The sequence below is a fragment of the Bos indicus x Bos taurus genome, chromosome X (genome assembly GCF_003369695.1).
Source record: "Bos indicus x Bos taurus breed Angus x Brahman F1 hybrid chromosome X, Bos_hybrid_MaternalHap_v2.0, whole genome shotgun sequence".
In the NCBI taxonomy this organism is placed as follows: domain Eukaryota; kingdom Metazoa; phylum Chordata; class Mammalia; order Artiodactyla; family Bovidae; genus Bos; species Bos indicus x Bos taurus.
The window spans coordinates 11,938,223-12,082,401 of record NC_040105.1 but is presented as its reverse complement, the minus strand read 5'-3'; positions in this window follow the sequence as shown (position 1 = coordinate 12,082,401).

The following is a 144,179-nucleotide window of genomic DNA, read 5'->3' as shown; positions in this document are numbered from 1 at the left end:
CAATATCACATATGTGTTGTCACATACTGATATCTGGAAAGCAACATATTTTGACTTCACCAGGAGAGGTTAATGAAAGTTTTGTGTTTGGAACCTTCCTGTACTCTGCCCTTTGCATGTCTTCCCCTAACTGACTTTAATCTGTCTCCTTTTCCTATAATAAACCATAAGCATGAATATAAGAAGTGGACATGAGTTTGGGTAAACTCCAGGAGTTGGTGATGGACATGGAGGCCTGGCATGCTGCAGTCCATGGGGTTGCAGAGTCAGATATGACTGAGCAACTGAACTGAACTGAACTGATGAATATGAGGGCTTTCAGTGAGTTCAGTGAGTTGAACCTGAGGGCGCTTTGGGGAACCCCTCTCAAACTTCCAGTTGATGTCAGGAGTGAAAGTAATCTTGGGCACTATACCCTCCAATTTCATATGTTGACCTAAACTCTTCATGCTGGTATAATGTAACTGGCAAAGATTCAGGGGCAGAAAATCCAGGTTCAATGGCAGGCTCTGTGATTCACTAGCTGTGTGAATTTGGGCAATTTTTTTACTCTCTCTGTGCCTCAGTGTCCTCATCTGAGAAATAGCTGTTTAATTCTTTAGAGTCCCAGATTAGTAGAAGCATGTACAGGTTTCAGAGTTAGAAAGTTGCAGAGTCATTGCTTATTTTAACCAAGTTAAGATATAAAGTGAAGGAAGCTGAGCACCGAAAAATTGATGCTTTTGAACTGTGGTGTTGGAGAAGACTCTTGAGAGTCCCTTGGACTGCAAGGAGATCCAACCAGTCCATTCTGAAGGAGATCAGCCCTGGGATTTCTTTGGAAGGAATGATGCTAAAGCTGAAACTCCAGTACTTTGGCCACCTCATGCGAAGAGTTGACTCATTGAAAAAGTCTTGATGCTGGGAGGGATTGGGGGAAGGAGGAGAAGGGGACGACAGAGGATGAGATGGCTGGATAGCATCACTGACTCGATGGACGTGAGTCTGAGTGAACTCCAGGAGTTGGTGATGGACAGGGAGGCCTGGTGTGCTGCGATTCATGTGGTCGCAGAGAGTCGGACGCGACTGAGCAACTGAACTAAACTGAACTGACTGAAGATATAAAGTTTGGATATATCTCAACCAACTTGGGATATAAAGTTAATTAAGAAAATTATGGACTCTAACATTAATAACATTATAGTGTAGCCAAAGATGTATTTTTCCCCAAATTAAACATTCTTTATCTTTACCTAAAATAAATTTGGTAACTCCTACCAAAGTTATATATAGTAAATTAATTAAAGTATTAATTCACTCATTCATCAGTTATTTAGGGAGCATTTATTATGTGCCAGCAGTGGTGCTGGGACTGGAAATGCAACAGTATATGAATCAGGAGCAGCCCCTACCCTCTTGAGCCCTGCAGTAAAAATCAGTAAGACAAAAAAATGCCCTCTAAAGGGAAGGAAAGCATATGAGGGAAGCAGGTGAATGAGTTGAGAAGAGATGGGTGTGGGGAGAGAATAATCTGTGTGAGATCACAGAAGCGCTGATGCAAGCAAGATGGCTCAGAAAGGCTGAGCGGAGTGGGCAAGAGGAAAGGTGAGTGAAGTAGAACAGCCAGGCTGCAGCCAAATCATGGAAGAGTCCATGAGCTGAGTTAAGGTATCTGGCCTTTGTTGTAAAGGCTTTAGGATGCATCAGAAGGTTTCAAAGAAAGGTGATATGACTGTATTTGTGTTTAGGTAACCAGAGAATGGAGAATGTACTAGAGGAAAGTGAAAATTTCAGGGAGGGGACCAATTAGGAAGCCATGACAGTGGTCCCTGTCCCAAAAAGAATCCTGTTCTGAACCAGAGTGGTAGTGTCTATGGAGAGAAGATAAAACTTGAGAGACGGGGAAGTGGGAAAGAATGCAGATTCAGCAATCAGTTGAGCGTGGAGTGTGGCTAATCAGTGGAGCGGGTGGTGGTTCGTTTATAGGGCTGTGAAACACTGGAAGAGAGATGTTTCTGTGTGTGTGCATGTGTGTCAGAATTTAATGGCTCGGTTTGGGATTTATGTTTGAGACATCCATGGAGAGATGACATGACTAATGGGGATATGCTGATTTGTAGCTCAAAGGAGAGATATAAAAATATTCAAACTGCCCAAAGAAAGGAAAGTATTATATCCATTAAACAAACTAAAATGCTCCATGTTCCTTTATCACTTGAATTATTTGTCCTCTACCCTCTTCCTGTTCTGGTAATTGGATACAAATAATTAACTCAAATTGGTAGGCAATAGGAATGTTCTCTTGAATGCATATTTATTATTTGCCTTTTATGACTCAATATGGATAGAATGCCATCCACAGGCTCAGCTGGTCCCAATTTAGTAATTATTGCTTACTTTTGGATGTTCAATTTGTTTCAGCATGCCTGAGAGGGACCCTTTTAAGAGCCTTCAACAAGATATTCCAGATTTATTTTGAGTTCTCTTATCCCCAAAGAGACAAATATCTGTGTATTAGTTCACAAGAGAGCTCAAAGCAAAACAATGCGACATGGGACTTTCAAACCACCTCAAATATCAGATATATTTTTTGCCTTTCTCTAATATGAAAGTTTATTAACCCAGTTTATTTATTCCTTCCATTAACTCCTGAAGGGAAAGTGTTAGTTGCTCAGTCGTGGCCGACTCTTTGTGACCCTATGGACTGTAGCCCACCAGATTCCTCTGTCCATGGAGTTCCTGGTGTACCAGGCCATATTTTGTTACCATAAACAATGCTCTTGATTTATATTGTTGCTCCAGATTTAAGAGTCTTTATTTTTTCTTCTTTCTCTTTTGCTCAAGCGTAATGAAATTGACCCCAAGGTATGAGAATCTAGACAAGGAGCCAGCAAACTACAGCCCATAAGCCATGTCTGGCCCACGGCCTCATGTTTTAAGTAAAATGTTATTGGAATGCAGCCATGCCCGTTTGTTTACATGTTGTCTGTGGCTGTTTTTGCACTTGAAGGGCAGAATTGAATGGTCCTGATAGAGATTATCTAGCCCACAAAACCAAAGATGTTTCCCACCTTGCCTTTTACAGAAAACATTATCCAACCCTTAGTCTGAATGAACTCCCTTGTCTGGACCTGTCAATCACCAATTGTCTAAAAAGAGAAACGAATCCAAACATTCAACATTCTTCCAAGAGAACACCAAAGAATACAGAAACACAGGCTACCCAGTGTCTCAACCAGATTCTCATAACTTTGCCAGCAATAACAAGGAATGGGTCAATACAGGTAACTATAAACCATTAAGGTTTTTCCCAAAACTCTTTAACTGTTATGGGTCATAGTGTCATGATTTATTATTTATCATTGGAACCTTAATATTGAACGGCAACTTTTTAAAGGCCTTTGTGTTTATATATTAATATATTTAGCGATTGATTCTATTCAGACTCCTAGCTTTTCACTTGCATTCCCCTTCTCATGTCCATACCCTTTCCTTGTCATCACTCAGTCACCAAGTCGTGTCCAACTCTTTGGGACCCCATGGACTGCAGCATGCCAGGCTTCCCTCTCCCTCACCATCTCCTGGAGTTTGCCCACGTTCATGTCCATTGAATCAGTGATGCCATCCAACATCTCATCCTCTGTTGTCCGTACCCTTTGCCATGTTACTTTGCAGTTTTTCTCGCTAGAGAGGCATAATGTGTTTTCCCATCTTTTTTTAATCTGAGTTGGCCTTTTGACACGCTTTAGCCACTAGGATTTGGTGAAGATGATGGTGTGTCATTTCTGAACCTAGTTCTCAAGAAGCCTTGTATATTTCTGCTGTCTCCCTTGCATCTCTGCCCCTGTCATAAAAACATACCCAGGAGGGTATGTTCAAATACGTGTAACATATTTGAATTGCCCCATTTACACAAGCCACAGGCAGAAAAGATCAACCAATAGGGAACAATACCCACATGTGTAGGCGAGCCTAGGCAAGAATGGCAGAGCCCATTTAACCAGCCACTCGAGATGTGTAAAGAATAAACACTGTTTTATGCTACTGAGGTTTTTTTGTTTGTTTGTCATGCAACATTACTGCAGCAATAGATAACTGGTGCAAAAAATATTGAAATTACTTATCTGGTTGTTATACCAGTCTATTTTTTCAAAAACTACTTACAAGTGTTCCAGAATACAACCAAACTGATATTAAGAAGTTTGAGATACTTATAAAACTTAATCCCAAGACTTCAGGTAGAATAATTTTTATGAATTGTCAAAATTCTACAAGAGTCAACCAGAAAACACTAGCACATTTGGATTGTGGCAAATTTCATTTGTAATTCTATAATCACATTACATTTAAATACCCCCAAATCCCTGTACAATCAATTCCCAACATTTTTGGATATATCCCAGAAGTTTTAATCCAAATACAAAACAAATGAGGATTCAGCAAATTGTAGCTATAGAATATTGTGATGTAATTATCCATATTTTGAAGGGATTTTGGCCCATCTAATGCTTAATTCTGTGTACAACTATTACAGATGAGGACTGATCAGTCACTTTTTTCTAGAGAACTTGGTGAATAGGGTGTCATAAGATTTCCAAATGTGGATTACAGCTTTGCCAAAATCCAAACAGCCCCATTGCATGTTGGAATTCCTACTTGGATCTAGAAGAGATGAGGAGAAAGTAATTTATTTTAATAGTTTGGTGTCTATGTAGTTCAGACTTTATGATCTCCAGTAATTTAACTGACTTGAATGCTGCTTGCTTGGGATCTGGTGAGGGACTCTCCACATGTGTAATTAACATCTGGCTTCAGGTAGGGGTAGCATACCTAAGAGCCATGTGGTTTCACTTACAGATATCCTGTTGTATATCTTGTTATATCACTTACAGATATCTGCTAATGGCACTGCTCTGCTGGGGTCAGGGGATGTCTCCATCTTCAGCCTATCACATTGAAAGACTAAATCTCTCTTCCCTTTGGAGATCCAAGGTTCTCAAAAATTTCTTATTTGAGCTGTATTTCTTCCCTGGTCACCCTACCTTCTCTTGGGATCTTGCCTAAGGAAGAACTTCTTTTCTTTCCAAATAATTTACAATCTAATCTTATTTAGCCAAACTTCTTTTGGGGAACTTCCCCAACTTTGAATCATCTTTTATTGAAAATGTGGAGGTGAGGAGAGAAGCCCTCACCTATCCCCCATGCACCTTCTTAGTTTCGAGTCAAAAATTCTAAATATTCCAGACAGGAAGAAGTAGTTGGTCTTTTTCCAACACTGAAAAGATCTGGACTTTGATCCAGTGTCTCTTTGTTTATTTCAGTTTGTTCTAACCCAAGATGATTGTCTTTTCTTAAGCAAAATTTTGTCTGCAAATATTAGTTGTGTGACACTTTGGTTGCATTGTTTTGAGTCAATTTCAAATCAGTATACTTAGGAACCATGTCTCACCTTGGATGTAATTATGAATATGGTTTGTGACTTCTCAGACATTCTTAGTACTGTATTTCACCAGGTTACCTGCACATCTCTTAAACAGAATTTTCAAAAAGAGATTACTTTTGTTAAAAAGATTGCTTTTTTATTTAAAAGATTACTTTTTTAACCATTGGCAGTTTCATGTTTTAATGAAATACTTCTGATTTTTCCATTTAAAATGTATCTAGTTCACGTAGAAAATTATATCTGATACCCAAGCTTTTGTATGCCATTAACAATATACGTATGCTTGAATCATCCAAGGTTGGAGTTCCAAGTCCATAGCTCTTTTTCAAATGAGGAGATTTTTAAAGATCTGATATATAGATAAGCTACATATGATAAACTCAGCATAGCTTACAGTAATAACAAAATTTTGATGTTATTTTTTCCCGTGAGCACTTCCTCCTTGGGTTTGTGACAGTAAGGATATTCCACCTCCTTTTTTCCCCCTCTCACACTTAAACCCAAATTTGCCTCATAAAGTTCAGTTTTATTACTGACTGGAAAATGTCAGTTTTCATTACAATCCCAAAGAAAGGCAATGCCAAAGATTTTTAGACTACTACACAATTGCACACATCTCACATGCTAACAAAGTAATGCTCAAATTCTCCAAGCCAGGCTTCAACAGTACATGTACCATAAACTTCTAGATGTTCAAGCTGGATTTATAAAAGGCGGAGGAACAAGAGATCAAATTGCCAACATCTGTTAGATTATCAAAAAAGCCAGAGAGTTCCAGAAAAACATCCACTTATCCTTCATTGACTACGCCAAAGCCTTTGACTGTGTGGATCACAACAAACTGGAAAATCTTTAAAGAGATAGGAATACCAGACCATCTTACCTGCCTCCTGAGAAATCTGTATGCAAGTCAAAAAGCAAGTCAGAACTGTACATGGAACAACAGATTGGCTTCAAATCGGGAAAGGAGTACATCAAGGCTGTATATTGTCACCTTGCTTATTTAACTTCTTTGCAGAATATATCATGTGAAATGCTGGACTGGATGAAGCACAGCTGGACTCAAGATTGCTGGGAGTAATATCAGTAACCTCAGATATACAGATGATACCACCTTTATGGCAGAAAGTAAAAAAGAACTAAATAGCCTCTTGATGAAAGTGAAAGAGGAGAGTGAAAAAGTTGGCTTAAAACTCAACATCCAGAAAACTAAGATCATGGCATCCAGTCCCATCACTTCATGGCAAATAGGGAAACAATGGAAACAGTGACAGACTTTATTTCGGGGGGCTCCAAAATCACTGTAGATGGTGACTGAAGCCATGAAATTAAAAGATGCTTGCTCCTTGGAAGAAAAGCTGTGACAAACCTTGACAGATGTCAAAAAGCAGAGACATTACTTTGCCAACAAAAATCTGTCTAGTCAAAGCTATGGTTTTTCCAGTGGTCATGTATGGATATGAGAGTTGGGCTGTAAAAAAAAGCTGAGCACTGAAGAATTGATGCTTTTGAACTGTGATGTTGAAGAAGACTCTTGAGAGTCCCTTGGATTGCAAGGAGATCCAACCAGTCCATCCTAAAGGAAATCATCCCTGAATATTCATTGGAAGGACTGATGCTGAAGCTGAAGATCCAATACTTTGGCCACCTGATGCAAAGAACTGACTCATTGGAAAAGACCCTGATGCTGGGAAAGATTGAAGTCAGGAGGAGAAGGGGATGACACAGGATGAGATGATTGGATGACATCACCGACTCGATGGACATGAGTTTGAGTAAGCTCTGGGAGTTAGTGATGGACAGGGAGACCTGGCATGCTGCAGTCCATGGGGTCACAAAGAGTCAGATACGACTGAGCAACTGAACTGAACTTGCCTAATAAACAACCCTTTATCAGTCTACAGGATGTTGTTTTGGAGGTAATTCCCTCCTATATGTACTTCCCTCCTATACTATCCTATATGTTCCTGATGGATCTGTTCTAGGATCAGCATCATTAATTTAATGTCAGTTTTCCTTAACAGTCAGACATTAATCCATGTTACATTTCCCCATTTCCTCCCAATTCCCTCAGCCCTAGGGAACCACTAGCCTTTCTGTATCTACGCATTTGCCTATTTTAGATATTCCATGTAAGTGGATTCATAAACTATGTGATTTTCTGTGCCTACATTCTTCTATCAATATAATTTTTGTTTGTTTCTTTGTTTTTGGCTATGCTGTGTAGCACACGGGATTCCCCACCCAGGGATAAAACCCATGGCCGCTGCAGTGGAAGCACAGAGCCTTAACCACTGGACTGCCAGAGAAGTCCAAAATGATGTTTTCAAGATTCATACAAGTTGTAGCACAGATTAATCCTGCATTCCTCCTCTTATTTTTTTGGCAGAGTCATAATCCATTGTATAGATATACCATGTTTTGTTTATGCATTCAGTCAATGCTGAACATTTGGGTTGGTTCCACTTTGGGCTATCATGAACAATGTTGCTATGCGGACATAAAGAACAGACTTTTGGACACAGGGGGAAAGCTGAGGGTGGGATGATTTGAGAGAATAGCCCTGAAACATATATACATTACCATATGTAAAATAGATGAAGGGAACCCAAAGCTGGTGCTCTGTGACAGCCTAGAGGGGTGGGAGGGGAGTTCAAGAGGGCGGGGACATATGTATCAGTTCAGTTCAGTTGCTCAGTCATGTCAGACTTTTTGTGACCCCATGAATCGCAGTAGGCCAGGCCTCCCTGTCCATCACCAACTCCAGGAGTTCACTCAGACTCACATCCATTGAGTCAGTGACGCCATCCAGCCATCTCATCCTCTGTCGTCCCCTTCTCCTCCTGCCCCCAATCCCTCCCAGCATCAGAGTCTTTTCCAATGAGTCAACTCTTTGCATGAGGTGGCCAAAGTACTGGAGTTTCAGCTTTAGCATCATTCCTTCCAAAGAAATCCCAGGACTGATCTCCTTCAGAATGGACTGGTTGGATCTCCTTGCAGTCCAAGGGACTCTCAAGAGTCTTCCAGTAGCATGGACATATGTATACCTATGGCCAATTCATGTTAATATATGGCAAAAACCATCACAATATTGTTAAGTAATTATGCTCTAATTGAAAATAGAAAATAAAGAAGATAAAAAATAATGTCGCTATGAGCATTAATGTACAAGTTTTATGTGCACATATGTTTTCATTCCTCTTGGGTATGTACCTAGAGTAGATTGCTGAGTCATATGGTAACTAAGAAATTGACAGACTGGTTTCCACCAGTGGCTTCTGTTCCCACCTGCAATGTGTGAGGATTCCAATTTCTCTACAACCTCCTCAATACTTACTGTTTTTTTCCTTTTTGATTATAGCCATCCTAGTGGATATGAAAGTGGTATCTCATTATGGTTTTGATTCTGCAGTGCAATTTTAATGTTCTTATCAGTTAAAAGCTACAATGCAGGTGCTGAAATGGATGCAGAAATCTAATACTTAAAAACCTCTTTCACTTTGTGTGGTCATTAGTGCAGCTTACTTGGGGCTCTAATGCCTTCCAAGTCCTAAGCCAGATTGCATTTACTGAAGAGCTTGCAGTGAGGTGCGGCCAAGTGACTTGCTCTGGCTGATGAGTTGTGAGAATGGAAGCAGTCAGTACCTGTCACTTCTATGCCAAAGCATTGAATTGCTGATGCAGGACCATCCAGAACTCTTCCCTTCTACTTTGAGAATCATCAGTTTTCAAGACAGTAGCGGTTTTGAAAGCCTTAGTCATGGGGTATGAGGACATTCAATGGAACTGACCTATGATGCACTTGTCATGTGAGTGGGAAGCAGCAGTTGTTATTAAGAGATAGGTTTTATTAGTTACTGGGCTTCTCTAGTAGTTCAGTTGATAAAGAATCTGCCTGCAATGCAGGAGACTCTGGTTCAATTCCTGGGTCAGGAAGATCTGCTGGAGAAGGGATAGGCTACCCACTCTAGTATTCTTGAGCTTCCCTGGTGGCTCAGCTGGTAAAGGATCTGCCTGCAATATGGAAGACCTGGGTTCTGTCCCTGGGTTGGAAAGATCCCCTGGAGAAGGGAAAGGCTACCCACTCCAGTATCCTGGCCTGGAGAATTCCATGGACTGTATAGTCCATGGGGTTGCAAAGGGTCAAACACGACTGAGCGACTTTCACTTTTACTTTGCTGCTTACTGCAGCATAGAAGGCAATGGCACCCCACTCCAGTACTCTTGCCTGGAAAATCCCATGGATGGAGGAGCCTGGTAGGCTGCAGTCCATGGGGTCGCAAAGAGTCAGACGCGACTGAGCGACTTCACTTTCACTTTTCACCTTCATGCATTGGAGAAAGAAATGGCAACCCACTCCAGTGTTCTTGCCTGGAGAATCCCAGGGAAGGGGGAGCCTGGTGGGCTGCCATCTCTGGGGTCGCACAGAGTCGGACACGACTGAAGAGACTTGGCAGCAGCAGCAGCAGCATAACTGTTTGAATCCCATGTGATAAAATAATCATTATTTCATTAAGATATTAGAGTTCAGCAGATGTGGGAAATAATTTAGCATCTCTAAGCCTCAGCTTCCTCTAAACATGGGTGTCATAATACTACTTCACACAGTTGCTTAAAGTTAAGCAAGAAAATGTGTTGTTCAATAACGCTTAGCACAGTGCCTAATACATAGCAGGTTCTTAAGAAATTATTGTTATTAATAGAAGGGCAGTGAAGTGAGTGCTATGATATTGGAGCTAATTTTATGCACAAGATGATGAGCTAGGCTTTGCAGGACCAACCCATAGAAGCAAGGAGGCAGGGGGAAGGATAGTTTTTCTTTGGGTAGTGTGTTTGAGCCTCGCAGCAAGCCTGCCTGGCAAACATTCTCATTTGTGTATATATGCATAAAATTATTGCAGGTGGGAAGACCTTCTTTTTGGTCTTGATTTTTCTTCCCAGAAGAGAAGAAATAGCCACAGTATTCTGACTCATTTCACGGAATGTGAAGCACACAATTTAGAGTGTAATTACATTTAAAATATGCTGGAAAGTGATTTCATGAATCCAAAATTATTAATCACTCTTCAGAATGACAGGCAAAGGGGAAAATGCCAAAACAATTCCCTTGAGAACATTTAGATCAATATAAAATATTTTTTCTTTAAATGCGTGCCTTCCTTGAGACATAATGAAGCAGGAACTTGGTTCAGTCTGGAAAAAGACAATTAACAGAATTAGTTAATAACATGCAAATATTACCATACAGGGTGAGAGGAAAGAGAATTCAAAAAACCCAAACAGTCATTTCTATCCACTGAGCATTGGTGTCCATGAATTTTCTCTTTTCTTGCTTTGTCTCTACTTACGTCTCTTCTCTTTGATGCTTGACTGTTCCTCCTTGTTCTTTAACTAATTTGCTGTCCTCCGCTGCCTGTATTTTAAATGCTAGCATTCCACAGATCAAGCATAAGTCTTGTTCTCTCCTCATCCTACAAACCCTGCCTCAAAGTTCTCCCTTTCTTCCGTGGTGTTACCTGTCTCTGTCGGCTGATAACTTCTACAAGGCCTTGTTTCTGGGTGCATGTTTCTGCCTGCTTATTAGAAACCTTCACCTGGATGTCTTATAATATTTAACCTGCCTTATTCCTTCTTTTTGAAACATTATTATTTTGTGTTCACCAGTTTCACTCCTTCAGATAGCCTTCTAAACTTTACCTCAAGGTATTATTTCTTGAGACTGAGATCTGAGTACAGTATCCAGACACTCTATTGTTTTTTCTTAAGAAATTCAGAGCTAGTTGTTTTAAATTACAAATTTATGAGGTTATTCTGTTTTCTCTTTCATGCTAGACGTTTTGCTCTGTGAAGACAAACACAGTATCTGCTTTGATTTCCATTAGATTCCCAGTTCCTAGAACATGGTAGCCACTCATTGAAACTTTGTCAAAGAAATGAATCAATGATGTAATCTAGACCCATAAGACTCGTGCCTCTCCTGTTTCTATTTATATAATCCTTTTTTAAATTTTATTTATTTTTTTATTTTTTAACTTTACAATATTGTATTGCTTTTGCCATATATCAACATGAATCCGCCACAGATATACACATGTTCCCCATCCTGAACCCTACTCCCTCCTCCCTCCCCGTACCATGCCTCTGGGTTGTCCCAGTGCACCAGCCCCAAGCATCCAGTATCGTGCATCGAACCTGGACTGGTGACTCATTTCCTGTATGATATTATACATGTTTCAATGCTATTCTCCCAAATCATCCCACCCTCTCCCTCTCCCACAGAGTCCAAAAGACTGTTCTATACATCAGTGTCTCTTTTGCTGTCTCATATACAGGGTTATTGTTACCATCTTTCTAAACTCCATATATATGTGTTAGTATACTGTATTGGTGTTTTTCTTTCTGGCTTACTTCACTCTGTATAATAGGCTCCAGTTTCATCCACCTCATTAGAAATCCTGGACATAGTGAATATGTTCTCAAGTTATGCAGTTAGTCCAACCAGAATCTGGGAGTCATCTTGTATACCACTCTCCGCTTCACTTGTAACATCTAAACGTATACCATTGCTCTTAAAGAACTTGTGAATCCATTCCTTCTTTTTTTTCCTCTCTCTCTCTCTCTGTATAGCAGTTGTTTTATGTTCTTATCATTTTTATGAATTCATTTCCTTCTAATCCTTCACCGTCACTGTAGAACATTTGATTAAAATACGAATCTGAGCATTTACTCTGATACTTAAAGCCCTTCATCAGACTCTTTATTGCCTTGAAGGTAAAGTTCATATTCTTAAGCCTAATCTACATAACCTTCCACAGTCTGACAATCTGGTCTTAGTCTTCCTTGCCTTACCTCTTTCATCCTCTCCCGCTCCTTCTACTCATCCAGAATGAACGATTCCCAAATCTACCCTCCTGCCTTTACACAAATTATCCTTGCCTACAATGTTCCTTAACAGATGTTCTGTACCTACTCTTCACATTTCAAAACAAAGCTTTAAGTTCCCTTCCTCTGGGAAATCCTTCCAAGTTTTTGCAGGCAGAATTTAGTGCATTTTCCTCTGCACTCCGTGGCACTTTGCAAGAGTCTCAATTGTAGCCCCCCAAATCTTCAGTGATTATTTTTGTTCTGTTATTATTTTATTATTTATTGACCTGACCCTTCATTGAACTGTGAGCTCCTAGAAGCAGGATCTAGCTCTTACTCACCTCCAAATCCACTGGAATCCTAGGTCTATATTTCTAAACTATTTCTCTGATAAAAGACTTGGACCCAGAATATATAAAGAACTCACAAGCACAATAAAAAATAAATAAGTATCTCAGTATAAAATAGGCAAAAGATTGAACACACTTCATCAAAGAAGATATACATATGACAAATAAGCAATAAAAAATATGTTCAGTATCATTTATCAATGGAGAAATGAAAATGAAAACCTCAGTGAGGTACTACCATACTTATTCAAAGGTCTAAACTAACAAAGATTGAACATACCAAGTGTTGACAAGAATGTGGAGGAACAGGATTTTCATAGCCTGCTGGTGGGAATGTACAATGGTGCAGCCACATTGGAGAACGATTTCTGGCAATTTATTATTTATTTATTTATTTATTTAATCTATTTATTTTAATTAGAGGCTAACTACTTTACAATATTGTATTGGTTTTGCCATACATCAACATGAATCTGCCTCGGGTGTACACGTGTCCCCAATCTTGAACCCCACCTACTGTATGATTTGACCATTCTACTCCTAGATATTTATCCTATAACAATGAAAACATATGCATGCCCATACAAAGACTATCGTGTGTGCTAAATCATTTCAGTTGTGTCTAACTCCATGACCCTATGGGCATAGCCCTCTGGGCTCCTCTGTCCATGGGATTCTCCAGGCAAGAATACTGGAGTTGACTGCCATGCCCTCCTCCAGGGAATCTTCCCACCCAGAGACGTAACCCAAGTCTCTGATGTCTCCTGCATTGGCAGACAGGTTTTTTACCACTAGCACCACCTAGGAAGCTCCAAAGACTATCATAGAAGCTTTATTTGTGATAGACCCAAATTGGAATCAACCCAAATGTCTAGCAACAGGTTCATGGATAAGCAAACTAAGATATACTCATAAATAGAATATTACTCAGCAATGAAAAGAATGGACACACAGCAACATGGATGAATCTCAAAATAATTATGCTGAGTGAAGTCAATCCAAAAAAGTACATACTTTTAGACTCTATTGATATAAGATTCAGTAGAATGCAAATTAATCTATAGTGACAGAAAGCAAAGCAAATATTTCCTGGGCTTGGGAGATGTGATGGGGAGGGCCTGAAGAGGTATTAGAAAGGGTCACAAGGAACCTTGGGAATGATGAATATGTTTATTATTTTGATTGTGGTAATGTTTTTACTAGTATATACGTATGTCAAAATTTAAATTGCACTCCTTAAATACATGATATTTATATGTTGATTTTAATCCCAATAAATGTGTTTTAAAATAACCCTTAATTTTTTAACCATATTGTCAAGAATTACCTTTTTAAATTTTCAAAGGCTCTTTTATTACAATTTTTAATTCATTTTACAGACTCATTAAGTCCTACCTTCACTTTGTACATGAGATACCTACTTGTCTACCCACCTAGGCAAAGGAACACTGAGCGAAGTTCTCCTGCCTCCCTGCCCTTTACCTCCTTCCCATTCTCTTCTCCATCCTGACAGAAGGGAATTTGGCTGTTTTTTCATAGCTCCTATTATCTTCTCTGCAGTGTCTTATGCGTGACTAGTACTCGACACGGTGCTTCACAGTGTTTGTCAACAATGTGTACATAGACGCGGGGAGATCATATTGCCCTGGATGGAACAGTTCCGCTTTCCCAGATGATTAAAATTAACCAACTCTAGGTCAAGAGGCTGGCTTTAGTCTCATGCATAGAAACATGCTGTGTTTTTCAGCTCCAGGATAATTTAGCCTGTAAATAAGGGAACGTTAATGATGTGGCTGCAATTGATACTGGAATAAGTTCCTCAGGAATGTACATTTTACCATCATTAGCAGGGTGAAGAAGGTGAGGACAAATAGAAAGGATGAAGTAAGTGTAGGACAGGAACAATTCTGAGAGGAGAAAGGAGCACCCTTAGGAAGCAAACCTTTAGAAATCGAGTGCACTCATGTTTATAGCTGCTGCTGCTGCTGCTGCTGCTAAGTCACTTCAGTCGTGTCCGACTCTGTGTGACCCTATAGACGGCAGCCCACCAGGCTCCCCCATCCCTGGGATTCTCCAGGCAAGAACACTGGAGTGGGTTGCCATTTCCTTCTCCAATGCATGAAGGTGAAAAGTGAAAGTGAAGTCGCTCAGTCGCGTCTGACTCTTCGCGACCCCATGGACTGCAGCCCACCAGCCTCCTCCATCCATGAGATTGTCCAGGCAAGAGTACTGGAGTGGGGTGCCATTGCCTTCTCCGCATGTTTATAGCAATGGAATACAAATGAGTGAATACTGAAACTAAGGGATTATTTTTCTGAAAATAGACATCAATCATGTTTACAATGAATGAAGGAGCAAATGAAAAGCAACTCAACTTGGCAGCAATGGAACTAAGCAGCCTCCATTGGAAACACAGGCAGCATTGCTCGGCACTTGGAGGAGCAAAAACCATAATGCAGTTGATCTCCCCTCAAGCATCCCTGGCCAGGAAATTCCTGAGCAGTTACTTTCTTTTTTTTTTTTTTTTTAAGCAGTTACTTTCAAGATAAAAAAAAAAATACCACTTTCAGCCTTTTTGCTTCAGTAGTAGCTCCCTCCCCAAACCCTGGTAGCAATTTTTTTTTCTCTACATTTCTCCAGCCTCCACTCACCTTTATTCTTATCACTGGGAGCAAGCCAAGGGTGAGAAATGATCTCTTCCCACTAAATTGTCTGGGAAGAAAGCCCACTTTATCATTAATTACATTACCTAGCAGCCTCTTGTTCATCAAGATGTGGTCCTTGGATCAGCAGCAGTGGCACCATCTGAGAGCTCATTAGAAATGCAGAAACTCGGGCCTCATTCTAGAGCTCCAGAATCAGAATCTGTATTTAAATAAGATGCCCAAGTGGTTTGTGTGCACATTCGGTTTCTGAAGTGCTTGTCTAACTCTCAGAACATCCTGTGTAAGGTAAGGATTACTCATTTTAGAAAATGAGAACAGGGAGGTAAAATCACTTGACAAGGACTAAATGACTAAAAAGGGCCAGTGTTGAGATTTTTACGGTAGTTCCCACAATTCTAAATGCCAAGGCCTCCTTCTTTCCACTATGCATCTCTCCATATGAAGTGAATTCAGTAGTTCCAGTCATAACCACCCCACTCTCAACCTCATCCATTGATTTATTGCTAAAACACAAACTCTTACTTTCAGTTGTATGATTTAGATTAAACATTGCCCATCCTTTGAAGTATTTTAAACACCAGTATCTATGGAGAGAGGGCCTTAGTAAATCCCTTAAGTCTGGTGGCTCAGACGGTAAAGCGTCTGACCGCAGTGCGGGAGACCCGGGTTCAATCCCTGGGTTGGGAAGATCCCCTGGAGAAAGAAATGGCACCCTACTCCAGTACTTTTGCCTGGAAAATTTCCATGGACTAAGGAGCCTGGTAGGCTACAGTCCATGGGGTTGCAAAGAGTCTAACACGACTGAGTGACTTCCCTTTCTTTCTTTTCTCAAGTCTTAATGTTTAGGAACTTGATCAGACTGCTGCCTTCGCCCACTGATGGGAAGAGCAAAGCAGCTAGAGGTCGACACTGTACCTTGAGGCAAAGAAAAGGAAAAGGACTGAAGGAGAAGGAGGAAGGAAAAATGCCCCCAGGTTTATAATTCAGCCCTTCCAAGGACGTTGGCTGTCCTTGAAGGTTTCTGTAGCTGCTGACTTGAACTTGTTCCATTGCTTCTGTCATGGATTTCTGAATATTCTGAACTAGCTTTGCGTCCTTTCTCTATGCTATTTCCAGGGAGATGTATGCAGAAATCCTTGCAGATGTTTGCCACGGCTACCCATGGTAACAGAGAAGAAATATGAAGCAGTTGTGCTTACCAGTGCTCAAGGCAGCAGCATCATTAAAAAAAATTACTCCAAGATCCTATGGTTACCAATAGTAGCTATAATTTTTGAGATTCTACTATATGCCAGACACCGTGCTAGATACTTAACAAATATTCCCTACAATAGACTTGAAAGTATGTATTATTTAGTAAATGGAGCTGGTGAGGAATGGAACCTGGCTTCTAACCAGTCTTGTTTGAGGTGAGTGAGTGTTCTTTCTGTCATAACACACTTACTCTGACATGCTTCAGCTAACCTCCTAAAGAAAAGAAAGTGAAGTCGCTCAGTCGTGTCCGACTCCTTGTGACCCCATGGGCTGTAGCCCACCAGGCTCCTCCATCCATGGAATTTTCCAGGCAAGAATACTGGAGTGGGTTGCCATTTCCTTCTCCAGGGGTTCTTCCCTACTCAACCTTTGATGCCTGGCTTAAATGACCCCTTCACTTGGCAACTCTCTCTCAGTGACTTTGGTGAGATCTTTTCTCTATAACCCTGATTTGGCACTTTTCATACGATAGCTTGAAGTCTTGCTTCCTCTTTTATATACATTCATTCTCCCCCAAGTTGCAATTATATTTATACCTATGTCTCCACACCCTCATTCCAAAATCTTGAGCCCTTAAATGTATTTTAGGTCACCAGCCCCAGCATCGTAAGAGGAGTTCAGTGATATCATCAGTTGACATGTAAACTGAGTTAGGCACAAAGTCCACTGTCTAGAAATGTCTGGAAGTCAAACATTTGCTGTCAGTTAAGCCACTCCATGTTATTTACATGTGGCCTCTAATAGCCTCAATATTCATTGGAAGGACTGTTGCTGAAGCAGAAGTCCCAATACTTTGGCCACCTTCTGTGAAGAGCCAATTCATTGGAAAAGACTCTCGTGCTGGGAAAGATTGAGAGCAGGAGGAGAAAGGGACAACAGAAGATGAGATGGTTGGATGCCATCACCGACTCAATGGACATGAGTTTGAGCAAGCTCCGGGAGATAGTGAAGAACAGGGGAACCCTATGTGCACGACTTAATGACAACAGCAATAACAACTCTAATAGCCAGCAGCACACCTCCTTGCAGTAATGACTCACCCTTGGGAATTTTGTACCCATTTATGAGTTGCTTTTACACTGGTTTTGTGCTGCTTTTCTCTCTCATTCTCTCCCAAGAGGAGACCATGGCTTGGGTTCTCTTTATACATGGCTATTCCTCCCTCTGATAGTCTTCACACTTTGGTTATTGTTGCTTACTCACTAAGTCATGCCCAATTCTTTTGCAACCCCATGGACTATAGCCTACCAGGCTCCTCTGTTCGTGGGATTTCCCAGGCAAGAATACTGGAATGGGTTGCCATTGCCTTCTCCAGGGGATCTTCCCGACCCAGGGATCAAACCTGCATCTCCTACATTGTAGGCGGATTCTTTACCACTGAGCCACCAGGGAAGCCCTTACACTTTGGACTCTAGGAGAATAAAGGAAGGAAACAGAGCTTCTGGTGGATCTCTTCCTCTCTTGTGTACTTGCATTTACTTATTCTTTCTTTAACATTTGAGGGACTTTCCTGGCGGTCCAGTGGTTAATACTTTGCCTTCCTATGCAGGGGTGAAGGTTCAATCCCTGGTCGAAGAGCTAAGACCTCACATGCCTCATGGGCCCCCAGAAACAAAACATAAAACAGAAGCAATATTGTAACAAATTCAATAAAGACTTAAAAATGGTCCACATCAAAAAAATCTTTTAAAAAAATTTGAGGATTTACTATATCTGAGACATTGTGCCAAGCATTTTGTATATATCATTTAACTCTAATACAAACAACTCTGTGAAATATGCACTATTAATCTCCACATTTTTCCCAAGAGGACTCTCAAGTGTAGAGAAGTTAGGTTAAGTTGTACATGATCACACAGCCAAGAAATGTGAAGGGAGGCTACGTGCTGCTGTTAGTCACTCATCAACTGATGTCAATGAGAAACACAAGTGAAATATGGCAAGTGCAGAAGCATAGACCAATATGATTGTGGGTAGCATATGGAGTACCAAGGAAATGGGATCTCTAGACTTATAACCATTCCTTGACTGGGCCCTGTCTTCCCACCTTCTGTTACAGGTGCTCAGAGAACATAGATACATTTTTATTAGTTTGAGTAAAGCTCTGAAAAGTAAGCATCATCAACCTAGTGAGTGTTGATGTTACTATTATTTTTTTATAAATAATTTACTAGGGAAAGAATGTAGCTGCCACTAATATCTTCCCAAATTCAATATAAATGATTTCTGAATAATTCAAATGTTGGATTGTTCATACCCACTTGACCTCCAGTAGCAGAAATCTTTAAGAGTTGATGGTTTGCAAGTATTTGAAGAAGCCATTATGCAAATGAAAATATCATGTCCACTAAAGACACCTGTGGTAGGCATTATGACAAATACGAAAAAGCATAATGTATTTTCTCGAAAGTTCACCATCTTTTTTGATAAAATATACCTGATACATTTTTCTCGTTAAATGACAATAAAACTTTTAAATGGGTCTTTGATGAGTTGATGATGATCACAGGATAATGCATGATTATACCAAGAGCAATTCAGAGAAGAGATATGTACCTTTTGGCTGAAATAAGTGATCTAGACAAGTTTGGTGGAACAGATGGATTTTAAACTAAACTTTAAAAGGTCAATAGAATTAAAGAAAAGAACAATGAAAGGGAGGACAAAATGGGTTGAGTAGAACATCATGGGAGACTAAACAATCCATAATAGAGAATGTCTTTATGCATAAACAAACTAGCATCATCATTAAACTTAGTTTGAACTTTGGATTTGAGTGATCCAGTTTGAACTCTGTGACTCTCAGCCCAGGGATTTTTCCCCAGTTCTTTTAGTAACAAAGTTCAGCACTGCAGAGGAAACAACAACTGTTGCTTGGTGTGCTCTCTTGGGTCTTTGCAGGACTAGAATTCAGGTTGCATGAGGTGGAGTATCAGCTTTGGAGAAACACTGCCTAGTATCACCCAGTCTTACTCCAGTAGGCCTCTGGAGGAACCTTGTATTTTTCACTTACAAGTAAGATGTTTGATCCAGCAATCCCAATCTTAGGCATATATCTGGACAAAACTATAATTCAAAAAGATACATACTCCCCAGTGTTCACTGCAACACCATTCACAATAGCCAAGACATGGAAACAGCCTAAATGTCCATCAACAGATGAATGGATAAAGAAAATGTGGTGGTAATATTCCATACAGTGGAATATTACTCAGCCATTAAAGAATGAAATAATGCCATCTGCAGCAACATGGATGCAACTAGAGATGATCATACTAAGCAAAGTAAGTCAAAAAGAGAAAGAGAAATACCATATGATATCACTTATATGTAGAATCTAAACTATGATGTAAACAAACATGTCTATGAAACAGAAACAGACTCACAGACATAGTGAACAGACTTTGGTTGCCCAGGGGGAGGGGGGTAAAGGAGGGAAAGAATGGGAGTTTGGGGCCAGCAGAAGCAAACTATTATATATAGGATGGATCAGCAACAAGGTCCTACTCTGTAGCACAAGAAACTATATTCAATATCCTGTGACAAACCATAAGGGAAAAGAATATGAAAAAGAATATGTGTGTGTGTGTGTGTGTTTGTGTGTGTGTGAGTGTGTAGCACTGAGTTGCTTTGCTGTACAGAAGAAATTAATGCAACATTATAAATCAAATATATGTCAATAAAACTTATTTTAAAAAGAATCAAGGTCATCTAGGGAAGCTGTCCATAATGGGCACAGAGAAGAATATAGAACTTAGGTGGGCCTCAGACAAAGGAATGTGCTAATGGTTCTCTGAACCTTTGATTTGGGATAAAAATATTTTGTCATCATGAGAAGAGGATTCATTAAGACATGGTCTTAGACATTCATGCTCTGAATATTTGTATTTGAGGAGGGAATACAAGCAAAACCTCTGTGGTGAAATTCACATGGTGGAGAAAAACAGAAAGAGATTTTTTTTTCTGATGAAATAATATCCATCGAGTACAGTAGTGTGGTTCCCAAGGATGCAAGATGGAGGTGGATTGGAGTCTCTGCTTTTGCCCTTCTGGTACCAAAAGTTATTACTCTCTCTCCTTCCTTAGTTTTTTTTTTTTTTTTTAAACAAAGGAATTCCAAACATAGGTGCATTTTATTTTTTATTTTTAATTGATTGATGATTGCTTTACGATTTTTGCAGACCTCTTCTTCAATGTGTTTTGTGCCCCTCCATTTTAGGTAATCATAGGGAAAGTATTTATAGAGTCTGGTATAGCACCATGGAAATGCTAAGTTTCAAGCATCAGCTGTGTCAGTTGGAAAGAAGGTATCACTTGCCTTGAAAAGAAAACTTTGAAAATGTATAGGCATTCTTTTAAAACCCGACTGAAGTATACTATCTTGTTTCAGAGACCTAGGTTGTGTTTTGTGTTTCTAAAATCTCGTACCTTTGCATATATGAAAATAATGGGAAATCTTTACATTTACTAGGCTTCCCTGGTGACTCAGATAGTAAAGAATCCACCTGCAATGCTGGAGACCTGGGTTTGATCCCTGGGTCAGGAAGATCCCCTGGAGAAGGGAATGGCAACCCACTCCAGTCTTCTTGCCTGGAGAACTCCATGGAAAGATGACCCTGGCAGGCTACAGTCCATGGAGTCACAAAGAGTTGGACATGACTGAGCAATTAACACTTTACCCCTTTACAATATTTGTTTGCTTTCTGCCATACATCAACATGAATTAGCCATAGATGTACATATCTCTCCTCCCTCTAAAACCTCCCTCCCACCTCCTACCCTTTCCCACCCCTCTAGGTTGTTACAGACACAGAGCCCTGGTCCTTTCTTAGTATTTTATTAATGATTTTTTTTTAACCTTTTTTCAAATGACCAAATGACTGTGTCTCACACTACCCATGGAACTTCCACAATCAAAAAAGAAATGTGATGATCATTAATAAAGAGACACGTGCAATCTTAATCACCAAACCTAACCATCATTTCAATAAAAGTGGTCGGATTTTGGTCTGTTAATAAACAGGGGAGCAGCTAAAAATTTCTGGAGTTTTAGACACCTCCAGAGTGGAGCAGGTATTACATTTACAGAAGTTCTAAGGCTGCCCAAGCCTACCAGAGGCAGGTGATAAGCAGTCCTTCAGCCAGGCAGCACCCCATTCAAGAAGCATCATATTTGGCCCACAGGGAAGACTGTCTTCTCTAAGGCTTCACTTAGCCTCCTCCTGGGTCACTTTCTTGAACCTCAGACACAACACCAGTGGGCCCACATTCCTCTTTTTCTAAAACTTGACTCACTAATTTGTGTGAGTCTAATTCCTTACTCTGTAAATGAATGAATGATCTCCCCAAACAAGGTAGAGATGAGTTAAAAATTTCATATACTCCTTTGGGGGTTTTTTAAGAGCAGTAATAGCTTAAATCAGTTCACATTCTATTGGCTCTTCTCACTAAAATTCAAAACAGCTCTAGTCTCTCATCCATGCCTATCTCTCCTTTGATAGCTAGTTTTTCACTAACGAAATACAATAACTGGCATGGCATTCTCGAGGGCTATTTATAAAGCTAATGCATACAAATAAAAATTACCAATCACCAGTTTTGGCTGTGACGCATGATAAAGTAGAGGTGTTAGTGGAAGGCTTCAGCTGGTACTATGACCAGTTGCTCCCTTATTTCACAGTGAAGGTCATGCCTTTCTTGAGAAAAATCCTCTCTGGGTGGACTTAACCACTAGCTTTATTCATTCCAAAAACCTGAAAGGCAAGTACTGTCAAAAAAAAAAAACTAGTCTAACCCAAAACCTGCTAACCTAGGGTACACTTTCTCTAAAAATTAGAATCAAACCCTCCAGGAGTGAAAAGAAACTAAAACTGGACTCCAAATGCATGCATGCTAGGTCACTTCAGTCATGTCCGACTCTTTGCAACCCCATGGACTGTAGCCCGCCAGGCTCCTCTGTCCATGGGATTCTCCAGGCAAGAATACTGGAGTGGGTTGCCATGCCCTCCTCCAGGGGATTGTCCCAACCAGGGGTCAAACCCACATCTCTCATGTCTTCTGCATCGGCAGGCAGGTTCTTTACCACTAGTGCCACCTGGGAAGCCCAGACTCCAAATGAACCTAATCTAATTCTTTACATATGGAGAAGGCAATGGCACCCCACTCCAGTACTCTTGCCTGGAGAATCCCGTGGATGGAGGAGCCTGGTAGGCTGCAGTCCATGGGGTCACTAAGCGTCAGACACGACTGAACGACTTCACTTTTACTTTTCACTTTCATGCATTGGAGAAGGAAATGGCAACCCACTCCAGTGTTCTTGCCTGGAGAATCCCAGGGACGGGGGAGCCTGGTGGGCTACTGTCTCTGGAGTTGCACAGAGTCGGACACGACTGAAGTGACTTAGCAGCAGCAGCAGCAATTCTTTACATAAACCTAGTGGACTGAATCTTGGAGTTTCTGTATGGGTAAGAGATGATGTGACATCAGTCATGCAGACAACTAAGGGAATTCTGCAATAGATAGATCCAGAGTAAAGAATGTTGTTTTAATTCCCTGAAAGAATGTTTCTGTGAAAATCATAACCAGTATAAAGAATTAAATTCCCTGCCATAGAAACTGCTCCTATAGATCTGATACGTAAAAAGACAATGAGCTTTGAGTTTTTATCCCTTTCTCCTCACTCACATGGGCAGAAGGGATGTGAGGTGAAAGTGTTCAAGAAATAGAATTCCTACCTTACTTATTAGCCACTTAGGAATAATCAGTGATCTGCATGATAACAGGCATGTCATTGATGGTTGAATTCTGAAAGTATTATAAATGGGATATGTAATATTGCTTGATTGGCTAAAATGTAGTGTTAGGGGAATAGAGAGATGGACAGAAATTTGACAGATTTATTGACAATAAAAACAGGAATGATAATTTAATAATATACATTATTATCATAAGCATTTGTTCGTATGTTAAATGACTCCAGCTTTTGCAGTAGGTTCCTGGATAATGCATTATTTTGTCCTCTTCTTTGAAGCTGGTTGTTGCTTATTATAGTCATTAAAATGCCTACTTATAGTATTTTTCAAAGTATAGTATTTATGCATTTCATACACGAATTTTTTGACCTTGGTAATTCATGAGTGTGCAGGTGAGTATGGGTATATCCATGCATATGTGTGTGTGCCCATTTGTATTTATATACAAATTTTTGAACTTCCTGAAATTCAGCTTTATTTCTATTAGTTGAGGCTAGAAAGTAATTCAGTTCTGGTGAAATGCAATTCTATTGTCACCTTGATGATATCTGTTAGAGAGAATTTTGACGTTGGTGTGGGAGTTTTTGTGACTTAATAGTAGCCAATGTTTTACATCACTTTTATAATCTTTCAATTTACTTTCAAATATTTTACTCAAACCAAAAGGTATTGAAATAATATAACAGAAATATATGAATATCTTCCTTGATTTAAGAAATGATATATTACCAATAGATAGATACTCCTTGCTGAAACCTCATTGATCAAAATTCACACCCTTCCATAGGTAATCAGAGCCTAGGATTTGGTGGATTTCTTTAGTGTTTTATTATGTATGTATGTTTGATTGAATATTTAATGTTTTAAACTTTATACCAGACCACCTGACCTGCCTCCTGAGAAATCTGTATGCAGGTCAAGAAGCAACACTTAGAACTGGACATGGAACAACAGACTGGTTCCAAATCGGGAAAGGAGTATGTCAAGGCTGTATATTGTCACCCTGCTTATTTAACTTATATGCAGAGTACATCATGCAAAGTGCCAGGCTGGATGAAGCACAAGCTGGAATCCAAATTGCTGGGAGAAATATCAATAACCTCAGATACACAGATACCACCATTCTCATGGCAGAAAGCAAAGAAGAACTAAAGAGCCTCTTGATGAGTGATGAAAGTGAAAGAGGAGAGTGAAAAAGTTGGCTTAAAACTCAACATCCAGAAAACTAAGCTCATGTCATCCAGTCCCATCACTTCATGGGAAATAGATGGGAAAACAATGGAAACAGTGTCAGACTTTGTTTTGGGGGGCTCCAAAATCACTGCAGATGGTGACTGCATCCATGAAATTAAAAGACGCTTGCTTCTTGGAAGAAAAGTTGTGACCAACCTAGATAGCATATTGAAAAGCAGAGACATTACTTTGCTGACAAAGGTCTGTTTAGTCAAAGCTATGGTTTTTCCAGTAGTCATGTATGGATGTGAGAGTTGGACTGTGAAGAAAGCTGAGCACTGAAGAATTGATGCTTTTGAACTGTGGTGTTGGAGAAGACTCTTGAGAGTCCCTTGGACTGCAAGGAGATCCAACCAGTCCATTCTAAAGGAGATCAGTCCTGGGTATTCATTGGAAGGACTGATGCTGAAGCTGAAACTCCAATACTTTGGCCACCTCATGTGAAGAGTTGACTCATTGGAAAAGACCCTGATGCTGGGAGGGATTGGGGGCAGGAGGAGAACAGGACGACAGAGGATGAGATGGCTGGATGGCATCACTGACTCGATGGATGTGAGTCTGAGTGAACTCTGGGAGTTGGTGTTGGACAGGGTGGCCTGGTGTGCTGCGATTCATGGGGTTGCAAAGAGTCGGACACGACTGAGCGACTGAACTGAACTGAACTGAGACCACACAATCCAGCTTATTAGAAGTGTGTGTAAAATTAAGAGTAAATAAGTTTTGAGGTTGGTCTGAATATCTTTCCTATGAGCAAAGAGAAGGGGTATTGGTACTTTGATCACTCAGAGACATTTTTATAACTTATTTTTTGTTCTTGGCTATGTTCCTGATAGGTGACAACTTGAGAACTGAAAAAAATGAGAAAATTTCTTTATTTCTTATAAATGTCAGTAGACTCTTAATAGCTTATTCTCCAGAAATAAGCATTAATATGTAAAAGAACTGGAGGGAGATTTTTCTCTCCCCAATAAGCCAAGAAGAGACTGTATTAATACTTTTATGAAATCAAAGAAATAATAACCTTTGAGCATCCAAGTTGTTACTGTGTATGGCCTCAAATTCTACATTCACACTGACATGAGATGATACACATAACAACTCAGCAGGAATCTGTGAGACCAAAAGAATGATTGCACAGCCAGGTTTGAATCTCAGGATATCCTTGCCATCTCAGAATGTCTTTTCCAATAAATAAAATATATTTATATTTTAAATTAATTTATTTTTCAATTGAAGGATAATTGCTTTACAGACTTGTGTTGGTTTCTGCCAAACATAAACTTGAATGAATCAGCCATAGGTATACATGTGTCCCCTCCCTCTTGAACCTCCCTCCCACCTCCCTCCCCATCCCACCCCTCTAGGTTGTTACAGAGCCCCGTGTTGAGTTCCCTGAGTCATACAGCAAATGGCCATCCAATAAATAAAACATTTTTAAATGAAAGCTAGGTCATATAGGTAGTTCTAAAAGACTGTATAAACCATGATTTAGCCAGAACCTAATACTGGATTACTTCAGATGTTAGGAGGAAGACAAAAATGCCCTTTAATCTTAGAGCATACCTGACTCTTTATGAATCTTATATTGCCTTTTTTGGCCCTCTCTTAAGCATATCTGTATTTTCATGTTGTTCCAAATCCTCCATCCCTTCCCAGTTAAAGCTCTGACTCTCTAAGTCCTTCAGTGAAACTGAGATAATATTAAAACAGTCTGATTGAACTAATTCACACTAACGTGAAAATGGCTTCTTAATCCTTCCAAAGGAATTTGAATTATTAAAATATAGCTTTGATAAGCTAATTGAATTTTCAGTATCAATATTTCAGGCACATTAAGCAAGTAGAAAATTCAATTAATATTTGGTGAGGTATTTGGAGTGATTGGAAATGACTTAGATATCACCACTGCCTTAGGAATTGCCATCCATAATCTCTTCTCTCCCGATAATAGAGATGTTAAAATTTCTCCAATAATATCTACTTCCCATAATAATAATAGGTATATCTAGAGAGGGCTTTTTAAATGGTCATGGTCATATATTTATATCAAAGACTGGTATATGATGGCTTCTTTCAGAAGATAAAAATAAACACTTTTGAAATGTTTGTGTTTTGGTTTTACCTTTTGAAATTAGTCTTTTGGGCTTTGTTTTGTATCTTCCTGGTGGAGCCGATGGGGAGAAATCGTTTGTAGACTCTGAAAAGAAAACACTTTGTCCTTTATGCTCCCTCTCATTCTGCTCCACCAATAAATAAAGTAAAAAATGGGAAGGGAAGGATAAAAGAAGCGAAGACAACCCACATATCACAAGTAATTATTCATCCTAGATCCTGACATAGAATGAAAGCTTTAAAAAGAGGCTTGTCTCTATGTCTTGCAGTAAAAATGAATATTAGCATGAAAGGATGTTATCTGAAAAAGCAGCACAAGATTAACCTTAAAGCTAAAAGGAAATAGAATCAAGTTTCATGTGATCATAAAAATATACTGGACACAATTACAAACCTGGTCTTCTAGTCAATGAATACCTGATTCTTGAAATAAATGGTTTTAGAGACAGCAATGTAAGGAGTAGCTTGACATGATGGTTATGAAATCTAAATTGTATTATTGATTCATAGTCCAGTGAGTCCACGCTCACTTTGTACTTGATGACAGGACAACCTGTTCTTTGACAAAATGGTGACATGTGTCCTAAGTCTTTTCTAAGTCCTGCTGGAGGTCACTGATCCAGAAGAAATAGAAAATGATTCTGGCTCATCTTTTAAAGATTCCTTTGTTTCATCCAAGCATTCTCATTGATTGAATCTCATTACTATGCCTGCACTGATGTCTCGTAAACCATGCCTGTCTTCCTCATTCTCTTTTCTGGCCTGTTTGGCTCAGACCCTTCTTTGAACGAGGCTGAGTTGAAAGAGAAGTTTGAGTTTCTACTTCACTTTTGTTTTCACTTCTCGAGGATCAGAATTTTCCCAAAACCATTTATTTTTTAAAGGAGAAACATCCTTCAGGAGTTGTTCCGTTCGTAAAACTGATGGCAACAATCTGATGTTAAGCACAGCTTCAGTCAGAGAATTCCATTAATGAATGAGGTGCTTAATTTGTTCATTCATTTGTTCACAAAGATTTATTAAGCCCCTACATATGCCAAGTACTAGATTAATTGCTAGACGGAAAGCAGTGGGCCAGAGAGACAGTCTCACATCTTAGGAGCCTTAGCAGAGACAGAAAGACAGAGCTTTAACAATAATTAGGAGATTGAGGATGTTATTTTTTTCCTTCTTCTTTTAAAAATTGAAGTATAGTTGATTGCATTTCAGGTGTACAGCAAAATTATCCAAATATATATATAGAGAGATAGATATGAAAAACACATTTTTCAGTTCATTTTCCATTATAGGTTATTATAAGATGCTGAGTATATTTCCCTGTGCTAAACAGTAGGTCCTTGTTTTTTATCTATTTTATATATACTTGTGTGTATCTGTTAATCCCAAACTCCTAATTTATCCCTTCTTCCCTTTCCCCTTTGGTAACCATAGTCAAAGTCAAGTCGCTCAGTGGTGTCCAACTCTTTGCAACCCTGTGGACTGTAACCTACCAGGCTCCTCCATCCATGGGATTCTCCAGGCAAGAATACTGGAGTGGGTTGCCATTTCCTTCTCCAGGTGATCTTCCCAACCCAGGAATCGAACCCAGGTCTCCCACATTGCAGGCAGACACTTTACCCTCTGAGCCACCAGGGAAGGTTAAGGATGTTATAAAGTGAAAAGTGCATGTATCATCACGGTGTACATAGTAAAGGCCTTTTTGAAGAACGCGTTTAAGCAGAGACCAGAAGGATCAGTAAAAATGGCAAATGCTAAAAGTGTGGAGGGGTTATGCAGAAAGAACAGCTTATATGAATACTTTGAGGCAAAAGAGAATATGACCCATTTGTATGCTTAGTCGCTCAGTCGTGTCCGACTCTTTGCGACCCCAGGGACTGTAGCCTCCCAGGCTCCTCTGTCCATGGGATTCTCCAGGCAAGAATACTGGAGTGGGTTGGTGGGTTTCCATGCCCACCTATTTACAGAAAAGCAATTCTTTATGGCCAGCACATGGAGAATGAGGTCAAGAGTGCAAGTGTGAGATTTTGGAGATAGGTGTGATTCGTATCATGGGGGACCTTGTAGTCATGCCAAGGAGTTGGTCTTTTTCCATAGGGGCCATGACAATATATATATATATATTTTTTTTTTGAGAAGGGAATGGCAATCCACTCCAGTATTCTTGCCTGGAGAATCCCATGGACAGAGGAACCTGGCAGCTTATAGTCCGTAGAGTCGCACAGGATCATACATGACTGAAGCATGGCATGAGAAATTTTTAAGTTGGGAAGTAACATTTTAATTTCCAAATTATCTCTCTGGCTGTAATTGTAAAAACAGATCTGAGAATTGTGAGGTTGTATGTAAGGAATCCAGTTATGAAGTTATCACAAACCTTTGGTTCTAGAAACATAGTAGCCTAAGAGAGCAGAAAAAAAAAATTCTTGCTATAAATTGCTAGATGTTCTGAAAAGAAAAAATAACTAAGTATGTGTAGTCATAAGAAATACAGATGACAGAAGTAAAGAAGCTAAAATCCCAGAGAACACAGCACGTGCGCCAGCACTGTGTGTCTATTTGAGTTGATAATACTTGGTCATTTGCAAGCTTGGGTTTAATACCTAGGAAGGGACAAAGGTGTTGTCCTGAGCATGACTGAGGTGACAAGTTGGAACTAAGATCTCAGAGGGCTGCATCCTCAATGAAAAGGCGAAATAGGAAAAAAGTCCACCCATCAGCAGAGGGATGCAAGATGAAACCTTGAGCTCCTGTCTTTCTTAAGCTCGCCTTGAGAAAGGGTGCTCTCATTTGAGAGTTTTATCTCCTGGCCTTCACCTCACACAGATTTAAGGTTCATGTTTATACTACTATCTTGGACCAAGAACACCCAGGAAACTAAACACAAAATGCTTCTGAGAAATGTCCCCATACCACAGTGGTAAAGAATCCCCTGCAATGCAGGAGACACAAGATATGCAGGTTTGATCCCTGGGTCGGGAAGATCCCCTGGAGGAGGGCATGGCAACCACTCCAGTACTCTTGCCTGGAAAATTCCATGGACAGAGGAGCCTGGAGGGCTACAGTCCGTGGGGTCGCAAGAGTCAGACATGACTGAGCACACGTGCACGCAGTTTATTATGGATGAGAATCATTGGTGATAACAATCCACATATTTAAACTGGAAAGAACTCAGAAAAAGGAATATGATATTAGTACGTACAAATAGCATAAAAGAAGAAACAAACTTAGGACTTTTCTAGTTGTCCGGTGGCTAAGACTCTGCACTCCCAATGCAGAGGGCCCAGGTTTAATCCCTGAAGTGACTTAGCACACACACATGTTAACCAGGTAAGACTTTTTTTTCACCTTTTAAAAAATTGTGACAGAATTTACACACTGTAAAATTCACCCATTGAAATCGTACAACTTAGTAGGTTTTAGCATATCCACAAGGTTATACAGCTCTTGTTGTTGTGTCCAACTCTTTTGTGACCCCATGGACTGTAGCCCACCAGAGGCTCCTCTTTCCATGGAATTCTCCAGGCAAGAATACTGAGTAGGTTGCCATTTCCTTCTCCAGCGTATCTTCCCAACCCAGGGATTGAACCTGCCTTTCCTACATTGGCAAGCGGATTCTTTACCACTGAGCCACAGGAGAAGCCCATACAACTCCTACCATTATGTAATTCCAGAGCTCCAGAAAGAACCTCTGTGTATCTGTTTGCGATCACACTCCATTCCCTGTCTCCCCCCAACCCAGGGCAACCACAAATTTACTTTCTGTCTCTGTGAATTTGCTAATTCTGAACATTTAATACAAGTGAATCATATAATGTACGGCCTTTTGTATCTGACTTCTTTCACTTAGCATAATGCTTCAAGATTCATCCATGTTGTAGCACATATCAGTACTCCATTCCTTTTTATTGCCGAGTAATATTCCATTGTGCAGAAATGCCACATTTTGTTTACCCATTCCTCAGTTGATGGACACTTGGGTTATTTTCACTTTTTGATGATTATGAGTAATGCTTCTATAAACATTTGTGCATAAAGTTTTGTGTGAACACATGCTTTTTATTTTCTTTAATATGTTCTTAGGAGTACAATTGTTGGGTCATATGATAACTCTACGTTTAGCATTTTAAGGAAACTGCCTAGAAAGATGGTACTGATGAACCTACTCTCAGGGCAGCAGTGGAGACACAGAGAGAGACCAGACTGGCAGACATAAGGCAGAGGAGAGAGAGGGTGGGACGAATGAAGAAAGTAGCGTGGAAACATACACTGCTGCTGCTAAGTCGCTTCAGTCGTGTCCGACTCTCTGCGACCCCATAGACGGCCCCCCACCAGGCACCCCCATCCCTGGGATTCTCCAGGCAAGAACACTGGAGTGGGTTGCCATTTCCTTCTCCAGGAAACATACACTACCAGATGTAAAGTAGATCACCAATGGGAATTTGCTGTATGACTCAGGGAACGCAAACCAGAGCTTTGTGAGGGGTGGGATGGAATGGGAGGTGGGAGGGAGGCTTAAGAGGGAAGGAACATAAGTATACCTATGGCTGATACATGTTGATGTATGGCAGAAACCAGCACAATATTGTAAAGCAATTATCCTTCAATTAAAAGTAAATACATTTAAAAAAGGAAAACTACCAAACTGTTTCCACAGCAGCTGCACCATTTTACCTGGGTGTAGGTATGTGTACGTGCATAAGGGAAGGAGAAATGGAGGGAGAGAAATACTTATATCAGGTACGTGACAGTGGCCAAAAAGAAAAGCAGTGCCATTCGAGTCAGAACAGCACGAATAAAACCCCAAAGATGAAACAATTGTATTTTGCACTGAAGGACATAGAAATTGTTTGGTATTGCTGAAGCAAAAAATTGCAAGGCAGGAGGTCAAAGGATTTAGAGATTTAAGACAAGCAAGATTGTTACCACCTGTTATGTCACCTCGGGCAATTCAGGTAACATCTCTGAGCTCTGGTTTATTCATCTGAAAAGTGGGATTAACATTTCTTATCCTGTCAGCTTCCCAGGATTATAAGAATCAAATGGCAAAGAGGCTACAAAAGTGCTCATAGGATTGAGGCTGTAGTAATAGCAGAAAGCTATTAATAGCTCCAACATAAGCATAACAAGGTTGATGTCCAGGCGCAGCCTCAGTGTAGCTCATATAGTTTTGACCTCCAACAAGGTCATAAATTCCTCCTGTTTTTAACTTCCTAAGTGAAAAACACTGATACACACCAACCATACTTCAGAAAGCAATTCATGCTGCATGTCCTTTTGACAGTGGGTAAGCATCGGAAATAATTATTTATCAATTGACATCAACTTTACAATCTGTTGAATCATTCTTTTGTGAAGAACTAATATGTAATTTTTCTACCTCAGTTGTTCCACAGTACTTCATTTAGTGTTAAATACAGCAGCACTCTAATAAGCGAACCCCAAATCTCAGAGGTTTAATACAATAATCACTTACTATTTGTTTACATAGTAATACAAGATGCTCAGGCTTCACTGGTGTCTCAGATGGTAAAGAATCTGCCTGAAATGCAGGAGACCTGGGTTTGATCCCTGGATCAGGAAGATCCCCTGGAGGACGGCATGGCAACTCACTCCAGTGTTCTTGCCTGGGAAATCCCATGGACAGAAGGGCCTGGTAGGCTACAGTCCATGGGGTCGTAAAGAGTCAGACACGACTGAACAACACACACACACACACACACACAAGATGGTCAACCAGGGTATGCGAAGATGGGAACACCTGAGAAGGCTCTGATCCCATTCAGTCATTCTGGGACCTAAGATATAGTTCTTTCTTGCTGGGAGCTTCCAGTATCATAAGAAAAATGAGACGTAACAATAAATAATGTCGAATAAGTATATGAGCTGCCACATGATGTTGGGGCCTGGGAGACTGCAATGGAAGGAGCGGGTCCAAGGCTCGGAGTGGTCTGTGATGAATTCCTGTCTAAAGATGAATGCCTTACATGGTGGAGAGGTATTCCATGAAGGAGACCTAACATGAGCAAAATTTTGGAGATGGGAGAAGTTGTGCGATTTCAAATGAGACAAACATTTCTCAGTTTTTAGAAGTCGGCCTTGGTTGTGTAAGATGTTAACATGAGGGGAAGCTGGGTTAAGTATATACAGGAATTCTCTGTACTAGTCTGCAACTCTTATGTAAATACAAAATATTTTAAAAGTTTTAAATAATTGTGTGTGCATGGGGGTGGGGGGGGGTTGTATGTGCCTGTGAGGAAGGCCATGAAGGACACAATTAGGACGGAGGAAATGGGAGAATCATAGTAGTCCTGTTACAACTGAGGCAATTGACACAAAGAGCAACTGTGTGTCCAAAGTCATAGGGCCACTTAGAAGCAAAACTGTGACTAGCCCACTCTACTATTTCTTGCATAGAATGAAACAAACTTGAAAATGAGCTTGAAAATGGGAGAGATCCATGAATAGAGAGTATTTGCAACCAAATACAATGTCAGTAAATTTGTGCTCCTTGTGGCTTCAGACTGTACAAGTTAAGTCATGGGAAGCAAACTTCCAAAAATGATGGATGTCAAATTTAACAAATTAAGAATTAAAATATGCTCTTCCTCATAAATAACCTACATGATGATTTTCTTCACCATATGTGACTAATGTTCTGATTTTAATCAGCAGCATATTGCATAGCGAATGCTTACCTGTGAACTGGCCCATTAACATTAATTGGTAAACATGGTTGTATTTTTAGAATGTAATTGCAACATTTATTAATGAAGGGATGAAACAGCCTCTTATAGTTTCATGTCTGCCAATGGGAATTTCATAAGGGCATTGGATACTATTATTAGAAGGTCCAGGGTGGAGCCCTGACACTGCATTCTGAATTATGTTATTTTCATAGTTTCTTGAATGGAGATGGGGATGATAGACATTGGGAAAATTACTGTAAATATGCAGCAAGGAAAAATATGTGTGTGTGTATATATATATGTATGTATTTATGTATTTAAAATTATACATATATACTATATATTTGATCTGTACATTTGATCATCCTTTGTTTGAATCAATTCAGTTTAGTTCAGTCCCTCAGTCATGTCCAACTCTTTGCAACCCCATGGACTGCAGCACACCAGGCTTCCCTGTCCATCACCAACTCCTGGAGTTTACTCAAACTCATGTCCATTGAGTCAGTGATGCCATCCAACCATCTCATCCTCTGTTGTCTCCTTCTCCTCCTGCCTTCAATCTTTCCCAGCATCAGGGTCTTTTCCAATGAGTCAGTTCTTTGCATCAAGGGGCCAAAGTATTGGAGTTTCAGCTTCAGCATCAGTCCTTCCAATGAATATTCAGGACTGATCTCCTTTAGGATGGACTGGTTGGATCTCCTTGCAGTCCAAGGGACTCTCAAGAGTCTTCTCCAACACCACAGTTCAAAAGCATCAATTCTTCGACACTCAGCTTTCTTTATAGTCCAATTCTCACATCCATACATGACTACTGGAAAAACCATAGCCTTGACTAGACGGACCTTTGTTGGCAAAGTAACATCTCTGCTTTTTAATATGCTGTCTAGGTTGGTCATAGCTTTTCTTCCAAGGAGCAAGAGTCTTTTAATTTCATGGCTGCAGTCACCATCTGCAGTGATTTTGGAGCCCCCCAAAGATAAACTCTCTCACTGTTTCCACTGTTTCCCCATCTATTTGCCATGAAGTGATGGGATTGGATGCCATGATCTTAGTTTTCTGAACGTTGAATTTTAAGTCAACTTTTGAATAGTCACTAAAAATGTTAACAATAATAATTTATTTCATATATTTATATAATAACTATCACATATAGAATTTTTTATATGCCAGGTACAGTTTAAGCCATTCAGATGCACCAACTCATTAAAGTACAGGGAATGCCTGATATACAAGTAATTACCCTATCAGTTTAGTTCAGTTCAGTCGCTCAGTCGTGTCCGACTCTTTGCGACCCCATGAATCGCAACACGCCAGGCCTCCCTGTCCATCACCAACTCCCGGAGTTCACTCAGACTCACGTCCATCGAGTCAGTGATGCCATCCAGCCATCTCATCCTCTGTCATCCCCTTCTCATTACCCTATAGACGACCTCGTTCCCAGTGCACAGGACCCTACACAAGACCATTAGATGACTACTTGCCATGGAAAGAAAGCCACTGGGAAATAAATGGTAAATTTTCTCCAGATTCATGTCTTAGAAGAATAAAAAACATAGGTAATGGCTTCCCAGGTGGCGCAGTGGTAAAGAATCCACCTGCCCGTGCAGGAGATGCAAGAGACTCGGGTTCTATCCCTACATCAGGAAGATCCCCTGGAGGAGGAAATGAAAACCCAGTTCAGTATTCTTGCCTGGAAAATTCCATGGACAGAGGAGCCTGGTTAGCTACTGTCCATGGGATCAGCTAAGAGTGGAACATGATTGAGTGACTAACACACACACACACACCCCCACACACACACAGGGAAGTTTAGGAGGCCTGATTAGGATGAAGCTCATGGGTTACTGTGCTGCTGTCATGCCCCTTCCCATCCCTGCATCCCCTGCAGGCACACACACCACATCCCTGTATAAATCTCCTTGTCCTCCAAAGCTGCCTAAATGTTTCGCTTCAGCTATGTATGCTTGAAGACTTGCCAATAAGAAATTTACCTGTAACAGCAAGAATTCTCTTAAAAATACTTGCCCAGCCTAAGTACTAATCAAATTAAAATTCCTGTGGATTCATTCAAGGGAAATTATCCTTCTTCCTGCTTGGTAGAAGAATGTTTGCTAGAGGGGCTAAGTCCCATAAACAAGACAGTAAAAGGAAATAATAAGTGAGTGAGGGTGATGGGGAGTAAGATGTCCTAGCATACAACAGAATATTACTCAGCCATGAAAAAACCAAAATAATGCCATTTGCAGCAACACAAATGGACCTAGAGATTGATGTACTGAATGAAGTGAAGCAGACAGAAAAGGACAAATATCATATGATATCACTTGTATGTGTACTCTAAAGAAATGGTACAGATGAACTTATTAACAAAACAGAAATAGAGTCACAGATGTAGAAAACAAATTCGTGGTTATAGAGGGGTAAGGGGGATAGGAGATTGGGATTGACATATACACACTCATATATATAAAATAAATAACCAGCAAGAACCTACTATATAGCACAGGGAATTCTGCTTACTAGTCTGTAATGACTTATATGAAAAAAAGAATCTAAAAAAGAGTGGATATATCTGCTTCACTTTACACGTGAAACTAACACAGCATTGTAAATCAACTATATTCCAATAAAAAAGTTTTAATAAAAAATTTGAAATCAGATAAAAGTAAGATAAATGCAATAAAAAACAAAAAATAGGCTTCTCAAGAAAGACCTCACCAAGATGAGACTTGTGGTTGGTAGAGAGCAAGCCTTGTGCATACTGGGGAAAGAAAGTTTTCAGGCAAAGGGAGTAAGACAGGAGTTGGTTTAGCGTACAGGTAAGTTAGACTGTGGCAAGCAACGACAAGAATCTTGTAGGAGAGGCTTGTGGTTCTATCAAAGTAGCAATGCATAGGTGGAACTGGTTGTTTTTGTTGAAGGATCAGATGTGAGGTGTGAGAGAAAGAAGAATCACCAATAACACCAAGATGGTTGACCTGAGAAACCGGAACCATTAAGTTACTATTGTCTGAGATGTGGTAAGAGAAGGTGTTGGGGGAAAGCTCAGGAGCCCAGCTGTGTACATGGAGTGTTTGAGATGTCAGTTATTCAAGGGGAAACTGAGGAAAGAGTGGAACAGGAGAGCAACAATAACTATAAAATTACGTGCAATCTTAAAAACTTGCAGGAGTATCAGGATATCCCAAGGAAAGTTGCTTTTCCTTATATATTATCAAACCAATGGAATACGAGCATTTGGAGATTGTGTATGACAGTCTTGAATAGTCTACTAAAGATGAGCTGAAAGCTTCACGAAGACAAAGGCAAGAAAGTGAAGATAGACAAGCATCAGAAACAAACTTCAACCATTTTAAATATTGCTCTGAAAGAAAAAAAACTTGATCCCTGTCTTGCATGTTCCCTCTGCACGCCATGGACTCCTGTGCTACCCACTTTCCAGAATTCATACTCATGCCACTAGCTTCTGGGGCTCCCTCATCTCCCAGGAAACCAGTATTTTTTTTGTAACATTGTTTCTATGGATGATTTTAAACGATGCCCACTTCACTTGCAAATACCACACTGCCTGGATTTTAAAAGTAAAAGCACCCCTGACTAGGTGATTCAGCTCACATCTCAAATTGTCTGGGCTCCTTTACTTGCAGTTTTCTCCGCATATAGCTGCCGGTCATCCTTAGAGGGCATGTGTGTGCTGCAAAGAGAAAGGTGACGGGGCTTCCCCATCTGGCTTTAGAGGTTAGACTGTCATTCACAGCAACTCCCCACCTTCTGGGAATAGAATGCTCTGCTGTTGCTAGATTTAGTGACAGCTCAAAGTCCTACACCGCCCCCCGACCCAATCATACTGTCTCCAAACTTCTTCTTTTCCATTAATGAATTAATTAGAATTTTGTTTGGGGAGAATGTTGTGACACCTCTTGAGATAATTGGAGACGTCCTGGGGAGTTGCAGAGCCAGAGTCAGAAATCACTTCTCTGAGCTATTTTCATGTGAAAACGGAGGAAACTGACACAAGAAAACTATGCAACTGGGGAAAAAAAGGGTCTCTAACCCAGAAGCTGAGTGAAAGGACAGATACTTAATGATACAGAATGATCAACCCAGTTCTGATGATCAGCTGAACAAGTTGAGATGCAGGTTCTGGTCTCAGAGTTGTTTGTGGGGTGAACACATAGACACAGGATCCAAGAAATATGCAATTGCCTTGCCCTGAATATGTAAGTGCTAAGAAGGCACAGTAGGAAAGCCCCCGATTTTCTGGTAGAAATGATGGAAGGATCGTTATTATCAACCTAGTGCTGCTTCACTTCTTCTCAAATGTAAATATGGATCTCCATTATTCATGGCAGTCTATTAGGGCTTAGATTTAACTCCCTGCACCTCCAGTCCAGCACCAGCCAGAACCCCGTATAGAATGAATAATTGCTAAACTGGAACATGATTTGCAACGTTGTAGACTTAGTTTGATGGCTTCTGGCAAATGTCAAAAATGTTAACAATTTAGATTGTTTTGAGAGTTTATTTTGCTCTGACCTCCACCTTGTACTTGGTCTACCAGATTTTCAGTCTAGGCCAAAAATCGAATAACATAAGTCATGCAGTGAAGCTAATTTTGATACTAAGGGGGAAGGGAAAGGGTGCCATGATTTAAACTCAGAGTTAGCCCCCAAAGTCATTCATTAGATATAAAATCCATGAGTTAACATAATCAGAAGCTCAGCTCACTTCTAATGCTGGCAAAACTCCCACTTCCTGCCCTATTCCCCTCTGCTACAGGACTGGCTATTCATACCTTTAGCCTGGGAGCTGGTTAAATGAAAGAAGAGACTGAGGCATGTTGTATAGTCATCAAATAACATCTAAAAGGAGATAAGAACTCAAAATAATAATTTCACAGTTGAAAAAAATTTTTAGTGTCCTCCAATCCACCCCCTCGGAGAAGGCAATGGCACCCCACTCCAGTACTCTTGCCTGGAAAATCCCATGGACGGAGGAGCCTGGTAGGCTGCAGTCCATGGGGTCGCTAAGAGTCGGACACGACTGAGCGACTTCACTTTCACTTTTCACTTTCACGCATTGGAGAAGGAAATGGCAACCCACTCCAGTGTTCTTGCCTGGAGAATCCCAGGGATTGGGGAGCCTGGTGGGCTGCCGTCTATGGGGTCGCACAGAGTTGGACACGACTGAAGCGACTTAGCAGCAGCAATCCACCCCCTTATTTTACAGATGAGAAAGTAAAGTTGAGAGAGGCAGAGCGACTTGTCTAAGATATAAAAGCTGGTTAGATGGAATGCCACTAAGCAATAGAAAGGAAGGAACTATTGATATCTGCAACAAGGTGGATGGATCTCCAGGGAATTGTACTGAGTGAAAGAAGTCAATCCTCAAAGGTTATATACTATGTAATTTCATATATAGGACTTTCTTCAAATGACAAAATTATAGAGCTGAAGAAGAGATTAGTGGTTGTCAGGAGATGAGGGCAGTAAGTAGGTGTTGCTATAAAAGGTCATGGGGAAATCCTTGTGGTGACGGAAATATTCTGTAGTTTGACTGCATCATTATCGTCAGCATCCTTATGATATTGTACTATAGTTTTACAAGATTTTATTAGTGGTAGAAACTGGGTAAAGGGTATATAAAGGATATGTGAGATTTCTCTGTGTTATTTCTTAAAAGTACTTATGAAAATGCAGTTATTTCCAAAATTAAAATTTTAATTTAAAAAAGCACAATTCAAAGCAGCACTGCTACACTTACAACCATTCATGAAAATGTTTCCTGAATCTTGATTAGGTGATAATTGCAATCTTGCCTGGAGAATCCCAGGGACAGGGGAGCCTGGTGGGCTGCTGTCTCTGGGGTCACACAGAGTCGGACACAACTGAAGTGACTTAGCAGCAGCAGCAGCAGCAATCTTGTATAGATTTGTCAGTCTTCTCAAACTATATACTTAATATCTGGGCATTTATTTTATGCAAATTATATCTCAGTAAAAAAAGAAATACAACTATGCAGCATGATTGTTGCTCCAACATTTGGACTTGAAAGGAAAGTTGTACAAAACTTTCATGAACAGATATTTTCCTCTGACTTGTCTTCTCATTCAGGACCAGTAGATATCCTATTTACATACTACCACCACTTCTTTAAAAAAGAAAAAGCAAATCAGAGACAGAGCAGGGACTGCAGCATGGATAGTATGACTCTTCATAGAGAGTGCACAATCTAGGGCCAGAATGAGATATCTCAAAAATGGCCTCAATTCATGAGTTACACTCTACAGGGTTATGGATTCTGAGTAAAAGAATGGTGAAGTGGCTCCGGGATTAAAAAAAAAAAAAAAGGCAGAATGATGCAATGTAAATATAAGGCCAGATGTGAGTAACTAGCTACAGAAATAGACTTTTTGGTGGGTCTGAAGTTTGAGACTGCTAAGAGGGCAATTTGCAAGTGAAATTGACTTGAAAAAAATCACCTTCACTTCAACCAGGCTTGCCACTATGTTAGTTGCCATTACCAATTATTTGCACCAATGGCTTGGGTAGACATGTGGTCAGAGGCACTAGAGTAGCCAGGAGAACGAGAATAGAGAGATCTGAAAGGACATGAAGGAGTTTTACCTCACTCAGGTGATCTTGCCAGGGGTCTGTAAGCCACGGAAGATTGCCCCTTTGCCTGGACAGCTGCTGGATCCCCTGCTCTATGTGTCACATGTCGCCATCTGTAGGCAGTGTCTCCTTTTCCCCCTGCACCTCACATCATCACCTCTTCATGACAGCTGTGCCAGAATCACTGTTGCAATTCAAACAAAAAGGTGCTGGTAGGGTGATCAATTTATTTTGGTTTGCCTAACACTGGTTCAGTTTTAGTATTGAGTATTCTATGTCCAGAAAGCCCATGTAATCCTAGGCATTTCAGGGACAGCTGGTTACCCTAGGAGTTGGTCAAGGCTGAAGGTCACCAGAGAAAGTTACTTGTCACTAAAAGGTTTCCCACCATGTCATTTAAGCTGACGAACTCACCCCAGTCCAAGCTTAGAAACTTGATTTTTATTCCCCACGCTGAAAGTAGATCCATCTCGTGGGAAGACTCACATCCTTTATTGAAACTGACACAAAAATCCAAATACCACTGGAAAGCTGACCTGGCAGATCAGGGCATTCTCTCCTCATAGGGAAGCTTCATGCAAAGACAAATGATTGACAGAAATTTTTCAGGTGAGCAGAGAATCAGACGAAGGGGCCTAAACTTTATGATCCATGACAGATTATGCTAAAACAGAGAGAAAAGGGCTGGAGTTCAGGGACAGATACACGTACCCAAGGACACACACACGCACATGTACCCCAACTGAAAGGAAAGTTTCACTGAACAGTTCTCACCTTTGCAACACATAATACAATCAGATATTTTCTATTTTATTCTATTCTATTTGATTTTTTAAATATTGGTAGTTTAAAATAAATAAATAAATATTGGTAGTTTTAAAATGTCCGAGAAGCACTATGATGGTGGGCTTCCCCACTGGCTCAGTGGATAAAGAATCCATATGATCAGACCTGACATTCATATGATCATAGCCTGCCTCCAAACAGGTTAAGTAACAATGGATTGGGTTTCTGCCACTTAAATGGCATTAACTTTCCCACTCAGCCTCCATGTATGCTCCGGTCATTGTGACTGAACTTGTGTGTCGAACTCTGCTGTCTGACATTTCAGATGCAAGTTTCCCCCCTAGCTTTACCCCTGTACATTCTCTGTGTGTGATTGTGTGTATGTGTGTGTTGTTAGATTAATGCTCATTGAAACACATTCTTTCCAGCTTCCTGGGGAGTATCTCACTCTTGCTCCCAAGGCACATCCTACAATAGATAACTCATTTTCTAGAACTTGACAATTAACAAAATACATTGCTATATGATATTACTTGTGGTGGTTTAATCGCTAAGTCATGCCTGATTCCTGTGACCCCATGGACTGTAACCCACCAGGCTCCTCTGTCCACGGGATTCTCCGGGTAAGAATAATGGAGTGGGTTGCCATTTCCTTCTCTAGGGAATCCTCCTAACCCAGGAATTGAACCTGGGTCTCCTGCATTGCAGGCAGATTTCTTACCAACTGAGCTATGAGGAAAGCACATATGTTATTACTTGAGTATTCATGAAATAGATAAATCAAGTATTATTGGCTGCAAATTTTACAGATACAGAAACTACAGCTTAAAAAGAGTAAGTGATTTTCCCAAAGAGCATAGCCAGTAAATGATAGAAATTCTCTCCACTCATAGGATCAGTGCTAAGATCTCAGGCAGAAGGCTTGATAAGACTTTGTATTATTTCACCTCCCAGTGGGTGTCCTGGCACCCACTTCTGTACACCCTCTTCACCTTTCTCTGAAGAATACCCTTGCATATCACAACCTTGTTCTGAGGAGGGACCAAGGAGAAGCCAACGTGTGTGTATTCTCATGTTCCAGACTCTGCTTCCGTGTCTATCATCCTCTTCATTATCTTGCCTTGATCTCCTCTCCTTTCTTCCTCTATCCCACTTCATCATCTGGTACACTACCTCAGTTCTCTCCCTCTTCCCCCTCATTGGTCTCTTTCTTTCTATTTTATAAAATCTTTTCTCATCAATCTGTTTTATTTCTGGAACCATGGTCAGGAGCAGCACTTTCTGGTTCCAAAGATGGTTCAAGCTCACCACAGACCATCGTTGATCTATAATTTATGTGTCAAGGGCCACATGGAATTAACATGTCCCAGAAATAAGAAATGCTGGGCTTAATAATGGCCAGCCACGATGGCAGGCAAACCATTTTGTAAATTATCCTGGCATACTCTCTCCCTCACCTATAATCTCATCTGTGATACCTGGTTATATTCACTGCTTTCCAAGTTTCTTTTGCTTTGGACCTTCAGATTTCTAGTTTTCTCCATCAGTCATGTCCAACTCTTTGCGACCCCATGGACTGTATATAGCCCACCAGGCTCCTCCATCCATGGAATTTTCTAGCAAGAGTACTGATGAGTGGGTTGCCATTTCCTTCTCCAGGGGATCTTCCCAACCCAGGGATCGAACCCAGGTCTCCCACATTATGGGCAGACACTTTATCGTTTGAGCCACCAGGTAATCCCTGAGGAGAGTTTGTTACTGCCCATTCCACCACCACTTCCAGGAGGTTAAAAAAAAAAAAAAAAAAAAAACCTGATGTTCACCTCCTATGGTTAACTGAATACTTCCTAGAATTTAATTTTTGAAAATTCTTCTCTGCTTACCACCCTGGCTTTATAGTACCGCAGTGTGCCTCCAGTTAACTTGAGGAGAAAGAAGAAATCTATAAATGAATATTAGCTTTAGTATATAAAATCGTAGGGCATTTTCAGAGGAGAAGAAAAGTGTCATCAAGTCAAATTGTATTAATAGTTTGTGACTTCAAATTGGTTAGGAACCACTGTTTCAGGGAACTGTTACTATAACATTTGCAGACTAGGGAATATTGCATAGTGAATTTGAACATATATTCATAATAATTAATAATAAAATTTAGAAGTATACGTGTGGAAATACATAGCTGAGTACTAATATATATGGAGTTCTTTTGAGGGGTGAGAAACTTGATCGTGTGCACATTTACATTGTTAAGGGATTGATTGATTGATAACGTTTTTAATGCCTGAAGCATTAAAAAAAAAAAAATGTACCCCAAAGCTCTTACATGCTGGCAAAGTAATGCTGAAAATTTTCCAATCAAGGCTTCAACAGTACGTGAACCGAGAGCTTCCAGGTGTTCAAGCTGGATTTAGAAAAGGCAGAGGAACCAGAGATCAAATTGCCAACATCCCCTGGATCATAGAAAAAGCAAGAGAGTTCCACAAAAACATCTATTGCTGCTTTATTGGCTACGCCAAAGCCTTTGACTGTGTGGATCACAACAGACTGTGGGAAATTCTTAAAGAGATGGAAATACCAGACCACCTTACCTGCCTCCTGAGAAATCTGTGTGCAGGTTAAGAAGTCACAAAACTGAACATGGAAGAACAGACTGGTTCCAAATTGGGAAAGGAGCACGTCAAGGCTGTATATTGTCACCCTGCTTATTTAACTTATATGCAGAGTACATCATGAGACATGCTGGGCTGGAGGAAGCACAAGCTGGAATCAGGATTGCCGGGAGAAATATCAATAACCTCAGATTTGCATATGACACCACCCTTATGGCAGAAAGTGAAGAGGAACTGAGGAGCCTCTTGATGAAAGTGAAAGAAGAGAGTGAAAAAGCTGGCTTAAAGCTCAACATTCAAAAAACTAAGATCATGACATCTGGTCCCATCACTTCATGGCAAATAGATGGGAAAACAATGGAAACAGCAAGAGACTTTATTTTCTTGGGCTCCAAAATCACTGCAGATGGTGACTGCAGACATGAAATTAAAAGACCCTTGCTTCTTGGAAGAAAAGCATTTTCATGCTATGGCCCTGGGTTCATTCCCTGCTTGGGGAACTAAGATCTGGCAAGCCATGCAGTGTTGCCAAAACAAAAGAAAAACATTGATGGTAAATTCCAATTTGAGAACTACTGTAAAATGAAATGAGTTAATATATTTGTGTCTCCTGGCATATATAAGATGCTCAGTAAATGGAAGTTATGATTCTTTTCCTCTGTGGAAGAAAAAGATTTATAAAAAGAATTTTCATTCACCTCTTAAAATAGTGAAAGATAGGATAGTAATCATCCTACATCCTGCAGTCTTCAGTCTTTTTTTTCCCCTCTATTCTCTTCAATTGAGCTTCCCTAGTAGCTCAGAGGGTAAAGCGTCTGCCTACAATGCGGGAGACCCAGGTTTGATCCCTGGGCTGGGAAGATCCCCTGGAGAAGGAAATGGCAACCCACTCCAGTACTCTTGCCTGGAAAATCCCATGGATGGATAAGCCTGGTAGGCTACGATCTATGGAGTCGTAAAGAGTCAGACACGACTGAGCAACTTCACTTCATTCTCTTCAAACCAAACCTGTTTGGCTTCTTTAATTTTTCTCATACAGTTTACATCCTTGCTAACATTTGGGTATATACTGGCTCCTGATTCTGGTAAGGCAGAAGTGAGTAGTTTATAGAAGATTCATCCTGGACCCGCCACTAAATAGAGTATAAACTTAGGCAAGCCTCTTTAATTCTTTAATCTTCTTATCTATTAAATAAAAAGTGGATAATTGTAGAGAGGAGTAAAATGGGAAAGTATGTAAAAGTGATTTGTTTAGCACCAATGGCTCTCTAACATTTAGTAAGAATTGATATGATATTACCATTGATTTAATGGAATTTTCAACTCTAGAAGTGTATTCATAGCTATAGTAATGCTTTCTTAAAATACTGTTCAGAAACCTTATTTGCCTTGTAGTCCTCTTTCATAAAAACATATAATAATCATGTAAACCTCCTTTGGACATTTTAAAAATCACTTAGGCTCTTTTCCTGTAAGAGGCAGAGAAATAGTTTTAAGTAAAAATGTGCACATAGGCTTTACTTAAGATCATTATACTGTTAAATAATTTAATAGAAAGTTTAATTGAAATACAGAGTGCTGCAATTCATGGGGTCGCACAGAGTCAGACACGACTGAGCGACTGAACTGAACTGAACTGACTGAATAGTCATAATTCATAAAGACAAATTTTACTTTTTCCCACTTAAGGGTGATACAAGCATTTGATTGATTTTAAATACATTCTTAAACAAAAATGTATCTTATTAACAAATTAAATTCAGAAATTATATAAATATTTGATTTGGTGATTGAAGAGACAAACCATTGATTAATATTGAACAATGTGTTATGGTATTTAAAACTGTTAAGAATCATTTAAATGGCGTGATATTTAGAATGCTTGCATTTTGTATTTAAATACTCAATTGGCTTATTTGTATAATTTGAAGGTTTGCGGCTAAGGACATCAAGTAGAGGTAGCCATTGCTTTTTGCAGTTGTAAGTGTGCAAGTAATACCTGGCAGGTGTGGAAGGTCTTCATTTTCAATGAATGAAAAGTGACAGTTAAGCAATTTTCACCACTTAATTTTTCACACTGTGTTTGAGAGTCCTGGAGTAATCTTCATGTGCAAATTGAGAATTTGGACCAAATAGATGCAGCTCATGGCTCTGATGGAGGTCATCTTTAGGCTTACCCACAGAATTGTTATCCTTTCTATGTTCTTCACAAACCAGTTTTCAACATCAGTATGCTTTATAAATCCTGCCTTACCCATCAGTCCATTATTATACCAGCTTAAATTAGCTTAACGATAGTTGACTCAGGATAGTTTGAAACTTTGGTTGTGGTTGTGTCCAACTCTTTGCAAGCCCATGGACTGCAGCATGCAACTCCCCTGTCCCTCATTTCCCTGTCTCCCATTTGCTCTTCTTATTCTGTTTCCTTGGATGGAAATTCTTTCATTTGCTGCTTTTGTTGTCTCCCCTTCATCACTGACTTTTGTTAAATGTAGAAATTTGGGCTTCAAGACTTAACTTTGTAATCAAGATCTCTTCATAGACGAGAGATGCGATAGTGACTTATATTTTCAGTGCATTTAAAGTAAGACTAGTGGATGGACAGCTGAACTGCCAGGCACTGAACCTCACCAGTTTGTCCCCCATGATTGATTTTCCTGTCCCTCAGGGGTACCACTTTATTCTTTCATTCAAGCTGCCACAAGAGACTGATAGACCTTCCCCTTTGCTAGTGTGCGGCTCAGTTCATGCAGGGCTAATCTCTGACTACTCGTGCTGTTGCCTTACACTAAGTAACCTGTAGGAGCCAGCACCTTTCTGCACCCGGGATCATGGACGCATAGGAAGGAGGATTTCTTAGCGTCATTCTGTCCTTTTGATATGGGCCTCTCTTCCAAGTATCTGGGTCTGCCATTTCCTTTTTCAGTATAATTCTCTTGGTTTTCCACGTTTCAGAGCTTTCTCAGAGTTTCTGATTTGCCAATGTTCTTTTTGTTTGTTTTTGTGATTGACTATGCATTCATTAGTTTGTCCTATGTTTTCTATCATTTCTAGAGATTTTATTAAGGAGGGGGATGCTATGTGTTCAGTACAGAATTCTGAAACAGAATTAATCATTACTTTTTTCCTACTAGGATTATTACATTTTATTTATATTTATAAATATTATTTATATTTATATTATATAATATTTAATAGTGTATAATAGCTGATATGAAAGTAAGAGTCAATAGAAAATGTTTTGCAGAAGGAGTCTATCTGTTGCATCAAAAGAGGCGTATTAATCATTTTTTCAAACGCCAATATAACACAAGAAGTCATTCCCCTTTCAGGTCACAAGCTAATGCTTCTGCTAACAAATTAATGTAATGAGTTAATGCTACCAGTACAGTAAGAACTACTTAATTGTCATAATTAATTGAAGCTAAACATAATCATTGCATAATCAAGCAATGATGTTGTTTCATTGATTTTTCATGGTGCTTTCTCATTCCCTGAACTTAATGATAAGACTGAGCAATTCGCAGGGTGCCTCTCCGCACTTAGTTCCAATTAGCCAAATTTAAATTCTGTCATGAGTCATGCACCTTGTTTCTTTAGTTATATTTCTCCAGTATGATCCAGAACTCAGGGATATGTACCCGTTAATTAAGAAAATCATATTTAATTGCCAAAATATACTTCTCAATCATTTTAATCTTGTCATTTATTATAAAATATTTGGTGAATACAAATCAGTATGTGTATCACGTAAAATATTAATAGACTCAGCTCCTGTGTACCAATCACCAAGCTAAGAAATGTAACATAGCCCAACTTTGAAGCCTTTTACTTGTCCTGTCTTGACTCCTCTCTTATTCCTCCAGGGTAGTCATTGTCCAGATTTAGCATTTGTATTGTTATGTTGTTTCTCTTTAAGATTTTTGCGGCACATGTGGACATATTAATACATATGCATTCTAAAAATTCCAAGAGTTAAACTGGTTTTTAAACTTCCTATAAATGGTATTCCTCTGCCATTCGCTTTTTTTGTTTAGTATTGTTTCTATGATTAATCCATGTTGATAAGTTTAGTACTAGGTTGTTAATTTTCCCTGCTGCGGAGAGTTCCGTTCTATTATTATTCCAAAATGTACTTAACCTTTCTCCTAAAACAGGCATTTATATTATTTTTAGTGTTGTTGCTGTTCTTGGTTTTTTCTTTGTCTGTGGTTTGTTTCTGTTATAAAATGTAGCTAAAAACATTTTCGTTTATGTCTCCTATGTGCACATAGGAGAGATTCTCTAGGGTAACAGCAAGAAGTAGAATATCTGGGTTGTAGGTTACACTATTTTAAAAATTACTGAATAGTGCCAAATTTTCTCAAAGTACTTATTTATAATTCTACTAGGCATCTATAAGATTTCCCCTCACTCATATGCACACTACTTGGTATTGTCAGACTTTAAAATGTTTTGCCTGTCTTAGTAAGCTTGAGCTACCGTAACAGAATACCATAGGCTGGGTGGCTTAAGCAACAAAAACTTCTTTTCTCATAATTCTAGAGCCTGAACCAATGTCAGGTTACCAGCATAGTTGGGTTCTAATGAAGTCACTCTTCCTGGCGTATGTCTTCTCACTCTGTCCTCACTAGGCAGAGAGAGGAGGGAAAAAGAGAGAGAGAACGTTCTTCATGTATTTTCTTATAAGAACACTGCATGCTTAGTCATTGAGTCATGTCCTGACTTTTGTGACCCCATGGACTGTATCCCGCCAGGCTCCTCTGTTCATGGGATTCTCCAGGCAGGAATACTGGAGTGGGTTGTCATTTCCTCCTCCAGGGGATCTTCCCAACCCAGGGATCAAACCCACATCTTCTGCATTGCAGGCAGATTCTTTACCTGCTGAGCCATCTGGGAAGCCCCATAAGAACACTAATCCTGTGGAATTAGGGTCCCACCCTTATGATGTCATTTAATCTTAATCTTAATTACTTCCTTACTCCGTATGCAGTCACACTGTGGCATCAGCGTATATATTTTGGAGAAGACAGTTCAGTCTATAGCACTGGTGAACTGTAAGGACATCTCACTGTAGTTTTTCTTAAAATTTCCACAATATATAATGAGATCAAGCGTGTTCTTCTAAGTTTATTGGTCACTGAGGTTTCTTCTTTCTGTAAATGTCCTTTGATCATACTTCCTTAGTTTGCTTATCTTTGTATGGACTTAAACAGAATTTTCCTAGAGGAGGAAATGGCAACCTACTCCAGTATTCTTGCCTGGGAAATCCCATGGACAGAGGGGCTTGGCAGGCTACAGTCCATTGGGTCACATAGGGTTGGACATGACTGAAGTGACTGAGCACATACACAATTTTATATCTTTATATGAATCTTTAAATGAATTTTTATAATTTCTTAATGTATTTTGGATAATAATTTTGTTGATGTTCTAAGTTTCAAATATTTTCTCCTATTTTGTGGCTTATATTTTCACTTTCTTTATGGTATATTTTGATTACCAAAGGTTCTTTATTTTTTTTTAATGTAGTCACATTTATCAGTTGTTTGTTTCATTAACAGTTTATACTTTTATATGTAGTTTATAAAACTCTTTTCCACCCAGTGCTCATAAAGATAGTCTCTTATTTTTCTTCTAGAAATTTTGAAGTTTTGCTTTCCTCACTTAACTTTTTAAACTACCTGAAACTGATTGTGTGAATGATCTGTAATTAGGATCCTTTTATTTCTTTGTAGATTAATTAATTAGTCAGACCACTGTTCATTGTGAAGCCTATCCATTTTCCCCTGATCTGAAATGCTCTCTTGGTATCTGTTTCTGGGCTCTTCTGTTTCATTGGTCTATTTTTTTCTACCCCTGTGTGAATTCTTCTTACAATTATATAGTAATATGTTCCATAGTAAATAAGCTCACCCTATTTTTCCTCATGAATGTACAGACAAGTTTGATCCTTTGTCTTCCATATAAACTTTTGAATTAAAAAGAATCTGTTGTGATTTTCATTGAACTTCCATTGATTTCTACAGACCAATTTGAAGAAAGGCAGTATATTTACATTGTTTTGGCTTTCTAACCATAAACAATTGTTTGGTGTCCTTTAGTAACTTTTAATAAATTCCTAACATTTTTCATGTGTAGCTTTTGCCCAGCTTTTATTACATGCATCTGATTCCAGGTCCATAATCTAAAACAGAGGGTCCAGAAATTGAACAGTTCAGTAATACTGTGGTTAAAAAAATAATATGGACCTAAGTGGATGGCATTTGGGGAACCAGCATACAGGGTCTCCCCAATAATCTCACAGTAGCCCCATCCAGTAGAAAAATACAGAAGGGGCTCTAGACAAAGAAAATTCCAATCCTGGTTTTGTAATTAAATCACTGTGCCTTTGTCGTTATTGTTCAGTCCCTAAGTTGTGTCCAACGCTTTGCTACCACATGGACTGCAGCACACCAGGCTCCTCTGTCCTCCACTATCTCCCAGAGTTTGCCAAATTCATGTCCATCGAGTCGGTGATGCCATTCAACCATCTCATCCTCTGTCATCCCCTTCTCCTCCTGCCTTCAGTGTTTCCCAGCATCAGGATCTTTTCCAATGAGTCAGCTCTTCACGTGAGGTGGCCAAAGTATTGGAGTTTCAGCATCAGTCCTTCCAATGAATAGTCCAGGTGGATTTCCTTTAGGATTGATTGATTTGATCTCTTTGCAGTCCAAGGGACTCTCTGAAGAGTCTCCCCCAGCACTACAACTCAAAAGCATCAGTTCTTTGGCACTCAGCCTTCTTTAGGAGAAGGCAATGGCACCCCACTCCAGTACTCTTGCCTGGAAAATCCCATGGATGAAGGAGCCTGGTAGGCTGCAGTCCATGGAGTTGCTAAGAGTCAGACATGACTGAGTGACTTCACTTTCACTTTTCCTTTCATGCATTGGAGAAGGAAATGGCAACCCACTCCAGTGTTCTTGCCTGGAGAATCCCAGAGATGGGGGAGCCTGGTGGGCTGCCATCTGTGGGGTCGCACAGAGTCGGACATGACTGAAGTGACTTAGCAGCAGCAGCACCAGCAGCCTTCGTTATGATCCAGCTCTCCCATCCATACGTGGCTACTGGAAAAACTATAGCTTTGACTATACAGACCTTTGTCAGCAAAGTGATGTCTGCTTTTTAACACACTGTCTAGATTTGTCATAGCTTTTCTTCCAAGGAGTAAGCGTCTTTTAATTTCATGGCTGCAGTCACTGTCCACAGTGATTTTGGAGCTCAAGAAAATAAAATCTGCCGTTATTTCCATTTCTCCCCATCTATTTGCCAAGAAGTGATGGGACCGGATGCCATGATCTTAGTTTTCTGAATGTTGAGCTTTAAGACAACTTTTTCACTCTCCTCTTTCACTTTCATCAAAAGGCTCTTTAATTCTTCTTCGCATTCTGCCATAAGGGTGGTGTCACATCTGCATATCTGAGGTTATTGATATTTCTCCCGGCAGTCTTGACTCCAGCTTGTGCTTCATCCAGCCCAGCATTTCGCATGGTGTGTTCTGCATATAAGTTAAATAAGTAAGGTGACAGTATACAACCTTGTCGTACCCCTTTCCCAATTTTGAACCAGTCCATTGTTCCATGTCCAGTTCTAACTGTTGCTTCTTGACCTGCATACAGATTTCTCAGGAGGCAGGTAAGGTGATCTGGTATTCCCATCTCTAAGAATTTTCCACAGTTTGTTATGATTCACACAGTCAAAGGCTTTAGTGTAGCCAATGAAGCAGAAGTAGGTGTTTTTTCTGCAATTCCCTTGCTTTTCCTATGATCTAATGGATGTTGGCAACTTGATCTCTGGTTCCTCTGCCTTTTCTAAATCCAGCTTGTACATCTGAAAGTTCTCAGTTCATGTACTTTTGAAGCCTAGTTTGAAGGATTTTGAGTATTACCTTCCTAGCATGTGAAATGAGAGCAATTGTACAGTAGTTTGAACATTCTTTGGCATTTCCTTTCTTTGGGATTGGACTGAAAACTGACCTTTTCTAGTGCTGTGGCCATTGCTGAGTTTTCCAAACTTGCTGGCATATTGAGTGCCTTTTGGTTAGTATTTTGCATGTTTAAAACTCAACTTACCTATCTGAGAAATGAGAATGTAAAACAAACTCCAGTGTTTCAGTCTAGCATTATATGAATCTTATTAGGAGAACTAGTAAAGAGAAGGACTAAGAGGGTCATGAAACTTTGAAATATCCTCTGACTTAACTTTCTTACAATAACAAATAACCTTCATTTACAGTAATTTATAGGAATAAACTTTTTTTCCTTGCCCGCAAGTCATTAGTTATGGGTTAGCGATGGCTGCTATAGCTCTGGTCAGCTCTGCAGCTTTTGCAACTGTACCCTGGAACTCTCCCTGTGAAATATTGTCCCAAAGCACTACTTCCTAACCTAAGTCTTTCACATGAATTGTCGATAAAATTTAAGATTGTTGTAAATGCAGTGTATTTGTTCTGCTTATAAGAGCAATATGTACTTAACAAAGGACATCTGGAATCCATAAAAAATAGGAAGATAATGCAAGTGATCCATAAATCCAGTAGCTGCATATAACTAATGTTAATTTTTTTATTTTTTTTTTCTTTTAGTTTTCACCTTTGGGTCGATGCGTTTAATAAAATCAGAATTATGTTGTACAAGTCATTCTGTAATCTTATAACAAAACCTAACATATATTGTAATCATATATTTATTTGTCTTTATGAACTTTAAAAACAGGAATTTAAGTGGCTGCCTGATATCCCAGAATATATGAAAGGTTGTTGTTGAATCACGCAAATACACCGGGATTCTTGGCCCCCGGAGGAGAAGAATTCAATCCGGGGCCAGAGACGAGGCTTGATCGCTCAGAGCTTTTGTATAATAAAGTTTTATTAAAGTATAAAGGAGATAGAGAAAGCTTCTGACATAGGCATCAGAAGGGGGCAGAAAGAGTACCCGCTTGCTAGTGTTAACAATGAGGTTATATAATCCAAAGAATGTCTAGAGGTTGTAAAGACCTCATCAGACCTACTCCCATAATTTACATTTTAAGATAATAGAAGGTTGAATCCAAAGACTGTCCTTAGGCAGGATACATTATTGTTATATAATCCTAAGGAATGTGGAGAAAGAAAAAAAGTTTGTCCTTTCTTCCTCCTTGAGAATTCCAGACCCCTCTCTCCTTGGGGACCCCTAGACTCCCTATCAACCTGCCTAGGAACTGACTGTCTCATATACATGGTCCATAACTTAGTTAACCCTTTTTTTCCATTATTAAAGTTTTTCCTTTGTTCTTCTACTATAAGTAAGGCTGCAATTCATGTTATTGTAAATAAATTAGAATATTGGTCATTTATGACATCTTTATGAAAAATTTCTGGAAGAGTAACATGAATTCTGGTCTTGGAGTGAATGTATGTCAAACATCACATAAACCTGACATCTCAGTGTATTGGAGGATAAATACGCTTGTGGTTTAAGTTACATGACTGTGAGTTATCTAACTGTTGAGAGTAAACCTAAGGGCAGGCCAGGTTTGATTGACTAGGGGTGAAGGGTTTGGTTGTAGGAGGTAGATAATGAAGTAATGTAGGAAAGAGATCTTGCATTAAGAGAGTCCCGTTTTTATTCCAGGCACTGTTTTGTTTCTGAGCTGTCTCTTCTGCATTCCTGCTAGCATTAAATCCTCCTCTTGCCTTGGTCTTCACATTACTATTTAGAGTATCTGACCAGCCAGTCACATATCCTTAATGAGCACACACTTACAACTTATCTTCCATACACACACAGCACATTTTAATTATTCTCATGTATCTAAACATCTGAAATATATCATGACAACCAATAGGGACCATATCAGTTTACCTGTGCAGGACCAGTTTTTACTATATGTATTTGTTCTTAGTTAGAGTCAAAACTATTTTTAGATCATATGCTATTTGCCTTTTACAAAGTTTGACAACAAAGATATGGTGCTTCATACGGACACCGTATGTTTTAATAGCACTAGATCTTTAGGAAATGATTAAGTAGCAATCATAATTTAGGGCAATGCAGATGAGAAAGCCTTCTCTCAAGGTCAGATCTGCATAATGAGATAATTATTACTAGAAAGGAAAGAATCCTGATTGGCTTCAACTGGCCAGGTAGAATACATTTATTACAAAATTTTATTTGTTTATATATTTATTTTTAATTTCTTTTGTTAAAGTATAGTTGATTTACAATGTTGTGTTAATTTCTGCTGTACAGCAAAGTGGTTCAGTAATACATATATATATATATATATATATACACACACATATACGTTCTTTTTCATATTCTTTTCCATTATTGTTTATCACAGGATGTTGAATAGCCTGTGCTACGCAGTAGAATCTTGTTGTTCATCCATTCTATATATAATAGTCTACATCCTCTCATTTCAAACTCCCAAGCCATTCCTCCCCCAGCCCCTCCCCCTTGGCAACCATAAGTCTGTTCTCTATGCCTGTAAGACTGTTTCTGTTTCATAGGTAAGTTTAATTGCGTCATATTTTAGATTGCACATAGAAGTGATATCATATAGTATTTGTCTTGGCTGGGTTACCTCACCTAGTATGGCAGTCTCTAGGTCCATCCATGTTGCTGCAAAAGACATTATTTCATTCTTTTTAATGGCTGAGTAATATTCCATTGTATGTGTATACATGTCTATTTGTATATATGTTTGCGTATATACACCACATCTTCTTTATCCATTCATCTGTTGATGGACATTTAGGTTGCTTCCATGTCTTGGTTATTGTAAATAGTGCTGCTATGAGCATAGGGGGTGCATGTATCTTTTTAAATTATAACTTGTCTAGATAAATGCTCAAGAGTGGGATTGCTGAATCATATGATCATTTTAGATTTATCATCTTTCCATCCCATGAAACGAGCAGGAACACACACTGTAAGAAAGGCTCTGTGGAGGAATAGGAAATGGGAGAGGCCAGCCTGCCTTGGTCAAAGACCAAGAGTATCTGCCTCTGTCTTCTCCCTCCTCCCCAATTTTCCTCTCCCACTCTGGGAGACTTCTCATAAGGAGTTTGCATTTCAATTTTTCAAATCAGTGTTCACAGTTAGAGATTTTACACAGGATTCTCCCTTTAGACTCACAGAGAGATGGATAAAACTCCAACCCAGCCTTTTATACACTTTTTTAAATGCTCTGTACATTTGTAATAAAAGATTCTTGGGTAGAGAAATATATTATCCCAATTTTGAAATGTCTGGAATCAGAGAATGGGCAGCCTTTCATTAGGTGTTTTGTTCCCATCAGGACATAGTTGCTTTTGAAGCTATTCAGAGAAAGAATGTCAGGAGAAACATTATAGAGGAAAACTACTGTGTCTAGTGTCCCTGGAAGTATTTACTGAGAGGACCTTCTTAAATTGAAAAATCTGATGAACTAACTTAGGTTTGGAGCTAGTTAGCAGAGCACAATATAGAAAAGTGACAAGGGTGACAACTCCAGGTCAAATGTCACATGAAGATAGCATGGAGAACTTCTGAGAGGTGCAGGGCAGGATGAACCGCTGCAAAAATCATTTAACTGTGCCCTGGAGAATCATACAAACTGTTGACATGGTTGCAACTTCCATGATATGAGCTAAAGTTTAAACACACTATTACTTAGAAATGCAAAGAAAATATAGCTTTATTAAAATTGTTTAAAAGTATGTGTATGTCATATATATATGATTTTATATAGAAGCATGAAGGTGAATATGTATTAATATATGCTCTTTGTAGGTCAAGGGTCAGCCAACTTTTTCTGTAGAGGGCCAGAGAGTAAATGTTTCCAGCTTCTGGACCCTATGGTCTCTGTTGCAACTACTTAACTGTGCCCTTGTAGGTGGAAGCAGCTATAGACAATACATAAATGAATGAGCAGGACTGTTTCAATAAAACTTTATTTACAAAAACAGATGGTGAACTGCCCACAGGCAGTTACCAAAGAAGAAGGGGGAAAAGGATAAATTAGGAATTTGGGATCAAGAGATATACACACTACTATATATGAAAAGGATAACCAACAAAGACTTAACCATATAGCATAGGGAACTATATTCAGTATCTTATAATAACCTACAATGAAAGAGAATGTTAAAAAAAGAATATATATATATATATATATATATATATAACTGAATCACTTTGCTGTACATCTGAAACTAACACATTATGAATTAACTATATTTCAATAGAAACTTTTAAAAATTAAAATAAATAAAATGATCTCTTGCTCTCACTCTTTCTTTCTCTCTCTCTCACACACACATCCACACATGAAACGTTCTAACACTCTCCGCAGCACTGCCTGTCATCCATCAGTCCCTAAAATTACCATCATCCACATGCTAAACTCAGTCTGCTGAGGACAAATTTAAGAGTTTCATTTTTTAGCTGGAGAGGTGTCCAATCTTTATAAAAGGAAGACTCTTCTTACAAACTTCCAGTTATATCTTACATTATTTTTATCATCATGTTCTATAGTATATAAAAACATAATATATGAATAGGTCTCCTGTGTTGAGTTCTTTCTAAGAGCCAGGAATTCTTTGTGACTAAGTTTGTTTTGTCTGCACAAAAATCTTACGATATCAAAACAATTATTATCTCTATTTTCTAGGAGCCAGTTTTCAAACATAGGCACAATCATTGCAGATCTATGACCTTAACCAGTATTTTCCTCCTAAATGTTTATTCTTTGAAATGTTAAATATCTTTGAAACAAAGATAACAAGAAAACATAGTTAAAGACTGCATGTGAACAAAACAGTGAAACCAAGAAAACTGAAACAACACACCCATGTATACACACCATATGTGTGTGTATGTGTGTGGAGAGAGAGACAAAAAGAGAAGGACAGAGACAGAGACAGAGAGGAGGAAGAGAAGATTATGGCAGCTTGTCATTTTATTGCAGGAAGGGGAACCCCTTCCAGGGCCCAAAAGTGGGCTCTTGTCTAACACTTGGAATTGAATTGTCCAAGGAGACACATATGCTGACAAAGCAAGAGATTTTATTGAGAAAGGGTGCCCGGGTGGAGAACAGTAGGGTAAGGGAACCCAGCAGAACTTCTCTGCCACATGGCTCGCAGTCTTGGGTTTTCTGGTTATGGGATTAGTTTCCGGGTTGTCTTTACCAGTCATTCTGACTCAGAGTCCTTCCTAGTGGTGCATGCCTTGCTCAGCCAAGATGGATGGCAGTGAGAAGGATTCTGGGAGGTGGTTGGACACGTGGTGTCACCTTTTGACCTTTCCTGAACTCTCCCTGTTGATGGTTGCTTATTAGTTCCATGTTCCTTACCAGGACCTCATGTCGTAAAACAACGCATGCAAATAGTTACATAGTGCCTGGCCAGGGTGGGTGGTTTCAGTCAATGTGCTTCCCCTAACAATTTCTGTATACCAATTTCTGTGTTAGTCACTTCTGCTTACAGTGACAAACAGTCCCCCAGAACTTAATGGCTTACAATCATAAACATTTATTTCTCACTCATGTTGCATGTGAGCAGCGACAAGTTAGCTGTGGGTCAGATGCATGGCCTGTGGCTTTGCTCAGCTCTTATTGGCTCTGCTTTGCTTTGCTTGTCTTCCTTATCCTAGTGCACGAGCTCAGGGAGCTCTTGAGGCAGGGTCTGACCGTTTCTGGCCAAAAGAATGTGCAAAAGGCTAAGCCAAACCACACAACCATACTCAAAACTTGTTTGAACTTGGTTTCCATCACATGACCTCTTATTCCATTGGTCAAACTAAGTTATGTGGCCAAGTCTAGAATCAGAGGGGCAGAAAGGTCCTCTGAGAAGGAGGCAAAGGAATGAATAGTTGTGAACAGTACAGTACAATACACCTCCTCTTTGCTCACCACACGACAGGCCAAAGAATCCAAGAGATAAGGTGTTGAGGCAAGGAAGAGACTTGAATTGGGGAGTGGGCAGACCGAGAAGATGTCAGGCTAGTGCCTCAAAATAAATACCTTATTAGATTCTGGATGCCAGTTTCTTTTATAGATGGGAGGCCAAGAAGCAATGAGGAACTAAAGTCAAAAGGCAGAATACAGAGGGAGATGCACTGAGGAAGGAAAGTGAAAGGATCTTCAGTCTTGCAAAACATCTCCAAGGGAATTTCCCAGCCTTCAAAAGGGGTGTGTTATTCTCTCCTATTCACAGATGGGCAGGGATAAACTATCTCTCCATCAGCTGAACAAAGGCACTTTAGTTTATAGTCAAGCAGAGGGGCAGGGTACTCCAGGCAAGCCATTAAGTATGGTTATAACAAAAGCAAGAAAAAGCAAGTCAAACAGTTTCCAACATGGAGTCAGAATTGGCTTCCTCCCTGCCACATCTTCAAGTGTTTAAAGATTGCAAGGGAAAATTCTGCTATTAGCTTACCCCACAGCTGACTTACCTTATGCTGTCATCACAATCCATGCTTATTGACTAAGACAGCTAGTTCACCCAGGACAAGTTTCTCTGAAATAAGTTTGTGTGCACTGCTTTTACCTTTCCATTTAATTGCAAAGATTTGTGTATTATCAGCATGCTAGTTTGAAAGAGCATTAAAGGACTGAAATACATATATATATATATGTTTTTTAATCTTGTCACTTTCTTGCTTCTGTATTAGTACAATGTATTCTGCACAGGCTTCCACTAGAGGGGTTCTTCAAATCAAAGGGATTTTAGGATGCATTCAGAGAATCATATACTTTTACATCCTTTTTTGTTACCTTAATTACTTTCCTATTTGCATTCCAAATACTACTTTATTGAAATCCGATTCAAATTCAGATTATGGTCTGGGGTTAAAAAGGCGTTGCTAACCTGTGCTTATTGTTATAAATGGCCCTTGGAGAAATCTGAAGCTTCTGTTGTGTTACCTTAAAAATTTGAATGTTCCTTTTGATCCAGACAGAGGACAAGCTGAACTAGAATGCCTATTGCAGTAGGAAGCTGACATTCAAAGAAGAATATGATTTTTGTAAAACTCATTTATTTGAGCATTACATCACCAGCACTGGCTCAATTTGATGTTAATGTTTAATTCAGAATGTCCAATTTGCTAAGCAAATGAGAAATCCTGCTGTTAACTTTTTGAGTAATTCAACTTTCTACAATGCATTTTCCTTTCATTGGTGCCTTTAAGGTATTTGACTTCAATCTATCCCACCCGCACCCCATTTTTTGTCCTGTGTGGATCATTGCTTCCCAGGGGACATGGGACAACCTTCTGAAAGCATTTCTTTCCTTTATTGCATCACTGGCTATTCTTTATCAACTTCAGAACTTTAGTCTCAGTACATATGAACCCTCAGGAACTCAGAACTACATCATAAAAGCCAAGTTGACAGTGAAGTAAGACTTAGTTGGTGAAAATGGAACTCTCTGATTTTATTGTAGATGGATATGTCTGGCCAGACAATGGAACAAGAAGTAATGGGGTTCAGGACACCCTACCTCAAAATATGGCACCTTGGCATATGTAATATTTTGAACTGGAGCAATTTGAGAAATAGCAAGTACTGGAAGGACTCTCTGGACTTTCCCCTGAAGCAGATTATAAAATGTTCACGTGAAAGGTACCCCCCTATATCCTGGAATGTGAAGTCAAGTGGGCCTTAGGAAGCGTCACTACAAACAAAGCTAGTGGAGGTGATGGAATTCCAGTTGAGCTATTTCAAATCCTAAAAGATGATGCTGTGAAAGTGCTACACTCAATATGCCAGCAAATTTGGAAAACTCAACAGTGGCCACAGGACTGGAACAGGTCAGTTTTCATTCCAATCCCTAAGAAAGGTAATGCCAAAGAATGCTCAAACTACCACACAATTGCACTCATCTCACACACTACCAAAGTAATGCTCAAAATTCTCCAAGCCAGGCTTCAACAATACATGAACCGTGAATTTCGTTGTTTAACCTGGTTTTAGAAAAGGCAGAGGAACCAGAGATCAAATTGCCAACATCCACTGAATCATCAAAAAAGCAAGAGAGTTCCAGAAAAACATCTATTTCTGATTTATTGACTATGCCAAAGCCTTTGACTGTGTGGACCACAACAAACTGTGGAAAATTCTGAAAGAGATGGAAATACCAGACCACCTGACCTGCCTCTTGAGAAACCTGTATGCAGGTCAGGAAGCAACAGTTAGAAGTGGCAACAGTTAGAACAACAGACTGGTTCCAAATAAGAAAAGGAGTACATCAAGGCTGTATATTGTCACCCTGCTTATTTAACTTATATGCAGGGTATATCATGAGATGGGCTGGATGAAGCACAAGCTGGAATCAAGATTGCCGGGAGAAATATCAATAACCTCAGATATTCAGATGACACCACCCTTATGGCAGAAAGTGAAGAAGAACTAAAGAGCCTCTTGATAAAAGTGAAAGAGGAGAATGAAAAAGTTGGCTTAAAACACAACATTCAGAAAACAAAGATCAGGGCATCCAGTCCCATCACTTCATGGCAAATAGATGGAGAAAAAGTGGAAACAGTGGTAGACTTTACTTTTTTGGGCTCCAAAATCACTGTAGATGGTGACTGCAGCCATGAAATTAAAAGACGTTTACTCCTTGGAAGAAAAGTTATGACCAACCTAGACAGCATATTAAAAAGCAGAGACATTACTTTGCCAACAAATATCTGTCTAGTCAAGGCTATGGTTTTTCCAGTAGTCATGTATGGATGTGACAGTTGGACTATAAAGAAACCTGAGTCCTGAAGAATTGATTCTTTTGAACTGTGGTGTTGGAGAAGACTCTTGAGAGTCCCTTGGACTGCAAGGAGATCCAACCAGTCCATCCTAAAGGAAATCAGTCCTGAATATTCATTGGAAGGACTGATATTGAAGCTGAAACTCCAATACTTTGGCCACCTGATGCAAAGAGCTGACTCATTTGAAAAGACAGTGATGCTGGGCAAGATTGAAGATGAGAGGAGAAGGGGACGACAGAAGATGAGATGGTTGGATGGCATCACCAACTTGATGGACATGAGTTTGAGTGAACTCCGGGAGTTGGTGTTGGACAGGGAGTCCTGGCATGCTGCAGTCCATGCAGTCGCAAAGAGTCGGACACGACTGAGCGACTGAACTGAACTGATACCTGAAGGAAAGGAACATCCTTATCTCCATAGATGGAGGAACGCCAAGAGGAATCTCAATACACAGGCCTTGTAGAGTTTCCCCGAGTTGGCTACTTGTAGTTCGTACCCTTTAGTCCTATTGTATAGGACATGACTTTACACTCTTCATCAAGCCTATGAGAGAAACACTCAAATGTAACTGCTTCTTCAGGTCTTCATTTCCGTTTACAAGATTCCCATGTCGTGTAAAACTCATATTAAATACATTAGCATGCTTTTCTCTTATTTAATCTGTCTTTTATAACAGAGACATAGCTGAGACCCTAAGATGGGTAGAGGAAAGCTATTTTGCCTCCCCTCTAGAGGAAATGTGTCATCTGGTCATGTTCAATCTTTAATAAACAGGAAATGTGTCAAATTTCAATATCTTATTTGATTTATAAGTTTATAGTGGGAAATTACAGAGAAGGCAATGGCACCCCACTCCAGTACTCTTGCCTGGAAAATCCGGATGGAGGAGCCTGGTGGGCTGCAGTCCATGGGGTCATACAGAGTCGGACACGACTGAGTGACTTCACTTTCACTTTTCACTTCCACGCATTGGAGAAGGAAATGGCAACCCACTCCAGTGTTCTTGCCTGGAGAATCCCAGGGACGGGGGAGCCTGGTAGGCTACTGTCTATGGGGTCGCACAGAGTCAGACACGACTGAAGTGACTTAGTGGCAGTGGGAAATTAGGCTAGTACACTGAAGCAGGCAAAATGGTACTGTCTTGTTATATACTGCATAATTGCTACTCAGATTTCATATGCAAAACAGTAGCAGCATCACCTCAGCAATTGTTAGAAATGCAGAATATTGGGACTGATTCTTGACCTTCTGAGTAAAAGTCTCAATTTTTATTGGTTCCCAAGGGTATGTAGAACACTAAAGTTTGAGAAGCGCATGCCAGAGGATTCAGCACACCATTTCATCAGAGTGTTGTTGTTCAGTCGATCCGTTGTGAAGTTACACCTATATGGTGTGTGGAATGAGGCATCTCACTAATGCTTGTGTCTTGGTCCTGTTCAGTTCAGTTCAGTTCAGTCGCTCACTCATGTCTGACTCTTTGTGACCCCATGTACTGCAGCACGCCAGGCTTCCTTGTCCATCACCAACTCCTGGAGCTTACTCAAACTCATGTCCATCGAGTCGGTGATGCCATCCAATGATCTCATCCTCTTCATCCCCTTCTCCTTCTGCCTTCAATCTTTCCAAGCACCAGGGTCTTTTCTAATGAGTCAGCTCTTCTCATCAGGTGACCGAAATATTGGAGCTTCCGCATCAGTCCTTCCAATGAATATTCAGCGTTGATTTCCATTAGGATTGACTGGTTGGATGTCCTTGCTGTCCAAGGGACTCTCAAGAGTCTTCTCCAACACCACAGTTCAAAACCATCAATTCTTCAGCGCTCAGCCTTCTTTATGGACCAACTCTCACATCCATACATGACTACTGGAAAAACCATAGCTTTAACTATATGGACCTTTGTTGGCAAAGTAATGTCTCTGCTTTTTAATATGCTGTCTAGGTTGGTCATAGCTTTTCTTCTAAAGAGCAAGCATCTTTTCCCGACTATGAATAGACCAAGGGTGAAGTGTAATGATGGAGATTTATGTTCTTTTGGTACAGAGTATTTCTGGTACCCAAACTCCTCTTCCACCACTGTCTTTCCCTTTGCTTCTGTCCCAGTCCCATCCCACCTACTCTGGTCTCTAGTTTCCAAATCCTTCCAGGTGCTTTGTCCATCCAAGGTGTCCCCAAAGCCCTCACCAAGACCAGGTCTCCATCTAAGCTGTATAGTGGGATCACCATAAAAGCTTGAAAAGATTGATACCAGAGCCTAACCCATAGAGATTCTAAATTAATTAATCTGCTAGAAGTTCTTATGTGCAACACAAGTTGAGACCTTGTCCACTAGTTCTGCTCTTCAAGTCTCTTAGGAGACACCTGGATTGATTTTATATTCTCCACACTAAAAGGTATATAGATGGTAATGATTTACTTGATAAATCCAAAGAGTGTTTGCATCTTGACTGTGGAACGACCTCAACCAAGAGACTAATCTCTAGTGGTTTTGAATTTCCTATTCCTCAGGGGGCTACTCCAGTCAAACAAGGAGATAGCTGCTATTTTCTATGGAGGCTGAGGGCTTACTGAGGATATTCAGAGTGTGACTTGATATCTTCACATTGGGGTAAAGAATTGCCATTGTTTTAATGATAAGGAAGCAGGGTCAGTTCTCTCAGGCCCACGAATGAGTTCCTGACTCCTTGGTACACTCTGGCTGCCTGGGTGGCAAATACCTATGTTGCTCCCCTCTTCCTAGAATGGTTAAGAAGACAGAGAAATCCAAAAGGTCAGAAATGATCAAACTCTGGTGATACTTATCTGTCTGTATGGCTTATGACTTGGAAAAGATTGTGTGGAAGGGCCTCCTCTTCTCAGGAGAAATTCAGTTCTATTCTGCTGCCAAAGAGGAACCAATGAATCATCTAAAGCATCTTCTGCTTTGTCTCTACTCTTCAGTGGATATTTGGTTTTTGCCTAACCAGCAGTTAGTCCATACTTTCTCCCAGTTGTATCCTATTATGGAGCAGCTGGGCTTTTTGAGGGGAATTATTCTCTGTGCCAGCTCTTATGGTTAGTCCTAATTGGCCTAAACCAAACATTTGTCCTTTTAATTGGTTCAGAGATGAGTTGTGACCTAGCTCTAAGCCAGTCTTTAAGCACTCTCCTGGCCAGTTACCTAGTGTTGTGATCTGAATGTTTGTGTCCCCTCTCCCCCCAGATTCATATGCTGAAGTCCTACCCCTCATTGTGATGATATTTGGAGGCACAGCCTTTGTAAGGTAATTAGGTTTAGAGTAGGTTTTGAGAGTGTTGTCTCCATGATGGGATTGGTGGTCTTATAAGTAGAGGAAGAGAGACAAGAACCCTCTCTCACCACATGCACACCCCCAGAGAAAGGCCATGTGAGCACACAGCAAGAAGGCAACCCAGGAAATGGACTTTCACCAAACACTGAATCTGTTGACACCTTGATCTTGGACTTTCCAGCCTCTAGAACTGTAAGAAAGAGATCTCTGTTGCTTACATCACCCAGTCTGGAGTATTTTGTTACAGCAGCCTGAGCTAAGGCAGCTAGTGATTGGTTACTACATAGATGGAGATGGCACAGTAATAAATTGATCCAATCAAAGCAAATGCAGGGTGCTGTCCAGTAGTTGAAGGAAAGAAAGGAAAGCGTATAGCCCCAGGTGTTCCTGGAATGTGCTCCTAGAACTGCCAATAATGACACTTTGGGTGGCAGCATGGAGAGTCAGAAAGAATCCTGCCATTGAACATGCCCTTTGTGTGACACTACAAATGATCTTATCATGTGAACTGGTGTGAATCAGAATTTCTGTTACTTTGAAACTGGAAATATCTTAACTGATACATATCTTGATCTGGACTAAATGTCCCCAGCTCTTAAAATGGTGTGATTATCTCTTTATGCCTCTATGATGAGAATAATGCTGATTTACCAAGAATACCCTCAAAACACTTGTTCTCAAACTTAACTGCACATTGGAATCACCCAGCAGTTTCAAAAGATATTGAGGCCTGTGTATCATCCCCTAGAGATTGTGATTTAATTATTTTAAGTATGATTGTGGTTTTGTGTATCTATCTGTCTTATTTGCTCGATTTTGGTGGTGAGAGGGCAAGTGGCAACTGAAAAGAAGTGGGAAACTTCAATATAACAAATAAGCAAATTTAAAATTTTAATATTACCATGTCCAGGATGCTTCTTCTCCTAGCCATGACCCCCAGGACTCTGGGAAAAGAGAAAGAAGAAAAAATCCCAGTTGGTAGAATCTTGAGGGGATCCATTGACCTTGTGATACTCAGCAAACCAAATCAGTGAATGATGCTGTTTCCTGAGTTAATTTCTGAGAAGCAAATGTTCACAAAGATTTTATAGGTCCCAGTATGACAATATCTTCTCCAGTCTCTTCACTGTTCTCCATCTCTTTGCCCGTCACCATGACAACCCACATAGGTATTAGCCAAGAAACCTGGAAGGGACATTTTTAGTGTTTTACTTCATCTCTTTTCTTAGATATTTCACAGAATGATACATATTTGAGAATGTCCTAGGATAGACGAATTAGAGATTTTCAAGCTCCAAAATTATAACAGATTATGGCAAGGGGCATATCCCTATTAGAGAGCCATTGAAGATGTAGCAGTGGTACACCGTAACAAATATTAGTTGCAATAAAAGGAAGAAAAAGGAAGGCAATCTCTATGCAAATATAGAACACTTAACTTTAGTGAAGAAATGTCAGAGGCCTTATTCAGATCTCAAGAAAAGGAGAGTTGAGAGTGTTCTACCTAAATTCACTGTGATTTGGCTTTTATACCAGACTTCTATATGATCAATATAAAAATACCTTTAGTATTAGGCCTCAGCAACCTTAACTTGCTAATATTCTTTAACATCTAGTTATGGGGAAGTTGGGCTTCCCTGGTAGCTCAGACACTAAAGAATCTGCCTGCAATGCATGAGACCCTGGTTCGATCCCTGGGTTGGGAAGATCCCCTGGAGGAGGAAATGGAAACTCACTCCAGTATTATTGCCTGGAGAATTCCATGGACTGAGGAAACTGGTGGGCTATAATCCATGGGGTCGTAAAAGAGTCAGACACAACTTAGCAGCTAACACTTCTTTTTTTAAATAAAGAAGTGTGCCTCAGAGTTGTTGTATAGTTACTAAGTCATATCCAACTCTTTTGCAACCCCTAGCCTACCAGGCTCCTCTGTCCCTGGGGTTTCCCAGGCAAGAATACTGGAGTGGGTTACCATTTTCTTCTCCAGAGGATCTTCCCAACCCAGAGATAGAGCCCAGGTCTCCTGCATTGCAGGCAGATTCTTTACCACTGAGCCACCTGAGAAGGCCGTGCTTCAGTATACACATAGTAATTTTCTCTCCTCAGCAGCTTCATGATGTATCTATTAGCTACTACTGTTTAACAAACAATTCCAAAGCTCATTGGCATACAACAATAAACATTTATGCACAATCATATGTCTAAGAATTGGCTGGAATGGCTCTGCTTCAGGTTCTGGATTAGAAGTTCAGTCCCAGTGGCTCTGCTCCATATTCTTTTCATTTTTATGCTGTGAGGAATGTGTCCTTCTAGTAACAATGACAGAAAGGAAGAAAAGCAAAAACATGTAGTTTCTATTATTGCCAAGGCTTAGAACAAGTGCTCTATCACTTTCCTCCATGTTCCATTGACCAAAGCAAGTCATATGTCCTGAGCCCAACATCAATGAAGCAGAAAAACATACTCCACTCAGTGGTATGAAATTCAAAGTCACATGACAAGAGTGTGACATCAAGGAGAAACAGAGAATGGAAACAATAATGTGGTCTGTCACACACGATCATGTCTGGACTCCAAATCAGAGGTTGGCACTTTTTTCTGCAAAAATGGAGACAGTAAATATTTTAGGCTTTGTGGGCCATATGGTCTCCGTCACAACTATTCAACTCTGCCATTTGCCATTGTAGTGCAAACACAGCCATAGATGATACATAAATGAATGAGCATGGCTGTATTCCAATAAAACTTAATTTATTGACACTGAAATTTGAATTTTATGTCATTTTCATATGTTACAAAATGTTCTTCTTTTCATTTTTTCCAACCATTTAAAAATACAGAAACCATTATGAATTCACAGGTTGCACAAAAATAAACAGTAGGCCAGACGTGACCTATGAGCCACAGTTTGCCCCCCACCCCCCCCCAATTGTCTGCTGCCTTTCAAGTTTCACCTGCCATCTAACATTCCAATGATATGAAAACATAGTTTCCCAAACAATGCATTCGATATACTGATATCTTAACCCTTGTGTTTGTTCTTGCCTGCCCCCAGAATGTCCTTCCCCTCTCCCTTGTCTGTTTAGGAAACTTCTAGTCCTTCTTCTACTTCACTGAGTGTTTTCACATCTGCAGTGCCTTCTCAGATTCTCTGGGACTAAGGTGATTCATCTTCTATACCCTCATTGCATTATACATATGTGTTAGCCTAGGTAGATGAGCTTTTGTAGTATACAGCACTGAAATTTAAATGGCTTAGCACAATAAATGTTTCTTTCTCACTCACATAATGGGGCCATGGAATCAGTTAAGCATTTGAGCTCTACTCTATTCAGTCATTTAATGACTCAGTCTCCTGTCTTGTGAATCATTCCTGTTCTGCAGTCAAATGAGGAAGAGAGTAAGGGCTGTGAGTGGTTGTATGGGCCAGGCTTGGAGCACATTCTCTCTGCTGCTGTTCCATTGGTGAGGGCCCCATCCTTTGGCCACATGTAACAGCAGAGGGAGCTAGAGAGGACGTTGAATAAATGAATGAATGAGTTGTGAGTATAGGAGAATTTCATTCGTTTGGCTCTTGGTAGTTGACTAAAACACTAACACCAACTGAACTTGCTAAAAGCAAGCAGGACTGAGTTATATCCAGTTCAAGTAAATTTCATGTTCCCTTTTCCCCTGTGTTTTTAGAGTTGATATAGGTCTTTTGCAAAATGTGTCCTCCTCTATGTGAATTTCCTTTCACCAGTTAACAGAACGATTTCACTCAGGCCTGCCTTAGCTTTGTCCTTCCTCTAATAGTGTGTTTGCTTATGTTGGGGACTACCAACGACTTACAGGCATAACAGTTTTGTTAGGCAGTTCCCTACCCACATTCTCCCCAAATTCCACCCACAACCCCCAACTCTGCTGCCATGAGTGTGGCCTTGCCTCTCCAGCCCATCTGCACTTGCTCTTGACTGAAAGGGAATTAATGGTATTCGCTGTTAGCTTGTTTGTCTCACACAGCTTCAAGATGTGTCCCTTTGTCCCTTTGTCGGCATGCTGGCTCATACAACAGCTGCTTCTCTCAGTCATTCCTACTGAGAGAAAACAATGGTGCTTCCTGTTGATAGAGTTCCTTTGCTCTGAATCAAAGAAAAGATGTTAAGGCCATGGAATCCTATTTAATGCTGTCTCTGGGAGCTATTGGTTTTTTGATCATACATACACTTGCTAAGATTAAATCCAGCATGGTATATTCTGAAAGGGGCTGTAAAGCACAAAGGGCAGAAAAGATGAATAACATGATGAGTTCGATTTTTTTTATTTAATTTTTATTTTATATTAGAATATAGTTAATTACAATTTGTGTTAGTTTCGGGTGTACAGCAAAGTGATACTAATACATACTTATATATCTATTTTTTTTCAGATTCTTTTCCCATATAGGTTATTATAGAATATTGACAGAGGATGAGATGGCTGGATGGCATCACTGACTTGATGGACGTGAGTCTGAGTGAACTCCGGGAGTTGGTGATGGACAGGGAGGCCTGGCGTGCTGCAATTCATGGGGTCACAAAGAGTCGTACACGACTGAGTGACTGAACTGAACTGAATGTCATTTGTAGGCACATGAAAGTTTAAGAAACTCTGATTTAGAATTCCTCCTTGTATAGAAGAGTAAACGTGTCAAATGATGGGCCTCAGCTCCATCAGCTAGTGCAGATGCAGGACTGAAATCCAGGTTGCCACAGAGATGGGGCAGAGGATGCATTCCATGTAGAGAGGGTGGGGTGAGACAAGAGAGTTGGTGGTGTCTTAAACTGTGTTCATAGTCAACAGCCTCTGAGATGCAGATTGGAGTAGATGTGTACTAGGGACAGAATTTCTAAAGGAGGTGGGGAGAAGCAAGATTGAACAGAGGGAGAATTTGAACTTCACTGTTGCAGTAGAGGACTCAACAGACAACATAGGAAGCTGGGATGGCCTTTCAAGGTTGTCCTATGTCAAGGCAAGAGAGACAGACCTTTGTACCCCCCTGCCTTGACCAGCCATTAGGTGACAATTGCCCCTGAATGAGGGTGATTCCCAGGGTGAGATAGTTGTGAACCTTGTGTCAGCCAAGTGGGAGATGAATGCCTTGATCCTGAAGGAAGGGGGTCCAGGCATTGCCCTGTGATGTTCACCACAGAGGAGAGGCTGCAGAAAGGTTTTAAGCTTTCTGCCAAGAACAATAGGAAATCATTCAGAATGACATAATAAAATTTGCAATTGATAACAGTTCCTTTGGCTCCTGTGTGGCAGTGGATCAGAAGGAACCAGAATCAAAGAAAAGTGATCTGTTAGTGAACAGTCACTCAGACAAAAGGAGTAACCACCTTTAGAAGTGGCAAAATTCAAGAGACACTTTGTGCTTAGAAAGTACAAGATAGTGTGATTCATTTGCAGTTGAAATGTGGAGAAGGAGGGGTCCTGATGGGCCATGGGCTTCTGGAAGGGTTCACTGGGAGAATTAAGATCAGTTTCTAGGAATGGAATCACTGGTCACTGAAGGAGAAGATTGGCAAAAGGATGTTAAAGTCTTCTTTAGTAATTTCAGTTCAGTTCAGTTCAGTCGCTCAGTCATGTCCGACTCTGCGACCCCATGAATCGCAGCACGCCAGGCCTCCCTGTCCATCACCAACTCCTGGAGTTCACCCAAGCTTATGTCCATCAAGTCGGTGATGCCATCCAGCCATCTCATCCTCTGTCATCCCCTTCTCCACTCAGTTTGCCACAAAATTTTAAACTCTTGTTGAACTCATCTTGTTTAGAATTATCATCTCCAGAAACCACAGTTCCTCTAGCATGCATGGTGGATATTGAGGGACTATTCTCCAGATGTCCTCAAGAAAATTTGAAGCTTCTGAATTTTTTGTTTGTTTGCTTTCCCATTGTTGTTTTATTTAACTATATCTTACAAATGCTTTTGGTGAAATAGTTCTAAATTACTACTTTGTTGAGCATAAAAAATAAAGGAACAATCATAAGAAAATCAATTTGACATAAGATTCTTTTATCTAAAAGAACACACCTGTAAAATTATACCAAAACCACTAAGTAAACAAAGGACCCTAAGAAAATAGTATCAAAGCAGAGTTTCTGGTGGTATATGTGTATGAATTTGTGTGCATTCCCCTTTTACTCCTTCTAAAGCCAAATCAAGCCTTTGTACCCTGACACCCAACTGAATCTTGGAGACAGAGCTTTGGGCAAAGTAGGAAAAAAATAGTTTCATTGCTTTGTCAGTCAAAGGGGGCCACTGTGGACTACTGCCCTCAAAACTGTGTTCCAGCCTCAAGGGATAAGTAAGGAGTTTTATGATAATAGTTCATAGAGGGCGTGATCAGTTCATGGGCAGTCTTCTGATTGGTTGGTGGTGAGGTAAGTGGGAGTCAGCATCAGCAACCTTCTGGTTCCCACAGGTCTGAGGTCTAGTGCTTGTGGGCAGCACGCTGTTAACTTCTCCCACCTGGTGAGGGTTTCAGTGTCTGTGAAACAGCTCAAAAATATTGTTCCATATATCCCTTAAGGGAGTTTTCCAGGATGCTGCCCAAGGCTGGACTATTGCTTCTTTTGACTATTCCTCCCTTCTCTCCTCATCCCCGCCCCCCTTCCGTAATTAGCATGTATTTGAACCTACTCCTTGGAACTCAGGGAAGGTCTCGGAGGCTGAATGAAGCTTATTTCCTGTAATCAAGAAATGGGGGAGCACTTCCCTGGTGGTCTGGTGGTTAGAACTTAGTGCTTTCACTGCTGAGGATGGAGGTTTGAAACTGAGTGGTGTTCCTGGGCACAGAGCCCCTTTCTGTCCCCCGTTTCTTGTAGGCAGTACTCCAGACTTCAGCCTCCATGACCTTCCCTGAGTTCCAAAGAGCAGATTCAGTTGCTAGTCAAGGGAGGAACAGCCAAGAGTTACCAAGTCCAGGCTCGCTCTGCTCACCACACAATAGGCCAGTGAATCCGAGAGACGAGGTATTGAAGCAAGGAAGAGACTTTAACTGGGGAGCCGGCAGACCGAGAAGATGGCAGGCTAGTGCCTCAAAATAACCATCTTATTTGGGTCTGGATGCCAGGTTCTTTTATAGATGAGGGGGCCAAGAAGCAATGAGGAACTAAAGTCAAAAAAGCAGAATAGAGAGGGAGATACTGTGAGGAAGTAAAGTGAAAGGGTCTTCAGTCCTGCAAAACATCTCCAAGGGAATATCCAGCCTTCAGAAGGGGTGTGTCAATCTCTTCGCTTCGCAGGTGGGCGGGGACAAACTCTCTCTCCATCAGCTGAACAAAGGCACTCTAGTTTACTGTCAAGCAGAGGGGCCATGGGGTTGAAAAGAGTCAGACAGGACTATAAGACTGAATTGAGAGGGGCAGGATCCTCTAGGCAAGCCATTGAGTGTGATTATAATAACAAAAGCAACAAAAAGCAAGTCAAACACACAGTCTCCAACATGGAGTCAGAATTGGCTTCCTCCAAAGCCACCTGAGGCAAGATTAAAGGAAAGCTCATCAACATTAGGAGACCTGACCACCTGAGACCCTGCACACACCCTAATCTTGACAGCAACCCCACCCTTGAACTATTGCCCTGAAACTCCTCATCAAAGGCCCCTGGAGTGGCTAACATTTCGAGGCTGGAGCCCGCTGTGTCCCTCTTTACCTGGCAAAGCAAAAAGCTGTTTTTTTACTACTTCACCCAAAACTCTGTCTAAAGTTCGATTTAGCAGTGGTGCACACAGAGGCTGAACTTTCGGCATCAGGTTCAGAGCCTGGTGGGGGAACTACTACAAGCTGTGATGCCAAAAAAAAAAATGGGGACCCAGAAAGGCTTTTGTGCCCAGGGGCCCCACAGGGTCCCGCTCAGTTTCACTTCTCCATTTTTTTTAATCACCCTAGTTGGCAAAGCCAGGCACTCAATAAATATATACCGTTATGCATTCAAACTCACATACTTCAAATACAGTTCAGCACCACCATTGTGGGGTGCAGAGGAAATAGAGATGAATGGGTCCATTTCTACTCTTGAGGAAGCTACTCTACTCACAGCACAGAAATAAATATTTTCCTGTTATAAATTATAATTAAACTTAATAAATGCTAAAATAAATTAATTATGCTTAATTCTAAGTGATCTTTTTTAGATTTTAATATTTATGAAATCAATATGCACTCTGAAACATAATATTAGAAGAGAGAGAAAATGCTGTGTTGTTAGCCTGAATATTTGAATTTAGCCATGTATTAAAGGAATCCATTCATGTGATTGCCACCTCCATTGAGATATTTGCTTTGAAAGTGCTACACATAGTTGAATTTTAATTTATATTTACATCCTTGTTTTTTAATAAACTTTCAATTTTTAAATAGTTTTATACATATAGAAAAGTTGGAGTGTAATACAGAGTCCTGCATATCCCATAACCAGTTTCTCCTATTATTAGTTTATCATACTGCCATGGTACATTTGTCTCAATTAATGAAACAATATTGATACATTATTACTAACTGAAGTCCATATCACATTTCCCTAGTTTTTCCCTAATACCCTTTTTCTTTTCTAGAATCCCATCCAGGATACCACAGTACATTGATTTGTTGTATCTTCTTAGGCTCTTTTTGACTAGGACAGTTTCTCCAAATTTCCTTGTTTTTGATAATCTTGACAGTTTTGAGGAGGACTGGTTAACTGTTTTATAAAATGTCTCTCTAGTGAAATTCATCTGATGTTTGTCTCAGGATTAGATTAGGGCTGTGACTTTTGGGAGAGAAGTGTTCAGAGGTAAAGTACTATTCTTAGAGCATCATCCAAGCTATCAAAAGGACTTAACGTGACTGATGTTCACCTTGATCGCCTGACTGAGATAGTATTCGTATTTGATGGTGTCTCTATCATAAAGTTAATCTCTTTTCTGTCCCCATATTGTACTTTTTGGAAGGAAGTCACTTTGCATAGCCCACACTTAAGTAGGGAATGATGCTTTGCTTGAGGACAGAGTATACACATAAATTATTTGAAATGTTTCCACAGAGGATGTGGGACTTGCTGCTTTTCCTCTAGTTAGGTATTTAGTTACTTAGTAATCCAATCGTTTATTAATATTTCTATTCATATGGACTCATGGATATTTATTCTGTAATTTGGATTATAATCCTACACTACTTTATTTTGTTGCTCAAATTATTGCAAGTTTGTCCATCAGGACATTTCAGTTAACTCCTGCATCCCTCAACATACTCCCATCATTGTACGTGTGTGTTTTTTTTAAAGCATTTTCTTTATTTCTGTCTCTGAAGGAGGAAACAGACAGAACAGGCTCCATCTTGAAAGCAGGACTTCCTTCCTTTTCCTTTGTGCCGGGTCTCTAGTTTCAGAGAATTTGGGGAGGTAGGTTTGAGCACGTACACTTAGGGTATATAAGGTTTTCACAAAAACTGGTCGGGGTCCTTGGCTAAGAGGAGACTCTGCCTCGGGCCTGCGGGTGTAATAAATTGCACTCCACTATCTGCATTGTCCTTCTGAGTGAGTTTGTTTCCTGGGTCGCATCTCTACAAAATGCTCCAGACTTGTCTTGTGTATTTCCTGGCCCAGTCCTACAATCAACTGTTGGCTCAAAAAGCCCTAGCTCCTTTTATTGGAGAATGATATTACAAACAAAGATTTCGGCAGTAGGTACTTTGTCTTTTAAAATAGCTTTTAAAAATATTCCACTCATATTGCATTGGAAAGAAACATTGCCATACAAACAGAAGATTTCTTGTGACCAGGACATGCAACAAAGGCAGAATCTCAGAAGCAACCACAGGATTTTGAAAGCCAAGAGTGGTTGGTGTGACAAGGGACTATTTCCCAGGCACCAAAGAGCAATTAATCTAAAGCAGCTTCTGGCTGACTTTCAAAAGAAGCTTATTCTCTTCCAGCAAAAATGGGATTTGATTAAAGAAAAAAATGAAACCAAAATTTATCCAAATGAGAAATATAGGCATAGCATTGGCATTCTTAGATGGTCTTCCAAACATACTGTCATCCTACTGGTGGAGAAGTCAGATCTAGCAGCTCAGATGTTGAAAGCAGTCCATCACTGTGTGCTGTGCATCACTGCAGCCACTAAAAATGAGCCCCTGGAAGTTTTAGACTCTGAAGCATAAAGAAGGCTTAGATGCAATCTGGTGATATTGAAAAGTGTGGTATATTAATATATGAATGCCTGTTTTCTTATTTTAGGTACATTTAGTGTAGTTGTTTTAATCCCTAAAATATCTATAATTAAATTGATGGTTTTACAGTCAATGGATATTTAGAATCAAGGAAATACTTCTTTCCTCCAGGCCATTCATTCCTGAACAGTGGGAGTTCCAGAAGGCTCAAGGCCTTTTCCTGGCCTCCCACTAGGGCTAATAAAATTTAGTTTTCCTTAGATCCATTTTGTGAAGTCCTTGTGAAATCACCAGTTTCTCCCTCTCCATCACTTGCTCTTTTGCTCTCTCCAGCCTGTGAAAATCTTTTTGAATGTCAGGTGTACTTGTCAGCATTACTCTAGCTTCTGGCTTTGTAAAAAGATGAAATGTTCTGTTTTTTCTCTATTCCCTGCAACTGTCTCAATGGTTTAGGAATATTTGAAACTTAAGATTTGAAAAAATGCTTCTGTGAAAACGTTTTTCTCAGTTTCTCCTATTGCTATTGATCTCTTTAAGCATTTTACATCTTTCTGCATCATTTTTTACAAATATGCAGTACTGGAAATTTTTCCTTTTTATCCAGATTATTTAAATTATTAGCTAAAAAATGTGTAGAATATTTGTATAATTCTTTACTGTTTTCTCTGGATACATGATGCTCCTATTATATTCTTAATTTGTTTGCTGAGTTTCATCTTTTTTTCTTAATTAGACCAGTTAATGGTTCATTTGCAGTCTCTATGGTATGGCTAATGTTGACTTCCTCTGAGAGGACTTACACCAATATGCCACACCTCCCAGGACTACTGCTGCCAGTGCCCCTGACCTGCAGCAGGCCACTGTCAACCCACGCCTCCACAGGAGACTCCCAAATACTCACCACTTCTTCATTGACTATGCTAAAGTCTTTGACTGTGTGGATCACAACAAACTGTAGAAAATTCTTGAAGAGATGGGAATACCAGATCACCTTATCTGCCTTCTGGGAAACCTGTATGCAGATCAAGAAGCAATAGTTAGAACCAGACAGGGAACAATGGACTGGTTCAAAATTGGGAAAGGAGTACATCAAGGTTGTATATTGTCACCCTGCTTATTTAACTTATATGCAGAGTACATCATGTGAAATGCCGGGCTGGATGAATCACAAGCTGGAATCAAGATTGCAGGGAGAAATATCAGTAATCTCAGATATGCAGATGATACCATTCTAATGGCAGAAACTGAAGAGGAACTGAAGAGCCTCTAGATGAAGGCAAAAGAGGAGAGTGAAAAAGCTGGCTTAGAACTCAACATTCAACAACTAACATCATGGCATTTAGTCCCATCACTTCATGACAAATAGAAGGGGAAAAACATGGAAACAGTGACAGACTTTATTTTCTTGGGCTCCAAAATCACTGTGGACAGTGACTGCAGCCATGAAATTAAGACACTTGCTCCTTGGAAGAAAAGCTATGACAAACTTAGTGTATTAAAAAGCTATGACCAACCTAGACAGCATATTAAAAAGCAAAGACATCCCTTTGCCAACAAAGGTCCATCTAGTCAAAGCTATAGTTTTTCCAGTAGTCATGTATGGATGTGAGAGTTGGAACACAAAGAAGGCTGAACGCTGAAGAATTGATGGTTTTGAACTGTGGTGTTGGAGAAGACTCTTGAGAGTCCCTTGGACAGCAAGGAGATCCAATCAGTCAATCCTGCTACTGCTGCTAAGTCACTTCAGTCGTGTCCGACTCTGTTTGACCCCATAGATGGCCTCCCACCAGGCTCCCCCATCCCTGGGATTCTCCAGGCAAGAATACTGGAGTGAATTGCTGTTTCCTTCTCCAATGCATGAAAATGAAAAGTGAAAGTGAAGTCACTCAGTCGTGTCCAACTCTTAGCGACCCCATGGACTGCAGCCTACCAGGCTCCTCCATCCATGGGATTTTCCAGGCAAGAGTACTGGAGTGGGGTGCCATTGCCTTCTCCATAGTCAATCCTAAAAGGAACCAATCCTGAATATTTATTGGAAGGACTGATACTGAAGCTCCAATACTTTGCCACTTGATGTGAAGAGCCAACTCATTGGAAAAGACCCTGATGCTGGGAAAGACTGAGGGCAAGAGGAGAAGGGGACAACAGAGAATGAGATGGCATCATTGACTCAATGGACATGAGTTTGAGCAAACTCCAGGAGATAGTGAAGGACAGGGAAGCCTGGCATGCTGCAGTCACATGGGGGTGCAAAGAGTTGGACCTGACTGAGTGACTGAACAACAACGAACAACCTATATGTCAAATTAAAACATGGTGTACATGCCACTATGGACTTATAGCATAACAAATAAGCATGTGTATGTGTGTGTGTGCATATATGTGTTAAGGATAAAATAACTACATTTTAATATATGCAAAACAAAATACATGTTGACCTGCCTCTTGAGAAATCTGTATGCAGGTCAGGAAGCAACAGTTAGAACTGGACATGGAACAACAGACTGGTTCCAAATAGGAAAAGGAGTACGTCAAGGCTGTATATTGTCACCCTACTTATTTAACTTATATGCAGAGTACATCATGAGAAACGCTGGACTGGAAGAAACACAAGCTGGAATCAAGATTGCTGGGAGAAATATCAATAACCTCAGATATTCAGATGACACCATCCTTATGGCAGAAAGTGAAGAGGAACTTTTTAGTTCCTCTAAAAAGCCTCTTGATGAAAGTGAAAGAGGAGAGTGAAAAAGTTGGCTTAAAGCTCAACATTCAGAAAACGAAGATCATGGCATCCAGTCCCATTACTTCATGGGAAATAAATGGGGAAACAGTGGAAACAGTGTCAGACTTTATTTTGGGGGGCTCCAAAATCACTGCAGATGGTGACTGTAACCATGAAATTAAAAGACGCTTACTCCTTGGAAGGAAAGTTATGACCAACCTAGATAGCATATTCAAAAGCAAAGACAGTACTTTGCCAACAAAGGTCTGTCTAGTCAAAGCTATGGTTTTTCCTGTGGTCATGTATGGATGTGAGAGTTGGACTGTGAAGAAGGCTGAGTGCCGAAGAATTGATGCTTTTGAACTGTGGTGTTGGAGAAGACTCTTGAGAGTCCCTTGGACTGCAAGGAGATCCAACCAGTCCATTCTGAAGGAGATCAGCCCTGGGATTTCTTTGGAAGGAATGATGCTAAAGCTGAAACCCCAGTACTTTGGCCACCTCATGCAAAGAGTTGACTCATTAGAAAAGACTCTGATGCTGGGAGGGATTGGGGGCAGAAGGAGAAGGGGACGACAGAGGATGAGATGGCTGGACGGCATCACTGACTCGATGGATGTGAGTCTGAGTGAACTCTGGGAGTTGGTGATGGACAGGGAGGCATGGCGTGCTGCAATTCATGGGGTCGCAAAGAGTTGGACACGACTGAGCAACTGAACTGAACTGAACTGAACTGAACCCATGAATTATATAACACTCTACTGCGTCACAAGGAGAATATCTAAGTTGATGCTATTGAGACCCTAGGATGTTCCCAAAGACAAATTCATAAAACAATCTTTCAACAAAAATACAGTGAAATCTAACCTGGGAGGAAACTAACTAGCAGTCATCCTCCATACCATCACAGATAGTTTTTTCTGCCGTGTTTTTGTTGGAGTATGGCTTCTACTCCAATGTTTACTAAACACATCTGCAGTTTAAAATCATCTGGGAAGTTTTTTTTTTTTTAACATTTCAAAGCCCAGGCATACCTCAGAACAATTAAATGTGATCTCTGCATAAGACACAGACATCAGTATTTTTGACATACCCCAAGTGATTCCAACATGGCAACATAGTAAGACCCACTATCCCATGCACACAGTCTAGGAACACACAGCTAAACCTTGCTTACAATTCATCCTCGGTGTTGTGAAGCAGTAGTTCTCAAGCTTGATCTGTATATCAGAATCACTAGAAAGGCTTATTAAAACAGATATCTGGGCTCAAGCCTACACTAAGTGATTCAATAAGTGTGGGGTGTAGCCCAAGAGTTGACATCTCTAACGAAATCCCTGGCAATGCTGATGCTGGTGCTCTTCAGACCATAGTTTAAGACCCTTATTGTAAAGTATTGGCTTTAGTTTCAGAAAGGAAAAAAAGTATTTGAAATTTAACTTTGGTATGAATTCTTTCAAGAAGCTGCCATGACTAAACTTTTTAAAAAGAAAGCATATTGAGTACATTTTAAAAGACCATATAAACGTACATTTTCTAAACCTGCTTTATTCTCATTTAATAGAAGTCTTTATGAAGTATTTATTAACAAGTACTTTGTAGGCAATGGAGCTAATTGCCATATTAACAATTCAAGTGTTATGTAGTTGTTTCAATCTAAGAACTTCATTTAGCATTTTAGCATTAATTTCTAATTAACTGCTAATGTTGTCTTATGTTTTTTTATGAGCCCATCTACATGCAGATTAATTCTTAATCTGCACTGATTTCTGTAGAGAAAGGGCTCAATGTTTCTTTTCTTTCTAAGGATATATAATAGTAACCTGAATAAAAGAAAACCTCTCTATGGTGACTGAGTGTCTGTGTGAACATGGGTGTGTCAGCAGTGTGAACACTAATACAGCGCTGTGAAGTCTGGTACTTAAAGACAACCATCCAGTTGCAGATGAAAGGTTTTGAATTCTTATGCTGTACAGGTCACTAAAACTTACAAGAAATAGTAATGTTCCCTGTTAGCTTAGACCCTAAGACATGGGGCAACAAATTATGCCCATAGACCAAACTCAGCCCATACTTATTTTGTAAATTATGATTTATTGGAAGACAGCCACGCTCACACTTTTATATATTATGTAGGGCTGCTCTTGGGGCTTCCCAGGTGGTGCTAGTGGTAAAGAGATCTAAAAGTTTGATCCCTGAGTAGGGACGGTCTCCTGGAGGAGGGCATGGCAACCCACTCCAGTATTCTTGCCTGAAAAAACCCATGGACAAAGGAGCCTGGTGGGCGACAGTCCATAGGATCACAGAGTCGGACACAACTGAAGCAACTTAGCAACCACACATGCTCAGGGCTGCTCTTGGGCTACAATGGTAGGTTTGAGTAGTTCAGGCTACAAGTTCAGTTCAGTTCAGTTGCTCAGTCATGTCCGACTCTTTGCGACCCCACGGACTGCAGCACGCCAGGCCTCCCTGTCCATCACCAACTCCCGGAGTTTACTTAGACTCATGTCCATTGAGTCGGTGGTGCCATCCAGCCATCTCATCCTCTGTCATCCCTGTCTCCCTAAAATAATTACTAACTGGCCCTTTATTAAAAAAAGAAAAATAACATTTCTAGCCCTACTGATCAACTTTGTATGTGCCGGAGTGATTATCCATCCACATAATTATGCAGCCATAGGATCATCCTAGCTGTTGGGTTGGTCAAAAAGTTCATTTGGGTTTTTCCATAAGCTGTTACAGAAAACTAAAGTTTTTGACCAACCCAATATATTCTCCCACATGGTTCTCATGACTACCAAGGAGGCTTTGTCAAGTATTTCACTCAGGTCTTGGTCTTGTAAATTTGTCAAGGAGGTAAACGGAGCTACTTTAGCATGCTGTATAAATACTGAATCTTTTACTGGCTGGAAATAGTGGCTCATCTAGCGTTCATCCTGTCACTTTGAGAATCTAAGAGTTATCTTGCTGAATCAGAGTCCTAGTTGACTAACTCTAATGTTCTTTGTGGGGAATTTCTGAGAAATACTTTTTGCATGGGTTGTTCGTACTACTCATCCATGTGATAAACAGTAGTTGACCTCAGGGGCAGTTGGTGAAAGATTAAGAAGATGTGTTAGCAATAGTGAGAATCATGAGAGTGGATCCATGTGAGGAGAGGACAATATTAACCTCCGTGGGCTTAAAGATATGAGAGCGACAGCTGCCTATTTCATTACAACTTGCTATTCAAATGAGTTATATAGGGATGGGATTAGCATTTCCTGTTAGATAAGACACTTAAAATAATAACTTGTGAAGCAAAAAAATAAGTGGATGGGAAAGCAAATAGATAAATGGAAAGGTGACTAGAAAATTGTCAGCTTGCATGTCCTAAGAGGAAGATTCTGCAACACATGAGAATCTGTGTATGGAGTGAGGTGAGGTATGTGGTTGAGGAAGCAGCTATAGCAAGAGGAAAGTAATTACAAAGTGAGAGGGGCGATTAAGAAAAGTCAATAACAACTTGGAAATTAATGTGATAAGATGGCAAAAAGGAAGCCAGCCGACTGAAGGAAGCTGGAGTCGTCTTGTGCCTCACTGCTCTAGAGATTGCACCCTGAATACCAGATTTAGCTCTGTTGTGAGACGTCAAGGATTTGTAGAAGACATGAGACTAGTAATGAAAATTACTGAGCCCTGAGAAAAAGTAATTTATAGATAAAACAGTGCATTACTTCTTATCAGATGAGTGACGAGAACAGTGCAGTGAAAAGGCGGAGGGGTGGGGGTGGTGTTGAAATAAATACTCCTGCCTCACTAAGAAAGTAAGGTAGATTCATGCCCATAACTCTTGTGTTTATATTGTATTTTTGTGACCACCATGCATAAGTAGAATCACACAGTAAAGTTCAAATCCTTCTCCCTTGCTTCTACTGAAGAAGAAAGGAAAGGAAAGGGGTAAAGGTGAGTTGGTGGAAATATTTGATGCTATTTCATCTGTAATCAGAGATTTAAGTGACAAGGAAGCACATGCTAATATTGATTGGTTTATTGTGCATTTTCCATTTAAATTTACTTATTGAGACCTTGCTTGATAGATTTTTATAGTACATTCTAAATTTAAACTTACCTATCACAGTCCCTGCTGTTGCCAGGCATTGTACTAGGAAGTGACCAAATAAGACACAGTCTCTGTCCTCAAAGACTTACGGAGAGTCAGATAAGTAGTCAGATATTTAATATGAGGTCCAGAGGAGAGACATCTGGAGAAATCTAGGAAAGCTTCCCGGATGTGACCCCTAAACTGAGACCAGAGGGGAAATTGCTAGTTATTAAAGAGAAGGGCTGGGGTACAAGTATCCTCTGCAAAAGAAGCATGAAAGGTGATGTGGTAGACTGATTGCAAAAATGGCCCAGATTTTCCATTTGTTTATATGTCCACCTTTTTGCAATGTGGCTTTGCAGCTTCTCCCGTCAAGTAGTGGAATCTATTTTCAACTCATTGATTCTAGGATAACCTTGTGACTTCCTTTGGCTAATAGAATGCAACAGAAATCATCATATGTTAGTTTCATGGCTAGGTATCAGGAGGTCTTGTCTGTATCTGCTTTCTCTCTCTCACTCTTTTTTCCCTTTCTTTTTAACTCTCCCACCACCATGAGAATGAACCAGGGTTTGCCTACTGGGGGTGAGACATTCTGTGGAGGAGAGCCAGATAAGGCCATGCCAGATCATTCTAGACCGGCAAGTCCCCACTTGGCCTGCTAAATGAATAAAGACAAATGAACTAGTCCACTGGAGATCAGATGAATCTGGCCCGAAGAATTACTCGTCTAACCCATAGGTCCATGGGAAGTAATAAATGATTGCTGTTATAAGACACTGAGTTTTGGAATTATTTGTTATGCAGCATTCACTTACTAATACAAATAATCTGAAGGTATAAGAGAACAAGGCCAATTCAATAAACTAGAAGAAGTCTAGGACAGATGGAGGGAGAAGGATGAAAGATGATGATGGAGAGCCAAGCAAGAACTGGATCCTTCAGAGTTGTATAAGCCTTATTAAGTGATAGGAAACCCTCTAGGGATTTGAAAAAGATATATGATCAGAATTTCATTGTTGACATATTACTGCTTATAAAGGTCAGTGGCTAGGAGGAATGCAAAGCTAGGATGAGGGAGGCCAGTAAAGTGATTACCATTTGTAGTGATCCAGGTTAGCATTGATCATATTCTAACTAGAATACAGACCATGAGGTAGAGTAGAAATGGACACATTGGAAACATAATTGAGGGATAGAATTAGTAGGACTTGATGCTTTGTCAGAAGTGAAAGATGAAGGAAAGAAAAAGTTCAAAACTGATGCCTGATGTCTAATTAGGCCAAATAAAAGGCTGGGGGGAGCTCATTCTCTGTCAGAAACTCAGAGAGATTGAGGTTTGGATGGGAGCAGAGGAGATAATAAACATAGTTCTGGATTTATTAAGATTGTGATGCCAGTATGATACCCAGTCACAGATGCATAACAAAGAGCTGGTTATACAGATCTGATGCTCAGGAGAACAACCTGGGTTGGAGATCAGTTCAGTCACTTAGTCGTGTCCAACTCTTTGCAACCCCATGGACTACAGCATACTAGGCTTCCCTGTCCATCACCAACTCCCAGAGCCTACTCAAACTCATGTCCATCTAGTCAGTGATGTCATCCAACCATCTCATCTCATCTTCTGTCATCCCCTTCTCTTTCTGCCTTCAATCTTTCTGAGCATCAGGGTCTTTTCCAGTGAGTCAGTTCTTCGCATCAGGTGGCCAAAGTATTGGAGTTTCAGCTTCAGCATCAGTCCTTCCAATGAATATTCAGGACTGATTTCCTTTAGGATGGACTGGTTGGATCTCCTTGCAGTCCAAGGGACTCTCAAGAGTCTTCTCCAACACCACAGTTCAAAACCATCAATTCTTTGGTGCTCAGCTTTATTTATAGTCCAACTTTCACATCCATACATGACTACTAGAAAAACCATAGGTTTGACTAGATGGACCTTTGATGGCAAAGTAATGTCTCTGCCTTTGAATATGCTGTCTAGGTTGGTCACAGCTTTTCTCCCAAGGAGCAAGCATCTTTTAATTTCATGGCTGCAGTCACCATCTGCAGTGATTTTGGAGCCCAAAAGTAAAGTCTCTCACTGTTTCCTCATCTATTTGCCATGAAGTGATGGGACCAGATGCCATGATCTTAGTTTTCTGAATGTTGAGTTTTAAGCCAACTTTTTCACTCTCCTCTTTCACTTTCATCAAGAGGTTCTTTAGTTCTTTGTTTTCTGCCATAAGGGTGGTGTCATCTGCATATCTGAGGTTATTGATATTTCTCCCGGCAATCTTGATTCTCGCTTTTGATTCATCCAGCCCAGCATTTCTCATGATGTACTCTGCATATAAGTTAAATAAGCAGGGTGATAATATACAGCCTTAAAGTACTCCTTTCCCGATTTGGAACCAATCTGTCGTTCCATGTCCTTTTTTTTTTTTTCATTTAAAAAAAATTTTTTTTATTATTATTTTTTTTTTTACTTTACAATATTGTATCGGTTTTGCCATACATCAACATGCATCTGCCATGGGTGTACACGATGGGGATCACGTGTACATCCATGTCCATTTTTAACTGTTGCCTCTTGACCTGAAAACAGATTTCTCAGGAGGCAGATCAGGTGGTCTGGTATGCCCATCTCTGAGATACCTGGGCAATTGTCAGCCGACAGCTGGTACTTGAAACCACTTAAACATTTACTGAGCACCTAATATGTGTCATATGCTGAAGTTTGTGCCAGGAATATGGAGGTTGGCAATACCACTAGGCTATATAATCTAGTGGAGAAGGTTCAACATTGGTCAGATAATCACACAGTTATAAATGTAGTATTTTAGGTACTGTAGTATTTTAGGTACTGAAAGAAAGATACAGTAGACCATGAGTATATAACAAAGAAACTTGATCCAGTCTAAAGAATAAAAGAATAATTCCTGGGAATAAAAGAGGGGGGTGGCTTAAGCAAGAATCAGAATTATGAGACGTGTTTCTGAAGTCACATGGAGAGATGGAGTAGGAAAAGAAAATGTTCCACAAAACCTGACAGGAGCAGTGAACCTAGTTTGCATGCATGTTCAGTCACTCAGACTCATCCGACTCTTTGCAACCCCATGGACTGTAGTGCACCAGGCTCCTCTGTCCGTGGGATTTCCCAGGCAAAAATGCTGAAGTGCATTGCATTTCCTCCTCCAGAGGATCTTCCCAAGCCAAGGGTCAAACCCGTAGCTTCTGCATGGGCAGGTGGATTCTTTACCACTGAGCCACCTGGGAAGCCTGAATCTAGTTTAAAAGCCTCTAAAATCAGTATGGCAGGGTCACAAGGAGTGGGGTTGGAAGGAAAATTGGCACAAAATATGTATAGAGCTTCCCCAGTATTCTTGCCTTGGAAATTCCATGGACAGAGGAGCCTGGTGGGCTACAATCCATGGGGTCACAAAAGAGTTGCACACAACTGAGCGAGACAACAACAATGTATAGAGGAGTATTGGTAGATATGGAGAGAAATGGACAGATTTGCAAGGTATTTAAGAGGCAAAACTGACAAAACAAATATAATTAAAATTATAAATTTGGTGCAGGGAGTGTTGTCTTGTGTATCTGAACGGATGATGGTGTCATTCATTGAAATGGAAAACACTGGGGAACTAGAACTAGATCTAGATGTAGACACAAAATGCAAGGTATCAGTTTGGGGAATATTGAATTGGAGAAGCCTTTAAAATATCCAAGTGGCAAAGCTGAGGGAAAAACTGGAGCTCAGAAGGGATATCTGATCAGATATTTAATAAATTTGTGGATCATCAGGATTTAAATAAAAACCAAAGTCAAGGGCAGGGAGACTTTGAAGGGAAAAAAAAGGATTCTTAGAACCAAGCCTTGAAAAACTCAATATTTAATAGACAGATATTCTAAAATGAGCCCACAGAGTAGCCTAGATAGTCAGAGAAGGGGATGGGACGTGTTGTGTTAGAGAATCCAAGGCTATTTTAACACACACACACTCCACAGTCTTTAGGCTAAGTTGTCAGGGGAAAGATAGATAAAAATATCCACTGGATTTAGCCATGTGACATTTATCAATGACCTTCTCAAGAGTCATCCTGGTGGAGTGCTGAGAGTAGAAGCCAATATGTTAGAATGGGCTGAAGAAAAAGTGGGAGATGAGGAACTGGAAGAAACTTTGTAGGTAATTATCAGAAATTTTGGCTAAGAAGGAACAGCAAAGTATATAGATCACATAGCAAAGGTTGAAAGATTTTTATTGTTGATGATGTTGTTCATTTGTTTGTTTTTGGTGGGAGAGATTTGGGCTTGGGGCTGAAAGAATTCAGTAGAAGATGACATATGGAAGAAAAAGTGGAAGAATCCAAAGAAGTAGATGAGATCACTTAAGAAAAATGTATAGAAGGATAGGAGAAGATGATCTAGGAAGAAATATTTAAGAGATATTATCATTTTGATGGTTATCCTTAAATGGAATATTATGCTACCACTAAAAATAATCCTGAATAATATTTAATGATGTACAAAGATGGCCAGGATATTTCATTCTATGGATAACTATTATCTGTTTAACCAAGATAAGATGTAGAATATTATTCCAGTTTTATTTTTAAAAATTAAAAATATATACAGTAGAAAGTATGGAAAGATATGTACTGATATACTTTTTTGTAGTTACTTTAAAAATAAGAGAGAAATATCATCATTTAAGGGAATGCAGAGGACAAACATACTGAGATCTAGATAGTGATAGGAGAAAAATCAGAATGTTGTTCCAGGGAAGCCATGGGAAAAGAATATTTCAAGAAGGGGAGGGAGACCCACAGGGTCAAATGTGCTAAGAGGTCAAAGGTGATAAAGACTGAGAAATGGCTATTGGCTTCAGTCAGTGGTCAGAAAGGCCTGGGATAAGATTGGTTCCTTGGAGCATTGGGATGAGTCCAGATTACAGTGGACAGTAAGTATGTGTGGACAGCCATTTCACAGAGAATTTTCATGAAGAAGAGAGTGAGCCTGAAGATGGACAAGAAGTTACATACAGCCATGGGGGTTTGCTTTGGTATTTGTAAGTTCAAAGAGACTTGAATATAACTCAGTGTTGATGAGAAGGAAGAGACTGAACATACAAAGACTGGGGATTGGAGTTTCTGTTTATAGAGAGGGGGTTTCTGTATATAGAGAGTGAGGTTTCTAATAATGGAGAAGAGAGCAAGTTGAAGGGGTAGACTAAGGAGCGGAGAGATATTACTCTCCTGAGGAAACTGTAAACAGGAGGAAATGGTGATGAAAGCAAGGATGCTTGTCTTATTGATGACAGAACATTGAGAGAGTTACAACATGGTGGGCTTTTCTTTTCTTTTTTTTCTTTTTAAAATAAGAGATAATATCACCTCCTAAGAAAGAATCAAGAATACAGAAAGTTTCAGCTGTCTTTGCAATGTTTTCTTTCCTGAGTGGGTGGTGGATATGCAGGTGAGCTTCATTCTTTATACTTTTGCCTATGTCTGAAATATTTTATTTTGAAAAAAAGAATAATGGGAAGCATGGTAGAGATTGAAATTTGGGAAACCGTAAGATTTAAAATAACTGATAGAAGAGAAAGAGCTGGTTAGGGCACCATAAGATGCTGGGCAGGTAGCATCCCAGTTGATTTTAAAGACCATGAATTTACAATGGACAGACAATTGTTCACCAAATCACTTATTTTTCCTCTAGGGTTGCCAGATAAACTGGATTTTCCAGCCTATGATGCAACCAAATCATTGAGTCTGAACCAAAAGAAAATGAGACAAAGGGACATAAGCTCCCTACATGACCTGCCACAGTCCTCATGAATGTTGCCTTTCCTGTTCTTTCTCCACTAGATGATTGAATAGAGGGAACTCCAAGGACTTAGAGGAAGATGGAGCCACATCATGGCAGGAGCCTGGGTTCCTGAGCCAGCAATTCAAAAGGAGGCTCCTAGAAGAGTCATCAGAGTGAGAATACACATGATGCTCTCTTATGTAAGTGAGACCTTCATATTTGATATGTGACTCTCATAAAGTTTGAGGATCGTTCATCATAGCAGCTGGGCTTTCCAGGTGGTGCTAGTGGTAAAGAGCCCGCCTGCCAATGCAGGATATATAAGAAACACTGGTTTAATCCTTGGGTTTGGAAGATCCCTAGGAATAGGAAATGGCAACCCATTCCAGTATTCTTGTCTGGGAAATCCCATGGACAAAGGAGTCTGGTGGGCTACAGTCCATGGGGTTTCAAAGAGTCAGACACGACTGAGGAAATACATCTCTCAACATTGTAGCAGTTACTCTGCCCTTGTACTCATCTTCACATGTGAGTAATTTTTTTTTTTTTGCAAATAATGTTGAACAGCCATGTGGAGATGCTGAGAACTGTTCAATTACATTCCGTGTATTAGATAATTGAATGGGATGGCCCAAAGGGCAAAAGAACACAAGGAGTAATGAATAAATGATTGGATATGTGAACAATTACATTCTTTGAATAATGAGTACTTAACTAATTAGAATTCCCGTTTGGAGTCAGAGGACTGGAGAGACTTCAATAGCATGGTATAAAGATTTAATTTCAGAAACATAAAACAGATTTCTGTCTTCAGGAAGGTACTCGAGAGGGTGCTCCCCACCTGGCTAAGCTGGATTTATGATAGAGAATACTGGATTCCATCCAACCACAATCCCTGAGGAGTCCCAAATGGCACAACCCGAAGATCTCCCTGCTGGGAATCCAGAAGATACAGATGCCCCCTCCAGCTGTGTCCAGGGTGCTCTGTGTGGGAGAACCACCTGTGCCAGCAGGGAAGGGCGTCTGGCCCAAGCTCAGGACACAGAGTTCACAGGTCCTAGTGGCTTCCCTGCAGGAGAGGGCATGCTCTCAGCTACTGACCACCATACACACTCAGAGTGAGAGGACAGCCTCATCTGTAGAGGCTGAAAGCCTGTAGAATCTGTAAGTGGACAGGCATTCATCTTATCATAACTTACCAGCTCTGGGGAAATCCTCTTCACAGGTCATGTGCTGTCCAGTCTCCAGGCCCTAAACTCCTGAATACCCATAGTTCAGAGGCAGACAAACTTCCCCTACTTCTTCCTGCAAGGCTTCCCATGGTGGGATCATTCTCGGGCCTCGGTGGAGGCCCCTCAAAGTCAGTGAAAGCAGTAGAACCACCTGGGACCTACCCAGCTTCCTGCTCAGGTGTCTTCCTTTCCTATTCTCCTTCCTGCCCAATGGGTCTTCATTTGCATCTCAGAACCCACCTAATATAGAATAGTTAATGTGAGGAAGGAGGCTGAAGTTGGAGAAGACTGAAAACTTGGTAAATAGGACAGGCTTTTAGAGCTCAGTAAAGGAAATGGCAACCCACTCCAGTGTTCTTGACTGGAGAATCCCATGGACCAAGGAGCCTGGCAGGCTACTATCCGTGGGGTCGCTAGAGTCGGACATGACTTAGCAACTAAACTGCCACCACCCCCAGACTTGAGTTCCATCACTTACCAGTTGTGTGGTCTTGAGCGGGTCACATGATGAATCTAAAATGAGGATTAAAACGCTCCGAGGATCATTTTAAATCCCTGGGTTGGGAAGATCCCCTGGAGAGGGAAATGGCAACCCACTCCAGTACTCTTGCCTGGAGAATCCCATGGAGGAGCCTGGTAGGCTACAGTCCATGGGGTCGCAAAGAGTCAGACACGACAGAGCGACTTTACTCACTCACTCAATGATGTATGTAAAAATTTCTGAAACATAGTAGATCGTCATAAATGGTGATTTTTGTTGTTGTTTGGTGGGTGTTTAATGGACTAATTTCAAGCAGCAGTCTTAAAGTTTCTGAAAGTGAAAGAGGGAGGAGAGTATGATTAGGTTGAAGGTTACCCTAAAGAAATGCCCATCCATGCTAGCCTAGATGTTCCATCCATCCTCTGTCCTTACTTACCCCCAATGCCTGTGCATATGCTTTCCTTCTTCCTGTATCCTCCCAAACTGGTCCATCTTGCTTTCATCAAGTCTTCCCTCCAAAGTGACATCCCTAGAGAGGCCTTCTCTCTCATCCTGTCTCTCTATAGTAGCATCCCCTTGTTGTCACTCTCTATCCCCTTCAGTTCAGTTCAGTCACTCAGTCGTGTCCGACTCTTTGCAACCCCATGAATCGCAGCACACCAGGCCTCCCTGTCCATCACCAACTCCCGGAGTTCACTCAGATTCACGTCCATTGAGTCACTGATGCCATCCAGCCATCTCATCCTCTGTTGTCCCCTTCTCCTCCTGCCCCAACCACTCCCAGCATCAGAGTCTTTTCCAATGAGTCAACTCTTCGCATGAGGTGGCCAAAGTATTGGAGTTTCAGCTTTAGCATCATTCCTTCCAAAGAAATCCCAGGGCTGATCTCCTTCAGAATGGACTGGTTGGATCTCCTTGTAGTCCAAGGGACTCTCAAGAATCTTCTCCAACACCACAGTTCAAAAGCATCAATTCTTTGGTGCTCAGCTTTCTTCACAGTCCAACTCTCACATCCATACATGACCACTGGAAAAACCATAGCCTTGACTAGACAGACTTCTATCTATCCCCTTACCCTGCTTAATTTACTTTATGAATATTGTCACAACTTGAAAGTTATCTATGTATTTCTTTACTTGTTTATTACTCCCCTACTAGAATATAAGATCCATCAGAGCAGAGACCTCTTGTATCTCCACAGTGTCTCCAGTGCCTGTCAGATAGTAGAGGCACAATGAATATTTATTCACTGATGATTTTAGTAGATGCTTCTGAATGGATAAAAATTGCTGTATCAAATAAAGTATAGTTTAATTTTCATTCATTTAAAAAATATTTGTGGCACATTTATTCAAATCATCATAAAAGCCATATTTAGCCATATAATTTTTCTCAGAATAAAGGACTAATTAATATAAAATATATAATATTTTCTCATAATATATAATTTTCTCTAATATATCTTTTTTTTTCATGGTAGACCATAATCACACCTTCCATTTCCACAAAAAAAAAAAAAATCTTTTGGTTTACTGTAACAGGGGTCCCTGGCTGGGACAGATTTCAGAGTTTGATAGATCAGACACACACACATGCACACATACACACATGTATTTATTTGTTTATATCTACATACTTACTTGGGGACTGGGAAGTGGGGGTGAGGTATGTTTAACTCTGACCATAACTTGAGTTCAGATATGTCTAAACAAGTTCAACACCCTGGCAAGGCCCCAAAGAAGGCTGGATTGCAGGGAAGCCCTACCTGTGCCCTGGGCATCAATTTATGATGAGGGAGATGACCTCTAGAGTAACCAGCCAGACTCAGGAACATGGCCTGAGGGAGGGAGGAAATAGTAGCTTTAGCTTTTCTGGAAACTTAACACCCTTGTGGTACAGATAAATCCACGAAGGCAGAAGAGCCATGAGTGGGAGTGGAGTGGAAACTGCCAGTGCCCTCAACCTTGTGGCTCTTTAGTTCCCAAGTAGCCTTGCTGTGGAACAAACTGAGTCTTCTCTTCACTCTGCAGCCCCCTATTTGGAGGGTGATATTAAGTGAGCCACGGGAATGAGGTTTTGGAAGCAGCAGCTACAGTTCTTTCTCAGAGGGGCGGAAGTGACATACCACTGCAGGGCTGTCAGGGCCAGCAGAGTTGTGGAAAGTTCCACAGAGGCAGCAGATCTTTAGCTCAGCAACACTGAGGTGACAGAGGCAGCTATAGCCATTGTAATGACACCACCGCACAGCCCTGCTAGGAGATTTAGGACCTGCACATTCAGAGACCCCACTTGGCTGGCAGCCACACAGCAAGCCAGGCCTGAAGCTGATAAATGGGCACCTGAAAGGCAGCCCTCAGGGCCCCCAAAATGTCTGGGGAAGGGAAATATGCAAGGCACTGATATTTCCATATAAGCAGATGAAAACTGGGAGCCAAAGGGAATCCAGTATTAATATTAATAGATCTGTATTTGTAGCCAGTATCCATGAAACCACATTTGTCCTCATAAGCTGGTAGAAATGGGAACATTCGAGGCTGCTTAGAGCCACAGACAAGGCTAAACTCTTGATTTCTGCATCCTCAGAATAGAACCCACGCTCTCCACACCCTTCTGCACCCACAGGAATGATGCAAAAGGTTCAGATCCATTTGGAAGACATATTATATACACCTCTTGCTGGCTTCAGGGAAAAAAAAAAAAAAAAAACTCCAGCACATTCTAATGAAAGTCTGGAAGAGAAAGGCAGCTTCGACATTTGAGTCAAATAGAGACATTTAATTCTCTATTAGGTGCAGTTCAGTTTTATTAAATTGAAAACAATTTGAAAGAAAACTCAATAAGATTGGAATCTTACTTAAATTAATGAGTAATGCTTATTACTCATTGCCATTTATATGGCTCTCAGATGATGAGCTGTTTGCAAGGAAAGAGTTTTAACAAGGCTGTGCAGCAGTGAAATTAGAAAAAAAAAAAAGTTTAAGATATATTATTATAATATAAAAATGTATTGTGATAAGATTTGTTTTATTAAGCAAAAGTATCTGTACGGAAAATAAAACCTTACTGCGTCTCTAATACAAAAACATAGCAAAGTAACTTAAGTTCTAAGTCAGGAGGAGGCAAACATTTTCTGTGAGGGGCAGATAGTAAATATCTGTGACTTTGTGTTCCCTACAGCCTCTGTCACAAATAGTCCACTCTATTTGTGTTGCCACAGACAGTATGTAAACCAATGAGTGTGACTGTGTCCCATTAAAACTTTACTACAGATGACTGAAGTGTGAATTTCATGTAATTTTCATGTGTTAGAACTATTAATCTTTTTTTACCATTTAAAAAGATAAACCAATCTTAGCTTGTGAACCATACAAAAACAGAGGCAAGCCAGATTTGGTCTGTGGGCTATAGTTTGTCAACGCCTGTTCTAAGTGGTTGACTCTTCAGGACCTCCTTCAAGTTACTCGATTTTGCAGGTGCTCTTGAGCACACCTTTCCATGGTAGCTCAGCTGGTAAAGAATCTGCCTGTAATGCAGGAGACCCTGATTCAATTCCTGAGTCAGGAAGATCCGCTGGAGAAGGGAAAGGTTACCCACTCCAGTATTCTTGGGCTTCCCTATTGGCTCAGCTGGTAAAGAATCCACCTGCAATGCAGGAGACCTGGGTTAGATCCCTGGGCTGGGAAGATCCCTTGAAGAAGGGAATGGCTACCCACTCCAGTATTCTGGCCTGGAGAATTCCATGGACTGTACAGTCCATGGGGTTGCAAAGAGTCAGACATGACTGAGAGACTCTTTCCCTCTCTCTTGTGCACACCAACTGTATGTAGGTGCTTTACTTTGATTTCTAGTCTACCTGCTTTCTGTTAAGGTTCATCTCAAAGTCTGGTTTGAAATGATGATCCCTGTTTTCCTTCTAACCTTCCTCTCATCTGTCTTTCATCTTCACCCCAAACTTCTTAGATTTACTCTACTTACAAACTCTTAACACCTTCCAATAACCCAGTCACCTCCCAGATGTCTTTAGTAGATACACTGTGTTGTGTGGTATAATCAATGATATGGGCTGAAAGAGAGCCATTTTGAGTTGTGGAGAGTGAGCTAAATTACACTTGACTTGGAAGAGCCAGTCAATTCAGTGAGCAGACTTTGCTGATAAGAAGACCACTTCTAGCCCTTTGTTGCCCATCCTTTCCTACTTAGGTCATTTGAAGTGCAGGCCAACATGGATTACTACAGTAACTGAGCATCTTACAATTGCATTTTAAGAGCAGAGAAAATGACTTTCATGTTCACTTTCCCAGACAAACACTGATGTGATTCATCCAAAATGAATTGCTACCTGTAAAATACTCCAATGACCTTGTCTTGAAAGGGAAGAAGTGTGTATACATGTGTGTTTCTGTAGGGGTGTATATGTGTGTGTATATGAGAGAGAGAGAGAGAATTCAACCAAGAAAAGACTCTCTGCTGTGACATTAATGAAAGCTGAGCTTGGCCTTCCTGATTTCCTATTTACATGTTTGCTTGCTTATAATTCGTGGGTAAAGATCTTCCTGATTTATTCATCAGAGTAAATTTATTGAGTGTCTACTGTGTGCCAGGCACAGTTATAGGAACTTGGGGTCCGTTAGTGAACTAGACAAATATCCCTTGCCTTGGAGTGTTTATATTGTAGAGAGGAAAGACAGGAATAAATGATAGATAATGGTTAAGTCAACTGAAATGTGTTAAAAGTTGATGAGTACTATTTTAAAACAAAGCAAAGTGGTTCAAAAGTTCTGGAGTTTGGGGCTTCTAATTTTAAATAAGGTAGTCAGATTAAGCCCATTCAGAGGTTGACATTTGAGCAAAGATTTCAGGGAGGTTAAGGAATTTTGCATGTTGATATCTCAGTTAAGAATATTCAGGAAAACTCTGATCAATGCTCTGTGGTGACCTAAATGGAAAGGAAATCTAAAAAAGAGGCTATATATGTGTATGTATACACATATACTGATTCACTGTTCTTCTGTACAGCAGAAACTAATGTAACATTGTAAAGCAATTACACTCCAATAAAAATTAATTTAAAAAAAAGAATATTCAGGCAGAGTGAATAGCTAGTACAAAGGCCCTGAGATTTCAGTATGCATGGTGTTACCTTTTGTGAGCTATTCCTGAATAAGAAAATTTTAACCTTGAGAGTTTATCTCTCATGAAATTACTAGCATCGCTAGACCCCCTCACAAATAAAGTGACTCAAACTTATTCTTTGACTACTCCCTTTACTCCATCTTACTCTGGATAATACCATAGTATAGTCAGACCTCAGTGATATTGCAGGAGCAGTTCCAGACCACCACAATAAAGTGAATATCACAGGAAAGCAAATCACATGAATTTTTTGGTTTCCAAGTGCATATAAAAGTTACGTTTACACTGTAGTATACTTTATCAAGTGCGCAACATTATGTCCTTAAAAAACAATGTGCACACCTTAGTTAAAAAACACTTTGTTGCTAAAACATGCTAACCATCATCTGAGCTGACAGCAAATTGTACTCAACTTCTTCAAAGGCCTCTGACTGTTGATAGCTTGACCTCTTCTCATAGTCACAAATGTTCTTAATGGCATCTAGAATGGTAAATCCTTCCCAGAAGGTTTTCAATTGACTTTCGTCAGATCCACCAGAGGAATCTGTAGCCTTATGAAAAGTATTTGTTAAATAAGACTTGAAAGTACAAATTACTCCTTTATCCATGAGCTGAAGAATGAATGTTCTGTTCAGTTCAGTTCAGTTCAGTCGCTCAGTCGTGTCCGATTCTTTGTGACCCCATGAACCGCAGCATGCCAGGCTTCCCTGTCCATCACCAACTCCTGGAATCCACCCAAACCCATGTCCATTGAGTTGGTGATGCCATCCAACCATCTCATCCTCTGTCGTCCCCTTCTCCTCCTGCCCTCAATCTTTCCCAGCATCAGGGTCTTTTCCAATGAGTCAGCTCTTCGCATCAGGTGGCCAAAGTACTGGAGTTTCACCCAGGACTGATCTTTAGGATGGACTGGTTGGATCTCCTTGCAGTCCAAGGGACTCTCAAGAGTCTTCTCCAACACCACAGTTCAAAAGCATCAATTCTTTGGCACTCAGCTTTCTTTATAGTCCAACCCTCACATCCATACATGACCATGGAAAAACCATAGCCTTGACTAGACGGACCTTTGTTGACAAAGTAATGTCTCTGCTTTTTAATATGCTGTCTAGATTGGTCATAACTTTCCTTCCAAGGAGTAAGTGTCTTTTAATTTCATGGCTGCAATCACCATCTGCAGTGATTTTGGAGCCCAGAAAAATAAAGTCAGCCACTGTTTCCACTGTTTCCTTATCTATTTGCCATGAAGTGATGGGACCAGATGCCATGATCTTAGTTTTCTGAGTGTTGAGCTTTAAGCCAACTTTTTCACTCTCCTCTTTCATTTTCATCAAGAGGCTTTTTAGTTCTTCTTTGCTTTCTGCCACAAAGGTGGTATCATCTGCATATCTGAAGTTATTGATATTTCTCCCAGCAATCTTGATTCCAGCTTGTGCTTCATCCAGCCCAGCATTTTGCATGATGTACTCTGCATATAAGTTAAATAAGCAGGGTGACAGTATACAGCCTTGACATACTCCTTTTCTGACTTGGAACCAGTCTGTTGTTCCATGTCCAGTTCTAACTGTTGCTTCCTGATCTGCATACAGATTTCTCAGGAAGTGGATCAGGTGGTCTGGTATTCCCATCTCTTGAAGAATTTTCCAGAGTTTGTTGTGATCCACACAGTCAAAGGCTTTGGCATAGTCAATAAAGCAGAAGTAGATGCTTTTATGGAACTCTCTTGCTTTTTTGATGATCCAATGGATGTTGGCAATTTAATCTCTGGTTCTTCTGTCTTTTCTAAATCCAGCTGGGTGACCATGAGCAGGTTATATTTTGAAAAGAATCATTTATCCTGAGTAGTAGATCTCAACTGTGGGCTTAAAATATTCAGCAAATCATGTTGTAAACAGATGTGCTGTCAGCCAGATTTTACTGTTACATTCATAGAGCACACGCAGAATAGATTTACCATAATTCTCAGGGGCCTTAGGATTTTCAGAATGATATGTGAACATTGACTACAACTTGAAGTCACCAGCTGCATTAGCCTCTAACGAGAGAGTCAGCCTGTCCTTTGAAGCTTTGAAGCCAGACATTGACTTCTCCTCCCTAGCTATGGAAGTCCTAGATGGCATCTTCTTCCCATAGAAAGCTGTTTCATCTACACTGAAAATTTGTTACTTAATGTAGCTACCTTCATTCATTATGTTATCTAGGTCCTCTGGATAACCTGCTGCAGCTTCTGTCTGCAGCAGCACTTGATTCTTCACTTTGCATTTTTATGTTAGGAGATGGCTTCTTTCCTCAAATCTGACGGACCAGTGTCTGCAAGTTTCAGACTTTTGTTCTGCAGCTTTCTTACCTCTCTCAGTCTTCACAGGACTGGAGAGAGTTAGGGACTTTGCTCTGGATTAGGCTTTGACTAGAGAGAATGTTGTGGCTGATGTGGTCTATCCAGACCAGTAAAACGTTCTCCACATCAGCAATAAGGCTGTTTTGCTTTCTTACCATTTGTGTGTTCAGTGAACTTTTAGTTTCCTTCAAGAACTTTTCCTTGGCATTTACAACCTGGCTAACTGTTTGGTGCAAGAGCCTAGCTTTTGACCTACTTTGGTTTCTGACATGCCTCCCTCACTAACCTTAATCATTTCTAGTTTTTGACTAACAGTGAGAGACATGTGACTCTTGCTTTCACTTGAATGTTTTAGTATGGTTACTAATTGACCTAATTTTGATATTGCTGTGTCACAGTAAATAGGGAGACCTGAGGAGAGGGAGAGGGACAGAGATGAGGAACAGCCTGTCGGTGGAACATACAATATTTATCAATTAGATTTGCCATCTTAAGAGGGTTAGGTTCATGGAGCCCTAAAACAATTATAATAGTAACATCAAAGATCACAGATCACTACCCCAAATATAATAAGGAAAATTTTTGACATGGAAACATGAAGTGAGCAAATACTGTTGTAAAATATGATGTTCACAGTCTTGCTTAACACAGGGTTGCCACAAACTTTCAATTTGTGAAAAACACAATATCTGAAAAGAACAATAAAGATAAAGCACAATAAAATGAGGTCTGCCTGTGAAAGTTTCTGATCTGAAGCTTAACTGACTCCCTAGAATCCTCTCTTATTCTGGGATGAGAAGTAGCAAAAGAAAGAGACTAAAATCTAAACTTCCAGGTGAAGCTTTAAATCCCAATTCTGCCTAATAGAAGGCATGGGACTTTGAGCAATCTGCAAGCTTTAGTTGCCTTAACTCTAAAGTGGACAAAATAATAATAATATCTAAATCATGTGGACTTTTGTATCAATTAAATAGAATATTAAATAACATAGTGCATGTCAAAATAATAATTATACAGTGGGAGGAAACTTTGGAAGGTGATGAATATGTTTATGGCCTTGATGATGATGATGATGGCAGTTTTCTAAATGCATTTTTATCCCCAAACTCATCGAATTTTATATATTAAAAGTGTACAGCTTTTGACGTGTCAGTCATACCTCAATTAAGTGGCTTATATAATATAATAAACATTTGAATAGTGCATGTAAAATACTTGGCACAGGGTCAGTCACATATATTTTTTACTATCATTAGGTATTATTTTTGTACTTTCTGCCTTGAAAAAATAACTTTGGTGTTTCATAAAGAATTTAATAGAAGAAATTTCATTGCTCAAGATTTTCATTTTGAATTTGTCCAAAGCAATTTATCTTAAGTGGTAAATTAGGAGCTCCTAACCTCCTCGTGGACTTATAAATGAATATGCCTGCACTAGTGATATTATTACCCTTTGTTTTTCTGATGAACCTTGTATGTAAAACTATTATTTTCCTAAATGCAAAAGCTTACTATGTGCATAAATATACACTCAAGGGGGGAAAAATGATAATGAAACCAGCTGCTTAGTTTTAAAAAAATACCTTTGTGATATTTTCCTCCCTTTTCATTTTGTAGAATTTTGAGATTACATGATCAAAATCTCTTCCAGAGAAAATTGCCCAAGATGAGAATCTTGCCATCTATAGCAAAAAGATGAGTCCTGTGATATGGTACAAGTAATTGCCATAAAGTTTAATGAAAATCTGTTCCAATACAGTGAAAATCAAAGAGCAAGAAATATCTACTTTGCTGGAAGCAGCAGTGAGAGGGAGGAAAACCTACCATGTTTCAGAAATAAATGTGAGGATTTGAACTAGCAGGCATAAGAAAGGGAGGAAATAATGACAACACCATGCCTCAGAGAATGTTATCTAATTAAGCAAAATGATAAACCTCCAGTCAGGACATAGTCTCACGTTCTTAGCAATTTACACTAAGAGGGAAGGAAGGAGCCAAAGCAATAACTAGACGGAGATAAATTAGTGTTTTCATTTCTGGTGAGCGTTCGCACTCACATTAGTGTCAGCATCAGTACACTTGGTTCTCTGTGTGCTTTTAAAAATGGAGAGACCAAGCAGAGAAAAACGTTTTATTCTCATTTCACATTCAACAGGCTAATTGCATTACGTGAACAGAAACACATAACCTTCCTCCAAAGGTTTTCAAATCTTTCCAAACAAAAGCTTTGTTCCATAATGCATCCACCAGACACATTTAAAGGGACTTCTCCCCAAAGCTGGGTCTTTTCCACCAGGCTGAGAAAAAGGAATGAAGGAGGAAGGTCATTGGAGGCAGACAGACTAGGCTCCCAGGCTTTGCCACTTGGCCACTGTGTGATCTTCAGCAATTTACTTGGACTTCAGAGTCTCTCTTTCGTCATCTCTGAAAGGGAAGGAAATGATACCGTCTTACAATAGCAACCTCCCATAGGTGGCTTGGGATACTCTGAGGACCTCTGTAATTCCCATTAACCACCCATCCACAAAGTCATCACAAGTAAAGATAAACTAAGTACAAATAGTGTGATTGCCCTGAAAACAAAGCTTCAGGCTAAATACTTAAACTCTTCCTTCTTCTCATTTCCTGCATCCATCCCACAGGGAACTGAATCACTGTTTCTAAGACCCTCCATGGAATGAGTCTTAGTTACAAGACTTTCGGAGAAGGCAATGGCACCCCACTCCAGTACTCTTGCCTGGGAAATCCCATGGACAGAGGGGCCTGGTGGGCTGCACTCCATGGGGTTGCTAGGAGTCGGACACAGCTGAGCAACTTCACTTTCACTTTTCACTTTCGTGCATTGGAGAAGGAAATGGCAACCCACTCCAGTGTTCTTGCCTGGAGAGTCCCAGGGACAGGGGAGCCTGATGGGCTGCCATCTATGGGGTCGCACAAAGTGACTTAGCAGCACAAGACTTTGGTTGTAAGATATAGAAGTCCATTCAAACCAGCTAAACAAATGTTTCTTAGAAGGGTGCTAGCATATCTCTTGGAGCCCACAAAAGATCAGAACTTGGAAGTGGGAAGCCATTAGCCACCCAGGCAGATCTCTGGGTTCCTCCTTCTGCTTCTTTCTACATATGTATTTCCAAATTTGATGTTTTAAAATCCAAAAAGGACTCTAGAACACAAACTTTAGAATATTAAACATGAAAAATAATTTTCCTTGGATTTGACAATTCTGATCAATTCTAGAAACAGGGGCCACAGATTTTAGGTAGGTAATTTGAATGCCTTCTATGTAGTTGTTGTTGTTCAGTTGCTAAGTTGTGTCCAACTCTTTGCAACCCCATGGATTATAGCATACCAGGCTCCTCTGTCCTCCACTGTCTCCCAGAGTTTGCCCGAATTCATGTCCATTGAGTGGGTGATGCCATCCAACCATCTTGTCCTCTGCCACCCTATTCTCCTTTTGCCTTTCATCTTTCCCAGCATCAGGGTCTTTTCCAATGAACTGCCTCTTTGCATCAGGTGGCCAAAGTATTGGAGCTTCAGCAACAGTCCTTCCAATGAATATTCAGGGTTGATTTCTTTTAGGATTGACTGGTTGAATATCCTCACAGTCCAAGGGACTCTCAAGAGTCTTCTCCAACACCACAGTTCAAAAGCATCAGTTCTTCAGCTCTCAGCCTTCTTATATTCTAACTCTCCCATCCATACATGACTACTGGAAAAACCATAGCTTTGACCGTACAGATCTTTGTCAGCAAAGTGATGTCTCTGCTTTTTAATATGCTGTCTAGGTTTGTCATAGCTTTTCTTCCAAGGAGCAAATGTCTTTTAATTTTATGGCTGCAGTCACTATCCACAGTGATTTTGGATCCCAAGAAAATAAAATCTGTCACTGCTTCCACTTTCTCCCCTTCCATGTTTGCCATGAAGTGATGAAACAAGATGCCTTGATCTTAGCTTTTTGAATGCTGAGTTAAGCCAGTTTTTCACTCTTCTCTTTCACCCTCATCCAGAGGCTCTTTAGTTCCTCTTCACTTTCTGCCATTAGAGTGATATCATCTGCATATCTAAGGCTATTATTTCTCCTGGCAATCTTGATTCCAGCTTGTGATTCATCCACCCTGGCTTTTCACATGATGTACTCTGCATATAACTTAAAAAAGCAAGGTGACAATAAACAGCCTTGTCATACTCCTTTCCCAATTTTGAACCAGTGCATTGTTCCAAGTCTCTGTGTCTTCTACATAGAGAGATACACTATTCAGCAAGACTAGTGGAGCGCTGTCACCAAGCAAGCACATTTTTATTTCCCATTGCCCTGTTTCAGTTCCCCCAGGTGGGGCTAGTTCTTCCCCTGTCCCAGAATTAAAACTGGGATATGCAATTACTTTTCTGCTTATTCTTAGGTAATTCAAGAGTCTATGTTAACTTTAAATTTTGGAACACAGTCTCCAATCAGTGTGTTCTCAGTCCCATATGATAATGAACCCTTCAGTCTTCATTTGAAGATTCTTATTGCCCTCCCCTGGGTCTGGTGTGTTGCACACACATACAAAAAAAAAAAAAAAAGGAAAGAAAGAAAAATATGCCTCCCTGGCTTTCTCCTGCAGGCAAAGATTTGCCTCAACACTTTCATCTCCTTGATGAGTCTGAGAGGTTAAGATTTGTTTATTCTTTGCAAGTTTTGCATGATGGTCAGTCTCACAACCTGATGTGGAATCTAATCCCATACTCTGTGGTATCCGTCCCATGGGTCCCCTGACCCTCTGCTGTGAATGCAGCTGCCCACTCCCCTGCCAGCTTCACCACACTGGGCAATTGTGCTTGGCAGTTGGGGTGGCCTGGCTACAGAGAGATGCCTGGGAGTCTCACTCCCTCACCCAAGGCAACAAAGGACTGTGTGATGTGAAGGCACCGAAGCCCTACTTCCTTGCCTCGAGTTGGGGCAGACTCTGGTGCTATTCGTGCTCCAAAAATCCCCGAAGTTTTGTACCAAGGTTACACTTCACCTGGAAAACACATTCTTGCTTCATTTCTCCTTCCCTGGTCAGCTTTCTTCACACCTTTACTGACTTTTCCTCTAAGCTTTCTCAATAAACTATTTACATGGAAATCTCTGTCTCAGGCTGTTTCTAGAGAATACCATCTAAGACAGCCACATGTTGTACCTTGGTTCCCCAGTCAAAGCTTTCAGTTAGCACCTTGTTATACCAGAAGCTCATTATCCTGTATTATCCTAGTCCTCTTCCACTGGAACAGTGATGTCCTCCTGAACACTTTAATACTCAATAAGGTATTACTTTGCCTCATAAAAAAACCCTTGCAATTCTCAATTCTCCCTATCTTCTCTTCTGGCTCCCCCATCCCCAGTCAAAAAAAAAGAGAGAGAGATCAATGTGGCTTTTCTTTTTTTCTCTCTTTTTTAAAATCATATATTTGGCTATCTAATACCTAACTCTGAATACCAGTATTTTCCAGTAAATCAGAAAGGAGGATTATCTGTCAACTCTGAAAGGAAAATCAAACCAAGATGCACAAGCAGAAAAAAAAATCAATTTTCTCCAGGTTATTCACCTACATCATTCCTTCAGAGTAGAAACAAAGCAAAAGAATTGCTTTGTTCTTTCAGACAACCTGGCCCCAAGGAAGCAGAAGGAAAAGATGAACTCCGAGTTGCCTGGACTTAAAGCCTTCCTGTGAGTAAATAATGTGCATTAAAAGGTCACTCTTGATTCTTTTCGCTCAGTTCTCATGTACAAAAATGTCTGTTTGCCAAGAAGAGCATTTTGTCCTGGGGTGAAACCGAGCCCACAGAAAGGCAACATTCATCCAACCGGCCATGACAGGTGAAGGCAACCTTAAATGCCTCCCACCCAACCACAGGAAACGAGATGGGAGGTAAGAAAGTTCTCAACAGTGCTCTAGCACAGAGGTCAGCTAGCTTTTTCTGTAAAGCGCCAGATAGTAAATATTTTTTACTTTGCAGGCTATACCAACTCTCTTCCAACTGCTCAATTCTGGCAGAGTAGCTGGAAAGCAACCCTAGGCGGTACTTAAAAGAAGGGGTGTGGTCATCTTCCATTTAGACTTTATTAATGGCCACAGAAATTTGAACTTTATATAATTTCCATGTATCTCAAAATATTCTTCTTTTAATATTGTCCAACCATTTAAGGAAATATTCTTAGCTCATGGACCAACTGAAAACAGGGTGGGCTGAATGTAACCCAAGGTCTTTGGTGTGCCAACCCCTGCTTTAGGTCACAGGGTAGAATTTTGCCTCTTTGATCCTTCAGGACTGTAAGTTAGCTGTTAAATTTAAAAAGTCAGTTAAAGTAAGGAATCATAAAAATAATAATAATTATCTTAATAAATTACTTTAAATAACAACACATCAATGTATATGCACTTACTGATTCCTTCAGCATAGGGCCATGATGTTTGGTTTTAGCAGAAGTCTACCAGTGAAGCTTCAGGTGGCCTTCCTCAGGACTTTGACTATTTCTAGTTCAATTTAGTCTCAAGCAGAATTAGAATTTAAAGCTGTTTGCAAATTCATTTAAGGCACAGCATCGTTCTAATCTTTATAAACTTCTCCAATATTTTGTGGTTGTGCTCCTCACACTTTTTGACAACATTTCCGAAACTTGCCTCTACAAGCATTTTCTCAAAGCACCCAACTCAGTTACTTAGTATAGCAATTATCTTCCTTATTAAATTGTATAACTGCTATGACAAAAAGAGTAGCACAAACAAGTGTAGAAGCAAATGCAATGAATACTTGATAAGCACAGATCCTAACAGTGGGAACAGGTGTGTGTGTGTGTGTGTGTGTGTGTGTGTGTTTGACACCAGCTTACCAGGCACAAGCATTGGGAACAGGTGTGTGTATGTGTGTGTGTGTATGTGTGTGTGTGTATGTATGTGTGTGTGTGTGTGATTGACACCAGCTTACCAGGCACAAGCATTGTGAACAGGTGTGTGTGTGTGTGTGTGTGTGTGTGTGTGTGTGTGTTTGCCACCAGCTTACCAGGCACAAGCATTGCGAACAGGTGTGTGTGTGTGTGTGTGTGTGTGTATGTGTGTGTGTGTGTGTGTGTGTGTGTGTGTGATTGACACCAGCTTACCAGGCACAAGCATTGTGAACAGGTGTGTGTGTGTGTGTGTGTGTGAGAGAGAGAGAGAGAGTGATTGAGACCAGCTCACCAGGCACAAGCATTCAGTGGGCAGTAGGCATCAGTCGCTGCTTTCCACTACCATTAACCCAGCAGTCAGCTGAGTGGAGTATCCTGCTTTCTGATCATGCTCTTCCAGTGCTTGTACCAAATATGGGAAGGAAAAATCATATAAGGATTTTACATCTTTTTATTGCAAGAAGTTAGTGGAATTGCATTTCCCAGTGTTTAAAGCAAGAGCATGCTTAGCTTCCCTCAAAAGTAATATATTTGTCATTTTCTTCTTCAGCAAAGATAAAAGACCAATTCAAATAAGTTAGCCCATGATCTAGAAGGAACATATTGAGTCTTCCCAGGAGGGATCGGTGCTCTCCCACAATCATGGGTATGCTCTGCTTTGGATAGCAGTGGGAGTGAGTTTTATGGATGGAAATTAGTACAGCTGTTGAAGGAATGTCAAGCTGATTAGAGCATAATCATCATGAAAACATAGTCAAAATGTAGTGGAATGAGCCAAAAGGGAATTAGGAGAGAAGAGAAACAAGGGTAACCCAAACAAAAGAATTACCACATTGCCCAAAATAAACATGTCATCTCTTTAGCACTTTAATTCCAAAGCTTTTATCTTCTCCAATGAGCACGGTATCAGTGAAAAATGAGTTACTATCTCTGAATTATTTGTACATATCTTCTTGGATCTCTCCAGGAGAATATGACCATCCATTATAATTAATCCTTTTTTATTCTCATGAAATACAAGTGGCTTTTAGCCTCCATTTCAGTACATGTCATCCATTTCTGCAGAACCTCCACTGCACTCTGATGGATGTTCAGTCCATTCTTACCTGAAGGGTTCATCCTTTTTCACACTGTCCTCAGTACTAATGTAACCTGAGATCATTGACACAAGAAGGACCAACATTTGAACACCCAAACTTCTGACTGGGGCCTCCTATTCTGATCTGATATTTTGAAAAATACTTTTGATTTTTTAAAATTTTTTGTTATAGTTGATTTATAATGTTGTGTTAGTTTCAGGTGTATGGCAAAGTGAATCAGTATAACAATATACATATTGTTGTTGTTTAGTCGCTAAGCTGTGTCTGACTCTTTTGTGACCTCATGAACTGTAGCCTGCCGGGCTCCTGTGTCCACGGAATTTCCCAGGCAAGAATACTGGAATGGGTTGTCATTTCCTTCTCCAGGGGATCTTCCCAACCCAGGGATCAAACCTGTGTCTCCTGCATTGCAGGCAGATTTTTTACCACTGAGTCACCTGGGGAGCCCTATATATACATATATCCATTCTTTTTCACATTCTATTCCCATATAGGTTATTACAGAATATTGAGTTCCCTGTGCTGTATAGTAGGTCCTTATTAGTAATCTACTTTATATATATAGTAGTGTGTATGTATTAATTGCAATTTCCTAATTTATCTCTCCCCCTCCCCATCTTTCCCCTTTGGTAACCAAACTTATTTTATAATAAGTTTGATTTTGAGAACTGTGAGTCTGTTTCAGACTACAGTTCTTTTCTTCTCTAATTTTTGTATTTGAAAACAATTTAAGTTATGAAACAAAGAGTATAAAGATGATAAATTTTATTTACTCATACAAATAAGGTCATTTGTATCTTTTCCTATTAGATTCCACATATAAGTGGTATCATATGATACATGTTTTTGTCTGTCTGACTTACTTCCCTTAGTATGATAATCTCTAGGTCCATCCATGTTGCTGAAAATGGCATAATTTCATTCTTTTTTATGGCTAAATAATATCCCATTATATATCTATACCACATCTTCTTTATCCATCCATCTGTTGATGGGCATTTAGGCTGCTTACATGTCTTGGCTATTGTAAATAGTGCTTCTGTAAACATCAAGGTGCATGTATCTTTTTGAATTGTGGTTTGCCACAGATACAGGCCCCAGAGTGGGATTGCTGGATCATATGGTAGAGCTCTGAACTATTGTTGCTCTTTAAATAAGTGTGGAGGGCTTCCCTGGTGGCTCAGAGGTTAAAGCGTCTGCCTGCAATGGGGGAGACCTGGGTTCTATCCCTGGGTCGGGAAAAACAAATGTGTTTTATAATACCCATGGTATTATATATACTATATATACTATAATATTATACATATTATATATACTCAAACATATGACTCCTTTGACCAAAACCATCCCAAAGAAAAAGAAATACAAGAAGGCCAAGTTGTTGTCTGAGGAGACTTTACGGATAACTGAGAAAAGAAGAGAAATGAAAGTCAAGGGAGAAAGGGAAAGATATACCCAACTGAATGCAGAGTTCCAGAGAACAGCAAGGAGAGATAAGAAGGCCTTAAAATGAACAATGCAGAGAAATGGAGGAAAACAAGAGAATGGGAAAGACTAGAGATCTCTTCAAGAAAATTGGAGATATACAGGGAACATTTCATGCAAGCATGTGCCTGATAAAGGGCAGAAATAGTAAGGACCTAACAGGCTCCTTTGGATAAGGCAATGGCACCCCACTCCAGTACTCTTGCCTGGGAAATCCCATGGATGGAGGAGTCTGGTAGGCTGCAGTCCATAGGGTCGCTAAGAGTCGGACACGACTGAGCGACTTCACTTTCACTTTTCACTTTCATGCATTGGAGAAGGAAATGGCAACCCACTCCAGTGTTCTTGCCTGGAGAATCCCAGGGACGGGGGAGCCTGGTGGACTGCCGTCTATGGGGTCACACAGAGTCGGACATGACTGAAGTGACTTAGCAGCAGCAGCAGCAGCAGCAGCAACAGACTCCTTGGAAGAAAAGCTATGACAAACCTAGACAGCATATTAAAAGGTAGAGACATCACTTTGCCAAGGTCCATATAGTCAAATCTATGGTTTTTCCAGTAGTCACGTATGGATGTGAGAGTTGGACCATAAAGAAGGCTGAGTGCCAAAGAATTGATGCTTTTGAATTGTAGTGCTGGAGAAGACTCTTTTGAGAGTCCCTTGGACTGCAAAGAGATCACACCAGTCAATCCTAAAGGAAGTCAACCCTGAATATTCACTGGAAGGACTGATGCTGAAACTCCAATACTTTGGCCACCTGATATAAAGAGCCGACTCATTGGAAAAGACCCCAATGCTGCAAAAGATTGAGGGCAGGAGAAGGGAACGACAGAGGATGAGATGGTTGCATGGCATCACCAACTCGATGGACTTGAATTTGAGCAAACTCCAGGAGGTAGTGGAGGACAGAGGAGCCTGGCCTGCTGCAGTCCATGGGGTTGTAAAGAGTTGGACATGACTTAGCAATTGAACAACAGTGACTCCTTTAGAATTAGGCAGATGTGAGGAAACAGAAGAGGAGGGAGGAGGAATGTTCGTATTTTGTCTTATAGTGCCTTAAGCTGTCATTGTCCTCTGTGAGCTTCATAGATGATTAAAGTTACCTCCTGAGACATGTGAAGTCCTCATCACTGTTTCTCGACTGATCTCTTCTGTACTGACTTCCCTTCACTAGGAGATACATGTATCCTTTACACACTGGACATTTCCTAGTATCAGTTCAGTTCAGTTGCTCAGTCGTGTCCGACTCTTTGCGACCTCATGAATCACAGCATGCCAAGCTTCCCTGTCCATCACCATATAGCTTCTCCCAATATTTCTCTTTCTCTCTTTCCCCTCTCCCATTCTCTCTCTCTCTCACTCTCTCTCCAGGAAACACTCCAAATTGCATGTCATACATCCCCAAAGAGAAATTCAGGCCATCTGAATATAAAAGCCTTCTCTTGGCTCTAGAGACAAAGTGGTTTCTCAGTCCTTCCTGAACCCTTTTTTCATTTCTTGGGCAGGAGTCTGACTTCACTCTTTCTCAGGCAAGAGTCAGACACCAGTTTCTGCATCTCCAAACAGGCACATCTCAAACTCTTCTCAGTGCTTTCCTTCCTGGCCCTCTGCCAAGGATAGGACTAGAATATAGCATATAGAATATAGTTCCCACCCCACTTCTGAAGGGAGTGAGAACCCACAGTTCTGCAGCAGTCCTCTTGCTTCAGCAATCTTTACAAAGTCCTCTCTCTGATGCCTTTTATAGTATAGCCCTAATATGGCTGAGGGGTTCGGGAGTTCTGGAGCACAGTCTTGGACTCATTTCCTTCAAATCACTTAGGATGGTTTGGCTGACTTATTTTTGGACTTTCAACTGTATGGTCATTTCTTGTCTGGCCTGAAACTTCAATCTTAGCATGGTTATACATGCAAAATTCCATAACCTAGAGACAGTTGCTGAAAACACCCTTTTATATATTTAAAATATATATTTCTTAACAAACATGAGATTATTTTGTAACCTGAATTTTTTCCAGTTAACAATATGTTCTGAGCATCTTTCCATGTCCATAAGTCTCTACATTAACATTTTAATGTGTAAAAGCTATTCCATTATATGGAAGCTACCATTACTTAATCAATTCTTTCTTGACATAGTCCAGGCTGTTTCTTCTTCCTATTATGACAAATGATCCTGTGAAATATACCTTTATTTATATACTTCAATGCATTCAATTATTGAACTAATAGTTAACTGAGTACCTATTAAGAGTACTGTGATTTCCTTGGGATAAATTTCTTGATGTGGAGTAGTACATTTTGACATGCATATTTAAAAATATATGTATTTCCAAATTGCTCTTCAGATGTATGTGTGTTTGTATACATGTTTGTGTGAGTGAAAGAGAGAGTGTATTTAGTCCTCAGAAAAAGATACTTCTTTTGGGAAACTTCACTATTGGGGAGAATTAATGTAATATCCAACGCAGGTCACACATGTGTTTACTTAGCTCCTAAAGATTATTGAATCTCCCTTTTTTTTTTTTTTTTTACTCTAAACTAATTTTAGACTTGCATTAAGTTACAGAGACATAGAATTTCCTTCTATCCCTCTCCAGTTTTCCTGTTGGCTGCATCACAGTTATCAAGACCAGGAAATTGATATTAGACTATTAGTAAGTAAACTGCAGAACTTATTCAAGTTTTATCAATTATTTCCCTAAGGTATTTTTTATATTCCAGAAACTTACCCAAGATTTCCCTTTGTATGCAGTGCTTCCCCGGTGGCTCAGCTGGTAAAGAATCTGCCTGCAATGCGGGAGACTTGGGTTCGATCCCTGGGTTGGGAAGATCCCCTGGAGAAGGAAAAGGCTACCCACTCCAGTATTCTGGCCTGGAGAAGTCCATGGACTGTATAGTCCATGGAGTCCCAAAGAGTTGGACGCGACTGAGCAGCTTTCACTTATTTCCCCTTGGTCTCCTCCAGTCTGTAACAGTTCTTTAGTTTTCCCCTGTCTTTCACGATGCTGAAACTTTTGAAAAGTACTGATTGGCTATTTTGTAGAATGTTTCTCATTGGGCTTTGTCTGATGTTTCTAACATTTCGATTGAAGTTTTGCATTTTTGGCAAGAGTACATCATATCAAGGGGCTCATGATGTTGATGTGTCTTATTACTCGTGATGTTGACCATGATCTCTTTAGAAGTGCTATTCTCAGGACTTCCCTGGTGGTGCAGTGGCTAAGACTCCGTGCTCCTGATGCAGGAGGCCTGGGTTCAATCCTTGGTCAGGGAACTAGATCCCATATGCTGCAACTGGTGCGGCCAAATAAATAAATATTTTAAAAAAGAAATACTATTCTAACGCTACAGAAGGAGAGCAGAAATACTATTTATAGGATGTAAACTATATACTAGGTGCACTGCATTTGTTTTTTTCTGTAAAGTTAGTCTCATTATCACCATTTCATTGCGTTTCATTAAAAATATGTAGCTTACTCAAAGTCATAAAAGATATGTCTGCCTCCAGAAGCAGGGTTTTCCCAGCACAGATAAGAATTTCCTCTACTGGGAAACCATTAACAGCAAACCAAGCATGTGTAGGTGTGAGTCACTACCCTTTGAGAGTTTGATTCTCAATTTTATTCTCCTCAAGGTAGAAGTGTGTAGAGTCACATTTTGAGACATAGTCCTCTGTTATTGATTAACCAAGTCAAATATTTAATGATCAAAATTTATGGGAAACTCCTCCATCTTACACAATATCATGGTGCCTCTGATCTTTCCTCACCAAGATTTGTGATGTGATTTTCTTTTCGGTTATTGTAATACAGAAGCCAAAAGACAAGTGCAAAATAATTTTCTAAATTGAAAACTCTGAGATGTTGTTTTTCACTCAGTTCTATGTGGACAATACTTTCATCAAATTAATTGTCTGAAAGTCAATGATTTATTTCTCTCTTTAGATAATTAAAGAAGAGAACAGGCAAAGCATAGTATCTGCATAACACTTACCATTTTGGGTAATGAATGCCTGCACCCTGTGAATGTTCCTGTTGTACCATTTAAAGCGTTAACACTTTGATCTGAACTGATAGGACGGGTGAATGTAAAAGAATAAGCAAGAAGTGGAACCCCTGAAGAAAAGCAAATTGAGATAATGCATGGCAAGTGTTGAGTAGAGTGCCTGGTGCACAGTGAACGCCCCATAAATTTTAGCTCTTCTCATTGCTGCTAAAGCTGTCCTAGATGTCACTGACATTTAACCTGGGGAAGGGACTACATGGCTGACTCATCCTGTGTTCCATGAGGCAAACTAATAAACTGCTATAAATTTAGAAAGGAAGATGGCTGATCTCTAGCCAGGTTGGCAGCTGTTTATCTTCTCTAAGTGCTCTGGTGCTATTCCATTGCAGTATGATCCAAAAGCGCCATTATGAACCCATTTGGGAGCAAGGTTTGGAGCTAAATCATGGCAGGGTGGCAAGTACTCAGTTAACCCAGTTCAGCCACTTTGGCAGTGACTTCCTTTTGGGCTTTGCATCTGAGAGAGTGGCTTTCACCTAAGTGATCATAGGGCAGGATTTCTCAACCTCAGCATTATTGATCTGTAGTGCCCGATATTTTGGGTGTTGTGGGGGGCTGTTCACTGTAGGATGTTCAGCAGCTTGGCCTTTCCCCACTAGATGCCATTAGCACCCCGACCCCAGGTGTGACAACCAACATGTCCCCAGACATTGCCAAGTGAATTCTGGGGGGACAACCACTCCCTTGGAGAAGAACTGCTAAAAACCAACACATAATTCCATACTCAAGGTAAGTGACCATAGGTTCAAATTGAAAAGTATTGGGGGGATAGGATACAATATTTTTTGAACAATAAGTGCCCTGACAGATATTATCTCAGGTAATTCATGTCATTTTCACAGTAGTCCTAGTGTTTATCCATTATGCATAGATGGGAAAACTCATAGGAATCAAGTGATTTGCCCAATTGCCCATTATAACTATTCTGACAACAAAGCCCATGCTCATTGTATGATGCCTTCATGATTCTCAGTTCAAATAGAGAAGGCTCAGCCTCGACCTACAGTTTTCTGTGACCAGGAAGGGGAGAATTCCATTTACCAAGTCCGAATGGTGATAAAGCTGCTGTCTTGGCCCATAACATCCATTTCATGAGGCTGTGACTGGGACTATTTGGGTTTGCCAATAGTGGGCACTAGAGGAAGGTTTGTAGGCCACAGGAGGGGAGAGGGAATGCCTTCTTTCTATAAGCTGCCAAGTCACTTCAGTTGTGTCCGACTCTGTGCGACCCCACAGATGGCAGCCCACCAGGCTCCCCCGTCCCTGGGATTCTCCAGGCAAGAACACTGGAGTGGGTTGCCATTTCCTTCTCCAATGCATGAAAGTGAAAAGTGAAAATGAAGTCACTCAGTCGTGTCCGACCCTCAGAGACCCCATGGACTGCAGCCTACCAGGCTCCTCCGTCCATAGGATTTTCCAGCCAAGAGTACTGGAGTGGGGTGCCATTGCCTTCTCTGTTCTATAAGCTAGCTAGCTGTTCCTGATCCAGCTGATCCAGTGACTGCCACTGCTGAGGACCCAAACTACTAACAGCAGAAACCAACTCGAGGTCTCAGATATGGCAACACTCTTCCAGAGGACCAAACAGCCACCTGGTGGCAGGTTAATTATGCTAGATCCCCTCCGTCACCCACGGAGTAGTGTGCTCTCTTCACTTGAGCAGACATGTTTTCTGGATACTGATTTGCCTTCCCTGCTGCTAATACTTCTGGTGGCACCACCATCTGTGCACAGGCAGAGGGTTTTATTCACCACTGTGATGTCCCACAAAATCATTGCTTCTAACCAAAGAGCTCAGTTCAGAGGGGGGAAAATGTGGTAATGAGTGCTGCTGCTGCTGCTGCTGCTGCTAAGTCACTTCAGTCGTGTCCGACTCTGTGCGACCCCATAGACAGCGGCCCACCAGTCTCCCCTGACCCTGGGATTCTCCAGGCAAGAACACTAGAGTGGGTTGCCATTTCCTTCTCCAGTGCAGGAAAGGGAAAAGTGAAAGTGAAGTCGCTCAGTCGTGTCCGACTCTTCACGACCCCATGGTCTGCAGCCCACCAGGCTCCTCCATCCATGGGATTTTCCAGGCAAGAGTACTGGAGTGGGATGCATGACCATGTAATTCACTGATCTTACCACATACCCAATCACCCAGAAGCAACTGGTTTAACAGAAGGAAGTAAAACCCAACTAAAGGTTTAGTTGTAACCAGCTGGGAGATAAAAACAGAAGTTGGGAGCTATCTAATAGGAGGTGCAATTTGCTTTGAATCAGCAACCAACATCCATGCCTGACTCCCATAGGCAGAAATCATGGGCCCAGGAATCAAGGGGTGGAAATGGAAGCGGCTCCTCTCATCATTACACTGGATATCCTACTCATAGAATGTCTGATTTTAAACTCATTACTTGGGTTCTGCTGCTTTGGAGGATTTAATTCCAAGCAGAGGTCACAACCATGGTTTCACTGAATTGGAAGTTGAAACTGGCACTGCCATTTTGGACTTCTAATGACCCTTAAGCAAAGAAGGGTAAAGATCTGTCCTGGTTGAGATGAATGATCCAGGTTACCTAGGGGAGACTGAGCTGCTGCCGCTCAGCAGGGTCAGAGTAGATTACATCTGGAATCTGAAGAACTCTCTGGGGATCCTTCTGTTGCTTTCTTTGTCCAAGAGTAAGTTAATGGTAACAGTACTCTGCCCCCCCCTAAAAAAAAACAAACCCAGGCAGAACCACCCAACCAGGTATCAGAATAGCAACTGGCTTGCTCAGGGAACATGGAATATGGAATGGTATTGGCAGAAGAAAATTGTAGATATCAATGATGGCATTGTGAACAGTTATAGTTCTTCACTAACAAAAATGAAGCCTTCAGTTACACTTTCTTCTTTGCCTCTATAACTGTGTCTATACATACATGTGTGTATATATAAAACCATTTCCTGTTATCTCTCTTTTCCTTTTCCCATTTTATTTTATATAAGCATTGTTGGTGATTAGTTAACTTCAAATTTTAGTCCTTTTTTCTTTTTTTTGCTCTGAAGTGATTTAGACTCACTTAGAAATTAAAGATTTGTCAAAATTTAGCCTTTCACTTACAGAATATTCAAATGTGATGATGACAAAACTGAAGGAGTAATAAAATTCTCTAGAGAGAGAGATAGTGATTGCCAACCAGAGATGACTACCATGATATTTGGGGCATTGTGTTTCCCCTCATTGAAAAGAAGAGGAGAGCATCTTTGTTTAGGCAAAAGATGACTGTATTTTACTCAGTTCAGTTCAGTCACTCAGTCGTGTTCAACTCTTTGTGACCACATGGACTGCAGCACCCCAGGGCTCACTGTCCATCACCAACTCCCAGAGTTTACTCAAACTAATATCCATTGAGTCAGTGATGCCATCCAACCATCTCATCCTCTGTCATCCCCTTCTCCTCCTGCCCCCAGTCCCTCCCAGCATCAGGGTCTTTACAAATGAGTCAGCTCTTCGCATGAGGTGGCCAAAGTATTGGAGTTTCAGCTTCAACATCAGTCCTTCCAATAAATACCCAGGACTGACCTCCTTTAGGATGGACTGGTTGGATCTCCTTGCTGTCCAAGAGACTCTCAAGAGTCTTCTCCAACACCACAGTGCAAAAGAATCAATTTTTCGGCGCTCAGCTTTCTTTGTAGTCCAACTCTCACATCCATCTGTGACTACTGGAAAAACCACAGCCTTGACTAGATGGACATTTGGTGGCGAAGTAATGTCTCTGCTTCTTAATATGCTGTCTAGGTTGGTCATAACTTTTCTTCCAAGGAGTAAGCGTCTTTTAATTTCATGGCTGCAGTCACCATCTGCAGTGATTTTGGAGCCCCCCAAAATAAAGTCTGCCACTGTTTCCACTGTTTCTCCATCTATTTGTCATAAAGTGGTGGGACCAGATGCCATGATCTTGGTTTTCTGAATGTTGGGCTTTAAGACAACTTGTTCACTCTCCACTTTCATCAAAAAGCTCTTTAGTTCTTCTTCACTTTCTGCCATAAGGGTGGTGTCATCTGCATATCTGAGGTTATTGATATTTCTCCCGGCAATCTTGATTCCAGCTTGTGCTTCTTCTAGCCCAGTGTTTCTCATGATGTACTCTGCATAGAAGTTAAATAAGCAGGGTGACAATATACAGCCTTGATGTACTCCTTTTCCTATTTGGAACCAGTCTGTTGTTCCATGTCCAGTTCTAACTGTTGCTTCCTGACCTGTATACAGATTTCTCAAGAGGCAGGTCAGGTGGTCAGGTCAGGTATTCCCATCTTTTTCAGAATTTTCCACAGTTTATTGTGATCCACACAGTCAAAGGCTTTGGCATAGTCAATAAAGCAGAAATAGATGTTTTTCTGGAACTCTCTTGTTTTTCGATTATCCAGTGGATGTTGGCAATTTGATCTCTGGTTCCTCTGCCTTTTCTAAAACCAGCTTGAACATCAGGAAGTTCATGGTTCTCGTATTGCTGAAGCCTGGCTTGGAGAAGTTTGAGCATTCCTTTACTGGCATGTGAGATGAGTGCAATTGTGAAGTAGTTTGAACATTCTTTGGCATTGCCTTTCTTAGGGATTGGAATGAAAACTGACCTTTTCCAGTCCTGTGGCCACTGCTGAGTTTTCCTTGCTGGCATATTGAGTACAGCACTTTCACAGCATCATCTTTTAGGATTTGAAATAGCTCAACTGGAATTCCATCACCTCCACTAGCTTTGTTCGTAGTGATGGTTCCTAAGCCCCACTTGACTTCACATTCCAGGATGTTAGCTCTAGGTGAATGATCACACCATCATGATTATCTGGGTCATGAAGATCTTTTTTGTACAGTTCTTTTGTATATTCTTGCCACCTCTTCTTAATATCTTCTGCTTCTGTTAGGTCCATACCATTTCTGTCCTTTATAGTGCCCATGTTTGCATGAAACGTTCCCTTGGTGTCTCTAATTTTCTGGAAGAGATCTCTAGTCTTTCCTATTCTGTTGTTTTCCTCTATTTCTTTGCACTGATCACTGAGGAAGGCTTTCTTATCTCTCCTTGCTATTCTTTGGAACTCTGCATTCAAATGGGTATATCTTTCCTTTTCTCCTTTGCTTTTCACTTCTCTTCTTTTCACAGCTATTTGTAAGGCCTCCTCAGACAGCCATTTTGCTTTTTGGCATTTCTTTTTCTTTGGGGTGGTCTTGCTCCCTGCCTCCTGTACACTGTCACAAACCTCCATCCATAGTTCATCAGGCACTCTATCAAATCTAGTCCCTTAAATCTATTTCTCATTTCCACTGTATAATCATTAGGGATTTGATTTAGGTCATACCTGAATGGTCTAGTGGTTTTCCCTACTTTATTCAATTTAAGTCTGAATTTGTCAATAAGGATTTCATGATCTGAGCCACAGTCAGCTCCTGGTCCTATTTTTGCTGACTGTATAGAGCTTCTCCGTCTTTGGCTGCAAAGAATGTAATGAGTCTGATTTTGGTTTGCCCATCTGGTGACGTCCATGTGTAGAGTCTTCTCGTGTTGTTGGAAGAGGGGGTTTGCTATGACCAGTGTGTTCTCTTGGCAAAACTCTGTTAGCCTTTGACCTGCTTCATTCTGTACTCCAAGGCCAAATTTGCCTGTTATTCCAGGTATTTCTTCACTTCCTAATTTTGCATTCCAGTCCCCTGTAATGAAAAGGACATCTTTTTTGGGTGTTAGTTCTAGAAGGTCTTGTAGGTCTTCATAGCACTGTTCAACTTCAGCTTCTTCAGCATTACTGGTCGGGGCATAGACTTTGATTACCGTGGTATTGAGTCATTTGCCTTGGAAGTGAACAAAGAACATTCTGTTGTTTTTGAGATTGCATCCAAGTACTGCATTTTGGACTCTTTTGTTGACTATGAGGGCTACTCCATTTCTTCTAAGGCATTCTTGCCCACAGTAGTAGATATAATGGTCATCTGAGTTAAATTCACCCATTCCATTCCATTTTAATTTGCTGATTCCTAGAATGTCGACATTTACTCTTGCCGTCTCCTGTTTGACCACTTCCAATTTGCCTTGATTCATGGACCTAACATTCCAGGTTCCTATGCAGTATTGCTCTTTACAGCATCGGACCTTGTTTCCATCACCAGTCACATCCACAACTGGGTGTTATTTTTGCTTTGGCTCTGTCTTTTTATTCTTTGTGGAGTTATTTCTCCAGTGATCTTGAATAGCATATTGGGCACCTACCGACCTGGGGGTTCCTCTTTCAGTGTCCTATCTTTTTGCTTTTTCATACTCTTCATGGGGTTCTCAAGGCAGGAATACTGAGGTGGTTTGCCATTGCCTTCTCCAGTGGACCACATTCTGGCAGACCTCTGCACCATGACCCTTGGGTGGCCCTACTTGGCATGGCTCATAGTTTCATTGAGTTAGACAAGGCTGTGGTCCATGTGATTAGATTGGTTAGTTTTCTGTGTATCTTACTAGGCAGAATAATAGATTTCATCATTTGGTTGCATGAAACTGAAGAGTGTGCATGGATCCTCAGGTGCCACAGGTCTGTGTTCGGTCAGTTATCAAGCCAATGATAACTCCAGTCCAGCCTTCTAGTAGACTCTGCTTTGGGACTGGAGTTCATCAAACCACATCTCTTCTTTGCCAGTGGGCTTCCTGTGAGGTTCACGTGGTAGGGGGAGCCTGATGGAGAGTACAAAGCTGGGGAAGAACAGCTGGGGGCTGCTGTTTCTGTAAGTGTCATCCCAGCTGCAGTAGACCTTTATCCCAGCAGTGCACTTGGTTCTAACCTCCATCTTCCATTCAAACACCAGCTTTATCGTATTACCTCAGAGGTACCAGAAGCAGTCAGATTGGGCCCCTCATCAGAGATCTGAGCCCTAGATCCACAGAGCCTCTCTTCTAAGCTTCATTTTTTAAGTAGGTTTATTGAGATATAACTCATGTACTATTAAATCACCCATCTAAAGTGTACAGTTCAGTGATTTTTAGTGTATTCATGGAATTGTGCAACCATCAAAAGCAGTCTAATTTTAGAACATTTTCACCATCCCCAAAAGAAACCCAGTACGCTTTAGGAGTCACTTTTCACCCCTCCTCCAGTCCTAAGCCACCCATAAATCTGCCTTATTATCTCTAAGGATTTTGTCTACTTGGACATTTCATATAAATGAAATCATGTAACTTATGGCCTTTTGTGACTGGCTTCTTTCACTTAGCATATTTTTTAAATGTATTCATGTTGTAACATGTACTTCATTCCTTGTGGTGAATAGTATTCCATTGTATGGATATATCACATTTAATTTAGCTATTTATCTGTTGATAGACATTTGGGTTGTTTCTACTTTTTCAACTGTTATGAATGCTTCTATTATGAAAATTTGTGTATAGGTTTTATGTAGACCTTTGTTTCCATTTCTCTTAAATATATACCTAGAAGTGGAATTACTAGGTCGTATGATATTTTCCAAGCTTCTTAATTCTGATAATCTCTGCCTCTTTATTTTATTCCCACAGTCTCAGGAGTAGCAGCTCATTCCTGCAGTTAAAATCACTAGATTACCTCGATGTTCCCTTTTTGATCTTTCTAACCTCCAATGACTGTGTGATCATCTACCTGCATTAAATTGCTTCAGTTGAAGTACCTAGTATGATTTCTGTTTTTCTGACTAGACCCTTGAGAATACAGTCATATGAAGCTTTATAATCAGTTCATCCATCTTCCTTACTGAGTAAGGAATAGAAGTCTGTTTTACTTCAGCAGGTCAGATAGAAATAATTCTCACAAAATGAAGACTGTTAAACATCAGCATGTATCTTGTAAGTCAGTAATGTATTTTAATTGGAATCTACTGAACGAGTGGCCTCCCTGAGATAATATTTTAAACATCCGTCTGAAATAGTTTAAGGATAGTACCACTTAAATGCTAGAGGAAAATCCATTCCTTCATTTCTTCCTTCCTTCACTCATTCATTCACTTAGTAATTATTTATTTATCACTCCATTTTTGCTATGTACTATTCTAGGTGCTGGTGGTATAATAGTGAATAAAATAGACAAAAATCTTAATAATCAGAATTTATGTTTTAGTGAAAGAGATGGTAAATAAATATAAATGTGTCAGATGGTGATTAGTGATATGGAGAAATTTAAAGAATGGAAGGAAGATAGGAAGGGCTGGATTGGGGGTACATTTTTCAAAAGGATTGATCAGAAAAGATTTCACTATAAAAGTAACATTTCAAAAAACTCCTGGTGGAGATGAAGGAGAAAGCATGTGGATATCTGGGGGGAAAGAGCATTCCAGGCAGAGCTAACAGCAAGGCTTCACTCTCAAGGCCTTGAGTTGGAAGGATGCCTGGTTTGTTCAAGGAATAGGAAGTAGGCCAATCTGGCTGGACTTGAAATCAGGGGGAGAACTGTAGGAGAGAATGTTAGAGAGACAGTGAAGGGTCAATCCTATAGGGCTTTGTATGTCATTATAAGGACTTTGGCTTTATTATGAGTGTGATAGGAAGCCAGCGGGAAGATTTTAACAGGGAAGTGATATGATTTGACTTACATTTTAACGAGACAACTCTAACTTCTGTGTTGAGAATAGATTATGGTAGTGCACTGAAAGGCAATAATCTGAACAGAAATATAGTGGAAGCTGTGGGGAAATCAATGACTGGATTCTGTATTCATTGGCAAGAGTGCAACTTGTTCCCCTGTAGATGTTCAGGGAGGTGCTTCTCCATATAGTCAGTCTGGGTACGTGCAAGCTGAGAAAGAAGCCAAAAATGGCTCCCAGAATTTTAGCCTGAGCGACAGAAAGAAAGCACTGTGCATTACTGAAACAAGAAAGACTGTATAGAAGTAGGTTTTCAGGAGAAATCGTGAATTCAGTTTCGCTTATGCTAAGTTTGATGTATCTGTTAGACATCCAGATGGAGATGTCAAGGAGTCTGCTGGATATACAAATCTGAAGTCCAGGGGAGACTCAAAACAGGAGATGGGAATTTGGAGATCATTGATATAAATGTAATATTTATAGCCATGATAATAATTTAGAAGATGCAGTGAGGATCTTATGTAGAAAAAAAGAACAGATTCCAGGACTGAGGCCTGCAGCAGCCTGATTCAGAGTTCAAGGAGATGCGAAGAAACCAGTAAAAAGACTGAGAATGAATGGTTGTTGAAACAGAAGAAAATCAGAAGTATGAGCTGTCAGGAAGCCAGGTGAAAAAGCTTTCAAAGACAAGGGTGTGATTAATATTATGGTAATTGCTACATTAGGGCCCCATGACACTATGGACATATAGAAACATGCTTAGTCGCTCAGTTGTGTCTGACACTTTTTGACCCCATGGACTGTACTGTAGCCCGCCAGGCTCCACTGTCCATGAGGATTCTCTAGGCAAGAATACTGGAGTGGGTTGCCATGCCCTCCTCCGGGGGATCTTCCCGACTCAGGGATAGAATCCAGGTCTCCTGCATTGCAGGTGAATTCTTTACTGCCTGAGCCATCAGGGAAGTCTGAGAATACTGGAGTGGGTAGCCTATCCCTTCTCCAGGGGAACTTCACAAGCCAAAAATCGAACCGGGGTCTCCTGCATTGCAGGCAGATTCTTTACCAGGGAAGCCCATAGAAACATAAGTGGAGCCATTAGATCTTGTTCTGTGTTAATTTGTATTTACAAGAATTTGTTACATGTATGTGTGACATGGTGCTCAGTCACTCAGTCATGTCCAACTCTTTGTAGCCCCATGGACCGTAGCCCGCCAGGCTCCTCTGTCTATGGCATATTTTAGGCAAGAATACTGGAGTCAGTTGCCATTTCCTCCTCCAGGGGATCTTCCTGACTCAGGGATCGAACCCACGTCTCTTGCATCTCTTGCATTGGCAGGTGGATTCTTTACTACCAGTGCCACCTGGGAACCCTATATGGCATAAAATAGGTCAATTTCTCATTTCCTGTGTATATATTATAAATAGAATAAATTCCTATGGTTATAGGAATATTTCACAGATCATTATTATTATCGTGCTATGGTAAAGATTTTGGTCATTTGTTTTCCACAAGTGGTTCTACATCAAATTTTGTATTTTCTCAATTATATGTTTTTAAAATTATTATTTTATTTTTTATTTTTATTTTACACTGGAGTGTAGTTTATTTACCATGTTGTGTTAGTTTCAGGTGTACAGCAAAGTGATTCAGTTATGCATACACATATATCTATTCTTTTTCAGATTCTTTTCTCATATAGGTTATTACAGAGTATTGCATAGAGTTCCCTGAGCTATGCAGTAGGTCCTTGTTGATTATCTGTTTTATATACAGTAGTGTGTATAGGTTAATCCCAACCTCCTAATTTATCCCTCTCTCCACACCTTTCCCCTTTGGTAAACATAAGTTTGTTTGCTAAGTCTGTGAGTTTGTTTCTTCTCAATTGTATCTTAAAGAAAATTATAAGGAAAAAATAGAAATGAGATATATTAGTTGGCTAGGCTATTCTTTGGTAACCAAAACAGTCAATGCCTTAACCAAGGCCTATTTCACCCTCATTAAAAAGCCCACACAGATGGTTAGGGAGGCTTTTCTCTTCGTTTCATTAAGGGATACATGGTGGGAGACTTGTAGCTGCATCATCTTGGGCACCTAATTTCCAAGCTTTGAGCAGCAGGAAAAGAGAATACTGAGTAATAATCAGGTGGATTTTTTAAGGACTTAATTTGGGAATGACTTATTTAGCTTCTACCAACATCTCAGTGGACAGTAATGTGTTCTCAGCTATGAAGAAGCCAGGAAAATGAGACTCCCTGTCTGTACAGAAAGAGGAAAATAAAACAGTTTGGTGAACAGATAGTTTTGTCTCTGCTGCAGTGGTGGAGAATAAGGAAAAGAAAGATGTCAATAAAATAAGTTTCTTTATAAGATTTTTGATTGCTTTGATTTAGAATTGAGCCTTGTTTAGTTCTTTCCAGTGAATTCTCTTTCTTCTTTCTAACGAATTTGAGGAAAACTTTTACTTTCTTTTCAAAACCATGTGACTTGAAAAGACTTAAGAATTCTAACATCATTGATACATACCTGAGTTCTTTGAGCAAAAGTATTTTTCTGTGTAAAATATATAGACATATAAATTATCTGTGGTTTTTCATATCTTGGGATACAGTCCAGAAACCTGTGACATAATGAGATAGGCTGAGAAAGGTGAATGCCAAGAATGAGATCTGTCTTTGGGGTGCAAAGGGCTGGGAGGTAGAATGCAAAAGCCTGTGTGTGGTGATAATAGGCAGAGTAACAGGTGCCACCCAGTCAAGCATGTAGTACTTGGGTATTTTAGCCAGCAGTACCAGCAGAGATTCCACAAAGAGCCCAAACTCAAACTACAGGCACAGGACTTCCCTGGTGGTCCAGTGCAGGAGCCGTGGGTTCGATCCCTGCCCCTGGAAGATCCCACATGCCTCGGGGCAACTAAGCCTGTGTGCCACAACTACTGACGCCCGCGTGCCCTAAAGCCCGTGTTCTGCAATGATAGAAGCCATTGCAATGAGAAATCCACACACCACAAGGAAGAGAAGCCTCCACTTGCCACAACTAGGCAAAGCCTGTGTGTAGCAACAAAGACCCAGCACAGCCATGAATGAATAAATAAATAAAAATTGTAGGCACAGAGAATAAATATCAACAAGCAAGTCAACACCCTTGGCTACAAGACCACTCTTAGACAGCAATCTGGTCTTTAGAAAAGGCCAAGTCCCAGTCCTACAAAGACCTTTGAAGTAGGGAAAACAACAAATGGGCTTGAGTTAGAAAACCAGGTTTCCTGCACAGGACATAGAGGAAAAGTTCTCAGTATTGACTGCACATTAGAATCATCTGGAGGAAATTACCAGAGCACCCTTCTAAGACCAGATACATCATCTAGAGGTGGGACATAGTCAACAGTGATGGTTCAAGCTCTCTGGGTGTTTCCAGGGTCAAATTAAGGCCAGGAATAGGTGGTTAGTGGGTAAGCTGTACATCTTTTATCTTTGTGACTAAAGTCAGGACTGACTTAGAGATTGGAGGGCTAGAAAACCCACAGGAGAACTTTTTAAATGCCTGTAGATACTAGCAGCCCTAACTTAGTTGTGCAGATGTACGTGTGTGTGAAATATACAGTAGTCACTGAAACTGGCATCTGATTTGGCAGCTGTTCTGTGGTCTGATAGTGCTTCCAAAATCATTGTAATGAGGAAAAAAAAACATTAGGAAGTTACAATGGTTTCTTTCCACTTTTGACTTAAATTTTCAAATCTCGAAACTGGAGCCTATTATACAGAATGAAGTAAGCCAGAAAGAAAAACACCAATACAGTATACTAACACATATATATGGAATTTAGAAAGATGGTAACAACAACCCTGTATGCGAGACAGCAAAAGAGACACAGATGTATAGATGAGATTTTTGGACTCTGTGGGAGAGGGAGTGGGGGGATGATTTGGGAGAATGGCATTAAAACATGTATAATACCATTAAAAAATCTGTTAAAAATATTTGAAAATTGTGTTATTCAAAAGCGGGGGGGGGATAAATAGCTGAGTGTTTCTAAAAGAGGGGAGCTTGTTGGTAATTAAGACATTCAATGTAAGGTAATAGGGAAGCCTGGGACTGTAAAGCTTTGGCAGTGCTGATTTCCTACTAACAGTATCCAAGTATGAACCCCACTGCAGTCACAACTGCTGTTCCTCATTATACCCAAGACATGGGTCTTGGTGCCTGGAGCAGTCAAATAAGACAAAAGGAAACAATATTACTGTCTTAAGTATTTATATCTTTTCTTCTTTTGCCTTCTCATAACACTAGGGATACCATAAGCACATTGCCATGGAAACTCTAGCACCAGACAAAACATTGCTGTGTTTTTGAGGACTCTGTGTGTGAGACTGTAAATAAAAATAGTGAGAATTTTACAAGTGTGGCCTAAAACAATGAAATGGCCATTGGGTCTTGCCCTGACTTCACGGTGTCATATAACTTGCTTTTACTAGTATACTCAAAGGAATTAATCTATGTACAGAAACAAAGGCTATTATGCCCATGACAAGTTATCGATGGTAGCCTTATAGTAGTAGTCAATCTGAACTGAATGACAGTTAAGATGATTAAGGATGGTAATTCCTTCTTTCCTTTCTTCATTCACTTGTTTATTTATTCCTTCAACAAATATTTTTTGACCGTCACTACATGCCAGATGTATACTAGACGGCGGACACACAAAGATGAATAAAACACCAGTTTCTTGTTATAAATCACGTAACTCCAAACCAACAAATGCATAAGGGTCTGATTTGTATATGTACACTTGCTTCTTGCTTTTAAAAAATTAATACATGAAAATCTGAACTTACGGAAGATAATTGAGGAAATTATGTTTCCGGTTTCCAAAAAACTTTCATGAAATAATTCACCTCTGGGTTCTTTCAAATAGTAAATCCCCTTAGTGCATTTAAGAGTTATTGATAATTGATCACTTGATTAAGGGATTATCCAGAGGGATTATCCAGAGGCTAAAACAGTATGGAGTTCTTGACTCTGGTTGCACATTCAAATCAGTTAAGGAGCTTTTAAAACATGCTAATGCTCAGGCCCCACTTCAAACCAATGAAATAACAATCTCTGAAAGTTACAACTGGGCATCAGCATTTGAAAGCTTCTTGGGATTAATCTAAATGTGCATCCAGGGTTGAGAATCTAAAGCAAGAGTGGGCTAATTCCTACAAGCCATTATTTCCATATATATTGTCTATGGCTGCTTTCACACAACAAAGACAGAGTTGTGAGCTGCAACAGCTGCGTAGTTGAGTAGTGTGGCAGAGACCCTGTGGCCCACAGAAATGAAAACATTTGCTATTTGACTCTTTACAGAAAAAGTTTGGCAACCCCTGGTCTGAAGAAAACAGAGACATGGAAAACTCAACATGTCCAGCAATCAATGGTTTGCAGGGTTTTTTTTCCCCCTAGGAATAATAGATAAAGCAGCTATTGAAATTATCCTGATAGTGAAAAAAATGTACTCCACTTAATAAAATTTTATTGACATGCAACTTTTCGGAAGCCCTCTCTTAAAGGGGGCACCATTTCTAAGCCCTTGACTCTCAGCTTTAACCCCACCACTGTAATGCTGTAGCTGACGTTCAGCAAACCACACCTCAAGTTTGCCAGCGACTCTGCATTATGCTCTGCCAACATGTGGCGCTGGAGGAACATTTCAAGCCTGGAGGAGGAAGAACGACGATTTGCTCCTTCCTGTCTGTTTTTTTTGTTTTTGTTTTTGTTTTTGTTTTTTCTGTCAGCCTCATCCTAGCAATGCTTCTTTATCCTAGCCTTGGCAGTTCATTCCACTAGCAACGGTTGATTCCACTTTGCAATTTTGCTGACAGCCTCAGAACTGGCCTCACAGTATACCCCTGGAGATATCATCCCTCACAGGCAAAGCCCTTTTCTTAGAGTTCTAGGTCCCAGCCTCATGCACCCCTGCTGTGAGCTCAAAAGACACCAACAGCAGCCAAGCATTGCTGTCTCCCCAGAGACCTGAGTCCCACTTCCTGTGGGCCCCCCTCCTTTAAGCTTCTAAGGTTTAATAGCGGCAACCTTTTTTCTTTCTTCTCCTTCTCCTCCTTTCTTTTTTTCACAGAGCCATAGAGGTGATGGTACTTTGTATAGTTGCTACCTCCATGATATATTTCCTTTTTGCCTTTTAAATTTTCTGATGCCTGAGAATATTATTTATATTAAATTCTTTCTGTTACTATTACTAGTATGGTTTCTATCTCCTGTGTGTGAGAGTTATTGCTTACTATGGCAATCATAAATCATCATTGTACCCTGTATTTATATAAAGATGGATGAATTCAAACTGTTGTGTGGGAAATGGAATGCTAAATTTGAAGATATTATGCTCTTTCTAATATTATCTACCTGCATATTCATTAATAATGTCTTATTTATGCACTGCATAAAAGAATGGGCCTTGTCACTGTGCATGATACGGATCGTGACTTCTGAGGAAATACCTCTTTTACTCTTGTTGGGAATTAATGAATAAGAATTTGCTGCATGTTTACAATAGTATATGCTACAAAGATGCAATCTGGTGACTCTAGGGCACATCCCACCGCAGCCTGGTCATCTCTAAAGGATAAGGGTCAGGCAGACATGGGTAAATCAGGTAACTTCTATCCATTCACTGAACCAAAAATGCAATAGGTCATTCCATCTTTGTAAATAAGCTGAAAACTAGACTTTGTTAAGATGACAGTAGAGCCAAGAAAGGGACAAATGAACTAGAAACGAGCACAACGGTGGCTTCTGTTTGGTCCATGATTTGTTCTGGAACATTCACTTTCTAAGCTGACTTGTATCGACTAGCTTATTTCATTTCTTAGTCTTCTTTTCAAGAATGACTACTTTACTACCATTGAGTGAGTACAAAGAAAAAAAGAGGGAACAATTACATATTGGTAGAAAAGAGGGTCAGCAAATGACAGTCCACAGGCCAAATCTGGCTTGCCACTTTTTTGTAAATAGTTTTATTGGAATACAGCCAAGCCCATTTGCTTACATATTCTCTGTGGCTGCTTTCACTAAAATAGTAAAACTGAGTAGCTTCTTGACCCACAAAGCCAGAATTATCGACTCTGGTCTTTCAAAGAAAATTGCTGACCCCTGAGAGAGATAATGAGTAGGCATCTGTCACTACAGTGGCATGTGCCAGTCATTAGGGTGTCAGCCACAGGGCCCAGTGGGCACTCTGATTCTCCAACTTTCCTTGGCAAACATGTACTCAAATTTGAATGCCTCGCTAGCCCTTCTGCACCTATCAATCCCCTACTTAGCATCTAAGATCCTGTAACTTTTCTGTGTCAGTTCAAACTTCCCTGATTGTGTCTGGTGTCATGCCTGTCCCCTCTACTATCCACTTGTCTCCAGAGGAATTCGTAGGATCTTTTAGAAATTGCAAGGAGTATTATTCATCCATCTCTTAAAATACATATCCTGAGGGCCTTGCACAGAGCAACTAATTAGTAATTATGGTTTCATTGATCTACACTCTCCAGAGGGACCCATAAGGCTGTCTCAGGCATCGATGCCTTTGTTTACTTTAGGAAAAAGGACTTGAGTTGTCATCACCTGCTATTGTGTACATCTTATATGTGAGGAACTGTTTTCAAGTCATCATCACCAAAGTAGATCTGGTAAGTATTACAATAGATAGAAGTATTACAATAGATAGAATGGAAAAATAAAGAATAGGGAAGAAGGTCGTTCATTTTTGTAACCCGCATATTTCTACATAATTCCTGCTTATATTAAGCACAACGGTTTATGTGCTAAGAGAAATAAACTGGATTGATAGATGATTGCTTGATAGATAGAAAAAAATTCAAGGTTCTAAAACAGCCTAAAGACTGTTTTCTTCTCCTAAATGATTTCTGTTTTATTAAGAATTTTCTCCTTAATAACACAATATAATCTATTTTAAGTACAATTATTTCAGATACCATTAATGCTGAGATTTGAAACCAAGCAAAACATACAAGACATGTATTTAGTAAAGCTTCATCTTGTCAAAAACTAAGAAAAACAAACAATACTGAGAAAAGAGGGGAAAGATATAATTTATGCAATTTTCTAAATAGAAAGAGTCTTGAAATGCCAAGCAATAATCCAACTAAAAGATAAACATGAATGGCTCTTTAAAAAATTAATTCATTGAAAAAAAAAAAGACTAATCCTTGCGACCGGAGAGCCACCAGGACAATGGGGAGCAGCAGCCCTTGATGCGCCCCTGCCACTCCGCTGAGGCTTCATTTGTTGTCTCTCATTTTTTCCCTTCTGTAACCCGCTAAGATTTGTTTTCTTCAAAAGCCTATCAACCATCTCTCAAGTCATACTTGCCTGGAGTGTGCTGATTGCCAAAGGTTCAATGCCTTAAGGCTCTTGTGAAAACAAACATAGGCAGGGGCCTCTATGAGTCTTTTTTCCTACAGGCTCAAGTAAATACCAGAGTGACAGAAAAAACAAGAGAGTGAGTGCTGAAGGTATTGGTAAGCATTTTTTAAAAATAAGATGTTCTTTATCTTAAAAGTCATTTACCATGTCTGTTCAAGTAGGACTTGTATTGTAATAAGCTTTCAGTAAATATTTAGCCTGCAAATTAAATAATATTCAAATACAATTATGCATGTACCTGTACACAAATGTATTTATATATTGGGTTGGCCAAAAACTTCATTCAAGTTTTTCCATATGCTGTTATGAAATAAACCCCAAAGAACTTTTTTGCCAATCCAATAAGTATCACTTAGACTGTGTTAAAGAGAGTTAATAGGGCCAACCATGCTGTCAGCAGAGTATTCGGTACCTTATATACAATAATACTGAAGAAGGAAATGGCAACCCACTCCAGTATTCTTGCCTGGGAAACCCCATGGACAGAGGACCCTGTCAGGCTACAGTTCATGGGGTTGCAAAGAGTTGAACATGACAGCAATGGAGCACAGCATATTCAATGTTATAAGGATATCCAAGATCACTCAAAATTTTCTCTATAAATGCCTAAAATTCTGAGATGGATAAATTCAATCCTTTTTTGATAATAAAACTTCCATCAGAACATTACTTCCATTAAATCAGGGACAATGAAAGGCCTTGTTCACCATTGTATTCACAGTCAATGTCATAGTGCCTAGCATAAAGGGACTCAATTATCTGTTGTATAAGTGAATGGAAAGCAAATGGCCTTGGAACATCAATCCATAGAATGTTACTGCCTCACAATGAATGAATTTTTCAGAGTAATTTTATTCCTAAAAAATTTATCTGGTCACAACCCACAGAATGGGAGAAAATATTTGCAAATGAGGCAACAGGCAAGATGTAAATCTCCAAAATTTATGAACAGCTCATGTAGCTCAAGGAGATCAAACCAATCAGTAATCCTAAAGGAAATCCACCCTGAATGTTCATTGGAAGGACTGATGCTGAAGTTCTAATACTATGGCCACCTGATGTGAAGAGCTGGCTCATTGGATAAGACCCTGATGCTAGGAAAGATTGAAGGTAAAAGGAGAAGTGGGGCAGCAGAGGATGAGATGGTTAGATAACATCACTGACTCAATGGACATGAATTTCGGCAAACTCCAGATAGTGGAGAACAGAGGAGCCTGGCATGCTGCAGTCAATGGAGTTGCAAAGGGTTGGACATGTCTTAGCGACTGAACAACAACATGCAGCTCAATATAAAAAAATAAATAAACAACCCAATAAAAAAATAGCCAGAAGACCTAAATAGGCATTTCTCCAAAGAAGGCAAGAAGACATACAAATGGCCAACAGACACATAAAAAGATGCCCAACATCACTAATTATTAGAGAAATGCAAATCAAGACTGCAGTGAGGTATCACCCCACAACACCATCAAAAAGTCTCCAAATAAATGCTGGTGAAGCTGTGGAAAAAAGGGAACCGTCCTACATGCTATTGGTACAAATGTAAATTGGTAACAGCCACTGTGGAGAACAGTTTGGAGGTTCCTTTAAAAACTAAAAATATAGCTACTATATGATCCAGCAATCTCACTCCTGGGCATCAGTTCAGTTTAGTCGCTCAGTTGTGTCCGACTCTTTGCAACCCCATGAACCGCAGCATGCCAGGACTCCCTGTCCATCACCAACTCCTGGAGTCCACCCAAACCCATGTCCACTGAGTCGGTGATGCCATCCTACCACCTCATCCTCTGTCGTCCCCTTCTCCTCCTGCCCTCAATCTTTCCCAGCATCAGGGTCTTTTCCAATGAGTCAGCTCTTCGCATCAGGTGGCCAAAGTATTGGAGTTTCAGCTTCAGTCATTCTAATGAATATTTAGGACTGATTTGCTTTAGGATGGACTGTTTGAATCTCCTGATAGTGCACACACAGATGCACTATATTAGCACCCCCATCCACCTCCCTCCCCCACAAAGCGTTATTGAAAACAGGCTTAATTCTTAATGGGGCTGGTTAGACTTGCTGAGTTTTAGCCTTAGCCTATAAAACATATAGTTTTTCATTGTTCATCATAGTTATCAGTAAAGAAAAAGATGGGTCAATATATATCATCATACTGGAGGAGGGGAAAATCATACAAACAGATTTAGAGTAAAGGACCATTTAGAGGGAATTCTGTGGGGGTCACCCTACTTATTTAACTTATATGGAGAGTATATAAGATGTATATGACCATGCTCAGGAAATGTTTAATCCAATTTTCTGTTGATGGGCGGGGCTGCCTTTCCTCCCTGTTGTTTGACCTGAGACCCAACTAAGGTGGAGGTAATGAAGATAATGGCCACCTCCTTCCAAAGGTCCCAGGCAGGCACTGCTGCACTCAGTGCCCCCGACCGTGCAGCAGTGCGCTGCCGACCCACGCCTCCACCAGGGACTCCTGGACACCCACGGGCAAGCCTGGGTCCGTCCCTTGTGGGGTCCCTGCTCCTTTCTCCCGGGTCCTGGTGCACGCAAGGTTTTGTTTGTGCCCTCCAAGAGTCTGCTTCCCCAGTCCTGTGTAAGTTCTGTAATCAAATCCCACTGGCCTCCAGAGTCAAATTCCTTGGGGGTTCTCAGTTCCCTTGCCAGATCCCCAGGTTGGTAAATCTGTTGTGGGTCCTAGAACTTTCTTAACAGTGCGAGAATTTCTTTGGTATGATTGTTCTGCAGTTTGTGGTTCATCTGCTCGGGGGCTCTATGGTTGGGGTTAATGGCGACCTCCTCCAAGAGGGCTTATGCCACAGGCTGGGTGACCAGGGCTCCTGCACCCAGAGCCCCTGCCCCTGCGGCAGGCCACTGCTGACCCACTGTCCCTCCACAGGAGACACTCAAACAGAGTTCTGGCTCAGTCTCTGTGGGGTCTCTGAGCCCTGCTGTGCACAAGGTTTTGTTTGAGCCCTCGAAGGGTCACTGGTGGGTATGGGATTTGATTTGAAACGAAATTTCGCCCCTCCTAAATGACAGTAAAGGAATAAAAAGAAAAGATATGTTCTTATTGACAAAACAGGAGAGCAGGAAACAGCAGCCAAGTAGGGACAAGGGCACTTTAATGCTTCAGAACCCTGGAAAGGCTCAGGAATTCTAAGCTATCTCTGAAGGTTGAGGAAAAATTGATATCAGAGTGGGCATCTAGCCTGTCTGCTACAGTTTAGAACAAAACGAAGAAAGAGCCGTGTAAGCATATTATGAGTTATAGAAGCAAACAGATGAAACTGCTAACGATTTAAAATGGTTGTTTCTGGGAAGTGGGAACTGGGATCGGAAAAAGCAATTCTGGGTTTTGCTCTTCTGAGAGCCTTGTGTCACTTGGCCTTTAAAATTAAATTCTGTAAGCAATTATCCTTCAATTAAAAAATAAATTTTAAAAACAAGTAAATTTCTTTTTTAAAACAAAACCAAATGAAAATATTAAGTATATACAAAACACAGATTTTTTTTAAGTTGCTTTTGAAACACATTTGGGAGTAAAGGTATGCAAATACTGTAGATAAGAATGTAAAATCATAAAATCTTTCCAGGTGACAGGTGGGTAATATGGATCAAAAATTTCAATGTGTGGAACATTTAGTCCAGCATTTTCACTCATGGAATTTGTTCTGAGGAAGTAATTGGACAACCACTGCTTTGAGTATAAAATAGAAAAATTGGAAACTATCTACACGCCCAACACCAGAATTTTGATTTGAACAAGTGATGGTTCCTCCAAACAGTAAAATTATATGCAAATACTTTAAACGATGGATTGCACACGTCCCAGACGCTCAAAAACTCTAAAAGCCTGAAAACAACAAGAGTGCTGGGCATGTGAAACCGCGAAATGTTGATATAGTGCTGTTGAGTGTGCACTGCTACAGTCTTTGGAGAAAAAGCAAAAATTGGCATTACATAAATGAAAAGTTAAATATACACCTTGGTCAGCAATTCTCATAGGGAGTCTAAAATGACTCCCATGAACTATACAGTGCATGGAATTCTCCAGGCCAGAATACTGGAGTGGGTAGCTGTTTTCTTCTCCAGGGGATCTTCGTGACCCAGGAATCGAACCCAGGTCTCCTGCATGGAAGGTGGATTCTTTACCAGCTGAGCTACCAGTGAAGCCTGACACCGTCTATGGATTTTTACAAATACTACATCCTGGGGTGGGAAGGGGGAGAACAGAACAAACACATCTACCTGCATAGGTTTACTAACTACCTCCGTAAGTTTATGAACCAAGGAAACGAACCTATACGAATAATGCAGCTATGAAAGTTGACTACCACTAAATCCAGTAGTAATAACTGTGGATTAGGAAAAAAAAAAAAAAAAAGGTGGCTCACATGGTAAACAATTCGCCTGCAATGCAGGAGACTCGGGTTCGATCTCTGGGTCGGGAAGAGTCCCTGGAGAAGGGAATGGAAACTCACTCCAGGATTCTGGCCTGGAGTATTCCACAGACAGAGGAGCCTGGCAGGTTACAGTCCATAGGGTGGCTAACGGTCCCACAGGACTGAGTGAATGACACTACAGAAAACAAAGCACAGCCCAAAGACAATTACACCTGCGACAGAAATGTGGGATCACGCAAAAAGAGTTCTCCTTTTCCCAGGTGGCTCTCTCTCTGAAAGTCGCTCAGTCGTGTCTGACCAGAGCCTGTCTGGCTCCTCTGCCCATGGGATTCCCCAGACAAGAATACTGCAGTGGGTAACCATTCCCTTCTCCAGGAGAGCCTTCCCCAGGAACTGCCTGGGTCTACCACATTGAAAGCAGGCTCTCTAAGCCATCAGGGAAACTCTAATCAGCAAAAAAAAAAAAAAAAAAGAAAAAAAAAGAAAGAAAAGAAAAAGAAAAGAAAAGAAAAACAAACCTGTCTGCCAATATCCGAGGCCTGGGTTCCGTCCGTGGGGAGCGAAAAATCTGGCTGGTTTATTTGCTCAGCCATGTCCAATCGGCCATCCTGTCTTCCCCTGAAAAACCCCATGGTGGTTTTATGGACATTGGGCTTCCCTTGTGTCTCAGCTGGAAAAGAATTTGCCTACAATGTGGGAGACCTGGGTTCCATCCCTGGGTTGGGAAGATCCTAGCAAAAGAGGAAGGCTAACCACTCCAGTAGTCAGGCCTGGAAAATTCCATGGACTGCATAGTACATAGGGTCACAAAAAGTGGGACACGACTAAGCGACTTTCGCTTTCAACTCACCAAAGGCCAAACCGGCAATCTGAAACGGTAAACACACAAAGCTTCAAGAATCTAAAAAAATCGCCCGAAATCACTTATTTTCCAAGTTCTACTTTTCTACACAATATCGGTCTTATTTAAGCTCATAAGACCTCCAAAAACCACTGGCAAATGTAAAATTTCTTTCTTTCTTTCTTGGTCCTACTTGACTTAGTCTGCACGGCAATACTAGAGTTTAAGCTCAAGATATCGGACTGTGCCTGGGCACGTACTGATGAGGAGAAGCTCACACCTAATACACTGAGGATGAGAAGCAAAAAAAGGGTAAGTCCCCGTGAAGAGGTTGTAGCAGATCTCTTCACATTAGTGGACGAAGGCTCATTCTTCGAAATAGTATGTTTAAAGGAAATCTACGATAAATTCAAATAATACATTGAACATACTGCGTGCAGTGCATTCTGGCTATGCAAATAAACGCTGAGTCCCCACCCACGAGATTCACGCCTTTGCCACCCCGGCTCCCGCGAAGCCTGCTTCCAGTCCCTTGATGCCAGGCCCCTGACTCCATGTCTTCTCGACGCTCTCCGTCTGATTTCTTTCAAATAAAGGATTTTCTCGATGGCTTAAGAAAATTATATGGGAGTGCTGTATTTGACACAGAAAAGGCTCACTATAATGTCAAATGAAACAGAGTGCCCTGAGTGCACAGTCGTGCCAAACTATTTGCGACCCCATGGACTGTAGCCCTCCAGGCTCCTCTATGCATGGAATTCTCCAGGCAAGAATACTGCAGTGGGTAGCCATTCCCTGGTAGCTATACCCAAGTGGGTAGCTTCTCCAGGAGATTCTTCCCCAGGAGCGAGCCTCCGTTCCCCACACTGTAAGCGGACCCTTGGAGAAGAAAATGGCAACCCAGTCCAGTACTCTTGCCTGGAAAATCCCACGGACAGAGAAGCCCGGTAGGCCACAGCCCATGGGGTCGCGCAGAGTCAGACACGACTGACTGACTTCACTTCGCTAGATAAACACACGTAGAAGTCTTAACTGATGCAGGCATAGAAAAGTGGTTTCACTTTTTAAATTCTGCTTTTCCACACAGCTATAGTTAGCCTTGTTTAACACAAGGCCTCCAAAAATTGGGAGAGTTCTGGTAGCCCTTGCTTGGACCTACCCGGCCGAGCCCTCGGTAAAACACCAAGAGCTCTTGCAGGGTAGAAGCAAGGGTAAGCCTAGCTATACCACGGAGCCCCTGAACATACTGACTACCTCATAGCCACTCCTAACACTGTGAGGGTGAGGAGCGTCAAGGGTAAGTTCGGGTCAAGAGTTTGCAGATCTTCTCACGGAAGTGGATGAAGGCTCATTCTTCGAAATACTACGTTTTAGATAAAATTATGATAGTTGAAATAATAAATAGAAACTACATTGCGCGCAGTGCATGCTGGTTATGCAAATGAAGGTTGAGGCCCCGTCCCCGAGATTCACGCCTCTCCCCGCCCCAGCTCCCATGAAGCCAGCTTCCAGTCCCTTGTTCCCAGGCCCCTGACTCCATGTTTTCTCCTCCTGGACACTCTGGGTCTGATTTCGTTTGAATAAGGCTTTTCTTGACGGCTTAAGATAACGATATAGGGGCGCTGCATTTGACACAGAGAAGGTTCACTATATTGTCGAATGAAATAGAGTGCCGACCTCCAGGCTCCTCTGTCCCTGGAATTCTCCAGGCAAGAATACTGCAGTGGGTAGCCATTCCCTTCTCCAGGAGATGCTTCCCCAGGAGCGAATCTGGGTCTCCCACTTTGTAAATGGACTCTTTACTGTCTAGGCCATCAGGGTGACTCGAATCACCATATTAAAAAAAAAAAGTGACCGCCAAAATAGGAGGGCCCGGATCCGTCGCTGGGTCGTGAAAATTGTCCAGTTCATTTGCGCAGTTCTGTCCGACCGGCTTTCCTATCCGTCACTAACTCCCGGGGCATGCTCAAACTCATGTCCACCGAGTCGGTGATGCTATCTAATCGTTTTACCCAAAGTCGTCCCTGTCTCCTCCTGTCTTCCATCTTTCCCAGCACCAGAAACATCTCCCAAAGACCCATTCACGACTGTGAGAACCTTACTGACCAAAGACCAATCAATCTTACTGACCAATCAACCTGACGTGCCCCCAGAGAAATCTGTATGTAGGTCAAGAAGCAATGGTTAGAACCGGACATGGAACAACAGACTGGTTCCAAAGCGGGAAAGGAGAACCTCAGGGCTGCGTGTTGTCACCCTGCTTATTTAACTTTTATGCAGACTACATCATGCGAAATGCCATGCTGGATGAAGCACAGGCTGCAATCAAGATTACCGGGAGAAACATCAATAACCTCAGATATGCAGATGACACCACCCTTATGGCAGAAAGCGAAGAACTAAAGAGCCTCTTGATGAAAGTGAAAGAGGAGAGTCAAAAAGTTGGCTTAAAGCTCAACATTCAGAAAACGAAGATCATGGCATCCGGTCCCATCACTTCATGGGAAATAGATGGGGAAACAGTGGAAACAGTGTCAGACTTTATTTTTGGGGGCTCCAAAATCACTGCAGATGGTGACTGCAGCCATGAAATTAAAAGACGCTTACTCCTTGGAAGGAAAGTTATGACCAACCTAGATAGCATATTGAAAAGCAGAGACATTACTTTGCCAGCAAAGAGGTCCGTCTAGTCAAGGCTATGGTTTTTCCTGTGGTCATGTATGGATGTGAGAGTTGGACTGTGAAGAAGGCTGAGCGCCGAAGAATTGATGCTTTTGAACTGTGGTGTTGGAGAAGACTGTTGAGAGTCCCTTGGACTGCAAGGAGATCCAACCAGTCCATTCTGAAGGAGATCAGCCCTGGGATTTCTTTGGAAGGAATGATGCTAAAGCTGAAACTCCAGTACTTTGGCCACCTCATGCGAAGAGTTGACTCATTGGAAAAGACTCTGATGCTGGGAGGGATTGGGGGCAGGAGGAGAAGGGGACGACAGAGGATGAGATGGCTGGATGGCATCACTGACTCGATGGACGTGAGTCTGGGTGAACTCCGGGAGTTGGTGATGGACAGGGAGGCCTGGCGTGCTGCGATTCTTGGGGTCGCAAAGAGTCGGACACGACTGAGCGACTGATCTGATCTGATCTGATCTGATCATTAGCTTCAGCCGTCAAGAAAATCGTTATTCAAAAGAAATCAGACTCAGAGTGTCGAGGAGGAGAAAACATGGAGAGAGGGGTCTGGGAACAAGGGAATGGTAGCTGGCTTCAAAGGGAGCTGGGGTGGGGAAAGGCGTGAATCTCGGCGGCGGTTACTCAGCATTCATTTGCATACCCAGCATGCACTGCGCGCAATGTAGTTTCAATTTACTATTACAATTTATTGTAGATTTCTTTAAAACGTAGTATTTCGAAGAATGAGCCTTCATCCACTTCCGTGAAGTGATCTGCTGCAAACTCTTGACCTGGACTTACACTTGATGTAACTCAGCCTCACTGTGTTAGGAGTGAGTGTTCCCTCATCTCTATGGGCACAGGCCCAGTGAGTTAGTCATTCTTCCCGTGGTCCCCCCGAGTCTTTGGTCTTGTACTTGAGACTCGGTTGGTCAGGCCCACGGGAAGAATACGGGCAAGTCAAACCTAATTTTTGGAGGTCTTTTTCAAGACCAACATTGTTGTGTTCAAAAACAGACCTTGAGGAACGAAAGTTTGGAGGCAGGGTTTTTTCTGGGGTTCCTATACGCAAGGGTTTTCTGTGTGTTTATCACGTGCAGTCATGAGGTTAGGCTTTGGAGTACTCGCTTGACTCTCTCAGTCGCGTCCTAGTATTTCGTAACCCCACGGGCTGCAGCAGTTCAGGTTTCCCTGTCTATCACCCATTCTCAGAGCTTCGTCACACTCATGTCCTTCGAATCCACCGTGCTATCTAATCTTTTCATTTTCTGTCGTCTCCTTCCTCCTCTCTCCTTGAGTCCTGCCCACCATCAGGGTCTGTTCTAATAAGTCAGTTCTTTGTGGCAGGTGGCCAAAGTATTGGAGTTTCAGTGGCAACATCAGTTCTTCCGATGAATATTCAGGATTGGTTTCCTTTAGGATGGGCAGCTTGGATTTCCCTGCAGTCCAAGGGACTCTCAAGAGTCTTCTCCAAGACCACAGTCCAAAAGCATCAATGTTTCGGCCGGCAGCTTTCCTTACAGTCCAACTCTCACATCCATACATGACTGCTGGAAAAACGGTATCTTTGACTGGACGGACCTTTGTCGGCAAAGTAATATCTCTGCTTTTTAACATGCTGCCTTGGTTGGTCATAGCTTTTTTTTCCCCAAGTAGCAAGCGTCTTTTCCTTTCATGGCTGAAGTCACCGTCCTCTGTGATTTTGGAGCACAAGAAAGTAAAGCCTGTCACTGTTTCCATTGTTTCCACATCTATTTGCCATGCAGTGATGGGACTGAATGCCATGATCTTCGTTTTCTGAATTTTGAGTTTTAAGTCAAGATTTTCACTCTCATCTTTGACATTCATCAAGAGGCTCTTTAGTTCTTTTTCACTTTCTGTCGTAAGGGTGGTGTCATCTGCATTTCGGAGGTTATTGGTGTTTCACTGGGCAATGTTGATTCCAGCTTGTGTTTCATCCAGCATGGCATTTTGCATGATGTACTCCGTGTATAAGTTAAATAAGCAGGGTGACAATATACAGCCTTGATGTTCTCCTTTACCGCTTTAGAACCAGCCTGGTTTTCAATGTCCAGTTCTAACTGTTGCTTCTTGACCTGCATACAGATTTCTCAGGGGGCAAATAAGGTTGATTGTTCAGTAAGATTGATTGGTCTTTGGTCAGTAAGGTTCTCATAATCCTGAATGGGTTTTCCAGGAGATTTTTCCACCTTCCATGCAGGAGACTTGGGTCGATTCCTGGGTCTGGAAGATCCCCTGGAGAAGTGAACAGCTACCCAATCCAGTATTCTGGCCTGGAGAATTCCATGCACTGCATAGTTCAAGGGAGTCATTTTAGACTCCCTATGAGGATGGCTGATCAAAGTGTATATTTAACTTTTCATTTATGTGATGCCAATTTTTGCTTTTTCTCCAAAGACAGTGTACCGGCGCACACGCAACAGCGCTATATCAACATTTCGCGGTTTCACATGCCCAGCAACTCTTGGTGTTTTCAGGCTTTTAGGATTTTTGATCGTTTGGGAGGTGTGCAATCCATCATTTAAAGTATTTGCATGTAATTTCACTGTATGGAGGAGCCATCACTTGTTCAAATCAAAATTCTGGTGTAGGGCGTGTAGTTTCCAATTTTTTCTGTTTTATACTCAAAGCAGTGGTTGTCCAATTACTTCCTCAGAACAAATTCCAAGAGTGAAAATGCCAGACTAAATGTTCCACACACTGAAATTTTTTATCCATATTGCCCACCTGTCAACATAGAAAGATCTTACAATTTTACATTCTTTTTTTTTTTTTTTTAAATCTCTTTGGCTGGGATATAAATTGTGAGCTTCCTCTTAGGGAACTGTAGGCCATGTAAGCAAATGAAGTGCATGTGGAAGGCTTATCCTGACGCTGGTAGCTCAGAGCACTGGCTGTCCAATTTTACATTCTTATCTACAGTATTTGCATACCTTTACTCCCAAACGTGTTTCAAAAGCATCTTTTTTTCTTAAAAAAATCTGTTTTGTATATACTTAAAATTTTCATTTGTTTTTTTAAAATTTATTTTTTTAATTGAAGGATAATTGCTTTCAGAATTTAATTTTAAAGGCCAAATGACACAGGGCTCTCAGAAGAGCAAAACCCAGGACTTCTTTTTTCCATCCCAGTTCCCACTTCCCAGAAAAACCGTTTTAATCCTTAGCAGTTTCATCTACTTCGTTCTATAACTCATAGTATGCTTATATGACTCTTTCTTCGTTTGGTTTTAAAGTGTAGCGGACAGGCTAGATGCCCACTCGGATATCAATTTTTCCTCAACCTTCACAGATAGCTTAGAATTCCTGAGCCTTTCCAGGGTTCTGAAGCATTAAAGAGTCCTTGTCCCCACTTGGCTGCTGTTACCTGTTCTCCCGTTTTGTCAATAAGAACGTATCTTTTCTTTTGATTCCTTTACTGTCATTTAGTGGGGTTTTGTGGACAGAGTAGAGATAAATGGATATATTTAATCTGCCATATTCAACCTGAAATCTGAAGATACTGTAGATTTTATTATCATTATTATTATTATTCGGCCGCACTACAGGGTTTGGGAGACCTTAGTTCCCCATTCAGGGATTGAGCCTCTGCCCCTGCAGTGGAGTCCCAACTACTGCACCGTCAGGGAATTCCCGTTACTTTTAGAAAAATTTTTAAAACTTTGAAAACAAGTAGAGTAGTATCGATGCTAGAAAGGCCTCTCTGAAAATCGGTAACACTTGGGACACGGATGGACCTTAAGAAACATGGAATCAGCTGAGCGCCCCCTACTGGAATATCTTGCCCAAAGAAGTCTGACTTTCCCTGGGGCCTCTTTGTTCAGGGCCCAGTGCTTCACATTCGTGGTGGTCCACCAAAGGAGTTGGGGAGATTCTAAAAATCCTAGACTCCACCCTGGGCCAATTAAATTTTTCTCTGACCAGGACTCCACATCAATTTTATACTCTGCAGGAAGTCGCCATGACAGAGTGAAAACTGTCCAGTGATGTGGCCATTTTGCTGCAGATTAAATATATCCATTTAGCCAAGAACAGTGACTCTGCCCTCCAGAACCACTTAAGAGCTTTAAAAATGCTGATGCCCAATCCCCACACACAGAGAGAAAAATGTAATTGGCCCAGGGTGGAGTCCTGGGCATAAGATTTTTAGAAACTGTCCAACTCCTTTGGTGGACCGCCATGATTGTGAAGCGCTGGGCCCTGAACAAAGAGGCCCCAGGGAAAGTCAGACTTCTCTGGGCAAGATATTCCAGTAGGGGGCGCTCAGCTGATTCCATGTTTCTTGACGTCCATCTGTGTCCCAAGAGTTAACCGATTTTCAGAGAGGCCTTTCTAACATAGATACTACTCTGATTGTTTTCAAAGTTTTTAAAAATTTTCTAAAAGTAACGGGAATTCCCTGACAGTCCAGTGGTTGGAACTCCACTGCAGGGGCAGAGGCTCAATCCCTGAACGGGGAACTAAGGTCTCCCAAACCCTATAGCGTGGCCAAATAATAATGATAATAAAATCTACAGGATCTTCGGATTTCAGGTTGAATATGGCAGATTAAATATATCCATTTATCTCCACTCTGTCCACAAAACCCCACTAAATGACAGTAAAGGAATAAAAAGAAAAGATATGTTCTTACTGACAAAATGGGAGAGCAGATAACAGCAGCCAAGTGGGGACAAGGACATTTTAATGCTTCAGAACCCTGGAAAGGTTCAGGAATTCTAAGCTATCTCTGAAGGTTGAGGAAAAATTGATATCAGAGTGGGCATCTAGCCTGTCTGCTACAGTTTAAAACAAAACGAAGAAACAGCAGTACAAGCATACTATGAGTTATAGAAGCAAAGAGATGAAACTGCTAAGGATTTAAAATGGTTGTTTCTGGGAAGTGGGATGGGGAAAAGCATTTCTGAGTTTTGCTCTTCTGAGAGCCTTGTGTCATTTGGCCTTTAAAATTAAATTCTGAGCAATTATACTTCAATTAAAAAAAAACAAACAAAAAAATGAAAATATTAAGTATATACAAAACTTAGATTTTTTTAAAAAAGCTGCTTTTGAAATGCATTTTGGAGTAAAGGTATGCAAATACTGTAGATAAGAATTTAAAATTGTAAAATCTTTCTATGTGACAGGTGGGCAATATGGATCTAAAATTTCAATGTGTGGAACATTTAGTCTGGCATTTTCACTCTTGGAATTTGTCTTGAGGAAGTAATTGGACAACCACTGCTTTGATTATAAAACAGAAAAATTGGAAACTATCTACATGCCCAACACCAGAATTTTGATTTGAACAAGTGATGGCTCTTCCATACAGTGAAATTATATGCAAATACTTTAAATGATGGATTGCACACGTCCCAGACGGTCAAAAATTTTAAAAGCCTGAAAACACCAAGAGTTGCTGGTCATGTGAAACCGCGAAATGTTGATATAGCGCTGTTGAGTGTGCACCGGTACACTGTCTTTGGAGAAAAAGCAAAAATTGGCAAAACATAAATGAAAATCATGATGGCGTGATCACTCATCTAGAGCCAGACATCCTGGAGGTGAAGTCAAGTGGGTCTTAGAAAGCATCCCTACAAACAAAGCTAGTGGAGGTGATGGAATTCCAGTTGAGCTATTTCAAATCCTGAAAGATGACATTGTGAAAGTGCTGCACTCAATATGCCAGCAAATTTGGAAAACTCAGCAGTGGCCACAGGACTGGAAAAGGTCAGTTTTCATTCCAATCCCAAAGAAAGGCAATGCCAAAGAATGCTCAAACTACCGCACAATTGCACTCATCTCACACACTAGTAAAGTAACGCTCATAATTCTCCAAGCCAGGCTTCAGGAATACGTGAACCGTGAACTTCCTGATGTTCAAGCTGGTTTTAGAAAAGGCAGAGGAACCAGAGATCAAATTGCCAACATCCACTGGATCATCGAAAAAACAAGAGAGTTCCAGAAAAACATCTATTTCTGCTTTATTGACTATGCCAAAGCCTTTGACTGTATGGATCACAATAAACTGTGGAAAATTCTTCAAGAAATGGCAATACCAGACCACCTGACCTGCCTTTTGAGAAAGGAAGCAACAGTTAGAATGGACATGGAACAACAGACTGGTTCCAAATAAGAAAAGGAATACATCAAGGCTGTATATTGTCACCCTGCTTATTTAACTTCTTTGCAGAGTACATCATGAGAAACACTGGGCTGGAAGAAGCACAAGCTGGAATCAAGTTTGCCGGGAGAAATATCAATAACCTCAGATATGTAGATGACACCACCCTTATGGCAGAAAGCAAAGAGGAACTAAAAAGCCTCTTGATGAAAGTGAAAGAGGAGAGTGAAAAAGTTGGCTTAAAGCTCAACATTCAGAAAACTAAGATCATGGCATCCGGTCCCATCACTTCATGGGAAATAGATGGGGAAACAGTGGAAACGGTGTCAGACTTTATTTTTGGGGGCTCAAAAATCACTGCAGATGGTGATTGCAGCCATGAAATTAAAAGACACTTACTCCTTGGATGGAAAGTTATGCCTAGATAGCATATTCAAAAGCAGAGATATTACTTTGCCAACAAAGGTCCATCTAGTCAAGGCTATGGTTTTTCCAGTGGTCATGTATGGATGTGAGGGTTGGACTGTGAAGAAAGCTGAGCGCCGAAGAATTGATGCTTTTGAACTGTGGTGTTGGAGAAGACTCTTGAGGGTCCCTTGGACTGCAAGGAGATCCAACCAGTCCATCCTAAAGGAGATCAGCCCTGAATATTCATTGGAAGGACTGATGCTGAAGCTGAAACCCCCATACTTTGGCCACCTCATGCAAAGAGTCGATTCATTGGAAAAGACCCTGATGCTGGGAGGGATTGGGGGCAGGAGGAGAAGGGGACGACAGAGGATGAGATGGCTGGATGGCATCACTGACTCGATGGACGCGAGTTTGAGTGAACTCTGGGGTTGGTGATGGACAGGGAGGCCTGGCGTGCTGTAATTCATGGGGTTGCAAAGAGTCGGACACGACTGAGCGACTTAACTGAACTGAAAAGTTAAATATACACTTTGATCAGCAATTCTCATAGGGAGTCTAAAATGACAACCATAAACTATAGAGAGCATGGAAGTCTCCAGACCAGAATACTGGAATGGGTAGTTCTCTTCTCCAGGGGATCTTTGCGACCCAGGACTCGAACCCAGGTCTCCTGCATGGAAGGTTGCTGTTTTACCAGCTGAGCGGTATTCCAGGGAAGCCTGAGACCCTCTACAGACTTTTACAAATATTACATTCTGGGGTGGGAGGGGGGAGAAGTGAACGAACACACCTACCTACATAAGTTTACGACCTACCTCCCTAAGTTTGTGAACAAAGAAAACGAACCTATATGAATAATGCAACTATGAAAGTTGAATACCACTAAATCCAGTAGTAATAACTGTGAACTGCTGCTAAGTCGCTTCAGTCGTGTCTGACTATGTGTGACCCCACAGACGGCGGCCCACCAGGCTCCCCCGTCCCTGGGATTCTCCAGGCAAGGACACTGGAGGAGGTTGCCATTTCCTTCTCCAGTGAATGAAAGTGAAAAGTGAAAGTGAAGTCGCTCAGTCCTGTCCGACTCTTAGAGACCCCATGGACTGCAGCCTACCAGGCTGCTCCGTCCATGGGATTTTCCAGGCAAGAGTACTGGAGTGGGGTGCCATTGCCTTCTAGGACTAAAAAAACAAAAAACAAAAGACAAAACCGTGGCTCACAGAGTAAACAACTTGCCTGCATTGCAGGAGATGCGGGTTCGATCCCTGGGTTGGCAAGATACCAGAAAAGGGGAAAGCTAACCACTCCACTATACTAGCCTGGAAAATTCCACAGACTGCATAGTACATGGGGTCGCAAATAAGTCGTACACGACTAACTGACTTCCACGACCAAACCCCGAAATCCGAAATGGCAAACGCAGAAAGCTTCAAAGCCTAAAATAATCGGACGAAACCAGTTATTTTCCAAGTTCTACTTTTTAACACCAAAATATTGGTCTTGTTTAGTCTTACAAGACCTCCAAAAATTAGTTGGGAAAGCAACGTTGTCTTTCTTGGTTCTACTTGACTTAGTCTGCACGGTGGTACCGGAGACCAAGCTCAAGTAGGACCAAGAAAGAGAGTGTGGATACCGGACCGGCTCTCGGCACGGACGGTTGGGAGGAAGCGCACTCCTAATACACTGAGGATGAGAAAGAAAAAAAAAACAGTCCCAGTGAAGAGGTTGTAGCAGATCTTTTCACCTTAATGGACGAAGGCTCATTCTTCGAAATACTATGTTTGAAGGAAATTACGATAAATTCGAATAATAAATTGAACATACTGGGTGCGGTGCGTGTTCGTTATGCAAATGAACGCTGAGGCCCCGCCCCCGAGATTCACGCCTCCCCCCATACCGGCTCCCGTGAAGCCAGCTTCCAGTCCGTTGTTCCCAGGCCCCTGACTCCATGTTTTCTCCTCCTCGACACTCTGGGTCTGATTTCTTTTGAATAAGGCTTTTCTTGATGGCTTAAGATAATGATATATGGGCGCTGCATTTGACAGAGAAGGTTCCCTATAATGTCGAATGAAACAGTGTGCTGAGTGCACAGTCGTGCCAAACTATTTGTGACCCCATGGACTGTAACCCTACAGGCTCCTCTGTCCGTGGAATTCTCCAGGCAAGAATACTGCAGTGGGTAGCCATTCCCTGGTAGCCATACCCAAGTGGGTAGCTTGTCCAGGAGATTCTTCCCAAGGAGTGCACCTGGGTCTCCCATATTTATTGTAAGCGGACTCTTCACTGTCTAAGCCACCAGGATGACTCTAATCAGTAATTTAAAACAAAATTTGTCTACCAATATAGGAGGAGCCAGTTCCATCCCTGGGTCATAAAAATTGTCCAGTTCCTTTGCTCAGTCGTCTCCAAACAGTTCTCCTGGGGCTGGTTCAAACACATGACCACCGAGACAGTGGGTGCTATATAATGAGTCAATGTCCCTTTCATCTCCTCTTTCACTTTCATCAAGAGGCTCTTTAGTTCTTTGCTTTCTGCCATAAGGGTGGTGTTATCTGCATGTCTGAGGTTATTGATGTTTCTCCCAGAAATCTTCATTCCAGCTTGTGCTTCATCCAGCGTGATATTTCACATGATATACTCTGCATATAAGTTAAATAAGCAGGGTGACAATATGCAGACTTGACATTCTCCTTTCCCGATTTGGAACCAGCCAGATTTTCAATGTACAGTTCTGTTGCTTATTGACCTGCATACAGATTTCTCAGGGTCAGGTCAGGTTGATTGGTCAGTAAGATTGATTGGCCTTTGGTTCTCATAATCGTGAGTGGGTTTTCCAGGAGATTTTTCTAGTGCCAGGAAAGATCCAAGACAGGAGGAGAAAGGGACGACATTGGGAAAAACGATTAGATAGCATCACCGACTCGGTGGACATGAGTTTGCGCATGCTCCGGAAGTTAGGGACGGTTAGGAAAGCCGGTCGGAGAAGGCAATGGCACCCCACTCCAGTACTCTTGCCTGGAAAAATCCCATGGATGGAGCAGCCCGGAAGGCTGCAGTCCATGGGGTCGCTAGGAGTCGGACATGACTCAGCGACTTCCTTTTCACTTTCATGCATTGGAGAAGGCAATGGCAACCCACTCCAGTGTTCTTGCCTGGAGAATCCCAGGGACGGTGGAGCCTGGTGGGCTTCCGTCTATGGGTTCACACAGAGTCAGACGCGACTGAAGTGACTTAGCGGCAGCAGCAGAAAAGCCGGTCGGACAGAACTGAGCAAATGAAGTGGACAGTTTTCACGACCCTGGGATGGAACCTGGCCCTCCTATTTTGGCAGTCATATTTCTTTCTTTTTTTTTTTTTAATATTGTTTGCCGCTGCCAAGTCACTTCAGTCGTGTCCGACTCTGTGCGAACCCATAGACGGCCGCCCACCAGGATGCCCCGTCCCTGGGATTCTCCAGGCAAGAACACTGGAGTGGGTTGCCATTGCCTTCTCCAATGCATGAAAGTGAAAAGGAAGTCGCTGAGTCATGTCCGACTCCTAGCGACCCCATGGACTGCAGCCTTCCGGGCTGCTCCATCCATGGGATTTTTCCAGGCAAGAGTACTGGAGTGGGGTGCCATTGCCTTCTCCGACCGGCTTTCCTAACCGTCCCTAACTTCCGGAGCATGCGCAAACTCATGTCCACCGAGTCGGTGATGCTATCTAATCGTTTTTCCCAATGTCGTCCCTTTCTCCTCCTGTCTTGGATCTTTCCTGGCACTAGAAAAATCTCCTGGAAAACCCACTCACGATTATGAGAACCAAAGGCCAATCAATCTTACTGACCAATCAACCTGACCT